The 122,653-nt window shown below is 37.5% G+C and overlaps 13 protein-coding genes and 1 pseudogene across 25 annotated transcripts; 7 read left to right on the top strand and 7 right to left on the bottom strand.

The window, feature by feature from the left end:
- Positions 1 to 2,006: 2,006 nt before the first annotated feature.
- On the bottom strand, positions 2,007 to 2,741 carry LOC147519129 (uncharacterized). The gene has a single exon (XM_086594073.1). The coding sequence runs from the start codon at positions 2,739 to 2,741 to the stop codon at positions 2,007 to 2,009; it is 735 nt and encodes a 244-aa protein (XP_086450199.1).
- Positions 2,742 to 10,599: 7,858 nt separating this feature from the next.
- Positions 10,600 to 19,588, top strand: LOC147519128 (vacuolar protein sorting-associated protein 2 homolog 2-like). Its single transcript, XM_086590833.1, has 8 exons — positions 10,600 to 10,757; positions 10,848 to 10,892; positions 10,966 to 11,000; positions 11,096 to 11,146; positions 18,788 to 18,868; positions 18,970 to 19,005; positions 19,089 to 19,150; positions 19,315 to 19,588. The coding sequence occupies exons 1-8, from the start codon at positions 10,706 to 10,708 to the stop codon at positions 19,373 to 19,375; spliced, it is 423 nt and encodes a 140-aa protein (XP_086446959.1). The 5' UTR covers positions 10,600 to 10,705; the 3' UTR covers positions 19,376 to 19,588.
- A 180-nt stretch (positions 19,589 to 19,768) lies between these two features.
- Positions 19,769 to 23,908, bottom strand: LOC147519127 (cuscuta receptor 1-like). 3 transcript variants are annotated; one of them, XM_086590807.1, is made up of 8 exons: positions 23,269 to 23,908; positions 22,940 to 23,161; positions 22,748 to 22,819; positions 22,554 to 22,628; positions 22,307 to 22,450; positions 22,085 to 22,225; positions 21,877 to 21,977; positions 19,769 to 20,712 (listed from the first exon to the last, which is right to left on the bottom strand). In XM_086590807.1, exons 1-8 carry the CDS (start codon positions 23,657 to 23,659, stop codon positions 19,858 to 19,860), a joined length of 2,001 nt encoding a protein of 666 aa, XP_086446933.1. In that variant the 5' UTR covers positions 23,660 to 23,908; the 3' UTR covers positions 19,769 to 19,857. The 3 variants fall into 3 exon arrangements, with proteins under 3 accessions (XP_086446933.1, XP_086446930.1, XP_086446932.1); XM_086590804.1 differs by having other exon boundaries at positions 19,769 to 21,977; XM_086590806.1 differs by lacking the exon at positions 22,748 to 22,819 and having other exon boundaries at positions 19,769 to 21,977; positions 23,269 to 23,896.
- A 754-nt stretch (positions 23,909 to 24,662) lies between these two features.
- Positions 24,663 to 27,387, top strand: LOC147519126 (Putative membrane lipoprotein). 2 transcript variants are annotated; one of them, XM_086590803.1, is made up of 4 exons: positions 24,663 to 24,793; positions 25,315 to 25,561; positions 26,051 to 26,305; positions 26,948 to 27,387. In XM_086590803.1, exons 2-4 carry the CDS (start codon positions 25,321 to 25,323, stop codon positions 26,959 to 26,961), a joined length of 510 nt encoding a protein of 169 aa, XP_086446929.1. In that variant the 5' UTR covers positions 24,663 to 24,793; positions 25,315 to 25,320; the 3' UTR covers positions 26,962 to 27,387. The 2 variants fall into 2 exon arrangements, with proteins under 2 accessions (XP_086446929.1, XP_086446928.1); XM_086590802.1 differs by having other exon boundaries at positions 24,695 to 24,779.
- Positions 27,388 to 29,026: 1,639 nt separating this feature from the next.
- LOC147519125 (transducin family protein / WD-40 repeat family protein) lies at positions 29,027 to 37,186 on the top strand. The gene is given in 6 exon segments (XM_086590801.1): positions 29,027 to 29,394; positions 30,001 to 30,855; positions 31,491 to 31,592; positions 35,847 to 36,401; positions 36,403 to 36,474; positions 36,751 to 37,186. Coding segments are annotated over 5 exon segments (1,746 nt in total). The 5' UTR covers positions 29,027 to 29,394; positions 30,001 to 30,057; the 3' UTR covers positions 36,970 to 37,186.
- Positions 37,187 to 37,947: 761 nt separating this feature from the next.
- Positions 37,948 to 38,716, bottom strand: LOC147519124 (uncharacterized; annotated as a pseudogene).
- A 556-nt stretch (positions 38,717 to 39,272) lies between these two features.
- Positions 39,273 to 44,017, top strand: LOC147519123 (gamma-soluble NSF attachment protein-like). The gene is given in 10 exon segments (XM_086590800.1): positions 39,273 to 39,451; positions 39,534 to 39,601; positions 39,694 to 39,778; positions 39,848 to 40,006; positions 40,291 to 40,363; positions 40,365 to 40,429; positions 41,414 to 41,492; positions 42,556 to 42,635; positions 42,811 to 42,940; positions 43,704 to 44,017. Coding segments are annotated over 10 exon segments (894 nt in total). The 5' UTR covers positions 39,273 to 39,401; the 3' UTR covers positions 43,809 to 44,017.
- LOC147519122 (NAD(P)-linked oxidoreductase superfamily protein) lies at positions 43,946 to 46,815 on the bottom strand. Of its 2 annotated transcripts, none has more exons than XM_086590798.1 (10): positions 46,306 to 46,815; positions 45,968 to 46,059; positions 45,834 to 45,874; positions 45,523 to 45,687; positions 45,409 to 45,431; positions 45,227 to 45,298; positions 44,937 to 45,143; positions 44,744 to 44,826; positions 44,602 to 44,664; positions 43,946 to 44,213 (listed from the first exon to the last, which is right to left on the bottom strand). In XM_086590798.1, exons 1-10 carry the CDS (start codon positions 46,550 to 46,552, stop codon positions 44,028 to 44,030), a joined length of 1,179 nt encoding a protein of 392 aa, XP_086446924.1. In that variant the 5' UTR covers positions 46,553 to 46,815; the 3' UTR covers positions 43,946 to 44,027. The 2 variants fall into 2 exon arrangements, with proteins under 2 accessions (XP_086446924.1, XP_086446925.1); XM_086590799.1 differs by having other exon boundaries at positions 44,976 to 45,143.
- A 3,928-nt stretch (positions 46,816 to 50,743) lies between these two features.
- Positions 50,744 to 52,251, bottom strand: LOC147519121 (uncharacterized). The gene has a single exon (XM_086590797.1). The coding sequence runs from the start codon at positions 52,054 to 52,056 to the stop codon at positions 50,965 to 50,967; it is 1,092 nt and encodes a 363-aa protein (XP_086446923.1). The 5' UTR covers positions 52,057 to 52,251; the 3' UTR covers positions 50,744 to 50,964.
- Positions 52,252 to 52,386: 135 nt separating this feature from the next.
- EMB2279 (pentatricopeptide (PPR) repeat-containing protein) lies at positions 52,387 to 59,112 on the bottom strand. Its single transcript, XM_086590796.1, is given in 10 exon segments — positions 52,387 to 52,941; positions 53,199 to 53,630; positions 53,901 to 54,058; positions 54,136 to 54,226; positions 55,238 to 55,351; positions 55,681 to 55,872; positions 55,964 to 55,988; positions 55,990 to 56,043; positions 56,590 to 56,781; positions 57,319 to 59,112. Coding segments are annotated over 10 exon segments (2,904 nt in total). The 5' UTR covers positions 58,581 to 59,112; the 3' UTR covers positions 52,387 to 52,557.
- A 2,018-nt stretch (positions 59,113 to 61,130) lies between these two features.
- Positions 61,131 to 65,736, top strand: LOC147519119 (protein CHUP1, chloroplastic-like). The gene is given in 8 exon segments (XM_086594837.1): positions 61,131 to 61,498; positions 61,501 to 62,046; positions 62,181 to 63,140; positions 63,502 to 63,633; positions 63,901 to 64,082; positions 64,200 to 64,311; positions 65,153 to 65,296; positions 65,499 to 65,736. Coding segments are annotated over 8 exon segments (2,394 nt in total). The 5' UTR covers positions 61,131 to 61,261; the 3' UTR covers positions 65,580 to 65,736.
- Positions 65,737 to 73,316: 7,580 nt separating this feature from the next.
- On the bottom strand, positions 73,317 to 85,381 carry LOC147519118 (uncharacterized). Of its 8 annotated transcripts, none has more exons than XM_086590792.1 (5): positions 83,153 to 85,381; positions 82,120 to 82,706; positions 79,884 to 80,845; positions 77,592 to 77,665; positions 73,317 to 73,817 (listed from the first exon to the last, which is right to left on the bottom strand). In XM_086590792.1, the coding sequence occupies exon 1, from the start codon at positions 85,299 to 85,301 to the stop codon at positions 83,277 to 83,279; it is 2,025 nt and encodes a 674-aa protein (XP_086446918.1). In that variant the 5' UTR covers positions 85,302 to 85,381; the 3' UTR covers positions 73,317 to 73,817; positions 77,592 to 77,665; positions 79,884 to 80,845; positions 82,120 to 82,706; positions 83,153 to 83,276. The 8 variants fall into 8 exon arrangements, 7 of the variants coding, with proteins under 7 accessions (XP_086446918.1, XP_086446917.1, XP_086446920.1 ...); XM_086590789.1 differs by lacking the exon at positions 73,317 to 73,817 and adding an exon at positions 75,371 to 75,844; XM_086590791.1 differs by lacking the exon at positions 82,120 to 82,706 and having other exon boundaries at positions 73,322 to 73,817; positions 79,884 to 79,964.
- A 6,949-nt stretch (positions 85,382 to 92,330) lies between these two features.
- Positions 92,331 to 96,489, top strand: LOC147519117 (eukaryotic initiation factor 4A-3-like). Its single transcript, XM_086590787.1, is given in 9 exon segments — positions 92,331 to 92,708; positions 92,792 to 92,976; positions 92,979 to 93,031; positions 93,119 to 93,199; positions 93,544 to 93,651; positions 93,750 to 93,869; positions 94,364 to 94,531; positions 95,204 to 95,290; positions 96,082 to 96,489. Coding segments are annotated over 9 exon segments (1,227 nt in total). The 5' UTR covers positions 92,331 to 92,397; the 3' UTR covers positions 96,196 to 96,489.
- A 259-nt stretch (positions 96,490 to 96,748) lies between these two features.
- Positions 96,749 to 102,660, top strand: LOC147519116 (Di-glucose binding protein with Kinesin motor domain-containing protein). Of its 2 annotated transcripts, XM_086590785.1 has the most exons (17): positions 96,749 to 97,026; positions 97,103 to 97,174; positions 97,263 to 97,313; positions 97,398 to 97,924; positions 98,020 to 98,188; positions 98,295 to 98,450; positions 98,538 to 98,614; positions 98,702 to 98,801; positions 98,887 to 98,994; positions 99,122 to 99,298; positions 99,408 to 99,693; positions 99,814 to 99,975; positions 100,227 to 100,442; positions 100,574 to 100,611; positions 100,877 to 101,040; positions 101,189 to 101,314; positions 101,635 to 102,660. In XM_086590785.1, exons 1-17 carry the CDS (start codon positions 96,870 to 96,872, stop codon positions 102,424 to 102,426), a joined length of 3,378 nt encoding a protein of 1,125 aa, XP_086446911.1. In that variant the 5' UTR covers positions 96,749 to 96,869; the 3' UTR covers positions 102,427 to 102,660. The 2 variants fall into 2 exon arrangements, with proteins under 2 accessions (XP_086446911.1, XP_086446912.1); XM_086590786.1 differs by lacking the exons at positions 97,103 to 97,174; positions 97,263 to 97,313.
- The last annotated feature ends 19,993 nt before the right edge of the window (positions 102,661 to 122,653 follow it).

Below are 122,653 nucleotides of genomic sequence, written 5' to 3'. Positions count from 1 at the left end.
CGAGAGAATGCGATGTCGCGACGCCATGACATGACGCCGTGATAATCTTCGATAGAATCAAAATTTCGAAAGCAATCCGATGAATTAAGTCCACATAAGCCGCCATTTTATCGCCACGAAAGCCGCATACAATCCACCAAACCGGCTAGCGACTAACTTAGAATCTGTGAATAATCAGAGCTTAGTCGCCCCTAAGTGAAGAAGCGGTCATGAAGCCGCAAATGACGACTTCGTACTCGACCTCATTATTTGAAGCGTCAAAACCCAAACGCACTGACTTCTCAATTTTTTCTCCATTCGGTTGCAAGATTACACACCCAATACCGGAGCCATACTTATTATGCGAACCATCAGTGTAAACAATCCAACAATCAGCAGATACATCTGATAAGTTTGGCAAATCATCGCCCCTAAGAGGTAATGGCGTGTTGTCGACGACATTTTCTTCGTCTAGTAATGCGTCAGACATAAGAATATCCTCAATTGGAAAATCAGCCATTAAGTAAGCCAAAGCTTGTCCTTTTTTTGTGTGAGTTTCAAACACAATGCTATAAGCTAGCTTAAGGTAACTTTCCCATTCTGCGAGGCTTACTTGATTCTCGAAAGCATTCGCGAAAAAGCTTCGCGTGGATGGATATTTGGTATAAACTTTAACGACTCATCCCTGGAAACAAGGCTTAAGACGTCGGGCAGCATGAACCAAGGCCAATGCAATTTTCTCCACTCGAGAATATCTTGTTTCAGCAGTTGTAAGAGTCTTGCTAACAAAGAATATAGGACGACCATCGCCACCATTGACAATAAGACAGCACTTACGGCATGATCAGTGACGGTTAAATACAGACCTATAGGCTGCCCCGTTGCTGGACTAGCAAGAATTGGAGGTTGGACTAAGTATGCTTTCAAATGACGAAATGCAAGTTCACAGTCCTCCGTCCAAATTGATGCGTCTTTCAATGTTTGGAAAAAAGGACGACATCGATCATAATACCGAGAGATAAAGCGATTTAGGGCAGCCAAGCGTCCTGTAAGTCGTTGAATTTCTTTCTTTGATGTCGGAGAAGGCATTTCAAGGATAGCTCGAATCGATCGGATTTGCTTCAATTCGCGTCTAGTCATCATGTATCCTAAGAATTTACCGGATGATAAACCGAAATAATAACTTAGCGAATTCAAACACATGTTGACATTAGAGAGTCCGGCCGAAAACAAAACTTGCAAATCAAGAAGATGATTAGGTGCTTCTGTAGATTTGACAACCATGTCGTTGATGTATGCTTCGACTGTCTTTCAAAGTAGGTCAGAAAAAATAGTGTTGACTAGCTTTTGATATGTGGCTCCGGCGTTTTCAGACCGAAAGGCATTACCCGGTAGCGATGAAATGCCTTGGTCTCAGAATGAATGCATGAACTCTTGGTCCTCAATGAATAACGGAATCTGATGATAACCAGAATAAGCATCCAAAAAAGACAAACGCTGAAAACCAAATGTTGCATCGACCATTTCAGATATACGAGGCAATGGATACAGATGAACCGGACAAGCCTTATTGAGATTTGTGAAATCGATACAAACACGTAATTTGCCATTCTTTTTAAGCACTGCGACAACATTTGACATTTATGTTGGATAAGTCACAAGCCTTATAAAGTTAACAGACAAGAGACGGTCGATTTCGTCTTTCACTTTTATCTTTCTATCGGGGGCCATCCTTCGGGGCTTTTGTCGAACTGGTTTTGCATTGGGATCAATGTCGAGTTTATGACAAGCCACTGAAGGATCTATACTTGGCATTTGCTCTATTCGCCAAGCAAAAACATGACTATTTTTCCGCAATAACAAAATAAGCTCTTGTCTCACCGCTTCTGGAAGTTCGGCTGAAATAAAAGTAGTCTCTTCAGGGATCGGAGTTGGCCAATTGGAACTTCTAAAAGTGGATTGACTGTCGGGGGTCCTTCAACATTTCTATTGGCAGAGTAAACTGAAGGTCCCGGATGCTGTAATTGCTATTTGACGGCGTTGGAACTTAGAATAGTTCGTCCAACAACTTCAGACTTCTTATAATCATCGAGAACATTGTCGTGGCAAATTAGAGATGCCAGTTGATCGTTGCGCACCTTACAGACTTTTTTATTGAATGAGAACTTGATGGCTTGATGATATATTGAGACGACAGCTTCCATATAATGAATCCAATCTCGACCAAGCATAAGAGTGACCGGGAGAGACACCTTTCCAACGCAATGAGTAGCGGTACCATCAAAACCAACGATAGGCGCATTTTCAGGAGTGACCAAGTTATCAATAAAAGGAATACTGCAATAACACCCAGAAAACATGACGCTAGGTGAACTACCAGTGTCGATCATTATACGTTGTACGTGCATACAGCTGATATATGCAGTTATCACGACAGCATCATAATGATGAACATGCACGCTCATTAGATCTTGGTCAGTGAAACATAATGGTTCATCTTCAATAGTCTCCGTGCGAAAACCTTCTACGAAATTGATCCCGTTAACTTCGTAAAAATTAGACAGATATTTGACTTTAGAACGACGAGCATTTTTTTGCTGAGTATTGGACAATGAATCAATGATGGCATGTCCAACCTTAATGACATTGTGATCAGTGATAGTTAAAGTTTGAGTTGTTACTTTCTTCTGCACATATTGATCAAGTTTCTCATTCTGCACAAGCTTTTCAATTATTCCCCGCAAAGACCGACAATTCTCCATCTCATGACCATAATCATTATGAAATTTGCACCATAACGATTTATCGCGAGTTGTTTTTAGTGTCGCCGCTAAGGGAAACAAATGATTGGAGCGGACTTTTATCCTTGATTTTGTTGTAAACTATCGCGATATTTGGTATTAAGTGGAGTTAATTCAAAATCGTAAAAGGCTTTCCAAATTCCTTTCGTTGAGACTTCTTTCTTATACGAGAGGCTTCATTTGGGTTGTTTGTTGATCAAAAGTCGGATTCTTCTATTTATTTATTTCAACGATCATTGAAATCATTTCCTTTATTATCTTTGTCACGAGAAGTTCGAGCAGCCGTGTCGTCTTCAACATTGATAAATTGTTGAGCTCGCTGGTATAACGTATGTCGGGAAGATGGAATATCCCGAACAAGAGAGTTGTATAACCCATCTTTATCAAACAAGATAGCTTCTTTAAAAGCGTAAACCACCATTAGATCGGATTGTTCAGAAATCTCAGCTACAGCTTGGCGGAAACGAGCGATAAAACTACGAAGAGTTTCCTCACGTTGTTGCTTGATGTTGAAAGGAACTCGGACTCCATTTGGGCGTTTTAGATTATGATGAAAACGTTTTGAAAACTTTTCGGTTAAGTCCTTGAACCGATGAATAGAGCGCGGAGGTAATTTGCTAAACCATACCAACGCTTCCCCTTTTAATGTAGAAGGGAAAAGTTTGCATTTTAAAGCATCATCACCTCCCGATAAAACTAGTTTGTTTGTGAAATTAATCACATGAAGCATAGAGGCAACCCTCGACATCATCATATTGATCAAACTCGGTTGTTTGAAGTCTTTGTTATGAGTAGCCCTTTGGGGCGAGAAAATTTGTCCAAAATACCATCTTCAACCGCCAGATTTTCTAGTGTCGATTCAAAAAGGATCGCCGGCCCGTAAGAGCTTTTTTTAATCATTTCTCGACACATTGAGAGTCATCGATCCGTATCCGTTGGATCGTAATCATAGTCACGATGACGCCTTATGGGGATGTAACGGAACCAGGAAAGAAAATGGCGAAGATTCATCGTTCCGTGTCGAGATGATTATGGATGGTACGTTGGGCTTTCAAGACGATAATGTTCGAATGATAAAACGGCGTTCTTGAAGTGTTTCACCATATCGATGGTTCCGATCATGAGTCGCGATCATTATTCTCGTTTCGCCACTCGAGTTCCGGGACTTGCCAATAATTTGTAGGACCGTGGGGGTGCAGTCCGGACGATTATTAGCGGCACCTTGCCTACCGAGAATGTGACCAAGTTTGGAGATTTCTCGAGGTCGGGAATTAAGCCCATTACTCTTAACTCGTTGATGGTACATTGCGAATATCGCGAATCTCATCCTCACCACTTAAATGATCCCACACACTATTATGTCGTTGGCGTGTGTGACGTTGTGGTGTGACAGATACAACATCATCTGCGAGTGGAGTGAGTCATTTAAGATGACGCCTATAGTAATTATTCTATTTTTGCGGACGATCTTTAACTTTTGAAGAAGTGCTTCTCGAGACATATGACTTACATTATCCGATCAGATTCTTGGAGAATAATCGCCGAGGCAATAACCTCATATTTGAATAATTTGGCGATTGGTGGAACGCGGTATTAGAAGGTATTATCTTTGTCGGCGTTGTTGTCCATGACCATCACGTTCGGATGATGATCATCGATAATCACATCGGGACCTTGAGCTCTTCGAGTATGCGTCATAACTTTCGCATAACGTGATCGAGGGTGTAGTATAAGAACCGCAGACGGCGCCAATTATGTTTCGACCAGATATGATCAAAACATCAAGTGTTGATAAAAGAGACGAAGAACGTAGAAAAGTAATTTGAAAAATGATGGTGATCGGGGGAATGATGAGACTGTACATTGCGGTTGCCTACATACCCAAATTATCAATGGGATCAAGTCTCAAGAACATAGTTCTGTATGAAAAATAGTTTGATATTTATATAGGTAGAGTAGAGAGTCCTTGTAGCTCAAGTAATCTTGTAGCTTGAGCAATTGTGATAGACTATAACTTTCAACTGATAATTATCTCTTTGATAAGAAATGAATCTGGACATAAATCAATGTACATTAGTGGCAAGCCATGTGGCTAAGGTTCAGCCTTAGACACATGAGTTAATGGGCCTGTATATTGATCCATGGTATTGCAAATTGGGTTTTAGCCCTGTCGATTAAATGAATAAAATAGAGACCCCTAGTAATGGACGTTTGCCACGTAGGTGGGGGTCGAAACAATTCCTATTGAGCTTAAATCAGATTTCTATAAGCTTTTTTGTCTCTTTTAAAGTGTTTATTGAAAATCAATTGAATTTGAAATTGAAGTGTGTCAGAACTGATTGTGGTGGTGAGTTCATTAGTCATGATTTTCAATCCTATTTAACACAATGTGGTGTTAAACATCAATTTTCTTGTGCATACACTCCAGAATAAAATGGAGCGATAGAGAGAAAACACCGACATATTTTAGAAATGACTAGAACCCTTTTTGCTCAATCTAATATACCTATGCAGTTCTGGCTTGAAATTGTTCAAACATCAATTTATCTCATTAACAGGCTTCCCACTCCTTCTCTTAAAAACACTTCCCCTTTACAGAACCTTTTTCAACTTCTCCCTGATTATTCTAGTCTTAAATCCTTTGGTTATAGCTGTTTTCCTTGACTCATACCTTATGCTCATAATAAGTTTGAAATGAGGAGTAAGCATTGTGTTTTCTTAGGTTATAGTCTTGAACATAAATGTTACAGATGTTTAGATCCTTTGACTAGTAAAGTTTTTGTTTCACGACATGTTGTCTTTAATGAAACAGAGTTTCCTTTTAAGTCTAATATTTTCAAGAATTCTGACACCATACCTGACAACACTATTCCCTACTCTTTTCAATTTTTCCAAAAATCTTTTCATTATCATCAAACTCAATCTTCAACTACTTCTACATCAGTCAATTCTATGATCAATTCATCCTTATCTCATTCTCCTAAGTCTTCACCCAGTGTTTCTTCCAATAATCATGTCATGCAAACAAGATCAAAAGGTGGCATATTCAAACCTAAATCTTACATGGCCACTAAACATCCCTTACCATTAGCCCTATCCACTACAGTTCAAAAACTTCCACCTACACCTACTACATTCAAACAAGCTGTAAAAGATTCTCAGTGGAGACAAGCAATGGCAACAGAATTTAATGCCTTGTTGAAGACTAATACATGGAGTCTAGTTCCTTATGATCCTAGTCAGAATTTAGTGGATTCAAAGTGGGTTTTTAAGTTAAAGTAGAAACCAGATGGGAGTATAGATAAACATAAGGCAAGATTGGTTGCTAGAGGGTTTAGTCAGGAAAAAGGTGTCGATTTCACTGAAACCTTTAGTCTTGTTGCAAAACCAGCTACTATAAGGATGATTTTATCATTAGCTGTTCAACATGATTGGGATATTAGGCAACTCGATGTTACTAATGCTTTTCTCCATGGACATTTGAAAGAGGAGGTTTATATGCAACAACCTCAAGGTTTTGTGGATGCAGAAAAGCCAACACATGTCTGTAAGCTTCACAGGTCCTTATATGGGCTCAAACAAGCACCTCGTGCTTGGTATGAAGAATTGGTTAAAGCACTTGTTTCTCATGGTTTTGTTACATCAAAGGCAGATCCTTCATTGTTTATCAGAGTACAAGATCATACTACAACATATATTCTGGTATATGTAGATGATATATTGATTACAAGGACCTCATCTGTTTATTATTCTTCCTTAATTCATAAACTTAGTCATACATTTGTCATGAAGGATCTTGGCTCAGTTTATTATTTTTTGGGAATGGAAGTCAAGAGAGATTCAAAAGGACTATTTCTCTCACAAACTAAATATATATATGATCTTCTGGAGAAAGCAAAAATGATTTTAACAAAACCATGTTCAACACCCTGCTCAACATCTATTAAGCTTGATCCTTATAGTGGTGATCCTCTTCCAGATTCAACTGAGTATAGATCACTTGTTGGAGGACTTCAGTATCGCACGTGGACCAGACCAGATATCTCGTTTTCAGTGAATCAAATTTGCCAATATATGCAGCAACCAACTACTAATCATTATGCTGCTGTAAAAAGATTGTTAAGGTATCTTAAAGGTACTATTGATAAAGGTATCTACTTTCAAAAAGGTTTAGGTCAAATTACAAAGATATTCTCGATGCAGATTAAGGTGAAATCCAAACCGATAGAAGATGCAGAATCGGGTTTTGCATTTACTTTGGTTCTAATCTAATTTCATGGTGTGCAAAGAAACAATCCATGGTTTCAAGATCAAGTACAGAATTCGAATACAAAAGTCTTGCATATACAGCTGCCGAGATTTATTGGTTATGCATTTTGCTGAAGGATCTTCAAGTACCACTTAGTCATCCACCTGTGCTTTGGTGTGACAACATTAGTGCCATTTCTTTATCAAGCAATCCCATCTTCCATGCAAGAACCAAACACATAGAGGTAGACTACCACTATGTCAGAGAACTGGTCATCAACAAGCTTCTGGACATTAAGTATATCTGTACAGGTGATCAAACTGCTAATGTCTTCACAAAGGGATTATCTACTTCACGATTTCTTCAGTTAATTTCCAAGCTTACAATTCGAGCATCTCCCTTCAGCTTGAGGGAGGGTAATAAGCATCATACAGAGTCAAAGGACTGAAGACATCTAGCTCGACTTTTCATATTCTGTTGTAACCGTTTTCGACACATCTCATCCTAGTCGGCCAATAGTTAGTTAGATTGTAGAATTAGAGTATATATAGATGTATGTATAACAAGAATCTTTTAAGAGAAATAAATTTAAGTTTTATGTTTTGAGGTTAATCCTCTTCTTCTTCTTTCATTTTTGTTCTTGAATAAGAACATCTTTAGTAGGGGCTAAGAGGTAATGATATTAAATTGTTCAATGCTTAAAAAGTTCTCCATCTTTAGGACTCGAAAAATTTCTGTCTTCTTCTCATCTCTCGTGGTGGTGACTAATAGCCAAAACTAAACCTGTTTTGTGTCATGTATCTGCTAACACCTATAAATCACACAAAGTTCACTTCAACTTCATATCAAAGCTCCATTTGATGTCTCCTATTTATGTTTGAAATTTCTCAAGAAGATAAACTAAGACAACAACAATGTGTCAGTTTTTGTAATATCGGCCTATACATGGCCCTTAGAGGTCATCCTTTCCTTTTCTGAATCAAATTGTCCATGAAGACATGCAATGGTTCGTTACTCCAATTTTTTAGTTTAAGATGGAAGGACATGCTCAACAGATGGTAGTGGGTTTCCTCCTTTCGAACCTTCTCGGGAGATTAATATTCGTGAATCATGGATGCAAATCGAGCCTTTTGTTGTAAGTTTCCTTTGTACCGATTATTTTGTTTTAACTATACAAAATTAATGTTCTTGAATCATGAATGCAAAAGAGGATTGGAATAAGATTATCTTCATGTTTTGTTAGAAAAAAATGCATAGATGGATAACAAACTATACCCTTAATCAAACATTGGGGTTCAAACTTTTTTTTGAGCAAGTTTGGGTATCCATGTCTACCACGTTTTGCAACGTTTGGTTCTGTTTCATTTCCGTCCATTTTTTTTTACATGTGGCATGCTATTTTTCATTTTCTCTAATTATTTTCCTATGTGGCTATGGACAACTTGCCACATCATTGCCACACAGCAGGGGGTGTTCATTCGGGTCGGGTCGGGCACTCTATCGGTTTCAGTTTCAATTTCGGGTAACCCGATTAAAACCCGGTTCTTCAAGACAAAAAAAAAACAGATCTGAGAAGAAGGTGGCGGCTTAAATAGTTATTCAATATCTAAACCCCAAACATTTAACAATAAAAACAAATCCAAATCCCAAACACTTAAAAGTTATTTCCCCTTACAACGAAAGCATGCCTCGCTGTAGGCGAGATCTTCCGCCTTTGGGAAAACATCCATCGTTCAGAGGTTAGGAGCTGTTATCCCTCATAAAGAGGTCATTCCAAGCGTATCAAAGAACGGGTCCTTCGACCTTTGCTTCCAAATCTTAGCATCACATCTTTAAGGTGCAAACAACAGGAGGCAAAAAGAATGCGTTATTTCGCTACTTTCAAAGCAAAATAAGGGTATCGATCCACGAGGAGGTCCAATCTCGCGATTCTTATATATCCAATTGAGAGGTCCTTGGAGACGGGGATCCGGAGTTTTCCTCTCCCACGGCTGATTGGTTCCTTCTCTTGGGGCCGAAATGATCCGCTAATTCTCGGCGGGTTAGAGAGACTACTCTTCCTCGCCGGAGGCCCATGCCTTTCGTATGTATCTCTTCTCTCTTGTTAGGAGGAGTGATCCCTCGAAAGAATGGTCCATTGGTCGATAGAAGAAGAACGTAGGCCGATCTCTCTCTTCCATGAATCGGGTTCCGGCCGAAGAAAGGGGATTTGGACTTCTTTTTGTCCCCTTCTCGCCGACTAGAGGAGTCTCAGAACTCTCAGAACCAGATACCAAAAGAAGGACTCCAAAGGTTGATTTCTTCCTATCTCAAACAACAGGAGATCTCTATTTCTGTTCTATTCTTTCATGAAAGCAGGCTGCACACCCCTTCGGCTAGCATTTGGACAAACTCCTTCCTTTGCGCCCACAAACATTCAAAAACAAATTCGTAGGTTCTGGGGCTGCACACAAACGAAATAGTCAAACAAACGAGATGTTGTATCCCAGGATTCATTTCCAGACATTTCCTGATGACTTTTATCGGATCAGTCTTGAATGCTTTCCTTTTCAACTGGAAAATAGATATTGGAAAATAGCTGATCAATGAACATCACTAGGTTGCTATGGCGATATCTGCCAAATAATCGATATATGTCGATTTTGGAGGATTCTATATGTCAGCATACCACAGGGCAACTTTTATATAGCCACATAGGAAAATAATTTGATAAAAAAAAAAAAGGTGTGCCACATGTGAAAAAAAGGGACGGAAGTGAAACAGAACCAAACGTTGCAAAACGTGGTAGACATGGATACCCAAACTTGCTCAAAAAAAAGTTTGAACCCCAATGTTTGATTAAGGGTATAGTTCGTTACCCATCTATGCATTTTTTTTTTCTGTTTTGTTATACTGAAATATTTGCATATGTCACTATAGGAGTTCAGTTTCACTTATATAAACGCTATGGTCTGCTTTGGTTATTTTGCCATGCATGAACTTATAGGGCCATACTGGACTCTTAGAGCTTGTTTAGGGCCATACTGGACTCTGCTTCTGCATGACAGATTGATGTTTCTCCAAGAAAAAGGAACTTCAGTGAAAGCAGTGATATTACCCATTTTTGATCCCCTGTTATCACCACGTAATGTGGCCATAATTGCTCAAAAAATCTGATGCATATTCTTTTTTTCGATAAACATATGATGCATATTCAGCTCTGGAGATTATGAACATTTTTTTTTTCGTATTTATTCTGAAGCTTTACAACGTAAAATGTAACATTTTTTTCGATGGACCAAAGCTATCACTTTTGTAATCTTTGACCCGTTAAATTAACAGTATTATGTTGAGTAGAAATACCCAACTTGTTAAATTAACAGTCCCTTCGAAGGAATTACAGCGAATTGCAACTACCACGTCATCGTATTTGTGATATTTCAGCGAAAAGAAAGGTACTGAATTATCCGGTAAAGGACGAAATTTCGAGATTTCCCTACATGGGGTGGCACCAATAAAAAATAGGGTTGTTTATGAACAACTCCTAACTTTTTTAAACATTAAAAAATGAACCTGCAACGGCTATATTGACGAAAAAGTGCAGTTTGAGAGGAGAGCTGTTTTTTAACACTCAAGTACACAAACAGTGTTGTCCTTTTTAACACTTCGCTTCTCTGGAAACAAATCTAGAAACTCAATGGCACAGAAAACAATCTTGAACATTTTCAAGAAGAAAACTTCACCAAAAGGTATTAGTTAATGGACCCACACTCGTTTGAATATTTGAGTGTGAACTAATATGAGTTTTTTTTTTTTTTTTTTTTCTATTTTACTTGCAGAGGCGTTAAGGAGTAGCAAAAGAGAAATGTCAGTTGCAACTAGAGGTACATTTTAAGAGATTAAGACAAAAAGTTGTTTCTTTTTATTATTTTGATTGTTTAATTGCTGTTTTCATAGGTATTGAAAGAGAGATTGCATCTTTACAATTAGAGGTATGTTATATTTGAACTTTTTAGTGTGTTTTTATTAATGATGAAATTGCATTGGGAAAATGACTTGAGTTTTGATATGGGAAAAACAATGACAGGAGAAGAAATTGGTTGCTGAGATTAAGAAGACTGCGAAAACTGGAAATGAAGTAAGTCCTTTTTCTCTTATACTAATAGCAGTTAGCTTTGAAACTATGACATTCTTTATAATCAATTGTATGTTGTAATTGGTTGATTGCAAAATGTTTCTAAAAGTAAAGATTTAGAAGAATCACACGTGAATGCGAGTAATGTGACTTGTAGTTAGTTTCAAATACTAGTATCAAATGGAGACTCAGTCCAACCTGCCTCAATTTGGAGTCAATTTTTGGTTGATTGTTGAGTAACCTACTGTAAATCTCATCCTACGTTTCGGATTGAATCCCGTATAATAGCCTACACGTTCTTAACCCTATATATGCTCTTCAGAAAGATGCAATTTGCGGATTTTTAAATCAGTTCAAATTGGGATCAGTTTGGGCATGTGTTAATTGTTAGATAAATTTAAGGGGATCGATTTCGTTGAAGATGAGAAATCACATTTAACAAATTCACAAAAAACAATGAAAAGGAAAAGTTAGAAAACTTATCAATTGTAGATTGAGTCACGTGTTTGACACGCTCTCCTTAAAGTGAATTTCGCCCCTGCTGCTACGGTACCACAGATTCGTCAGGCGCTCACCTCCTAGGATAAAACAATCTCACATGTCAAAGGGGTACTCCAAGTTGACATGTCTCGGCGAACTCTCCATCATCATGCTCTCACACACTTCGGAAAACTTATAGAAATTTAATGAACTTGGCACGAGAAAGACGACATTGTGTATGAAGAATGCTCTCTAATTCTCTTTCTTAAGTGCAAAATGCAAGTGTGTATATATAGAAGAATATTGTCTCTTCAAAGAGTCACCACATCTTTCCAAAGGTGTCTCTATGAAAAGGTATCACACCTTTTCAAAGAGGACTCTTCCAAAAGGTACAACCCAAAAGACAAATCTTTTGAGTCTAACCACCAAAAGACACATGGGAGCCAAAGGGTGCAACCCTTGGAATCAAGTGAGTTTTCATTCTCGTAGTGAATCTACTCAAAATTCCAACAATCCCCCACATGTGAAAGAAAACGACACAAAAATAAAACGTGAGAGCACAGCGAAATTCCAATGCTTTGGGAAAGGTAGCTTTTGGCTTTGAACCTCCCCTAGTGAGAAACTATCGGATTTGCTGGCTATTTTGCAGTGTGCTTGAAGCATTGAACTGTCAGCCGTTGGTGAAAACCAAGACAATAGTAACCACACATTGTCCTTCCAATAACTTTGAGTTCTCGGCCAGGTTCATTTTGGCCCCGAACATATATAGACTCGGTTCGTGAGTGCTTTAGAGAATTCTGCCTTGAAAATTCTCATAGAACTCGCCCGGTTCACACTCAATTAGGTGATTCCTATTAAGAATACTCCTGATGTACTCCACTTGTTGAAACATGATATAGCGAATCATTAAAAGCATAGCGTAACCTGAAACTACTGCAGGCAACACTACTGTATCATAAGAATGGCTAGGGGAGATTATCCCTGTAGTGCTCAATCTGAATCATCCACAACTTGGTTGTCCCGTTGAACCTAGTTATTGGGATCTCTAGTCATCTAGGTTGGGTTGCCATCATGGAGACTCTTAAAATGTAGGCTCTTAAACCATTCCCCTCGATGCACAATATGCTCTCTAGACAACCTTATTAGCGGCCGCAAGGTTATCTATATCCAATCAATGGAAAACTTCATTTGAGAACAACCGCTTTCGGTGATACATCCAACGACTTATACGTCGTGAATTACCGCACATGGACATTATACCGGCCCTTAGCACCAATACAAATATTTTATATGTATTATATTAGGCCTCTCACCTTTATTTAATACACATCTCCTAGGTGTCCCGGTCTAAAACACGCCCACATTTGGTGGCTTTTGAGGTAATGCTTCAAGTAATTCCAAAATATTACAATTTCCCTCGATGAGAACTAAAATTCATGGAGTCACACATTTCCCCCACATTTTCCAATTTCCCTAGAATTGAAAAACTATTAAAGAATAGTATACTACCCCCACAAATTATCAAATTTCACATGCATTCTGTCATTTGGAGAAACATGCACTCTAAAAGTTTACCATTGTATTTGGTCATAACAGTATACCAATTAACCATGTGATCATGTGGGGCTTTCTTTGTTCATCCTTTACAAGTTGAAACAACAGCAATATTCATCCCATAAATATAGGCTATACGTAGGGTTGTTGCCAATATCTTTATCAACCAATCATAGGAAACTATCCATCCATGCATGATGATGGTATCCAATGGTAATTATTAATTGTTAATGCACAAGTATATTTGAAAAGAAGGAACCTGGACCAAAACTTGCCATGGTGTCGGTTCATCATTTGTATGTCAACAAGTTGTTGGAATCTTCATGTGTATTTCAAATACTTGTGTGTTGTTTAGTCCCACATTGGTGAACCACCACTAGGTAGTGAGGTATTTGAGGTGAACCTCAGCATAATAAGGCGTGCCCCAGGGTACAAATGCTTTTGTGTTAGGAGGGAGGACTCACCAAAAAAGCCATGCCTTATGCGCCGCCCACCGAGACCAACCCGAAGTCGTGTGGCGTGGCGTGGGCTTGGGCTTGGGCTGGTTGTCTAGTGGGTAGTGGTTTACCTATTCCCTAAACTGAGAGGACGCAGAGAGATAGAACTTGTGTCTTTCTTTGGCGCCTCGATATCGACCGATTTAAGTCGTGCATGCCATTACGTAACCGTAAGAGAAAACCACTATAGAACCAAATAAACGAAGTTGTTGAAGTCGTCTACACCCTTCTCTTACCTACACCGAAGCGGATAAGTCTTTATTGCTTCAATCTTCTTCTCTTCTCTTTCCCGTCACCGAGAGAGAGTTATATTGTCGTTTCAGAGGGTAGTCTATTCTAGTGCAAAGTTAGGCTGGCACGTTAACCATTGAATCTGTGAGGAAGACGCCATTGTTGCCTTTCGCACCATTGGCGGGCTTAAATCTTTCATAAGGACTGACTAATCCGCCTTGGTTATTACGTTATTCGTCATTCTTGTCTTCTATTGTTTTCTTTTATCGCAGATTCAACAATCTTAAGGAAAACAACAAGATGTCTACACCGTTGACACCACCGATCAAAGAAACTAATTCGAGTCATGGAAGTAACTTCGCCTATGAGAGATTCTCGTACCTCTGCTTGAATGCTCGCGAACTTACCTAATGTGTCAAAGATTGAATCCTTCAACGGTTCACACTTCAAGAGATGGGAGAAAGGGTGTTCACGACCACAGATGTACTCAACTATGCAAAGTATCTCATCGATAAAGACCCGTGGAGGGTTTAATGATTTCGAAAGAAATCGTTCGCTTTCAATGGGAATAAGGTATGTCGTCATGCTATTTTGAGTACCTTGTCCAATGAGATTTTTGATATTTATTGTTCAAATAAGAATGCACATGATATATGGGAGAGTTTGAACAAGAAATACATAATAGAAGGATCCGGTACTTTCGAAATATGCTATGGGGAATTTTCTAAAGTTCCATATGAGAGAGGATAGAGATGTAACGCCTCAAATCCATGATTTCATGTGGCCGATTAATGATTTGAAAACCGGGGTATTAATTTTCCTCAATCCTTTGTTTGGATGTTTGATTGAGAAACTCCCCGAGTCTTGGAAACACTATAAAAATAGTATGAAGATAAAGCAGAAGCGGATGACTCTTGAGGATGTGATCATTCACATTCACATAGAGGAAAAAGAACAAGACTTCGGGATGAGGTGTTGTCTAAGGAATTTCATTCTAAAGCCAATATCGTTGAAGGTAATCCCAAAGAAATCTAACAAAACCTCTAAGTTGTAGTAAGTCAACAAAAATAAGAATTTCAAGGTCAAAGGCACTTCTTTTAAAAGGAGTGGTAATCGGCAATGGAAATTGTTATGTTTGTGGTAAACCTGGACATAGGGCTTTTCGGTCGCGGACACTAAAGAAAGACGATGATCCTCCCCCAATGCTAATCTAGTTGAGGGGAGATGATATTGTTTCTTTGCCGTCGTGTCACAAAGTGTTCATAGCCACTTTGGAAGGAACTGGGTACTAGATTCGGTGCCACCATGCCACGTGGTGTGATGTTGAAGCCTTCTCGGATTACATACTAGTGAAAGATGAAAAGGTCTATATGGGTGACTCTAGGTCCGTTCTGTTGAGGGGAAGGGAAAGGTTCTTCGAAGTTAACTTCGGGAAACCCCTTTCACTTAGTAATGTTCTTCATGTTCCCGAGATTCGTCGGAATCGATTTTTGTCCCCACTTGGGGAAAGTCGGCGTCAAGGTGACTTTTGAGAGTGTGACAAGTTTGTTCGACAAAGAATGAGGTTTTGTTGGTAAAAGTTATTGTAATAACATTGGTCTTTTCATGTTGAATGTACTTGACAACATTATTATTAATAAGAATGAATCATACGCTTATTTGCTTGACTCTTTTAATATATGGCATGGTAGACTAGGACGTGTGAATGTTCAAGATATGAAAAGGATGAAAGCATGTGGTTTATTGTCTAATATTTCGATTTTTCTAATGATAAATGTGAGATATGTCTTTGAGACTAAAGCCACGAAGAAACCACAAGAAGAAGCGTGTCTAGAGATAAAACCGGATTACTAACTCTTATTCATACGGATTTGGGTGAATTCGGAAGTACCATGTCTGTAGGGGAAGTTTTATTATATTACATTCATAGATGACTTCTCTAGGTACACCATGGTATATTTACTTAGACAAGCATGAGGCGGGTGAGATGTTTCTCAAGTACAAAAAAGTTGAAGTTGAAAACCAAATTTTAAACCAGAAGATTAAGAGACTTGGTCCGATAGGGTGGAGAATATGAGTCTAACCCCTTCCGGGACTTTTGTGACAAGAATGACATTATTCATGAGACTACTCCACCATACTCTCCGAGTCAATGGAGTGGTAAAAGGAAAAAAAAAGTAACACTTAAAGAGATGATGAATGCTATGCTTGTTGTAAGTTCGGAGCTTCCCTGAACTTGTGGGGAAGCAATCCTATCTCGCTTGCCATATGAGAATAGGATACCCAACAAGAAAACAGGGAATAAGACACCATATGAGTTATGGAAAGGTCATGTACCTACCCCGACATACTTAAAAATGTGGGGGTGTCTTGCTAAGGTTCTTGTGAACGAACTAAAAAAGAAAATTGGGACCTAGAACCGTTGATTGTATGTTCATTGGTTATGCTCATAATAGTCTTTGCATATAGATTTTTAGTAGTAAAATCGATAATAACCTTGTCGATGCTAACACTATTATAGAGAGTAAAAATGCCGATTTCTTTGAGAATTTGTTTCCTTTGAAAATTGAAATAGTGGGGGATTGTTGGAATCTTCATGTGTATTTCAAATACTTGTGTGTTGTTTAGTCCCACATTGGTGAACCACCACTAGGTAGTGAGGTATTTGAGGTGAACCTCTAGCATAAGTGGTGCGTCTTAGTGGTACAAATGCTTTTGTGTTAGGAGGGAGGACTCACCCAAAGCCACACACGCGCGCGCCCGCCCGCCCCGCACCGAACCGAGCCGAGTCGTGTCGTGACGTGGGCTTGGGCTTGGGCTTGGGCTGGTTGTCTAGTGGGTAGTGGTTTACCTATTCCCTAAACCGGTTTTTAGTGTTGCGACAAGTTTCGGTTTGCTAGAGTTCTACTCCAAGTTGGTTTTGTGAAACCGACTTTGTGAGGTTTCCTTCTCCCATCTGGTAACCGGATCACACCTCTATATAAACAACTGGCTTTGTAATCATGGGGGATCATATCTGAGAGAGAGAGACGAGAGAGATAGAACTTGTGTAGGTCGCTTCTTTGCCTCGATATATCGACCGACGTAAGTCGCGGCATGCCACTGAGTAACCGTAAGAGAAAACCACTATAGAACCAGCGAAACAGAAGTTGTTGAAGTCGTGCTACACCCTTCTCTTACCTACACGAAACAGATAAGTCTTTATTGCTTCAATCTTCTTCTCTTCTCTTCTTCTGTCCGCCGCCAGAGAGTTATATTGCGTTCTAGAGGGTAGTCTATTCTAGTGCAAAGTTTAGGCTGGCCGTTAACCATTGAATCCTGTGAGGAAGACGCCATGTTGCCTTTCGCACCATTGGAAGCGGGCTTAAATCTTTCCTTAAGGGACGACTAATCAGCGCCTTGGTTATTACCGTTATTACGTCCTTGTCTTCTATTGTTTTCTTTTATCTGCATTCAACACAAGTGCAAAAAAAAAAACATAACCGATTTCGGATAACATAATAACCAAAATTTGTTTGAATGCTACCGAAAGTTTGCACCATTTCATATCAATCGGCCGGTGCGCTTCACCCCGAATGATATTGGCGTGTGTTCAAAATATTAGCGGCGTATAACATATTAACTTCCCATCCTTGTATGCACGATCGTGCTTTATTCTTTGCATAGGCCACCGCATTACATAAACAAATTTTCGCTTCCATCTTCATTAACAAAACCAAAACACACGGAAAAATCATTTTAAGATTGTTAGATAAATTTAAGGGGATGGGTTTTGTTGAAGATGAGAAATCACATTTAACAAATTCACTTTAAGGAGAGCGTGTCAAACATTGACTCAATCTACAATTGATAAGTTTTCTAACTTTTCCTTTTCATTGTGATACGAGACCTAATTTGGGACCCTAGGTTACGTATGGTGACCGAATGTCCTACTAATTAACCCTATGAATAATGCAGCCGCCACTAGAATATTGGCTCGTCAACTTGTTAGACTACGCCATGATTACTAATTTGCAAGGGGAGCGTTGCACGCATTAGAGGCGTAGCAACTCACACTTCAGTCCGGACCTTATTACCGACTTAAAACTATATGAAATCTCTGCTGGTTTCTACGCCTCTAAATGCCGGTGTTTCAGGGCGGGCAATGTATGCTAATACCGCAATTTCTCTTTGGAATGAAAGGTGCTACAAAAGCAATGGTAGCCATGAATAAAGTATGTGTTCTTGGTGGTAGTGGCGGTGGTAGTTGAGATTGAAATCTCAATTGAACTACATATCTCGGTTCTCAATTGTTTGAGTTTGTCTTTATGTTGCTTATTGATCAATTTTATGTCTTGGCTTGTTTCAAAGAAATGGCACCTTGAAGCAAGCAAAAGTCATTAAAGAATTTCGAAGGAGTCCTCACAAATGGACATGATGTAAGATCCTCCTTTCCCTGTCATGCACCATTTAAATGCTTCTAAGTCATGTATCATGTGGTTGTCCAAGTATTCCTTATATGAAACAGACGTTTTACATATTATAAAATGTTCCAAAACGAGTCAAGATTTGGCAAAATCATCGACAATGTTCAAAAGATAAAAGCTTTTATTAAGTTGTTTATATCTCGCCATAGCTTTGCTGAGCCACTTGGGGCTTCACAGCAATTTATGGCATTTAGTGTGTCTCTGTCATGAAGATTTGGGCATAATTTTCTGATCTTAATTGCTGTTGACAGTCCAGAAAGCCGTTCCATAGTACCACCATAGGATTTATTGGTGTCAAGCCATCCAGAAATCTTATAGGAGTTTGGGATTACTGAGGATACTATAGAAATGTTGCCTTGTTATCAGGTTTTGTTAAGAACATTGCATTGCTCTTTATTTATGATTTTTTTTTGCAGATTGAGATGCTATCAGAATCAATTGATGAAACTTTGGACAAAGATGAGGCGGAGGAGGAAACAGAAGAGCTCACCAACCAGGTTAGCAAATACCTAAGTCATCAGCCTTTTCAATATACTACAGTTACATTTAATAGAATACAACTGTTATCTTTATGTGGATTTGCATGTTTTGTCTGTAGGTGCTTGACGAGATTGGTGTAGATATTGCTTCACAGGTTGGTCTTTTGATTGTTGATGATGTTCCCTTGCTGGATTTGGCCATATTTTAATATTCCTAACTCATTGGTATAATTAACAGTTATCTTCAGCTCCTAAAGGTCGGATCTCATCCAAGAAAGTTGAAAATGTTGTCCCGGCAAGGTAAGTTTCATCAAGCCATATATTTAACACCAATTGGGGACTTGTTAACAATTGGAAAGTGCACTGCCCTAGTTGACTTAAAGTTGCGTCTACTATCATGACGTTGTTATATAATCATCATATTCTCTTTAATTCTTTATTTTAATTGATTGTGGAACATGCAGGTCTGGTTCTACTGATGTTGAAGATCTTGAGAAGAGGTTGGCTTCGCTTCGTCGCATCTGAACCATCAAGTATATATTGAGTACAAGAGTACAAGACACCACATTTATGTAAAATAAGTAAGAAATGAAGTGAGTGCATGAAGATGTGATAGCTTATTAGCTTTCACTACATATATATATGTTATGTTTCTCTGTAAAATTTGAAGTGAACTGGGTGCATGCCATAACCATTTATTGCTACAAGTGAACTGAAGTAAACTTTTTTTTCTTCGTGTGATGAATAGTAGTAGAAGTAGCAACATTAATTAGAAACAAAATGAGCTAAAGTAATCACCCACAACTTATTCATGCGTTGATCACTCCTTCAACCTTCCGCACTCTTTGGTGTAATTATGTAGGTTGTGATGTTTAATGAACAAGCTGTATTGGTCATTCAAACTATGCCATTAGAAAATAAGAAAAGGTGCATTCCCCTGATTAAATAATATATGTGGCAACCGGTACTTGGAATGTCAAATTGCCAAGCTGTTCAAATATATTGGGTTACTTTGAACAAAATGGAAATATGAAGCTTAACCATGCATCAATGAAATTGAACCACAATCCACGCCAATTGGGGTTGACATAGAGAACAATTACAAATCCCAGCAAGTAGACGACGTAAGTACCTGCAAAACTTGAAAGGAAACTGATAGGATCAATCCCAAACTTCTCTGCGAGTCTAGCTTGTCTGAGTATCACTGAAATGACTGGATCTTTTGAGGTGTTGCATTGCTTTTGCAAAGGTTGTAGTCCACAAAGAGATGGGTTGCCCTCATAACTAGATACATTAAATGTGCTGAACTGCGCTTTATCTGGAACCCGTCCAGATAAATTGTTGTAGGCCACAATGAAGACCGCCAAAGTGTTTATACCAATAAGCTCTGATGGAATCTGTCCACTTAATTTGTTGTGAGAAAGATCCATGCTCTCTAATTGCTTTAGATCTGACAAGCTTTTCGGAATTGATCCTGTTAACTGATTGTGGGACAAATTCAAAGCACGGATTGCAATTAGAGCTCCTAGTTCGGGCGGTATGTCACCAGTGAATTCGTTGTATGACAAGTCCATGCCAGCCATGTAATTAAGAATGTCACCCCTGTAAGAATCAGACCTACTTTTTGTCACGAAATCCACTTCTTCTTGTTCTTGGTATTGATCAAGTACGTACGTGCCTTCATCATCAAAATCTCCATCATCAAAACGACTCGGGTACGTATTCGTGCTTGCGCCATAATTAATTTGTATTCGATCAAGAAATGCAGGTTCAACACTTCCATTCTTTCCAAATGTGATGTTGCTGAAGCATGGAGGTATTGGTCCAATAAATGCGTTATGGGAAAGATCCAGTATAAGTATCTTATTCAGCTGACAAAATTCATGAGGAATTGAACCACTCAAATGATTTCCTTTCAAAAGAATAATTCTCAGATTCGAAAGCAAGGCAAGCCAAGAGGGGATGCTACCAGATAAGTTGTTATGCTTAAGGTCTAATGTCTTTAAGTTTGGGCTTTTGAGTAATGCCTCTGGCATCAGGCCTGTGAGATTATTTACTTGCAAATGCATATATTGCAAGGATGTCAAGTTCAGACAAGAAGGTATGGGACCTGAAAGGTAGTTTTGAGAAAGGTCTAAAAATATTATGTTAACTAAGTTGCAGAACTCTAATGGAATGGGACCAACAAAGGAATTATTACCCAGAACAAGTGTCCTTAACTCTGTTAAATTACCTATCCAAGTAGGAATTTCACCCGATATAAGATTTCGGCTTAGGTCCAATGTCAATAGTTGAGATAATTTAGACGGAGTAAGATTTGGGATAATTCCAGTGAATTGATTACCATTGAGACGAAGAATATCCAACGGAAGGTTAAAAAGATTAGGAGATATTTGACCATCTAGTCTATTATTTGATAGTATCAATGCTGATAAGCGACTACTCATGGCCAAACTCTCTGGTATTTCTCCTGAGAAATTATTATTCGACAAATCTAAAACCCACAAGCCTTCTCTGTTACCCAGTGAGCTTGGAATTCTACCTTCTAAGCTATTTTTAGACAAATTTAGAGTCGCCAGGCTTGGAAATATGTTACCGGTATTTGTTGGAAGTTTTCCATGAATTTGATTTTTGGAGATGTCAATCATGGTTAAGTTCATAGGACTTGATGGCAAACGAATATCACCGTTAATCGAGTTGTTTGCTAAAATTAAATATTCTAACAGTGAATTATTTTCAAATAACCAGGTGGGGAACTTTCCATGTAAGTTGTTATGGGAGAGGTCTACATCTCTCAAGTCATGCTGGTTATGGAGAAAGTTTAGAAGGTCACTTGTTGACATGTTAAGGTTGCAGTTTGATAAACGGAGAACCTTTAATTGATTTGTATGACTAGCCAATAGCATTGAAGATAAGGTACTCCGATCAAACTGGTTTCGACTAAGTGCTATGTATTCTAGGGATGTTAGGTTAGATATAAGAGATGAAGGAATGTTTCCACTCAGTTGATTATCAGAGAAGTCTACCATTCTAAGAGACGTCAAATTATTGAGACATGGAGGAAAGATCCCTTCAAACTTGTTCCCACTAAGATCTAGATCCTGAAGCTTCGTCAATTCACAAAATCCTATAAAGAATATACGAGAGATTATATTGCTAGTGAGGGTAGCATAAACCATGTTATCCAAAAAGACAAGTCAAAGAAAGTGTCATTGACACTTGATGGAGATTTACTTGATATGGAGTCTTTGATATTCGTTAGACGCAAGGATAAAGCCTCCAGAGAATTCAAAGACAATATTGATGGAGGAATCCTCCCTGAGAAGTTGTTATAACTCAAATCTAAGATCTTCAACTTGCTCAAATTTCTCAAATCTAAAAAAAAAGTGATTCAAAAGGTTAGAACCAATAAAGTAGAGGTTTATCCCAAAAGACTAGATATTAGTAGAGGTTTACTTGATATGGAGTCTTCTTTGATATTCGTTTCCCTCAAGGATAAAGCCTCCAGAGAACTCAAAGACAATATTGATGGAGGAATCCTCCCCAAGAAGTTGTTGCTACTCACATTTAAGATCTTCAACTTGCTCATATTTCTCAAATCTAAAAAATTGATTCAAAAGGTTAGAACGCAATGAAGTAAAGAATTGTCAAATATTACATACTCTAAATGAAATTTTAGTTATGGAGATTTTTGAACCATTACCGTCGAAGGGAAAGAAGTCATCAAGGTTATTCCGGCTTAAATCTAGGAATTCCAAGTTGTTCAAATTTGTTAACACTGCAACAAAAATAATGAAACACGTGAATTCATAATCAATTATAGATGCGTCCGATTCAGAAATCTTATTAATGGGGCAGCAAATCAATAAGAATGAATAAAAGTGTACGTCCACATACCTTTGGCAATGTCCGATACTAAATTATTCTTGCTTAAATCTAGGACTTCCAAGTTGTTCAAATTTGTAAACACTGCAGCAAAAATAATGAAACACGTGAATTAATAATCAATTATAGATGCATCCCCGATTCAGAAAGCTTATTCATGTGGCAGCAAATCAATAAGAATGAATAAAGTGTACGATCACATACCTTTGGCAAAGTCCGATAATGACCCTGCTAAATTACTATAGCTAAGAATAAGAGTCTTAAGAGATCTGAGTTCGCCCAGAAACGGAACAGTGCTCGTGTCACTTTTGTTGGAAAAGAACACTTTTGTTGGAATTGAAGGTACAGTATTGCTCTTGTTGAAGAATAGGTTAGATCCTAAATCCAAGACCTCCAATTTTTTCAATTTGGACAATCTCTCAAGATCTAAAGGTATAGCATAGGGAAATAAAAATTAATTAGTTGGAAATGGTTGGAAGTCTAAGGGCTACGTCGTTTGCTAAGTGCAAAAATGAGGAGTCATTCGTATTTACCTTCAATTGTCCAATTAAGGAAATTTCTTGATAAGTCTAGATGTTGCAGCTCTTCAAAAGGAGTATATAAGGATACATCTAGAAAATGTTTGTATTCTTCACTGTTGTATGTACCAGCAAGAGAGAGTTGGATCACTCTACCAGTGAAACTGCTACACTTAACGCTTTCCCAAGTACAACAATCACTTGTTTTGTCATCAACCCAAGTGCAAAAAGGGGGGATAGGAGGATATCGATTATCTGTACGAAGACAATCCGTAAGATTCCATTTGATTGAAGCTTTTATTTTCCATAGAGCAACTCTTTCCTCTTCCAAACAACCCAAGCATCCATTGTAATGAAATATTACAACGAAAACAAACATACAAATAGTCCAAGGCCATGAATTCATTATTGTATGAAGGGAGAAAATAGGATTTGTAATTGGTGATTGGATAAAAAGAAAAAAAACAAAATATAGAAGGAAAGAGACTAGCAGTGTGTTTGTAATTGGAGGAAGAAGAAAACGGGCCGTGTATTTTCGTTTTGACTAGATTGTGTCCTATACTCGTTTTTTATTTTGGCCATAAAGTCATAAGCAACTCCTTCCCTTACGCAAAAGAAAATTCGCTCTGTCAAACGCTCCTTTGACGTTTCTTTTACTCCATTACAGGAAATGCCAAACTCTCTTGTAAGTCTATATAATAAAAAGCAATGGTGTGGGGCCTATAGAGACTCCATCAAGTGGTTGTCATTGTCTTTTAGTAAGTTGTGACATGGCAGATCCAAGTGTTTGGAGAGTTTGTGTAATTTTGTTAAGCGTAATCAATACTATGAGATCTATTCAAAAATCAACCAAAAGTCAACAATAAATTTGGACTTATAAATTGTTGAAAGCCAAATTTGCATAAATTGTTAAGCCTCCAATTGATTTGGGCTTATAGATAATGGATAATTGGGATGGCGCTTGCGGGTATTTATAAATTGAGTTGTTTATTTGGGTCTTGTCTGCGAGGAATATTTTTCGCTTTAAGATCATTAATGCGCGACGGCGAAGTAGCGATGAGTTAATCGAGGGTAATATCGCAGGCGCGTCGAGGTCTCGCAGGCCATAGGCACGGGCATACCCTAGTATCTAACAAGGAGCTTTCTTTATCATAGTTACATACCACGTCGCCGAGAAAATATTTAATGAGCTTGACATTTTAAATACAAAGATAAAGGAAAAATTTGAGGAAAAATTGTATTTTTTTTCCATTTTTCCATGGCCCTGTGGAATTTGCAAATTGCAATTGTGCCCAAGTGCCCAACCCACTAACCAGTCCCGACCCGTATGTCAAGCCTATTGGGCTTTACGTCACTCTTTACTCTTTAGGACGACAATGGGTCATAGTTAGATAGCCACGTAGCCCGGCCCATTGTCAAATACTATCCCCCCAGAGCCCGAGTTATCCACTAGTTTCCTTTGTTCAGTTTTTAAGAAAATCAGCTGAAGCAAAACACACCACTTGGGAAGCACATCGCCAGCGATGGTAATGGAAATACGGTAATAATAATAATTTTAATTTTTTTTTTGATCAAATTCCATAATATAGTGCTTCTATTATTTCTCAACTATATGGCACTGAGTAATATTGTCAGTATATAATTTTGTGGACAGCTATAACTATGCATGTTTAGTGCCACACTGCAAGTATGGAGTGATACTAGACCAAATTTTGTCATATTTTAGTGTAACACTGTATAACTCCGGCTAAGACATTTATTTTGGCCTATGTTGTGGTAGTCTGGAGTCTGGACCAGAATTAGTTTAACATAGGTGAAGTGGAGTGGAGTTCTATTTCTATCTAAATTTTGAGGACCCCAACACTTTCAAGGAAACCCCGCACCTGTTGTGATAGTACTGTTAGTTGTTCAGTTGGCTGGTCTTACCCCGGCCCACCATATCCACCCTTACATGGTATGCAGAGATACTGGCGCACAAAATATTGTTAAACATCCTTCATATTTAGTGAGTATGAGTTATAGCACAGTTTTGTTTGTCGGTAACTATATTTCCTATCTCAGGTCCTTATGATCATAAAGGGATTATTCAGGAGGTATGAAAGATGGAATCCTGTGCATCCAACCTCTGGGGCCTTTTGGGGTATGGGGATAGGTTTTGGCTGTGGTGTTGGATGGGGTCCTGGATTTGGACCTGAGGTCGTTGGATACGTTGGAGCTGGTTGTGGTGTTGGATTTAGCGTTGGCATCACATTTGCCGGTGTTGGCATCGGTCTTCCGACTAACTTCCTTATTGAAATGCCTTACAATGGTGCACACTTCTTTTCCACTGTAACTTAATTGCTTGGTTTCATTTTTTTGGACTCTCTCTCTCTCTCTCTCTCATGTTGTTAATGGCTCTAGTCGTCGACTTCAGCATATTATAGTTCCTACAGTCGTCTTATTTACTCAGGCTCCTGGCCTGGTTACACAATACACAGACATGCCACTTACAAATTGCAATAATCGTTGATGTAAAGGCAAGTACAACTGTACAAGTGTAGTTATATAGAGAGATAAAAGAGAAGTTTAAATAATAATACGCCTTTTGTAACATTGGAGAAAATTATAACGGTAGTCATAATATTTCAAACAAGTCTCTAGTAATAGTGTTTGCACAGTAGCATATACTGTGGTAGATGTTGTCAACTTCTCTTTCACACGCCAAGCCATTTTAGTTGAAGTGTCCTTCTTGTCTGTGTGTCTACTATTTTCCTATCGATTTATATTGACATGAGTAGGTCTTTGACACACATTTCAGCTATTGTTGCAACAAGCACTGGTGCATTGGAATTTGCTACTTCGAATGGTTTTGGAGATTGCTGGAACCATGTTGGACCTAGAATTTCTGGTTTACAGAGAGAAGCAAGTAGAAGATTGTCTAGCTTTAACCAGATGCATTCTTTAAGCCACAGCATTAACTTAACTGAGATGAAGAAGCGACTGAATCAGCACTCTAGGTCTTTCTCGGAATGCCTGCAGACAATCAGAAATCGTGACTTTCAACAACGGAAACGTAAGTGTTGCAGTTACCTCTTAATTAACTTTAAGAATTACTTTGAGAATATTGACTGTAAAGCAGCATGAATATGTGGATGATTAGTTGGTTGATATTTAGCATATTGGATATTGGATATCTATTTCAGTGTTAGTTCCATTCTAGTATTTAATACTTGCTTATTTATGTCCATTGGTACTTGGTAGTTCTACTTAATGCGTAAAAATACCAGTCTGTAGATATACCACCTATTTTGGGAATTTTGGTGCTCCCAACTTTCTTTGCACAGTTATTGTGTCGCACTACTCACAGGGCACTCTGAGCATTTGGTTTCAAACTCTGGTCTCAATGTTATGCGTTTGTTGTGTGTTTTCTTGATTACATTGGCCAAAGGAAGTTGATCGTCAGAAACATACAAACTATTGCCATGTCCTGCCAAGTGGGTTTATTTGTTTGTTATTTTACTGTATCAAGAAGTTTGTTGAAGATTAAATTTTCAGGATTTTGTTTCAAAAAATCCTGAGCTTGTTGGTGAGTCTACATTTTTTTTTTCCCAATAACTAAGTGAGTCTGCATTTCTAGTTTATATGAATGTGTACCTTAATTCCCCCCATCCTCTGGTATGAATTGGAATTTCTGACATAAATTTCTCATTTGCAGGTTGTAACGATTAATGGCTTAAGGATTATGGAGAGCCTTATTTGCACGCCGTAAAAGTATGTTCGCTTGCAAGGAAATACAATTGAATTGTTGAAAGTCTCTTCAAACTTGCTTATCGGCAAAATGAAAGGTGTCAAATAGTTCTTGTAAGGACTATGGATTCAAGGGGTGAGAACAAACACAAGCTTGTAAATTCTGTTTGATATCTGTGCTGAAATTACAAAAACAAGCACTGTCAATCAACATCTGAATTCATATAACATTGTACACAAACCATATTCGGAATTAGCAGTTTATCGAATCTTATAGCCTCATTAGTTATTCAAAAAAATAGATATCTATTAATCACAATCACTAGTTTTGTTTATCTAGCATGACATCCCGGTGTAACATACACTTTACAGTTCATATTAGTTATATGTTTATTGTGCTACATAAAACTTGGGAGTATGGCAATAGTTGAGTAGATTGTTGGATAGAGATGAGTATCTGTTATGAACTTGTAATCCACGGGCAGTAGCAAAGTCGCAAAGACATGGATCCTTCTGTGGCAGTAGCCAAGAAATGGATAATTTAGTGGTTCATGTGGCACATTTGTACCCACACAACAACACAGCAGCAGCAAATGAAAAAAACTTGCAGAATCACACGTTTATGTGAAATACCAAGGACAACTTGAGGCTTGAATATTAATTCCAGGTTTCGTATGGTATTCAAAAACATTGTGATTCCATAATTTCTTGCCTTATGCAGTTATGCCAGTAAAATTCTGTACACTCAATTGAAGCGGCGCAGCCCCAGATGTAAATCACTGGAATTATTTCAACTTGACAACACATGTTGTCGTCTCCCAAGCGGACCTACACACGGTCAATCTACCATTTCCTGAAAACCAGTACATCTTACTTTTTTCTTTTGCCATAAACTAGTCCTTCCCTTACCATGCCAAAGTTTGGCAGCCAAACTTTCTTGTAAGTATCAAACAAGGAGGGTGTTTAGCAATTAGCACTATAAATGTACTTGACATTTTAAATACGAAAATAAAGAGAAAAAGGGTCTTGTAGTGAGGGTGTCGATTGGTTGCAGTGCTCATCTTGTAACTTGTAAAGTTGTAAGTAAAATGGAATGTAACTCATGAAACATGTAGGTTCTGGCGTTCTGCTGGTCAGTGTTGCATAGTGCAACTCCTACAATGTTCCTTCTCATACATCTAATTTCTTTGGACCACCAATGACAATTGAGAATGAGTTTCTTCTTGCATTTTAATAAAAACACTGATATCACACTCTCACTTTGAACCATCGAGTGTAACATTTCATATTTTCCTAAATTTCTTAAAATCATTTAGTTTACCATTTCCTACTTAGAGCATTCCCAATTCCCAATGCAAGCGAGAGTTTTTCACCTCCACGTAGACTCAATTTCCTTTATTTCCTACCGTTTTGGTGAAAAGCAAGGTGAGGCTGTCCAATGCAAATGTGAGTTTGAATATCGAACGGAATATTTAATTCCGTCTGAATGTAAAAATAGAAAAAACGCGCTGGACAGAATGAAACATCCCGTCTGAAGTAAAAAAAAAAAAACCCAAAAAAACACGCAAGATGGAATGAAACATTCCGTCCAGAAAAAAAAACCGAAAAAATTAAAAAAATACACACGAGACGGAATAAAAACATCTCGTCCGAAATTCACAACTCAGCTATTTTCTCGGTAGCAACTGCTACTCTTGTTTTCACTTAGTCACAACTGACCGACTTTGTCACCCTTACATTGGGCAATGATTTTTTCACAAAAAACGGTGAAAATTGTCAATTTCCCTCCACAGTGACTGACTGTAATTGGGAATGCTCTTATTCCTCCCCCATTTTTTTTTACATTACGTCCAAATCTTCATTTCCACTGCATCCTTTTATCCTTTTTGCTCCTTACATGCCAAGGTATCCCATAAAAAAATTCTCCATTAGACACCGCTTGCTTTCCCATTCCTTCTCAAACAAAAATTCCACTTTAAAATAAAATAAAATAAAAAACAAAAACAAAACAACATAAAAAAAATATATATATATTATAAAAAATACCCCTTCTCAGTTTATCTCTCTCCCCTCAATCCTGACGTCATCAAAAAGGGTAGTGGCATTAGTATTAGTGTATACCTACCTGATAATAAAACTTCTTCTTATTTTCTCACCTCCTCATTTCTCTTCTTCTCTCTTTCACTTCACCAAAAAATTTATCACTAATAATAATCATTAATTCTGATTGAACTAATAAAAAAAGAAGCTTTGTGGGTTTCTTTTTCTCTATCTCTCTTTAATATTGATTGGATTTTACCCATTTTGACTTTTAATCTGATTCTATTAAGCAAAAATCCATTCTTGCTTATTCAGTTTTTTCGCCAGTTAGATCGGGAGATTCGGCTTTGTTTTGCAACTCAATTATCTGCTAAGGTTTGATCTTTTTCTTGGATTATGTTTGTTTTAATCGTTTGATTCTTGGTTTTCTTGTTTTTTATATGGTGGGCTTGTTTGTATTTAGTTAATTTTTAATGCTATGTGGTCAATTGGTTCTTTGTTTCTGAAATGATAAAAGAACTTGATGATTATTAGGATCTTAAATTTTTGATAAATTATGTTACTTTATTGATGAAGAAAGGTTTTTAATTTTGATTTTTTTCAGTTATTGGGCTAATCTTGTTGTTGCAAGTGTCACTGTATATTGTGTTAGACAATGTCCTATTATGCACTATTGCTGTTTGATTATGCACCTTCATGTTTTGTGTATGGATTGGTTTGGTGTTTGTTTTTTTTTGAGAGATTAGATTGTTTTAATGTGTTTTGGTTGAATGACTTGATATATGCAAATGCATTGTGATTCCTTTTGTTATACTTGGATTGCCTCAAGTTAGAATGAAATCGTGGATGCTTGTGTGTATGTTTGATGGTATACTGCTTGTGACAGTTTTTCTATTGTGTTTGACCAATCTATGGGGACATTATTATTTGAGTTTATCTTTTTTGTTCTCTGTGATTCATATCTTTTTTTTTTCTTCTTAGGCATAATCTTTTACTTACTTCCTTGTTGAGTATATATGGGCTGAGTTTGGGCATTTCATGGGAGGTGTAGAGGACGATGAACCACCGTCAAAACGCGTGAAAGTGTCTTCCACAGGAGTGAGGAGCTTCTCGGGCAGTTTATCTCTTTCTGAACCTGTCACCAGCTTCCAGGGAGAATCAATGGCTCGACCTTTACCTTTTGAAGGGGGGGAAGAGATGGTTGGTTCTAAGCAAGTTATTAAAAAGGTAGAATTTGTGAGGATTATAACAAAAGCATTATATTCTCTTGGTTATGAAAAAAGTGGAGCCCTTCTGGAGGAGGAGTCTGGGATACCATTGCATTCCTCTGTGGTGTCTTTGTTTCGGCAGCAGGTGCTTGATGGCAATTGGGACGAAAGTGTATCTACATTGGGTAAAATTGGTCTGTTGGATGAAAACATTATAAAGTCAGCTTCTTTCTTGATACTGGAACATAAGTTTTTTGAACTTCTTGGTAAGGAAAAAGTCATGGATGCTTTAAAGACGCTGAGAAGCGAGATTGCACCACTTTCTATTAACAACAGCCGTTTGCATGAGCTTTCTTCTTGCATTGTTTCACCCTCACAGTGCACATCACTTGGGTTTTCTATTCAAGATACTTTAGGTTCAGGATCAAGGATTAAACTTCTGGATAAATTACAGAAACTACTTCCTCCTACAGTTATGATACCTGAACGAAGGCTGGAACATCTTGTTGAGCAGGCCCTTAATGTGCAGCTTGAAGCTTGTTTCTTTCACAATTCTTTGGATAGTGCAATGTCCTTGTATACTGACCATCACTGTGGAAAAGACCAGATCCCCTCTCAAACTTTACAGGTGAGAACTCGTATTTCAATTGCAAAACTGTTTGCTACTATTTCTTTATGCTTCTTTATTTCTTTTCTGTCCTTGTTTTTCATTTGTTCCACTCCACCCATATGTATTTTTGTTCTGAAAACAATAAGCTCTTCTAGTAACTTTTTTTGGGGACTTCCCATTACAATCCTATGACTCAAGTAACTAAATGTTAAGGTTTAAAAGGATTTTATATCAATTTGATAGTCTTAGATGAAAAATCAGTGTAGTAGACCAATTATTTCCATGACGTGCATGTCACGGTGTTCTCTTTTGCACCTGTACATGATGCAGATTTGTACTTAATATATAGTGAAAACTTTCATAGAATTGGTGCACACAGTAATGTAAGTTCATGCAATCTACAAATAGGATACTGGTGCATCATATTGCCTTCTTACCCTTGGTCATATGCTTATTCAGTTCATCTCCAAATGCTTTCAAATTTGTATGTTGATCTCTGCATTTCAGCTTGACTAGTTGACTCTCTTTTAGAACTTCCTATCTACCTTCAACAATGGCGTATTCATGTGTGTAATTTGTGTGGGTTTATTTTTTATTTTTAAATAATTTGGTAAACCTTTCATTTGAGCCATCTCTTTCATGGAATGGAGCAGGTATTGCATGCACATCGTGATGAAGTCTGGTTCTTGCAGTTTTCACATAATGGGAAATATTTAGCCTCAGCATCCAATGATGGGTCTGCAATCATATGGGAGGTAATTATTTTGGTTTTAAACCCTGATATTGTGGACTTTGACATGATATTGTTTGTTTGGCATGAAAGTAAAGGAATAGGAGTATAGGACAACCCTTTTCCGAGAATTGAGTGCTTCTCTCTGTTGTCATGGTATAATACTTTGGATATGCATATACTTAACCAATTCCTGGAATACCATACATTTCCGTTTCCTTTTTGTCCGTATAAATTTTCTTAATAGATATGTATATGCAGTCATGTATTTATTTATATCTGTGCAGAGAAACTCTACCCTGTATGTAAATGGCCCCTTACCTACGTCGATCATCCCTATAAAAACTGGACAAATTCTGAAGTTTCTACCCCAGTCAAAATTGGGTTACAAATTGGAGAACAATGCATCATCACTGTCATTTGAGGCTACCCTTTGGTAGGGTTAGAGAATTTTTGAATGGTCTGATGCTTTTGGTAATTATCAATGTTTAGTAAAATGCATCAAAGCTTCGAGGTGCTCTGCCTCTGAGACTTGAGGCCAGCCTCAGAGGCACTTGAGGCTTAAGGCACAATAAAAAAGAGGAATGCTAGTTGGCAACCCAATGTTATATTCTACCTGTAAAAGTGAAATCATGAATTTCCAATGAAGAATATAGTTTAATACTTTGTATTGTCATATTGTCAATTTTTTTTAGTATTGAGAGAGATGGAGAAAGGATCAGAGTGATAGTACGAGCTTCTGCTACTGCGGCAGTACTGGTTATGTTTTCATATTGTTCCTTACACCTAAAAATAGAAGGGGATAATGGACTTACTGATTTTGTTGTAGTGGGAAGAAAAATATTGCAGTGTGTTCGCCAATTTGTGTTAAGTCTGTAGGCATCTGTGCAACTAACAATCTATGTTGCATGCTAGCATTCCCCAATAAAAAAAAGGCGAGAGAAAATGAGATTTAAAGATGGAAGTTTGTGATTGTAATAGAATGAGGTGTTTTGATGTGCAAACCTAATCAGGATATTTTAATCTTTAAAGAAGTAAAATAAAAAAAAGGAATAAAATACAAAATACGAGAACATGTGAGGTTTAAGCCTCAAGGCGCTAAACTCATAAAGGGCCTAAGGCATCTTGAGACTTAAGCCTTGGTGCGTATTTCTAAACCTTGGTAATCATCTATACATGGAGATCATATCCACAAACAACCATGAGTAAAACCTTGACGGTCTCTGCTCTATATTTTCTCTCTGCTGTACTTTTTGTTGTGGGACCCATGTAAAGTATATACTAGACAATCCAACCATACAATAGGGAAATTTCCCGTAGCAATCTTGAATAAGTAGGAATTGCCAAATTAAGTTCCCTCTTCCAATTTTGGCCATTTCAACACAAAATGTACAACTATACCCCTTCATGAAAAGTGAAACACTCTCTCCTCATACACCCTCACTCTCCAAGTACACACTCTCTCCTCTTACATATTGTCTCCTTTTAAAGTGACATGTTAATTGTGCACAATGACATCAAGATGGATATAACAGGTCTGGACTGTCGGTTTTAATTTTTTCTTGTTGAAAATGATTTAAGCGTCCTCTTTAGGTCTAGATCATATGGATCAAATTTTTAACCTTGGATACTTAGTTAATGGATATTTTGATTTTGAGAAATTAAATGCTAAAACTTAAAATAAAATGCTGAAGTAAACTGATAAATTACTTTTCATTAATAAAAAAAGGGACGTCCATTACAGTTTAAAAAAAAAGGAGAAAATCCAAAAGATCAAAACCTAAAACCAAAGCCCAAGCGGGCCTATAGGCATCTGAGTCACAATCTGACTCATCATAACCCAACCATGGAGGACGGGTCCTAGAAAATCAGAGATATAGGCAAGCAGTCGTCATCTTTGTTACCAAGGACTTAGGTTTTAAATTTAGGACATTTTTTTTAAACTTATTTTACTATTTGTTAATTTAAAATCACAGTATCTATCTAAATAGGATGGTTCAAAACTTGATTAGGACAGTTCTAGATCTAATCTAAGTAGGACACCTAAATCATTTTCATCAAGAAAAAAAATATAATAAATGGTCCAAATATGTTTTGTTCTATCCATCTTTATGTTTACCGAGAAAAAAAAATTCAAGATGTCACTTTCAAAGGAGACACAGGAGAGAGTGTAAGTGGAGAGAGTGTACATGGTGAGGGAGACCGAGTGTTTTTGCGTGAAGGGTAGAATCTTACATCTTATGTTGAAATAGTCAAAATTGGAGGAGATTTAATTTTGCAAATTCCTACTAATTTGAAACAGGTATGGGAAATTTCCCTTCAAATAATTTAATAAAAAATTAGTCCAGTTGGGAACTCCTATTCTATTGAAAATGTCACCCAAAATTGAAAAATCTAGTGCTGTTAGTTCTACCGTTACTTTTATTGGATTTTTCACAGGGTTAGATGTTTCCTATCGAAATAATTGTTTTAAGTAAAGATGATCTTACTGACATGCACAACTTATTCTACGGTTGGATTGACCAAGGTGATTTATATGGGGATCCAACAAGGGGGAGTATGACACACTTTTCAAAGGTTTTGTTGACAGTATTTTAAAAATAAAAGGTCTTGTCGACAGCATTGTAAATATGTAAATTATGTCGAAATTCGATTTTCAGATCAAAAGCTAAAGCAGTTTGAATTAAAAAATTTAGAATGTAAAACAAATACATGCGTCTTTATGAATTTCAGAATCCAGAAGTTACAACTTACAACTTACAACATACAGTTAATGTGCACCTTCACTCTTTCAAGAGAAGCACATCACTTTTTTACTTCGTCTTTGCCCTTTCAACTCTATGTGTTCCAGCATCATACTTTTGCATCTTAACAGTGTCATTCAGGGAAACCGACATTTCTACACCCTTGAATTGTTTGTGATGTCATAACTCATAATATTAGCTTGTGTTCTTCAAAATTTTGCTTTTCCCTCCAAACAACACATCCTAAAATATCATATAGATACTGATGCTCCAACTCTGCAGTTACTTTTTATTTCCAGGTAGTTGTATAAAGGGTGGACCAGTATAAGTAGAGTTGTTTCATGGAAGAGAAAGTGATAGTTGGCGAAAACTAGTGTCGGACCAATTGGATCAATCTTTCTATTGAACTTTGACAGGCTTTTATACTTTTTAGGTGTCATCTCCAGACTGCTTATCTCTTGCTGTGATGAATTTAGTTCATTTTGAGAAATGCTAGCTGCTGCAGCACCATGAAAACATCAGCAGCAAAAGACAAAATTATATATTGAGGTTCCGGAATAGTACCTGATGGTTAAAATTTTGGGAGTCTCAAGATGAACTTTTGTTTTTGACTGCTGATGTTCTCATGGTATTGATGCATGTTGGCATTCCTCTACTTTAGTAATTGATTTCTATGCCTGTTTATGGTTCAGAGCTGCAAAGAACATTTTGCTGCGCCTAATAACAACACTGTCTTCACAGCTGTCACTGCCAGAAAGGCAGAAACTGAGCTGGAATTTTTTCCCCTTCCTCCAAGGCCCACCAATATAATGATTATTGAACTACATGATATGTTCTGTGTGTGGAGGGAGCGGGGAGTAAGTGATATGAGTTCTGGTAATGGGAGGATCAGTTTGAGCGCTTTAAAAAGGTTTACATGGACACGCCATATTTCAAAAATAATTAGTTTCGGATACGTATCCACGTGTTGTGTCGGACACATTATATGTAATATCCCTCATGGTTTTTATATTTTTCCATGTCAGACATCCGTGTCCCTGTCAATGTAACTTGGGGTTTTTTGGTGTCAGTCAGCAGCAGTGAAGAAATGTTTTCCCATTTTTTTTCGCTGGAAAAAAGGGATTGTTAAAAACTTAAAATACGATGATATAGATTCATGAATGTGTTGGTATTTCATTAGCATCCAGGCATAATGTCCAATGGAGGGCACCCAATTTCTCATGTCTGTGTAACATATCACTCAACTGTTCTCATTCCTTCCCCACACTGTCAGGTAAGAGAGCAATTCGACTGATATTGCTGTTATTATATATTATAATCGTTGTGACCTTTGTCTATTTACTTGTATTCCATGATAGTCTGTATCTCTGTCAGTCGAATTATGTTGTTATTGTCTCTGGCAAAAAAATGCAATATTTTATTTCAGGCAAGTCAAAGTCCATCTATGTAGTTTTGTGGCTTTGCTGCTAACTTGTCTGTAATTTTTCTGCAAAGGTCTACTACCACACTTGTCTAAGAGATACATATTTTTTTAGGTTAACGAAAGCAGAGTGGCCTTAAGACACACTTTAAGTGGTCACCAGAAAGCCGTGCTCACTGTTTCTTGGAGTCCTGACGACAGTCAGATTCTCACATGTGGAATGGAAGAGGTTATTAGACGCTGGGATGTCAACTCAGGTGAATGTCTGCATGTGTATGAAAAAGCAGGTTTAGGGCTGATATCCTGTGGATGGTTTCCTGATGGAAAGCGTGTGTTCTCTGGGATGTCTGACAAGAGCATCTGCATGTGGGCTCTGGATGGGAAAGAACTGGAGTGTTGGAAAGGTCAGCGGACACTGAAGATCTCGGACATGGCCATATCGAATGATGGTAATCAGATATTAAGCATGTGTAGAGAAACTGCAATATTACTAATTGACAGGGAAGCGAAAGTTGAGAGACTGATTGAAGAAGGCCAAACAATAACTTCATTCTCATTATCAAAGGACAATAAGTTTTTGCTTGTTAATCTTATAAATCAAGAGATACATTTGTGGTGTATAGATGGTGATCTAAGACTCATTGCAAAGTACAAAGGTCACAAACGCACCACGGTTTGTTATTCGATCTTGTTTTGGTGGGTTTGAGGAAGGTTTTATTGCCAGCGGGAGTGAGGATTCACAGGTATGGGTGTATTTCTGCTTGTAGAATGGTTCATCTCATATTCATTTTTCATTATGTTTTGTGCCATCATCTCATGATTAAACTGGTAAATGGGCAGATGCAAAATGTGCCACGTAATAATTTGGTAGAAGAAATCTCGGGTGGAATTTTTTCCCACCAAAAGGATAATTTTGTATAGCGGATGTACTTGCAGTTCTTTGATTGATTTTAGACTCTATATGGTATCCCATCATATTGAAAACAAACTGAGCTTTAACGTAATAGATGGATCTGCAGGTTTATATATGGCACCGTAGTACTGAAGAGCTCCTGGAGGCATTGCCTGGGCATTCTGGAGCTGTCAACTGTGTTAGCTGGAATCCAGTGAACCCCCACATGTTAGCATCAGGTAGTGACGACCGTACTATACGCATATGGGGTTTAAATAGGGTAAACCTGAAACGCAAGGATGCTTATAGCAACGGTGTCATCCGCCATTGTAACGGAGGAACATAGAGACTCATAAAGAACATGAAGTGGTCTGGTATACTGTTCTCACTAAGCCCATTGCTTCTCTGTATATTCTTTTTCCCGTATCCCTTTCTTTTTCAGTTTGGCAATTCATAGCAAACGAGCATGTAAATTGTGCAGCAGCTATCTGCCAATAAACCATATATGGATTACCATTTTTTAAATTTCTCTCAATTTAAAGCTTCAATGGCAATTGCATGGATCAATGGCCCTTACCTTTCGCTGTTCTTATTTTGATTCTTCTAGGGGTTACAATGTTACATCTGAAACAAACAGTCTTTTAAGCTTTAATTTACTGATTGGTATTTGCAAATGTTACTTTTAGTATATTACACATAGTTATTATCTGGATCAAGTATGAAGTTGGTTTTCCAACCCAATTCCACTTCCTTGCAACTTCGTGATTATGATAGGAAGCGAGGCAAACCCACTGAAGGCTTTCTGGAATGAAAAAGAAAAGGAATTTTGTAAATCACCAAATAAAATAATAATAAATTTTCATTTATAACTTGAGCTAAAACAAAGTAGTTTTGAACAGAAAAAAAGAGTGTTACTTACAATGAGTTTCTCAGATCCGACTACCAAAAGTATTTTTTAAAAGAAAGCACAGTATTTTTTAAAAGAAAGCACAACTATAAAACGAAATATTTTAGGGTTTTTTAGACTTTGGTCCTAATAACAGTTGGTTTATTAGGGTTTGTCCAGAAAAGCCTGAATATTAGGGTTTAGTCCTAGTTTTGGTTGTTGACTGTGGTCAATCTGTTTGTATTTTGAAATTGCAATAATACCCCTCGCGAGCAACATTACCTGAATATATAAATTAGATTTTGATATAAGAAATAAGGTCATCTTAAGGACTTGGTCCCTACTGTTATTTGACAAATTAGAGTTTAGTCCTACTTGTCAACTGTACCATTAATCTTTTTCACTATCTCTTCACCAAAAAACTGAACAAAAAAAACAAGAAAAATGAAATTGACTTTCAATTCATCATTCATTTTCATTTCATCATCATGGAAAATTTCAACAACTTCAATAATTCACTACCCAAATCAATCTTCAATCGATTATTCAACCAATCATTTCCCTTCTCTTCTAATTCCAATCAAGAATCCACCACCACAAAGAAACCCCACCTCGACCGCTTCAGCTTATATCGGCCATAAACCTTTTCCTTCTCGCCATTGTCGACCTGAATCTTTTCACAAGTAGCACAAAACCAATCACCTTCTGGTATACCTTGAACAAGGGGATCTCCATAACAAATTGCGTGAACCATTAAATCGCATCCATCGCAAAACACAATAGGGTCTGATGGATCTCCATCTGTACTCTGACAAACACCACAAAGAATCCCATCATCATCTTCTTCTTCTTCGTCTTCCTTAACTATACTGAAAAGTTCAAATTCTTTATGTGAAATGGAACTGGGTATTGGTGTTTCTTTTTCAGGAGACTGTTGGTATTAAAGATTGAGATCTAAATGCAAACTGGGTTTTTTCTTTGGGCTATTGAAAAGAGGTTGAAGATCCCAAACTCTTTTCTTTGCAGGTAAATAACAGGTGGTAGTTTTTGTGTTTTATGGGGTGGTGTTGAATGGGAAATGGAATGGTGGTGAGTAATCTCTTGATTATTTTCTCTTCTTAGCTGGAAGAAGAGAAGTTGAGTTTGGTGTTTCTTCAATTTCTTGTTCTTGTTGTTGAAGTTTGTATCTTTTCAGTGGATGTATCATGATGGATTCAAATTTTATAAGAAAAAGAATTGCAAAGTGTTTTAGGTGGAAATGTTGTGAGTTTGGGAGACTGGTTTTTTTAATGGTTGATAAGTAGGACTAAACTCTAATTTGTCAAATAATAGTAGGGACCAAGTCTTAGAAGATGACCTGATTTCTTGTATCAAAATCTAATTTATATATTCAGATGATGTTGCACGTGAGGGGTATTATTGTCATTTTTAAAATACAAGTAGATTGACCACAATCAACTCAGTTGACTAAACAGTCAACAAACTAGGTCTAAACCATAATATTGAAGCTTTTCTAGACCAAACTCTAATAAACCCACTATTGTTAGGACCAAAGTCTAAATATCCCAATATTCTATGATAGTTAAAATTAAATTTCTACTATTTGTTTTCAGTGTAAATGCCACAAAGTAGGATTTCCATCAAAATTTGACTTGGCCATTTTGCATCTACAGTAGATGATTATGTGGACCTAAAATGGCATTATGGCATTCATGTCAGAATGAGATGGATCCGTTTAAAAGAAAAGCAAAATTAGATTGGCCCAAATCGTCGTATGAGCCCTTAAAATTAACAAGAATCCAGGAGTACACCTTAAAAAACGAGTAGTGATCTAATATAATAAAATCCAAGTTCGATCGAATCATCTAATCTAATAATAAGCTGCAGCTGCTATGTCGTTGGCTCGGAATCCAGATAAGATGATTCTCAAAGGAGATAAGCTGTAATCACCCCACTTTTCATTCTCATCAATTCAGATTCATTAATGTTTATTATCAATCTTTGACAAAATTTCTTCTTTGCAGAACCAAACTCACACTTACTAGGTGGAGTGCTGATTGGAGTTCTGCCACTGTCTTATATGAGGCTGCTGGTTGGTAAATGTTGATCATTTAAATACTGTTATATTACACCACCTCTAGTTTAAAACTTCTCATGTTGTTGTTGTTGTTGTTGTTGTTGCAGCTATTGAGTACAGGAACAAAAGAGATAATGAGAAAGCATTGATGGCATTAGAGAAGGCTTCCAAAGGACATGAAATGCAGTCATCGTATCCTTTTATACTTTGAAATGATAGTGTTTACATGTTTTGTGGATGTATCCTTTACACGCTTAACAGACCATGGGATGCTGCTAAGCATATGGAGACTTGTGGTAATATATCCAAGGAGCTAGGAAAATGGGGTCATGTTCTTGACTATTACAGAAGGGCATCTGAGTTGTACAACGAATGTGGAAGAAGTCAACCTGCATCAGATTCTCTTGCAAAGGGTGCTCGGTATGCACACTAGTTTTTTTTTTTTTTGGTCTGAAGTCTGAATTACATTTGCTAACTTTACTGCATTTTTTTTTTTTGGTTAGATGTTTGTATTTAGTTTATTAGCGGGTTTTATCCCACATCACTGAACAATGACGTCTTTTAAGTTATCTCTCTCTATTTATAGAGAGGTTTTATGTAGACAGTATTTTCAGTGAGAAGATGTGTGCCACAACATGATCTATCCCCTATGTTAAAAGTTGATTTTGTCTATCATAACAAAATAGCATTTATCTTGTTTATAGTGCACTTGAAGATTCTTCCCCAGAAGATGCCATTCAGTTGTACACTGATGCATGTGTTATGCTTGAAGAAGGCGGGGAAGGAGCAAATGGCCTTTGATCTTTATCGTGCTGCCACAAGTGTATATATTAAGCAAGAAAGGTAAGGATGGGAATCTGTACTTGTTTATTAATGGTGTCAATATAGCAACACATGTTTGTATTCTCGACCATTTTATGTAACTGAGTTGAGGGGGAGTTCTACTGTGTTTTATCATTTTATGTAATTTATGACGTGTCACCAACTCAGGACTTGAACATTTATTACGGCTCACATGCGCAAAACTCAATTCTTGTACCCCTTCGTCGAAGGAATATGTATATGTCAGTAGTAGTCGTAAAAAGATTTGGGGTCAATTAATTCAATCACATACTTTAAGAGGTGGAATGGTGTTTAGATTTAGAAGATGAGAAGTATAAAAATTCATGTAGTCTTTGATTGTGGCAAGCAACAAGGATGACAGGTGAGGGTGGAGATCAAAGGAGGGAAAAGAAATTCCCTTTGTTTTGCATGAGATCAAATTGGCATGACTAAAATCCCTCAGGGATGGGGTGGGATCAATTGGGTACTAAGGACTTAGGAGTAAGAGGGTATAGAGATGCTACCACTGAACAAGGCCACCGGAGAGAAGATATTGAAGCCAAGTTTGGTATGCATTGAGAGGTGGGTGGCCTCGATAAAATAGAACCGTCGAGTCTAGAATGCAAGCATTTGATTGATGGTTAAGGAACTTCTCTTCTCTTAGGCTCTGTTAGGCCCTTTATTTAGAAATTATCAGATTAGTAATTTGAGTATTTGACTAATTTCAAAGTTGTTTGCAATCTTGTTTTTGGGACTTGCTTCACTTCGTGTCTGGCTAAGGTAGTAATAGATGGAGCTTGTGCTCCATCTTTGAAACCGCATATTTTTGTGACATTATTGAAACTTGTTTTAATGACAAATGTTGACAAAGAAATAGAACATTGTTTGTTCTGCAGAACCCCTTTGGGCTTTTGATATTGTTAATTTGAAATTTATATTGGTTTACATAAGTATCTAAAATATTATCATGATAGATTGATAGATCTGTAATTTTATTATTTGCAGGTATACTGATGCTGCAACATTTCTTCTGCGACTGGGGTTAGCAGCAGATCATTGTAATGCCACTAATAGTCAGTGCAAGGTTAGGTTTTGATTCTTAAGTACATGATCCCTTTCATCTAATAATTCTACCCTGTTGATTGTTGTAGCTTTATCTTACGGTCTTACACCCAGTTGCAGAAGGTAACAATGAAGAAAACTGAGAAAACAAAATAATTTTAATAGAGTGGTAATTGGGGACGATGCCCCGATTCAAACACCAAAATATGAAAATGACCACTGAGGGAACATAAATTTGACACAGCAATGACATCTACTATAAGAAGAAAATATTAATAATAATAAGATGCTGATTGTAGTATGCAGGGCTCTTAACAATACAAGGGGATGGGGTAATGTACTATGTTAATGGTAAAGGCTTTTCTTTATCGGTGGTCTAAAGTATGCAAGGAGTTCAGAAGTTTCTCTTCTCATTAGTTTGTAGAGAGGTGGGAGAGGTTGTCATTTCTAACATGGGATGATAGGTTATTGGGTCATATTAACTTTTCTTTATCTTGTACTTGTAGGCAATCTCAGCCTTCTTTGCCTCATTAATGATGGTGAACTATAATGAGGAAGAAAGAAAAGAAGAACACAAACGAATAAAAAGATATAGAATTGAGTAAATGACCATGAAGGACTTAAAAGAAAATACGTAACATATTATAACAGTATTAACTGCTACATTGGTACTAAAAAGAAGAAATTATCTGTAGTGATAACATGATAATGATATTTGCGCCAATATTGGCAAGAATGCTGTTGATCTTTATATATGTTCCACATGGTTTGTCGTTGAATGAGTTTGATCTTATTATTGTACTTTCTGACAGCTTGAGCTCTTAACTTTATAGAATTCAATCATACCATTGTCTTCCCATTACCTCTACTGACTATAGATATCCAAAGTGAACTAAATACCATGGTGAGGACCAATTGATTTCTTTATTGATTTTATTCCCAAAAATGAAATTTAAGGCAGTGTAATTCTTCTGTCATACTCGAGTTGAAGTAATACACAAATGAAAATCAGATAATGTCGTAGAGTTAACAGTCAACTTGTGCTCGTGTTATTATTTTTCACAACGCTTCCTTTATGGATACAGGCATATCTTAGTGCAATTATTGTGTACTTGTATGCACATGACTTGAAGCAAGCGGAGAAATGCTATAATGACTGTTCTCAGTAAGTTTTTGTTTTTATCGTACACGCTATGTTCTGTGATAAATAATTGCATATGCAGCCCAACTTCTGATGCTGCACACCTTGATATTGTCTCTGGCATAGTCTTTCCATATATTCAATCAGGTCCTTTTTCCCTAGAATTTCTTTAATGAATTTGTTTTTCATTTATTTGCAGGATTGGAGCTTTTCTTAGTAGTGACCAGAGTCGGTGTGCTAGTAAACTTCTATCTGCTTATGCAGAAGGCGATATTGATGAAATCAAACGTCTTGCCCAGTCCAGCACTGTTTCAAATCTTGACCATATGGTAAGTTATTCTCAGGTCCCTTTTTTATACTCATTCGTGTAGTTATGAAGTGGGTCAATGATGCACGGATACGGGTACCGATAAACAGATATGGTGACATAGGTTCGGGGTACGATACCACATTTTTGAAAATCTAGGATTCGGGTAAGGATAGGTATACAGGAATATAAACGCCTTCACAGATTACTAAGGCGCACAATATAAACGCCTTTGCAGATACGCGGGGGGGGGGGTGATTAAGTATATGAATGCCTTCACAGATTACGCACATTTTTTCTTGGAATTTCACTTGACGGATGGTCTTTGGTGAGCATGATATTTAGTCCCTATGGTTGTTAAAAAATTAAAATTATGTATGGCATGTGATTCACTTGGAATTTGTTGTAGGATCATGGCTGGCAACAACTGTTTTACCACTCAGATATTACTCAACCTCTTTCTTACTATTCTAAGTCATAAATATGTATCCTCTTTTAACTTTGATTGCGTCTTGTTTGCAGCCTGATAAAAATCTCTGATATCTTTGGATCCTCTTTTGGTATGCTACTGTAAATGTATCCATTACAATCATTCACCCAGACTTTGTGGTTAAATTATTGTCCCTACTCCTTACACTGAAGCCAAATTTGATGTATAATTGTTTCTCCTAGTTTCCGTGTGGAACTGTATCATAATTTACCCCAAGAGGTTCTAGGGACATATGGATACTTTCCTATTCTTGACCTGCAAGCTAATCTAGATGATGGTCTATGAATTCTTGCAGGTCATCAGGCTAGCTAGGAAATTGCCGACAGGCGATCTGAGCATCCTTAAAGCTAATGAAACCATGGACGAGGAAGAGCCTCTTGATGAGAACGACCTCACTTAATTTTCTTCCAGAGAGAGATACCAGTAAACTTTGTGCCATAGACATAATCAACTGTCTTGGTTCGGTATATGGTAGGAATGGAATATTTTAGAACTTAATGGCTTTATGCTCTGTAATAGTGTTCAGAAACATAGTGATTGCTATCAAGAAATTTCATATTTTCTCATGTATATTAACACTGGTATAATAAAGAAATCAGAATTCAATTCGGATATGGATTTACAACTTTTCAACAGGGAAGCCAACGACAGGTTTTGTTTCAGAGGCCAATGATCGGAGTTCAGTGATCTCTTCGTCAGTGAGCCTCCACCCAAGTGAACCTGAAAATTCTTTTGCCTGTTCTGCATTTTTGGCTCCTGGAATGGGCACCACGTTATTTTGTGACACTAGCCAATTGAGAACCACCTGTATAGAGGAGAACTTGTTAGTTGACTTCAATATTTACAATGAACTCGTAATTAGATCTTTTTGCCGGTCAAATCAGTTAGACCAATGGTATGGAGAAATGGCTGGTCGAGAAATTTTGCATTCAACAATATATATATTTTCGCATTCAACAATCAGTTGGGGTCTTGGAGAACTTCAACTCTTATGGGAAAGAGAATCAACATGTTTTAAGTGTTATATACATCTACTGTCGGTGCATATAAAGGCTTAGTGGTTACTACTCCTAGATTAAAGAACCTATTCATACTTGTGTTAAAGCTTAAAGGTTATGGATCAAATTTATGTATTTTGGTTGAGAAACAAAACTACCTTTGGTTTGAAGGTTACTTGTGCTAATGAGACGTACCTGTGTGGGAGTTTTGTTGTAGGTTTGTCCTATCTCCTTGATTCGATTCAGTAAAGGTTGGAGCTAGAATGAAAAGAGAGCGGTCATTTGGTGACAATTCAATAAGCTATGGAGCAATTTATGCATAATTCATAATGTTTACCTTTGTGAGGAATTCTGGAGTGTATATTCGACCTCGAGGCCCCTTAGGTGGATTTTCAGGTGTATATTTTCCTGTCAGAACGCCTATAAGAGTACAAGGGAGGGAAAACATCTTCCCGTTAGTTGAATACACAAAGAAGACATTGGTGAATTAACAGACCTAGATCTCTATTAGAGAGAGTCTAGATGTTCACCAATATAACGACATAGGAACAGAAGTGTATATTCTGCACCTTGAGCGATAGGTGAATATGCAATCAAAGTGATTCCAAGCTCATCACAAGTGGCTTTAACACCATTCTCTTCTGGAAACCTGTATATTAGGCTGTAATTTACTTGGTTCGAAGCTAATGGAATTCCTCTCTTTTGAAGCTGCTTATGGGCATCTCGAAGACGCTTTTCTGGAGCATTACGGAACAATTAATTAATTTGGAGTAAGATCTGAACAAGAATAGTCTAAACTAGTATGTGGATAAAAAGCTACCACTATAGTTCGACACCCCTACGGCTTTAACAAGTCCTTGTTCGACGGCATCTCCAAGCCCATTAATGTACCCTGAAATGATTTTCAATCAACGAGTTAAGTTTCTTCGGCATCCTGGCGTGATTCTCATTATTACATTAACTCAAATGTGTTGTACAAGGCATGGTAGTAAGAATAATAACCTTCATTTCCCCATATTCCCGGCCTGAAAAGTAGTGCAAATGTTGTTTGTTAGCCACTAGTCTTCGGAATGATCTTTAATGGAGAAAAAAAAATTATAACTAATAGTTACCGACCAATGGAGCTGGTAGAGTTCAACAGAAGAAAGACCGAGACGGGACAGGGAATCTTTAAGAGCTGCAACGACACTCTTACGACCCAGCCTCCATGGCAAAGCTGCAAATTTGGTGGCAACGGCCACCTCTGCTGTTTGATCCTTTTCTTTCCTTTCCTTGATGAACCTACACATGAACGAACAATATTTGCATAAGGTTGTTCATGAACTTCACATGTAGAACAGACATATATATTCAAATCCAAAGCAAAATGCGAGAACTAAGGAATAACTTCCATAAGCAAAATGCTTTCTTCTTGTCAAGATTGTTACCTTCCAAGTAGAGTCTCAGAACTAATTGCACCAAAGGTGAACTGCAAGGAAGACATACAAAGACGAGTTCTTAGATTGCTAAGACCAACAAATGTGATAGTACAAAGATCAAGTAAAGAAGAATTTGCACTCACACTTGAACCATAGACTTCAGCAGTATCAAAGAAAGTTATGCCAGAATCAAGACTAGTATCAAATGCACTTTTAGCTGCCTTGAGCTTCCTATCTGTCAATGCGAAAATTAGAACTATCATAATTATCATCTTATGTCTTACACTACTGTGGAATAATGCAGATAATATGTTGATTTTTTGGGCTAAATGTTGGAACAGATAATACGTTAGAAACTCAGATTTCATGTACAGATTCTAACTTAGACATAACAATTAGTGACTAAACTATGAGAACTCGGATACACATATTTTAAAACTTCAGCATTAAAAATGCTTAAGGGAAACAGCTTACTGCTTACCATCCCACTCAAAGTTGTTCCAATAAGAGGTATCACCCCAAGACCAAGCTCCAATCCCAAGTTTGGTGACCTTTAAATCAGAACCACCCAACTTAATCTTATCTTCATCTTTGCTCAATGTGCTCACATCCTCAGAAGAAGCAACTGCTCTTATTGTTTGTTTACCATGCTGATAGTTTGCTCTCTTTAAGTTATTTCCAGAAACTGTTAAAAAGCTTGGGTTGCTAACAGAAACATGCAGAGCCATGAATGATTGTTAGGAAACAAACAAATCCAATCAACTTTTTTTTAACTTTTTTCTTTTTGATACAATCTAGCACACACAGCCTTGCATTAAAGAAATGATTTCTCTATTTAAGGAATTCAGTTCTCCTACTTTCCTATCGATCACTTACTTGGGTTTGTACTTTGTAGAATTTTCTGTGGTAACGACCGAGACAAATGTACCTCATTAGTAATATGGCCTCAGTACTCACTTAAGTCACTAGGCGCTACAACCACCACTAATTTGTTTTATCAGGAAAATGAAGAAAGAAAAATATAACCACCAACTTTGGGCCTTTATATACATTATGAGTTTGGGCTTGTACTTGGGCTTTAATTTTTTTTTTTTTTTTTTTTTTGCCTTTAACGATTGAAATAAAATTTAAGTATTTTAGAATATCTCCTTCATAATCTCTCTTTTTATTCCACGAGGACATGAGGTCGGGGTGCTTTAACATTTAAGTCAATTGCATAGTAGGGTGGCTTTTGTGGCGTCGTGCTTTCTGGTTATGCTCACTAGCAGCTGCAATTGTAAAAAAGCTCGGTCAGTTGATGGTAGCATGGATAACAAATTGCAACCTGCCAACCCAACTGCACAGCGCCACAGCGTACGCGATGTGGTGCATAAACAGTGTTTCCGTAGTTTAGTTTTGAACTTTTGATTCATTTTCATTCATGTAAATACTTTAACCTTATTTATATCCATTCAAATTTCATGTACATGCTTGCCTGGTTGCCTTGCTTGACAATAGGCATGGAGCAAATGTGTACAACACTACAACCACAACACATTTTTTACTACGTATTCATCTGCTTTTTATCTTTTTTTTTTGATAAATCATCTGCTTTTTATCAAACACAGCCATACTGATTACATTGTCCAAAAGAACCAAAGATGATTTTAGAAGAATTAGGACGGAAAAAATAGATAACTTAAATAGGGAGTCATTTATAAATATTTAAATGCCATTACAACAGGTACAAAGAAGAAATTACTGATGATAAGACTCAAATTCTAATCTAGAACAATACAGTCAATCACGAAATTATTGTAACATGAGCTAGAAAATAAAACAACTACATAACATGAACTAATGTGCATTTCGTCTTAAGGGGTCTCTTTGTCCTTCATACCCAAGAGTGGGATTCGGAACCCAGGTAATGGGACAGAAGGAAGTGAGGGGAGAGTTGGGATAGCAGGCATTGTTGGAATTGGTGGTAGGTCTGGGTTTGGGTGCAAGATTGGATCTGGGTTTAGAATTGGACGAGGGTTGAATATTGTATTGGGAGGTACAAGAGGATTATTTTCTAGAGCAGGCAAAATAGGGAACATCAGCTGTTCCCAGGTAGTAGGAACGTATTCAAGCGATGGTAGCGGAGATGGAGTGGCTTCAAGTTTGTTATTTGCATTTAACAGTCGACGATACGCCACACATGAGTAAGCATTGCAGTGAAACAATAAGCACAACATTAGCAATGTTAAAGAACTATAAATGGAAGCCATGGATCTTAAATTAAAGTAAGTAAATGGTTTATATGACTTAAAGAAATCTGGAAGCAACTAATTTATAATGTTCTAGTTTTCAGATTGGGTACTAAGTTGGTTGGTTGCCTGCACGGTTTGCATGAGATGAATTTTCAAAGTAACACCTAAAACTCTCCAAATAATGTAGGATGCGAATGAAGTTTAGCTTGAGGAAGCTGGGCAGTGTAATACTGTAATATACTTTCTATCTTTTACATCAGTAAAAATATTCTTCATTGCGCATATATGATTTCAAGATTTCAACTGCATTGGATTCAGACTTCAGAGATTCGTGCTGCAAGCAAGCCTGCTTTTTGACATGAATGGGCATGTCTTATGTGCTGCAAGTGTTATATGAGTGGTTGCCAGACTTGCAGGGTGCAAACCTTTACAGGTGAGAATTTCTCAAGGGCAATCTTAAATTACAGGACCCCTCTTAGGAACCGGAGCGTGTATTTCTCAAAATGACATTAATCCGTACCAAATGAACCATGTAAGAATACAAAATTTTCTTACCATCTTAGCAACTACCACATGTCTCTTTACTGCCTTTAAGGAAGAGTCTAACTCTCCCGCTCTAAATTATTGTCTTTATCCAAGTCATCTTGGCCACTGAGAATATGAACCCATGTGAGGGACTTACCAAAAAAAGGACAGGGCCAATTTACTTGGTGCAGCACCAGTCGAGCAGAGACAAAAAGAGCAAGAGACAGACAATGGCCGGCTTATATGGGAGTACAGGAGACCTTACGATGAGTATATGAAGTAAGGAATCTCCTATAATTCCACAGTACTACACTCCTACCTCATGTTATATACGTTTATGCTCATAAATAATTCATTCTTCTTAATCTCAAGAATACTAGAAGCCTAGAAGGCCATGAGAAAAGAAATTATGCTTTCATCTTTCCAACAAAAGAATAGATGAAAACTTAGTTTCAGATATAGCTTAGACACATCCAGTTTCAGTCTTTCCGATAGTAAATATCAAGACCAATGAATAAACAAGGAAGAGAAGTAATAATTTTTCAAATAGAACTAGTATACAAAAATATAGAGGCTAGTATGGGAACTAGTCTTTTTTTATCTTGATAAAAACAAGTCCAATGGGGAGCTATATGAGCTGCTAATGGCAAATATAGTACCCCAACCACAAAAATGTCATTCCAATAGCTGCTAAAATGGTCTTAAATTTGGAAGAAGTAAAAAACCAAACCAAAGTTAAGACTTTCACTAGTAGTTGCTATAATAAGTTCGGAAGACGGACGGCATAGTTTCTGCCGTCCGTGTGTTAAATTTCAACAGATGGCAGAAACTGTGTCATCCGTCCAAAAAAGATTCAATCTAAATTACAAAATAATAGACGAACGGCAAAAACTATAACATCCGTATCATTTAGCACTTCAAAACAAAAACGCGATTAGATTGGTTTTTGATTTTGGGGTACCAAATTTGGCTGGGCAAGCTAAAAAACATATGTTGCACCTTTTAGCATCCCAATTTAACAACTCTCAATTGGACTTGCTCTAAACCATTAAAACTTCAGTTCAAATTTTGTTGTCTGCTCAGAACATAATGAAGAACTTAACAAATTTTCTGGGCACCATTCAAGTTTTTAAAACTATAACAAGTTAACAACATAAACTACATGACAAGGATTAAATGATCTCATGAGTCATGACCAGTCCAAGAGATTAGACTGTCACTGTTCTTCGAATTATACACTGACATGGTTGGATACTTGGATTCGAACTTATTGGCGCATCAGGCATCAGCTCATGTCGCTCGTGTATTTGAATTTTCAAACAGGGATTAGCTTTCGTAGGGACTTGTTCTTTTTTGGTAAAGGCGTAGGAACTTGTTCTAAAAATCTACTAAAATACAAAATAAGAGAAATATTATAAACAAACGAAGGGATAAACATTATTCCAAGGAATATCTATAATGAAACCAATTATATGGATCAATTATTCATTGAAAGTACCTATCACATGCACCAACAGACATAAATAACCGAACCATTTTCTTTTTGAAAAGAAATTGTAAACAAAACAATAGTATTGGGCTTGTGGACCAGTGATGATCTACTACAAGCCAGTCAAAGAACAGTGTTAGGATCGACTGACTTGCAACTTAACTTTGCAAGTTCCAATTACATTCAACAAAGATCATAGCAGCTTGCTTCCAAGTTCCAATATAATGTTTGAATCTAAGCATCTCCTCTCCCCAAATACACGGAACCATAAGATGATCGGAGAAGGGTCAGCCTATGATCATGAACTCAAGTCGATATTTGTAGAAGTAGTAACACACTAATAACCTCATAGGCATATAGGACAACTGCACAAGGAACTTACTAATTAAAATGTCCAATTAAAAAGTACTGTTATGGGGCTCATTCGACCTTCCCAGAAGGGTGGGGGTGGGGTTTGCAACTCTTATCTCCTTCAGCCTACTCAGTTAGTCAGATGGCACGTGAGCCAGCCAGTTACTCTGAAAGTCTGAAGCCATTCTAAAATTTATGCCAGAATTTCCACCGGAATGACTAAAGCTATGTTTAGTTCCAAATTCTAAGCCAGAATTTACATTGTCATGACTAAAGCTATGTATAGCATGTATTTAGGATAATCTGAACATTTGGTGCAAGCATTTTTAAGGAATTAAACAAATTTAGAAGAATGTCCCAATTCTGCAAAGTTCGGTTCAAAGTATTTAAAGGAACAAATGCCCAAAAATGCAACGAAAAACAATGAATACAGAAGATAAAATCCCCACATATATATACATCTGAATCTGTTAAATCTTAAAACCAAATAATCATGAATGAGCAGCAATTCAAACCAATAACTTAAAATTTCCGAAAAAAAAAGTTACCGATTACTCTCATTAGCATTCCTCTTGGTGACTTTATTTTTAGCACCCCCATCTCTCTTCTGAGAAGAAAAAAACTGTCCAAATCCAAAACCAGAACCCGATTTCGAAGACGAAGACCCGCGAAGTGAACAAACAGGAACATTTAACACAGGCCTAATTCTAACATTAGCAGAATAAGATCTCTCCATTCCTCTTGTTTTCATTCTAGGCCCACCATTAAAACTACTAGGACTACTTGAACTTCTTTCCAAACTATGAAAAACAATTTTCCCTGAAGAATTCATCCTTGGACTATCACCCACAGACACTCCTCTACTACCATTCTCCTCTGGTGCTTTCCGTGTCGCGGTTCTCCCCACTCTAGAACTTGCATTTTGCCTAGAAGTAGTAGTGTGTCTTGATGCCGCCGCTTTCGGTTTGGGCTGCTTTGTTAGTTTCACTCTAGGTGGATTTCTATGTAGGGGGAATAAATTCAAACTGAGTTTTTCTGAATCTAGAGATAATCTTGGAAGATCTTCATGTTCATGACTAGATGATGATGATGAAGATAGTGATAATCTAGAAGAAATGGATACAGACTCTGTATCAAAGTCTTTTAGTAAAGGAAAATTCATGGAAGTAGAATCAAATGATGAAGAAGAAGAAGAAGATTTAATAGAGTTTCTATGAAGGAAAGACTTGAAAGACTTTGAACTCTTTGATGAAGGCATGGAAGCTGATTTCTGTAAATCTTCAAGTTTGTTTTTTTTCAACCCAAGAAACTCTTTCCATCTACTAGAAGTACATTTTGGTGCTTTTGGAGAAATTTCTTCATCAATTATTTTACAAACAATTATTTCATCATGATTTTCTTCACTCTTAGTAGTAGCAGCCGGCTGTGAGGTGACGAGCTTTCCGTCGGAGAAAAGCTGGTCTGCATCAAGCATTTTCTTTGGTGGATCTTCTAGTCTAAACTCAAAATCTCCACTATTATCTTGATCTGCATTATTTCTAGTAGATTCTTGATTTGGGAGAAAATCACGGCTGAATGAGATTCTAGGACTCAACCAACCAAAAGATGAAGAACTTTCTAGGACAGCAGAACTCATGAGTTAATAAAAAGAGTTGATCATTCAACAAATGTGTTTGTGGAGGTTTCTTTGTTCCCGCTCCTGTTTTTAGGGTTTCTGTATTTGGAGTGTGTGAGCATGAATTGGATATTTAAACACTGGGAAAAGACGCTCCCCTCTACTTTAATATAAATTGGAGGAAGAACCGAGAGGACTTTGACTCTTTAAAAGTTGCATGATACACCTCCCCATATATCAAAAAGTTAATGACACCCCCTCATCCATCAACCATCACCCATGCCGTCAAAAATAAACGGTAGGAAAACTACAGCACATATGACAACCCTAAAGAAGTCTACACATTTCAGAGGCTTTCCAAACTTTTCATACTTCAGTAGTTCAGTAGCTTTCACTTTTCAGTAGTGCTTTGTAGTTTGTACAGCATAATGCAATCTGCTACAACAACAACAAATGTTATCCTCTTTGTACAAATGGTAATGACTAATGACTAATGACGACGTTTTTCTTGTGATTGTTTGTCTACGTTAGACAAATATTTTCTGCTTCGTTTATTTCAGCTGCTACTGTTTGAGTTCTGATATATTCTTTACACGAAGATATTAGATTCTTAATTGCTGGGAGTGGCTGCTCATTTCCAGCAACCAGGATGCTCAGTTTGTGTGTCAAGCTAGTGATAGTATCCTTCTGAAATCTATCTGTGTTGGCCTTCAGTAGATCCAGCCAGCCCTTCTCAGAGAAAGCTTGAAGTCGGAGCTCATTTGGTGGATGACTTGAGATGCTGGAGATTGCAGTGTCATAGTCATTTTTCTCCAACTTCATGCAAAACCTCTCTTTCACTAGAGGAGGAGGTGGAACACGATTCGCTCTAACCAAGTGCTTCCAGGTTGTCTCCAATAACTCTACCTGGACATGGTCAAAGACACATTAGCCAATTTTTGCTGGAAGATCTTAAGATATTTACAGAACTTGTGGTAACCACTGTCCCCCATTGGAATACACCTCAAGTTTTTCTATGTTGTGACTTGTGAATAAAATCTTTATAGGCCTTCTGATCATAAAATTTAGTTCCAATTGCTATGAGAGTCTTAAACATAATTCCCATGTCGTCCAGAATTATACCTCGACTAGTTCTATAAGGATAAGTTGAATTAGAAGTATACCTTTCCAGCCCTGCAAGCCTCCAATATCATTCGTTGGTGACGTTTTGTGTTGAAGTTGTAACCACGATGGAGCATTTGCTGAAAGCAATATGTAAAATAATCCCACTTATTTTCAGCAGCGCAGGAATCTAACATGGTGTTAAATGTGTAACTATCAGGGGTAACAGTATTCTTGCAGTCACTTCTTTTTGTTATGTGACAGCTACCATCCAACATCTTCTGAAACAAATCCTTTGCATCTTCAAACATTTTGTGTTCTAGGTAAGCTTTCAGCATTATATTACAAGTCACCAGGTTAGGGGAGCAAAACTCTTGCATTTGTTTGAAAATAAAACCGCCATCTTGAACACTTCCTGCATCCAAGCAAGCCTGAATCAGCCCCGTGTAAGTCACAACCAGAGGCTTATGTGCAACCTTACAAATTTTGTCCATCTGTGAAAAATAAAACATGTGAATCCATGGTTAGTCAGCTGCCTAGCTAAAGCAAGATAGATATAAGGAAGTCGATTTACCATTAACATTTTGCAGTAACTCGGTGAGAGTAAATGAAAAATATGCACAAAGGTTGGTTCTATTATTATGCACTTCATAACTAAATCCTGTCATGGACGAGTTGCAACAGGAAACTATGTTGCAGTTTGAACCATGACAGGAAACACATCAAATAAATCTAGCCAAAGAGCACGAAAATACAACACCAACCTGCATCAATGCTTCTTGGCATCTTCCTGCACTACATAGACAACGAGCAAGGTCATAGTAGAGACTAGCAGAGCCCACTACTCCTCGCCGTTCCATGTCTTTGACAGCAAGCACAGCTTCATCTGCTTTACCTTCTTTCCAAAGAGTATTCACAAGAACTGTAGAGCACAAAAGGAATATAAGATAACCTTAACAAGATGAGGAGGGGTATCTAGAGGCCAACTCACTTGAATACCTTTATAATTCAAAGAGTTTGGAATTGTAATCTTCTCCACTTTTTTGAAGAACTCGTAAACCAAGTTGTACTTTTCACATGCAAACATTACCTATTCAAAAGACAATTTGTCAGAACTAAAATCAATAATGCATATTCTATGCAATGCTTGGCAAACACAACAGGGACCTTAGAAGTTAGAGGACCTGTTGGCCAAACAAAGAGGATATTCTATCCTACAGAACAAACCCAAAATACCACAAACAATGGAATAATGTAGAACATGAATACAATTCTGCTTGATGGCTTGACCACCTTAAAGAAAAAAAACGTATGAAGTTGCTTATGCATCTGCCCAAATAGTTTCGTGCCGAAGAAGTAATTCACATTATTAGGCAAAGTAATCAAAACCCACAATTTTTTTTTGAATAAAGCTTAGGGTAGGTGCTAATAATACATGAGTACATTGCCGGAAGGATTCACAATCCCTAAAGCTAGTGGCATCCTCGTACATAATAATTGGCTATATTACAACTTACAAGCAATTACAACTCCAACATAGTCCATTACCAAGACCTAACAAGAGAAGATCACTAGCATCTGAAGAAATCTGGGATTCTGACAAAAAACTAACATTATAGAGAGTGATTGTCCAAACTCGATCCGAAATTAAACAAATCACAAATGCAGTTTATTGGGCACAAAAAAAGAGTAAAGAGGTACAAAGTTTAAGGACTCGAATGTAAAAGGTAAAAAATCTATTATACAGATGTTGTGGCTTAATGAGTTCTGCGTGATGAGCGCATGAAACGGATGTGATTAGACGAAACAAACATGAAAGTTGAAACATTATGAGTGTGTTACAGAAGGAGGAGAAAAACCATATTACATTAATACAAGGTAACTCTATTGAAGATGTCATGGGTGAAGAATATCAGGCACACTATCTTCAAATCCGCAAATTCCAGAATGAAAAGTGGCATCGAAACTATTCAACACATTTATTTGAAGATCTGTTAATTAAAAAGATTTGTATGTATCATATAGTATTGCTATATAAGTCTATAAAGACTAAAGTAAGCTGTGTAAAAAATAGCGAGAGAATGCAGTTGACAGTTTATACCTCCATAATGAGGCCATATGTAGTGCTTGAAGGTTGTAGACCTTGTTGTTTTATCTGTTGCAAAACCCAAAAAGCCCCTTCCCATTGTTTCCGCTGAGCACAAGCATTCAAAACCTACATGGATGACAATTACAAAATCCTCAGCATTCACAGTTTCTCTCTAGATCTTTGAAAATTTGAATATGAAATTACGAACCCACAGAATACTACGTCAGTCCTATGGCTCATCGCAAGGGGTGTTCCATGTCTTATTTGTACAAACAACATAAAAAAGGCATACGGATCCCTTGATACGTGGTATTGGTCTACCATTTTCCGACAATAACCACATTCTAGACCCCTAATACACCAATAACATATAGACTCCTTGATACATGGCAAACCGTTTTTCAACAAGAACCGCATTTTGGACACCTTACAGTAACCATAGCTAGATTACTCACAGCATTATAAACAATTATGTCTGGCTCCAATCGTGGATCCCACTTCTCAATCAATCCAGTCTTGAATTTATGCTGAGGAGGAGAACGCATGCAGTCAATAACATCGAAAAGTTCTTTCATGTGTCCTGCTTGTCCAAGAGTAACGGCAATACAACGATAAGCTGCAAGGTCGGGATAAGAAGAAAATCCTTCCTAGAAGAAAAGAACATTAGATCAGATAATATTTCTACTTCCTGTATAGTTAAATTATGACCCTAAACTAATATGTGTTGCCATGAATTACCCGCATCGAGTGAAATACGTTAAGCCTCTACCGGTCTTTTTGCTTTGCCAAGTACATCAAGGGCTGCCGTGTATATATATCTGTATCATATTAACATAGACAGATTTGACTGACAACGGTCAGACAGATAGATGTGGAAGAAATGTTCTAATGTAGATCAGTTGGCATTTGGAGAATACATATCAATTGACAATTGGCATGTACATCTCAAATTATTAGAGAGGCAACTTGAAGAGTTGAAGAAACAATTTGACAGTACAACTCAGGATCAAAGAATAGTGCTGATATAACCAGTTGGTAAGCCACATGAAGATATTTCTGGACAATTACATTTGTGCCCATCTATGCTGCAAGATACAAGGAGTATACATATAACTGCATTTCAAATCCAAGGCATGACACTCCACAAATAGTAGGGTGCAAACTTTTACCTGGATCCAAAATGAAGTGTTTAATGACTTTAATCTACCTTCTAGAGTTGGAAAGCAAAAACAGAGTTTGATTTTTTTTTTTTTAACTAAATGTAATGTTCGGGTCCTTAATACAGACATTCATCATCACCAATGATACAAGCCACAAAATATACGTAAAGCAATAAAAAACAAAGGGTGAACAAAAACATGGACCTGGTCTTGTAGGACTTGAATCGTTCGCGTGATTGAAGCCACTGAATAATTTGTAGCACGCGTCTCCAGTTCCCTAATGTGCCCAGTATCTGGATAACCCTTAATACAGAATGATCTGAGAATTTAATTCTGGCACTATGAATCATTTTAGAGAACAACCATTCAGGCATGTTGATGTCTGTACCATTCAACCTTGACAAGAAAAAAAAAAAAAAAATCACTCATTAAGAGAATAAATCCTTATATAGCAGTATATTTAGTCATAATATTACCTATGTTACATGGACATGCCATATTTCAAAAAAAAATCCGTGCCGGATACGTATCCACGTGTCCGTGTTAGACACACATGGACACATATCATATGTAATATATACCTCAATCTTTTATATCTCACCATGTTAGACACTTCGTATGTGTGTTAGATACAGACACACGAGTCCGTGTCAATGTAACTTAGAATATTACAAGTAGCACATAAATTAAGAAGTGTTAAAAAGTAAACGAGATCACAAATGAGAACATTGTTCCTTCATGATTAGCCATCAAGAGAAAGAAATATATATAACATCAACGACACTCAAATTAGTATAGATGAACAATTGTCTAAAATCATTGAGGAGGATATAACAGGAACAATCTATGTAAGATTTTGATTAAGGAATGTGGGTAGGGGTCTGCCTAACCCCATAGCTATCGTGCAAAAAAAAAGCATAGAGAAACAATTACCATTTTGCTAGATTCTGGATCCTCTCCTCCATTTCCAACCACGAGACGCGTGGCCTGCCTCGAACATCAGTGAATACCTCGAAAGACTTGAAAGCAGCCCTTTCCATATCCATATCATTTTCGTCGACATCCTTATCAAATTTATGAACCCTAGTTAAAGTTCCACTTTTTAGTGAAACTTTCTTTCTAGTGTCCTCAGTTTGAGTGTTGTCACTATCCAACCTTATATATGAGTTGGTGCTCCTAGATCTAAGTTTCTCTGCATCAAACACATTTCCATTTGCCCTCATGTTAATTTGGTTAACATAAGAGCTGTCATTCTCAACTCTAATACTATTCACAGAATTGTTACTTTTGCGATACAGATCCTTCACATTCACATCTGCAACTTTAGAGCTACCAATCTCACCCAGCTTCATTTCACTGCTACTTTGAGAGAATTCTTCCCAATCAGTCAAAGTCTGGTTTAATGACGACTCACTGACCTTACTTCCACTATACCTGTATGATTGTTGTCTCTCTGGTGCCTCCTTGCTGATTCTAGTAAATTCATTTGCCCTCTCTACATTGCGAACTTGAGTTGTTACCCTCGTTTCATTTGAAATGAGTTTTTTCTTCTGCAAATCTATGCGATTCCTTTTCTGATCTAGACCTACTTCATGCAAATCCTCATCATCTCCAGGTCTTTTAACAACATTCATATTTCTATAGCTTCCACTAAACCTATGATCCTTTCTGGTCAGGTGCTTAACATCAAATCGACTGGTAACACCATTCGTCCATTTTCGATTTGTTTTAGTTAAACTTCCTTCATCCTTCTCCTCTTCCAGTCCCCTTTCCCTGCTCAAATCCATGTTAGTTTCTCCAACCTCCAATTTATGTCGACTTGAGCCTTGAAAACTTCCTGCACGACCATCCTCTGAAGAACCTCTCCTCCAACCGAACTTATTACTCTCTTTCAAAACTCCATTATTCCTTTTTCTAAAACCTATTTTACTTCTACCACTCGAGTCTTCAATACTTCCTCTACCACCTTTTCTTGAAAACCCCTCCTTCACATCCCTCGTAACACCATTATTTCCTTCCATGAAACTTACTTCACTATTATCCACATGCCTCGTAACATCATTATTTCCTTCCATGAAACTTACTTCACTATTATCCACACCCATTGGCCTAGTCCGTGTACGAGACTTTTCATACGACCCTTCTCGCTTTCTATTCCCCATTCGATGTGAATACCCCTCAGAACCTGATTCCATTCTCTCTTTGCCCTCTTCAAACCCTCCGACACCCTCCTAACGTCCTTTTCCAACAGGTTTTGTCTCCCTACCAGTCTTAACAGACTCCATAGCCTTCAAATAATCATCAAAAGTAGGTTTGAACTCAAACTGTTTCTCAATAAACTTTCCACTATCAGCCAAACCATTGGCTACTACTGCACAGAAAACTCGGTTTTCCTTCACATTCTTTCTACTTAGAGCAATTTTAGATACGGGGTTTAAGGGAACTCTCCAAAACCCTTGTAAAACTGAAGGATTGGTAGAAGAGTTAGTGGATAAGGTCACTGCCATTTGTCCATTTGCCATAATTATCTCCATTTAATAGTTAAACAATGAGTTTTACTTGTGTAGATGATAAAAACTTGTGTCCATGTTCTCAACTAAACTAGTACTTGTAACAATTAAGTAAATGCTTGGAACTTGAACAGGTCAGTAGGAGAACTTACACTTCCAGATAACAATTGGAAGCCCGAGCTGTAGAACCTCAGTTGTGGAAACGGGTTGTCATTTGTATAGTAAAAAAAACATATAAAAGTAGGGTGTGTTTATAAACGTGGATGAAAATAACGTATTTGATAGATTTGGACCTTTTTTAACAAACTTGGGCCCATTCGAGGTTCTATAGATTAGAAATTTTAGTCCATGTCCTCTTTGATAGGTCTGGCCCATACGCAAAAAATAGCCTAAGCCCAACTCGGGCCCATCTTCCGCTTGATAGATTTTTAACCATATTTGATATTCCAAACATCTGCGATATTCCGTAGTGAGAGTAACTCCCTTTAACCTTGTCTTCTCACTTCTTACCAAAAAGTAGTGTTCTAAAAAACGCTAGGCGGTAGTCGGGCGGTGGGAGAGCGCTTAGGCCTTCTATACAGTGCCTAGACGGGCTAGGCACTAGGCAGTTTTTTTTCATAATATATATAGTAATACACACCTATACTATAAGAAATGAAGAAAATCATTTGTCATAATTCAAAAAATAAACACAAACAAATATATTTATTACAAAAATGCGTAATAGTTTAAGAATATCGACTTCATATAAAAACATACTATTTGTTATAGTGACATATAATTTACATTAGACTTTAATATTTTAAACTCATTCATATCTTAAGCCTACACGGGCCTTTAATTTTCAATATTTAATTATAAGGGTGGAATTCGAGCTAAACAAGCCAAGCTTTACAATGCTCAAGCTCGGTTCGCTAATTACACGAGTTTTAAATTGAGCTCGAGCTCGGGTCATATAGTTAAACGAGTGAGCTCGAGCCAAGCCGAGCTCCGAGCCCTCAGTTATTTTACACTATAAATATGCTATTTGAACTAAACGAGCCGAGCTTCATCAAGCTCATTTGTTACATGAGCTTTTATTTGAGCTCGAGCTCGGCTCATATAATAAACGAACGGGCTCGAGCCGAGCTTAAACGAGCCAAGCCCAAGCCGAACTCCGAGCCCTCGGCTCAAATTCCACCCTTATTTAATCATTCAAAAAAAAGTGATTGGACCGCCTAGAGGCTGCCTAGCCCGCCTAATCGGTCCACCTAGACCCGCCTAGTCGGCTTACCGATTTTTTAAATGACTTGGACTAGGCGAGTCGGTCGGGCACTGCTTAGCCCCTAGAGACCGCCTAGGCAGCCACCTAGACAGATTTTTAGAACAATGCCGGCGGCAAAAACATGCGGTCGCTCATTTCTCCTCATCGTCCTTTACACAAACTTCTTTTTTTCATATCTCAACATGGCAAAGCTACTTTGTTTACTACCCCACGAGAAGTTCCTGGGCCTCTGGCCTATCCTGTGGTACAGTAAGGCCCGTGAACAGGCATCTTTTATTCAACTGTACAATTTTAAGACGGACTTGTGGCCTTGTATCATTGTGCGGTTTTAACGCAAACCATTGGAATTTGCCTTCAGCTCTAGAGAGACCAACACAAGTGAGATTGGCGGATTATTGCACTTGGGATTTTAATTATGTAAGAACTAAGAACTGAATTTTACTGAACATGATCGGGTAACTAGTTGCTTAGTTGCAACTTTTATCTTATGCACTGAACACTCGTTTTGTGGTTTAGCTTAATACGAGCAGAATCTATAAACGGTATCAAGTATCAACTGGGAAGAAATTAATACCCAAAGAAAAAGTAACCTGCAAGGTATTGATTTTGTTGCAATTTTTCTGAACATTTTTTCAAGTTTTAAGAATCCCTCACGAAAATTGACATAACAATCAATATTATTGGAATTTTTATAGGAATTTTTCGATCGAGAAGGTCTGACTTGTTGAAATGTCACTAGTTTCGAACTTGATGTCTAGTATCTAGTATCACTGTCATGAGTGATGAGGCTGCATAGAGAACGCACGCGCCCTCATCTCGGTATCACCAATGGGCTCAGGAATGCAGAAAACCAGGCCCAGTTTTACCTCTCTTCTCCCAAAATTGTCCACCACAATATTAGTATATTACCACGTGGCGCAAAGCCCGACTGTTGTATCATTCCCTCCCCACATTCAAATTTGAACATTCAAATATGTCACACAGAGAAAGTAAACAAAAAGTGAGCCCTTTCCTCATTTCCAAAAATCAAAAGCCAGGAAAGGAGTTTGCTTAACCCTTTTAATGAACAAAAAGGGTTTTAGAGCTGAACCTCGAAACCAAAATGAGAGAAACAAATTCCTGCAAGTTTTCTGATCAAAACCAGGTAATAACTTTCAGGTCTAGTAATGTTAAATCGAACGGTAATACGTCGAGACTAAAATCAGCATCGACTTGGGGATCACACATAGTTAAAGGATTTTCAGCTGAGAAAAAAACAAAACAACAACAATCAACAACTCTATCAAAAAAACCACCACTTTCCAGCTCTAGTATTTCCAACATTCAAAAAACCATCCCATTGTTCTCAACCCGCCTCGCGTTAAAAGAACGATTCTTGGTGACTTACCATGTTCGGGTAATCCAGCCCAAGTTTATCCCCACGTACTAGATTCTCAAAAGACTAACAAGTCTTCTACAGCTTCTCGTGATTTGTTTATTGAGTTGGATCATTTAAGAGACTTGTTAAAGGAATCTAAAGAGAGGGAACAGAAGTTACGCGATGAGGTACATGAATTAAAAAGTAGTCCAAGGGTTTCTGATTTAGAAAGGGAAGTTGAAGTGAAGAGGAGTGAGACTGATAATCTTATTAAAAGAGTTCTATTGCTCGAATCGGAGAAAACTAGTCTTTCGGAACAAGTAGCTAGTTTATCTAAAATTGCAGAAAGCCGGGAGGAAGTGTTGAGAAGAAATGAAGATGGTAGTTCGAAATGTGCTATTACTAATCTTGAGATGGAAGTTGTCGAGTTACGTCGGATAAATAAGGAACTCCAGTTTCAGAAGAGGAATTTGTCTTGCCAACTTTCTACGGCTGAGTCTCACTTAGCGGCTCTTGAGAAAATTTCTCAGGTATTATTTAGTACTTGTTCTGCATATTAATTGTTTGAGTTATTGAGTGTCCAGTGATTTTATTTCGTTCTTGTTGTTGTCGTTGGTTAATTGTTGTTTGTATTTTGATTTACATTGTGTTCCAAATTATGCAGAATGATATTGTAGCAAAGGTTGAAGCTGAGGCATCTGTACTAAGGCATACAAATGAAGACCTTTGCAAGCAAGTTGAAAGTCTACAGATGAGCCGGCTAACTGAGGTTGAAGAGCTTGTATACCTGCGGTGGGTGAATTCGTGTTTGCGTAATGAGCTTCAGAACTCGGGTTGTTCCACAACAGATTCTGATAAAGGATCAAGTCCCCATTCAATTGAAAATGGTACTGAAGATTCACCTGGTTTTCTGTCTGGTCCATTGAAAGAAAGCTTACAATTGAGCGGCTTTAAGAGACTGAGTCCGATGAAAAAGATGAAGTGGCCTAAATTTGATGAGAAGATGCCCAATGTCGCATTCCCACATCATCTCTTGGATAAAGAGTGGAATGACATTCAAGAAGAAATAAGCCCCAGAAGAAGGCACTCAATAAGTGGATTAAATTGTTGTACTGAGGAGATGCTACCGAACAAAAGAAGGCAGTCTGATGGTTTTATTTGTTCCAAAGAAGTGGAAAATGAAGGAATATTACTGGTTTCACAGACATATGACATTGGTGTAGTTGAAAGTCCTAGATGTTTTATTAAGAGTCAGGAAAGTAACAAGTTGAATGCTTTTCTGGATGTCGAGAAGAGGGCCTTGCGTGTTCCAAACCCCCCTCCAAGGCCTTCGGTTTCAGTTCCAAGTGTACATAAGGAGGAAGTGAGATTAAGCCCACCTCCACCACAAGCACCACCACCACCTCCTCCTCCTCCACCACCTGCCCCTCCGAAGTTCTCAATTAGGACGAGTACAGATAAGGTGCAGAGGGCGCCGCAAGTAGTTGAATTCTATCATTCACTGATGAAGCGGGACTCGAGGAAGGATTCTGCAGGTGGAGGGGTTTGTGGTGCCTCCAGTGTTGCAAATGTTCGCAGCAGCATGATAGATGAAATAGAAAACAGATCATCCTATTTGCTTGCTGTAAGTATCCTTTATTTATTTGGTCATCTTGTGGATTTATATATGTATTCTGTATGGTCTTGTTCCTGCTTCCATTTTAAAATTGTTAAGTGCTATTGGTGTAATACAATACCATATATTTGAGCAAAACCCCAACAATGTGATCACAGAAGCTCATTCGGTCCATAATCTCTATTTGCTCTTTAGAGACCCATGTTCTAAGAACAGTACTTATTGAGCATAAAACATCATTAAAATGAGCAATGCCAATGATGCACAACAAACTTGACTTAAAACCTATAGTCTTATTTTTCATCTAATTTTTGAGATTGCTCATGTTTCCTAATTAGGTCTAATGAGTGTAATGATAATTGTAATGCAGATAAAAGCAGATATTGAAACTCAAGGCGAGTTTGTGAACTCATTGATTAAAGAGGTTAATGGCGCCGTTTATCAGGATATTGAGGATGTTGTTGCATTTGTGAAGTGGCTTGATGATGAACTATGCTATCTTGTAAGTTGTTTATTGGCCTAACCAGAAACTCTATAAGTTTTCATTTTTTTTATTAAGGAACATACTGCACTAACTTTAAATTTATTTTTCCTTACATTGGTTAAAAAAATTTCAAGAACTTTTACTTCTCACTTTTTTCTTGAGGAATAAAATTTAGCTTATAAATTCCCGGGATATTGTCGAAGATATTGGATTTATCCAGATTGACATTTCCCAAGATCCATGATTTGTATTGAGGCACTTATCAAGCTTGTATCTTCTCATAAGGTGGATGAAAGGGCTGTCCTAAAGCACTTTGACTGGCCTGAGAGGAAAGCTGACACTTTGAGAGAAGCAGCATTTGCGTATAGAGATCTTAAGAAGTTGGAGTATGAAGTTTCATGCTATGAGGATGATCCTCGACTTCCTAGTGATATTGCAATGAAAAAGATGGTGTCATTGTCAGAGAAGTACGTGTTTGAAGTAGTAGCTCTAGTCTTACTGTCTGAGTTGAAGTTAGTAAACAGTTTAGACATCACCTTTTTCATAAATACAAAGGCTAACCATAAGTTCTCTACCACTTTTAGGATGGAACGGAGCATAAGTAGCCTTCTAAGGACAAGAGACGCATTGACACGTCACTGCAAAGAGTTCCAAATTCCTACAGACTGGATGCTTGACACTGGGATAATTGGCAAGGTACAATCTTATTTGGCTCTTTATCTTTTGACCCTGGGAAGATTGGCAAGGTACAATCTTATTTGACTCTTTATCTTTTGTCGACCACTGTGTGGTGTACTAGAATTTTTTGATTCACATACTCGAACTTTGTTGAATAGTGTAATTACATGAAGCATTTGTTATAATCAGTGTGCAAACTCAATCTATATTAAGCCATCTTGAAAACACGGATTGTATTTAATACACTAAGCGCCTTTGACTTCGGTTGCACATTAGATTGCTTAAAACATAGTTGATATGGAAATTTGGTCTGTCAAACTGTCAAGTGGGCTTACCAATTGGGTATAGATGACTTGTGCACTTCTCAACTCACCTATATTCATAATCGTTTTGTGTTTGTGGTCATGACAAGTAAGATAATGCCTATGAATTCTTGAATTGGGCCTTCTTCCAGACTGACACACTTTTAGATGAATGATAGCCCAACTGCCTAAGTAAATTAAAAAGGGAAAATAATCGATTTCCTTTCAAAGTGGTCAATTCTGTCCTCGAATGCATATGGTCATGGTGTGGAGGATCACTATTTTGTCATTCATGAAGGTAATAATTCAAATCATATGGTATATATCATCTGACAGTTACTCTATACGTCTATAGTGGAAGTGTATCCCAACTATATGCCATAGTAATGAACTAGAACCTCTTGCTTGGCAAAGTACGCTGAGTTCCAGTACTAGAGTACCACGTACACCTTCTTTCCTTAATGACTTTTTGTTACATGATTCCTGCTGTTTAATCTTTTTCAAAAAAATTATTTATCAGCTATTCTTATACATGTGGTGATTAATGACAACTGTAGATAAAGTTCTGCTCAGTCAAGTTGGCAAAGAAGTATATGAAAAGGGTGGCCATGGAACTTCAGTCTAAGAGAACATCAGAGAAAGATCCTGCATTGGAATATATGCTACTGCAAGGAGTGAGATTTGCTTTCAGAATACATCAGGTAACTAATGCTCATAATGTGGTACTCATAAGTTATTTTGATTTTTAGGGGTCCGCCTTGTACATGCATTATTTCCTGATAGCGTAAAGAAGGCACATGGTCGTGCCACTTCCGAAATGGTGCTGGTCGCCTGGTCTTGTAGTGCAGTTTCTGTTGAGAATTATGAGTGGTTAATTTACATGCTATTCCCACCTCAATGCAGTTTGCAGGAGGATTTGATGCAGAGACAATGCAGGCATTTGAGGAGCTTCGCAATCTAGCACATGTCAGATACAACAAATAGAGATGCTATTGCGAAGTGTGTTAACCATTGTTGTCGTTTGTTTTGTGTTTGTGAACACGTGATATATATCCTCATTACTTAGATTGAGGTGTGGGTACAATTTTGATACAGAAGATGTAAAAACAGAACGTTGATCAAATCCGTTGTGTAGAATGTTGATACTTCTATCTCTGTATTAGGATAAATCCAATGGAACACCACCACATCATATATGAGGGAAAACACGGGCCAATGGAACGCCGTAACATTAACAACACTGTCATAAAAAAGAATACCTATATATTAACGGAAAAAAAAAAAAAATACCTATATATGGGTTGAGTTTTAGTGAGACTAGGGGTGTCTCTTTTTGATAAGTGACAGGGTGAGTATGCTGACTAAGAACAACCCCAATACCAACCTTAGAAGCATCAGTACATGCTTCAAAGGGAGATGAAAAATCCGGCAGTTTAAGAATTAGTGCCGAAATAAGCTTAGTCTTGAGAAACTGAAAACTCTCTTCAGCTGTCTGAGACCAAAGAAAGTTACTACCACGCAAACAGTCAGTAATAGGAGCAGTGATAGTACTAAAATGAGGAACAAAGCGGTGATAAAAAGAAGCAAACCCATGAAAACTACGGGCTTCAGTTAATGTCGATGGGTTAGGCTAGGAGTGAACTGCCTCGACCTTAGACATATCCACAGAGACACCTTTTGCCAAAACCACATAACCCGTAAAACGTAGGCGAAGTCAAGATGAAAAACGATTTGGCAACCGCAGCAAATAGTTGAGCTTGGCGTAAGACAGACAACATCGCTTGGAGATCCTGGAGATGAGACGTGGTATCCTTGCTATAAATTAAGATATCATCGAAGTAAACCACTACACACTTGCCCATAAATGGCTTCAACACCTGGTTCATGACTCGCATGAAAGTACTGGGTGCATTAGAGAGGCCGAATGGCATGACCAACCACTCATATAGGCCCTCCTTTGTCTTAAAGGCGGTCTTCCACTCATCACCAATTCGGATGCGAATATGATAATAACCAGATTTTAAGTCAAGCTTGGTAAAGACGACAACACCATGTAACTGATCTAGAAGATCATCTAACCGGGGAATAGAAAATCTGTATTTGGTAGTGATCTTATTAATAGCCCGACTGTCAATACACATACGCCAAGATCCATCCTTCTTGGGAACTAATAAAGCAGGAACCGCACATGGGCTTAAACTTTCCCGAATAAATCCTTTATTAAGCAAATCGGTAACCTGTCGCTGTAACTCAGCATGTTCTTTTGGACTCATCCGATAATGAGAACGATTTGGGATTTTAGAACCAGGAACCAAATCGATTTGGTGCTGTATATCCCTCATAGGAGGCAAACCAGCCAGTAACTCATCCGGAAAAAGGTCCGCGAACTCCTGTAACAATCCTTGCACACATGCTGGCACTGCAATCTTCGGTGTGTTAGGTTCACACATTAAAATAAACACGTGACTAGCACCAAGCATTTCGGTCTCAAAATTGTGCAAAGCCAAACAAGAAGACTTTGGCTCGGGTGAGGCTGTGGGCACAGGCTCCCGAGTAGGTACTAACACAATTTTTACACCCTCAAACTGAAAACTATGAGTATTCTTCCAACCATCATGAGCAACCCACCGATCAAATTGCCAGGGGCGACCTAATAACAAATGGCAAGTATCCATAGTAACAACATCACACCACACCTTATCAACATACTTAAACCAATAGAAAAAGAAACCAAACAACGTTTAGTCACTGTTACCTCTGTGCCTTTCTTCAGCCAAGAGAGAGAATAAGGTGCCGGATGTTTCTCAGTGGCCAAGTTAAGCTTACGAACAACTTCAGAAGAGATGACATTCTCACAGCTACCTGAATCAATAACCAGCTTACAGACCTTCCCTAGAATGGTACAAGTCGACTGGAAAATATGATTGCGGAGCCAACCATCATCCTCAGTCTCCTTAGGAGTAAAACGCAGTCGGCGCACCACCAGAAGTTCACCCCTATCACCAGTGACTATTTCTTCCGGACTGTCATCCGAACCCACATCAAAGATGTGAGCCCCCCAGAAAACCACCCACGGGATCCTCATCAATATCTTCATTCTCGGCAAACAAAATCTTACCAAGAGCAGGCGGTTTGGAACATCGGTTAACATAGTGACCCATCTCACCACAACGAAAACACTTAACTACATTAGCGCCACGACCTATAGTTTCAGGACCCTGCGGCCTAGTGATAGGAACATTAGGAGTACGGGGAACAGGACCACTACTCCTGCGGTTCTGTTGTTTTTCCATAATTAAGGCACGTTGATGAGCCTCAGAGACCGAAAAAACATCAAACAGGTTCAAGGCATCCTGCAGGTTAGAACGGAAACCCCCAATATAACGGGCCACTAACTGATCATCAGACTCTGTCAAATCTACACGAGATAATAACTGATAAAAATCTTTGGTATAGTCATCCACAGATTTTGCACCTTGACGCAAGTTCTGAAAGCGTTGATGTAGTTCACGTGTGTAATTGAATGGTAAAAAATCGGCACGGAGATATTTTTTAAGTTTCCCCCAATCAACGATTTTAGATTTACCTCTTCGGTGATGAGTCGCTTTCAACTGTTGCCACCAAGCCATAGCACGACCACGAAAACGAGTTGCCACAACTGCCACCTGTTTGTCGTCTGACACTTCTTTGAACTCCATAACCTCCTCCACAGTCCCGAGCCAATCAATTAGATCGTCCGGCTGTAAGCTGCCATGAAACTCAGGCAAATCAATTTTCAAACCCGATTCCCAGCGTCTGTTCTCCCTGTGTTGCGGAACACGGGGGAAATTATCATCCTCCTCCAAAATGGCAAAGGGGTTGTTATCCTCTGCCTCCAGATCGTCCTCCACATGTTGTGGTGCACGGTCTTGTGGTTGGTCAGGTTGCCGATTAAGGGCCTCGACCTGGCGGGTTAGCATTGCTACTTGCCTTGAAAGTTCGGGCATGCGATCATGAGCATACACATCATCCAGAAAAGCTTCTCTCTGAGGTCTACCACGTCCTCTTGCTGCTTGACGAGGCATATTTAGATCGTAGCTGAATCTGATACCAACTAATGTAATACTAAGTGCGTTAGCTCACAAACAATCAAAATAATCGCTCTTTAACCAAGAAACGATGAAATAACTTTATAAAATCAATGAATAGCCTTATCACAACCCTCCTAAGCCTTTAAATAGTCGTCCTAACCCTAAACTAAACAAGCGGTGACTTTCCAAAACCAATCCTACCAAAATAAGCAAAACAATAACTTTATTCGTGTAAATCCCATGATAAGGCCCAGAGCGCGACCCACACTTATGGCAAGATTAAAACCCGAAGCGACCAGCTTATCTCTATCTGTAACATTCACTTTCGCCTTTGAGCGAAAAACCCACGTTTGGATCAAAGGCAAAACCGAGCGCGCCCAGCTCATTCTCGTGAGCCAATATTCATACATTGACGACCCTATCATATTCATCAAGGTATTCTTCCGCAAGCATCTGTACTGCATCCGATATTGATTTTGGAAAGATGTGAGATTGGTACCTGAACAACATTAATAGATAGAAACTCCCGATGCGAGGCATAAGATGCGATCAAAGCCTGGTCCATATCAGCCTCAAGTTCAGCATTCAGATTGGTATTTTCATAAAAAGGGATAGTAATGGGATTGGCTTCAACAGATGTTTCTTCCATAGCATCATTCATGATTTGGGTTTGTGGAGTAGCTTCACCCACAATAGGAACCTTTTCCACAGAGTGCTGGTTGTCATCCCCCCAGATAGATTGCAGGACAACCCCTTAAGAGAGCAATATTTGATTCACCACTGGATTGGTGATCATATCCCATACAAATTCCACATTTATGTCTTTCATATTGATTTTAGAGCTAAACGACGCTTTCTTTCCGAGATCTTGGTGCGGTGGAAGTTGTATCTGTGTTACCGAGGTCTGAACTGAAGCAGATGCTTGTTCATTGATAAAAACCGAAGTTTTCCTTTTCTTTGGAGGCATTTCATCCTGATCTTTGAGTTTTCCTTTACCCCTGATTTTACGGCAGCCAGATTTGCTATTAGGGCCTTCAGGTACAACTTGAGTCTGTTCCCCTTGATTTGGAATTTGATTGATTTTGGGTAAAGTTTGAGTCTTGATGGTTTTTTTGTTGAGATCTGCATTTGGGGAATGTTGATTAAGTTCGGTGGTGGATTCTATGGGGTGGTAAGGAGGGCTTACGTATGGTAGGTTAATGATAAGATTCGGGTCAGGTTTTGGGATTTGAGGGAAAGAAATAATTGGTTGGCCCAATATAAAACCTTTTGGGTTAGCCGTTTCCATGGGGATAGCTTGTACCTGATCAATATGGGTGAGTCCATGATCCAGATTTGGTAAGCGTGTGTTCCTCTCACCAGATGGAGAGATATGAGATGGTATGTTTCCCACTTGTAAATCACGTGACTGTATTGATACCTCATAAGGTGACGTCAACAAGCGTGACGTAATTCCTCTAAACAGTGCATTAAAATGGTTTCGAGCTTCAGCTGTCATGTTTGGTGGCGGAGAAGGGACTTCCACACCTACTAGTTTTGGTTATGGTTGTTGATAGAACTCCACCTGCAAGGCACCTGGTTCCTGTATTGCAGCAGGAATCACGATATTTGTATCAGGAAGGTTATAGTAGTAAGTGTCGTGTCCAATCTTGAAACATCTCTTGCATGAGTGGTAAGGCATTCCCACATAGATGAATGAGATCCACACTGGTTCATGATTGATTGTTTGTACCATTACTCCTTGCCTGATAGGTTCCTCAATATTCACCTCCACTCGAGCTCGATATCCATCTACATCTTTAGGATTATTGTCACACAAGCTTTCAGAAAAATCTTTGTTCTAACTCTACTAAAGAGTGGCCATTAGAGTAAACCACGTGTGTCATTCTAAGAAAAGTTTATCGAATGATTTAATTCAACCACCACATTTTCTTAACTGCACCTAAGTTTTCCCTTTTCACTACCAATTCAAAAGAAAACAATTTCAGAAAAAACATTGGGTGATCTTGGACACACCCATAAAACCATTCCCATACCCCATAACTAACTAAAGTTTTTGCAATATCCTAATAACTTCCTCAATCCAGTAATATCTCCCAAATTCATTTGGAGCTAGTATTTTCAATAGGGACAAAAAAAAAAAAAAAAAAAACAACAACAACAACAACAACAACAACAACAACAACAACACAACTTTGTAATGTTACACTTCATAATTCAAAATCATTAGTTGTTAATTGAGACATAGGCTGGACAAAAAACGTGGTATTTGTACTTGTTCATTGTAGTAATTCAAAATATAATAATTTTCGAGTTTTTTTTTTTTTTTTTAGCCTGTTTTTAAATGAGAATTTTTGATCTTTGGCGGGTTCGAGCCCCAAACCTTATATCATAAGGTTTTACCGAATTTTGCTGCTCGAGTTCTCGAAGTTCTCCCATTCGTTAAAATTTGATTTTAATTTTTTTTTCTTCGATTTTGATTTTTTTTGTTTCTTCATTCTCATTACTTTGGTATAGTTGATTCATGCTCATGCTTATTGGTGAGAGAAATGTTGCTAGAGAGCGAGGTAAAATTCAAGATTTTTTTTTTTTTAAAGAAAGAAGAATAAGTAAATGACTTGTTTTGTTTTGGGTACGTATAATAAAAAATAAATAAATAAATAAAAAATTAGGAACCTAAATATGTCTAAAATAATTTTATTTATTTATTTTAAAGTTGGGATAAGTTTATTTGGGTTTATTTTCAAGATTATTGATCGAAATCTGACTAAACTAAACTCTTATTTGTTTTTTTTTTTGGTAATCCTGACTAAACATGCATGAGTTAGACTTGGGGCCATTTGTTTTTGCCTCTTATAAGACATTGAGGTCTTATAACCTCTTATAAGATGTGGCCCAGTGATTTTTGACATTTTTTTGGTTTGTTTTTTGCCTCTTATAAGAGGCATTCTACTAGAAATGTCTTATAAGAGGCTTCAATTCTATAAGTACCAAAATTAGATCTACTTCAATTCTATAAGTCTTATAACTTGAAAAATGACTCAAACACCCCCGTCCATATACCTCTAATCCCATTTATCTCTTCTTTCCTTTTCATTATCTTCTTCTCCAAATAACTTCATTGCCCTATCTACCACCGGCTACCACCACCACCACCACCACTGCTGCCACTACCACCACCACCACCACTGCCGCCACTACCACCACCATCATTACCACCACCATCATCACCTCCACCACCACTATCACCGTACTATTAAGACTACCACCACCACCACCGTGCTATTAAAACCACCACCACCATCATCACTACTACCGTGTTATTAAGACAAATATCATCACCTCCACTACCACTACCATCACCACCACTACCACCGTACTATTAAGACTATCACCACCACCACCATCACCACCGTGCTATTAAGATATCTACCACTTCTACTACTACCACTACCACCACCGTGTTATTAAGACAAATATCATCACTTCCACTACCACCACCACCGTGCTATTAAGACCACTACACTTTTGCCAATTAAAGTAGTTTCCTAAAATCGATATTATAATTATCAAAATTGATTTGAAATCGAAAAATCAAACTATATCTTTGTTTCAAATTAATCTATTCATGTTAAATGTGATGTAAAAGTAGGGTTATATTTGTCAAATAACCATCTATAAGATGTTATGTATTTTTTTTTCTATTTTTACAATCTCTTTTATAAGAGAAACTTAAAATGAAAAACAAACCACTTTATAAGACCATTTTATAAGACCCTCTTATAACACATGGTCTTATAAGACCCTCTTATAACTTAACCCAAAAAAACAAATAGCCCCTAAACTACAACATGCACTAGTTAGACTGAGGCACAGAGCTTTATATAAAAGCGGCTGGCAAAGACATGATGATAAAATCCGATTGTTCTTTTATGACCTCTGTAGAGTGATTTTGATTTTCCTTAAAATGTCCCATAGAATGGAACTATAAAAAGCAATAATAATTCAAACCAGAATCAACCAAGTACATGGCACATTGTCCCTGCATGAACACCCGGATGAGGTCTAATGTTTGGGCCTTCTTAGAACCCCTTTATATTGGGGCTAGCCTCCGGTCTATGGGCGGGTTCCAGCAGCCAGGGATTAAAGTCCCAATCTAGTGAGTCACAAGAACAGGGAGTTGTTTTGGACAAATTCAACAACCACTGGCCCTGGTTCCTAGCGATTTTAGGTTTGCCATTAGTTTGATGTGATCTTGGTGGTGGTCTGGTAGAACCTTTGCCAGTTGTCTTTTTTTCTTTTTTCTATTAGCATATTGTATATAAATTAGGATTAACTAGTATTACACCTCCACTAGATGAGCCAATTAGAATTTCATCCCACTAAATGGGAAATTAGGGTCTCTTCCGGTACAAAAAAAAAAGGAAAAAAAAAAGAAAGTCAAATTTAATTTTTTATTTGGAGAAAGACCCTAAATTCCCATCCAATGGGAATCATAATTAGCTCATCTAGTGGGGTAATAATAATAGTTAACCCTATAAATTATACTGAAATAGGCAACAAGTTCACTTCAAGCATACACTTTGAAAGATCCTCTCTCCCTAGCTGATGGTAGCCACCCGGCCTTTGATCAGGAAGGCCCCCATTAAAGTCTCTACTCATGCATCTAAAAAGACTAAAATTATTGAAACTTTTTTTTTTTTTTTGGATTGGTAAGCCTATTTTAAATGAGATTAGTAACTCTTTGATGCTGGCGGGGTTCGAGCCCCAGACCTCTGGTACCATCATCCAAAGGTTTTACCGACTTTGCTAGTTAGCACCTACTAAATACTGAAAGAAGTGACTTAATGGAGTTTTTAAGTGCTTCCAGACTTCCAGTGCCCGGTGACATCTTGGTTCATTAAAAGCCGTAATGACCTCCACGCACTCCCTCAAAAGCAAATTTTGTTCCTCGAATCCATCATCCAAAGGTTTTAGCTTTGCTAGTTTTACTACCACTTAAGGGTTAATGGCCACGCTTTTCGTTTCTACTTCTTCAGCATTCCTAGCTCTAAACGTCCTAACTGCTGCTCCTACTCATTTGTCTCCACTGTTCCCTACTATGCTCCCAGCACCAGCCCATCCAGTTCCCATTGTTAAGGATGCATCAAACCTGAAAAAGATGCATTAATATAGGAAAAATGCTAGTTTCTGATCAAAACTTACAATGCAGTCAACAGTTTCATACAAACTATAAGATTTGTCATTTGTGAAGCCATATAACAGGAATGGTGCAGATCTGTGGACATGGCTTGTAGTTCCCAAAATCCCAAGCATGTAAACATGTTGGAATTAGAGACTTTATTCCGCTAGATAAATAGTTTATTAGGAAACCTGTATAGCAGGGCTTGAAACTGAAGGCTAATAATTCTAAAAGAAAATTGCAATATAACTCAAAAATGAAGTCCTAACTTAAGTGTTAAACATTTTCTTCCATGTAATGAATTTCTGCACCAGCAATAGCAACCCCGAGCAATCCTTGCAGGTGAAGCAAGGCTGCCCCTGTGAACAACAGCTTCAAATTGATCAGACTGAGACGGAACTCCATGAATTGGAATAGGTTGAAATTCTTTCTTTTCCAAATCATAGTAACCTAGAACATCACTGCCTTGAAGTAAAACACTTCCATTCTTCATCATTCTAAACATTTTCAAAGGCACGCTCCACAATGGCCCAAGTGTTTCCTTCTTAATAAAGTATTGTTGTGTCCAAAAGTTGGCCCTCCTATAATCTTTCCTAACCCATATGGCGAATTGGTCATCGAATATATCAAAAAACAGCGTGAGATAACCACCTAGCGTCCCCAGAATTGCATATTTCGCTAACTTTCTTTCATTGGTTTTGACAAGAGGCGGCCTTATGGTATCAAACTTTTCAGTTGCAATATTTATGGCTCCAATACATCCTTTGTATGGATCGTCAACATTATCTGTTAGCCAATGTAGTACTCCATGTAAGAGAACCTGAGAAGAGTCGGGTCTAAAGCGAAGAATAGCGGGAACAAAATCAACCGCTCTCCAAGTCCCAGACCCAAGTGTATACATATAGACCGTAGTACAGATATAGCCATCATAGCCGCACACCAAACTATAAACGACCTTGAATGTGCGGGTAGTAACATCAAAGGCAAATCCAGATTGACCACGCCAGTAATGATAGTTTTTCGAAGCTCCAAGATCTCTCTTGTAATGGGATTACAGATATAGAAAGATCGATCATTAGTAGACAGACACATCAAACCATTAGAAGAACCGACTATTTTGAATTTTTTGGGGGGTAAGAGTAGGCAAGTATTAAGGGCCTTCAAAGAGGTTTCATGGTCGGTCAAGTAGAGATTGCTATATTCTTTATCGGTGCAGCAAAGTACAAGAGGATCTTCGTGATTATTTCTAGAATGGTACAATTTCAAAAAAAGACGATCACTAATAAAACTATACCAGTATTTGCGCCAATCTTTGCATACAAACCTGCATTGAGAGAGGGATTGGATTGGTAATCTTGAGTAGATATCATATAGGATGTCCCCGGGTATTTGCCATTCTGTTACCATGCTTCTGAGTTCAGCAAAATTTGGGAAAGATGCAATGGACAAGATTTGAGGTGGTAGCAGGGCGATGATTTATATTGATTTTTGGCCCTTGCTATAAACGATTAATCGAGATTTCCTTTTAGGAATCAGTTTTTAAATTTCTTTTTTGGGTACCGAGTTACCATTAGTATTCAGTAATAGCTTCCTAACATAATCTCTTGGTACAAGAAATTTAACAAGTTCTAAGTTAGTAAGTTGAGTTCTACTAGGCTCTTCAACTCAGATTTCGACTTAAAAGGATGCCTATAAAAGCCACGGGTTCTTCAGCCTAGGTTTGGGCTCGTTCTGTTTCTGACTTGAAAGGACACCAACAAAGGAGATGTTCTTCAGCCCATCTATGAATTCACTCCATCAGTTTGAGCGATGCCCATGCCTACGCTTTTGATGGCAGTAATGAGTAGCTTCGAGCCTTCTACTCTCATGTTTCAATGACTAACTACTAGTCTTCTAGTATCATCTGAAAGAAGTTGGGTCTCAGTAAAACTCTTTACTTTCCATGACTGGCTCAGCTTCAGGACACCGCCATTTTTACAAGGTCGCGCCCAGGGAACCTAATATCAATATATATATATATGAAAATGAATTACAAGTAGTTAATAGATTAAAATATGAATCACAGAAAAACAACTCTTTGATATAAAATAAAGCTTTAAAATCAAGAAACTGAGCTGCTTCTCCTGTGAAGGATGGGATAACCTCAAAGGTACATGGTACACCTTATCTGGTAAAAAAACACTATCAATTTTCAAGGTCTGACTGTCAAATATTAGAACTTGACCAAACATCTGTCAAGACAGCCATATGACACACTAACAATTGAGCTAGGATATCTAAATGTCTCGGGGGAAGCAAAAACAAGTATTTTTAGATAAAATGATTTGGCTATCCAAAATTCTTAGATTGAAACTACGCATGAATTTTGTGTCTCCGTCAACAAAAATGAAACATAGGAAGCCTTGTTCGTGTAAGAGGACATCACATTTTCAAGGAACTAGCCCTGTTTGAAACCACTTTTACCCCAAAAACGCTGCACAAAAGTATTTACAGAGATAAAGACTGTAATCCATTCTGTTCACCATATTTTACCAAAACTGAAAACAAATTGCTCAAAAGACAATCCCCCAAAGTTGTTTAAAGCGCATAATAAATGTGAACACTAACAACAGCCTTATGCATGCCGGCTTCTGTTGATATAGCAAAAGAAGAGTAGGCAGACTAGCATACTACAACTAGCATCCAGCTAATAAATCCATCATAACTTAAAACCTATATGCCTATATGGTATAGGCCATGAAGTAAATCGGTTTGGGCTATAAGAGAGATCACATGGTAGTCTGAGCTTGTATTGGGGAGGTGAAATATTATAGCCTCAGGATAGAGACTACACTATTTGGGACTAACCAGAGCTTTAGGTAACCTCTCAAAAAAAGAAAACAAAGTTGTCTATAGTAATATAGCAGCAAGACAATCTTTCAAGAATCTTACTAGGCAACAATCCGAGCAATGTGTAGAAGTCCTGAAAACTGCATAGAAGGGTAGTTCCTCAGTGATGTCCTTTCCTCAAATGAAGCAATGTAAATAGTTTGATTCATCTTATTCCCCTTGTCTTTTAGATCCTACTTCATAAGTGCCTAACTATTGTTAAGTATCATACACTAAGACCGTCTTCTCCTCATACCTGGTAATCTAGGTTTTACATTTTCTTACACGCCTATCAGATTGTGCAAATGCTACTAGGGGCTCCTCTGAAAACAGTTCACCATCTCACCAAATGAAAACAACAACAAAAATAAATAAAAAGCAATAAAAATTAAAAATTAAAAATAAACAAACAGACAAACAACCACTGAAACATAGAAACAAAGCTCAATATGTCTTTTACTAAAAAGAGTAAGTCAGTAAGTCCACTATCTTGGTAAATCAAGCATTACTTTAGGGTCTTTACTTTTCTCAAGTGGCTCAAATCCTCCTACAGGCTAGAGCTGAACGATCATACAAAGAAGAAAAGGAGTTCTGATTTGGTTACTTCAAACATGAAACAACATGTCCAACTTTCGTATAACTAGCTTGAAGGCTTACGCCAAAGCTTCTCTGATGTTCTACTAAAGCAATAGAACTTTGGCTATTTCTATAAGCGGAATCAAATTAAGGACAGTCATTAATAACTATAAACTCCTCTACCTGAAGCATTTTTCATAATATGTAACATGAAATTTGAATATGCAGCAATTTTCAGCAGAAAAAGTCCAGGAAAATACGGAAATCTCCAAGTTATGACTTGGAAGTAGATACACTTACTAGTAGAAGCTTCCAGATTTCAATTTTAACATTGTTCAACCAAAAAGATGACGTTCGAGACATGACCTGGTCACCTGCATTTGAAACAGGATGATGATAAAAAGTCAAAGTTGAAGATCTATATAAAACTATGATGCCTACCCCAGTAGTAACTACTATTTAAAATCTAAAAAGCATTAGGTATTACGTCAAAAAGACATTATAAAACAGCTTTGGTAGTAACAGATGTCAAACAGAATGTTCTTCCGTCAAATCATTGTGATCTCTGTAATAGGAATTCGGAAGAAGCATACAAGCCCAACAACTAAAACTGATCAATTAAACTTGTTGAGGTCTAGTGTCTCGATATCTATGTATTAGATGCTTTGAATATTTGCTGCACTTCAAACTCAAGCGTTCGTCCCTTCTTTGTTACACAAATACAAAATCAGGTAAATACAGCGATTGGTCTCAGATATCCAGTGTGGCAGTGTTAACACAGTCAAATTCTTTGTGCAGACACTTCTATTCTAATTTTGTATCTTTTGGTTTATAAAAGTATAAAGAGCAATGGAGGTGGTTAATTAGGCAATGGTTTCAGGTAAAAAAAAACTCGTCGTCATACTTCCATCTTCCTACATTAAATTGGAAGAGACAAAAAGACACGTAAAGGAAGGCATTTATATTTACAAAAAAACTGTCATATTCTTATCTTCTGGTACCCCCAATTATAAATGATGACTTTAACTCCTTTTTCGCCTAGTATGATGCCTATAAATTGGTTGCACTGATGCCTATGCCTATGCTCTCTTCTCAGGTCTCAAGTGTTACTACAGAGACAAATTAGATTGCTGACACTTCTATTCTAATGTTGTCTGTTTTCGTTCTATAGAGAGCAAATGGATGTGGCTAACTTAGGCATCATCTTAACGCAATGGTTTACATAAAAGCTAAGTCGTCAATTTGTCATATTCATATCCTCTAACATCAAATCCAGGAAAAAAAGGCATTTCTATTCGCTTAAAAGCTGACATATTCTGATACCGCCAGTTATAAAGGATGCCTAAAAATGGCTAGTATAATGCCTATAAGTTAATTGAACTCATACCAATGCCTATGGCTGTACAGCGTACGCCTTTACTAAAAGAAGAGTACATCATGTGGAGGCTATGAGAAAAAAGGAATGCTAGTTGAGGTTCCAAACTCGGAAAAGAAAGCCCAAGCTTGAGGAGACAGGATAAATGTCCAAATAAACACCAAAAAGTGTTGAAGAAAAACATTCTCATCACTGGATCTTCAGATAAACAACTGCGACATCCTTGCTTCAATGTCATTTCAGTTAAGAGATGCAGACTTTTTATTTAAGATCCTAATCTTCCTTGTGTAACCAAAGAGGTCAAATGACCACATAATGAGTGATCATTCTGTAGAAGGAAGGAATCCAATAAAAAACCTAATGTCTCCATCCCTACTTTTTCCCCTTCTCTTCCCGTCTTAATTTGTAGTAGTATTTGGGCATCGACGTGGTCAAAGGATGGGCACAAGCCGAAAGAAGAGTTTAACTTAAACATCCAAAAACCTCCTAAGAACACAAGATTTGGTGAAGATGATGTACCTTCGACTAAGGTTAAAGAGTAATAAAACAAGAGTGAGAACAGCTTCTTCTTAGTTGTAACTTCTACATTTTTTAATTTTTTCTGATCCGTAATTTTGACTATCACCTGAAAGAAGTTTGAGTCTGCGCAATACTCTTTTGCTTTCAACGACCGGTTCAACTTCAGGATACCACCATCTTTACATGGTTCCACCAGGAAGCTACTACTAAAATACTAGATACAGATGCAAATAAACCTTTGGAATCAAAAAATTGAGGTGCTGCTTCGGCTGAGTCACAGGGTACACACTGCTTGGTTGGTAAACCTATCAATTTGTTGGTAACAGACTCTCAAGTATTAGAACTATCTACAGACGCATATGACACTTGAGCTAGCCTAGCATATCTAGATTAGTACTGTACATTAATATCCTCAAATGTCAATTGCCTCACAAATTCTGCCAGCTTTTAGGAAGGCATCCTCAGATGTCAATTGCCATTAAATGTTTTAATTAAATTATTTAAGTTGATTAGAAACAGTTCATGTGGTAGCAGTTACAGTTCATGGGAGATCTGAGACTATCTTAACAAAAAATTGTTTCATCTTAGGAGAACAAATTTCCAAAACAGTTAAAGTACTTGAAAAGTTGACAAGAGTTATATGGCCATGGTGATTTACAGAAAATTTCCAGGAGAATAAGGCTGGCAGGAAGAATTACCTTGTATGCCTTAATCACTCGACGAATCATAATATCTGTATTGCCAGAATCTTTCCGAACATCAGGATGGAATTGCTTGACCTAAAATAACCAGACAGAAATAAATATTCAGTTATCACATCAACCAGATAATACCGACTATAACTTTAAATTAATACATCAAACTAATAAGAATTGGTTTTCAGTACTATTGATCAAAAAGCGGTTTTTAGCTCAATGAAAGAGCAGTTCCTAGTGACACCAAGAACATCATAAGCTTGGGACACTGAAAGAATGCCATCTTCTTGATTACTCTTTCTGCAATTCACCCTGAATGAAGTTGACGAGGGAGAAGGCAAATGGGATTATAGGTTCTGTTTAGAAGCCTTGGAAGTGGGCAGTTGGAGGGAAAAGAAGAGCTGTTATAACTAAAAACAGTTTTTGAGAAGGGAGTGACACATGTTGTTGCATTGGAGAGGAACAAGGAACTCATGACTATAAATCTATATTGCGTTCATTTGTATAATTGTATTAAAACATGACCACAACACAAGAAACAGATGAGGAACAATCAGGATCAAAGATATAAAATGCATGGTTCTCTCCATCCACTTCAAACAACTCCACCTCCCCTTTCCACCCACTCTCCTCAATTCATCACAGTATAGCCTACCTCTATCCCTCAATATATCATTTGCAGCAACCGAAACAAACCCTGGTGCACCCAAGTCCAGATAAGCTTGGCGCATTTGGCCCCATTGGGTTATTTTTCGGAGCATCAATACCATAAGGGGATACAAACAACCAATTCCTATCCAAAAAATCTTTTTGACCAAGATCAGGGTTAGAATCCTCTGACCCTATTCGACAATTGACAGGAACCCAGGAGTAAGGATGGCCCAAGAATGCACCAAAAATTATTGAACAATGGATTAGTCCATATTCACCAGCACGCATAGCAATATTATGAACTATATTGGCACCTGCAACATTACTCAAAGGATCAAAAAGTCTGCTAAAACTCATGCAAGATTGGTGAACCTAAAAGAGTAAAAAACAACAAACTGGTACTCATTTAGTATATTTACTTAAAGTTCAAACATTAGCTATGCAAAAACAACTTTAATAACATCTTGTAAGTTACATCTACTTTCGCCTCTTCATTTGGCAGCTGCGGGCAACTAGAACACCATATGGAGGACCACTCATGACAAGTTGACATCTCCCATGTAACCAATACGAAAAATGTGTCACACCAGCCGTGGCTCTCACTCTAAATGTCCCTTTAATGTTATACCTGACTCTGTTGCTCTGTACTTGCTTTCTCAGTTTCATAGAGTGATTGAAAGGCAGATAAACCTCACTTCTTATCATATGAACCGAGCCCAACCTGACTTCTCCACGCCTCAGGGCGAAGGCTGGGCTGAAGGGCTTGAGTGGCAATAAGCCTATCAAGGAAATAGAGCTCTATGCCCGTCAAATCTTACGTCCATCTTGTGGTTTGGGTTTGAAAAGGTTGCAATAAAAGTGAAGTCAGCATTCATATATTCCGCCGAGTCTAAGTGTCTCAGCAAACGGTAACATCAACAGGAAGTGATGTTTAGAAACAAGTAGTTTGTTCAACAAAGAAACGTATAGGCATTTTTGAAACATATACGCGAATCAGTTCTAAATTTATAATTGCAGTACCATTATTAATTAACTAAATTTGCAAAGAAATGCCACACCTTGGTCTCTGCAGTAGTCAAGTAAGAAAGGTTCTCTCTATAAGCCAACACGTAGACTTTTTGCACAGCTTAGCTTTCAAAGGGATACCGATTAGGCCATTATTCAAAGGCAGATCACTCATCCAAGGCGATTAGGCGATTATTTGTAGATGTTACCCACTAGTTGAGTGCCTTCAAGAAGATCTCTCTCTCTCTCTCTCTCTCTCTCTCTCTCTCTCTCTCTCTCAAAACGTTTGAGCTAAAAACAAAAACGTGTCATCTCCATCTCGTGTAAAAGTTCCCTCACTCTTGGAGTCTTAGTTTGAAGTGGGATGAGTGAACCACTGGAGGTGTTTTCGAAATTGGTTCACTCATTTAAAACAAGAATGAAAAGGAAGTCAATTGCAACTTGCAAGAGATCCTTTTCCCGGTTCGCCCACCCCCACAAAATCCGCCTTCCCATAATATAATGTTAAATCTAGACACTATGATAACTTAATCATGTGCACAAAAAACAATGACTTAAAAAAATAAAATACCAGTAAGTGTACCTTTGTCCCCATATATTTAAGATTATGTGTTGTACCACGTAACTGTGTTCCTGAGTCCTTATCCAGGTATCATAGTATGGGACCTATCACCACATTGATCTGTCTGCTATTAGCTTAAGCTTCCAAACGATACTAGTTGTTGTCCTTATTCCATAGGCATTTGGTAGATCTGATCGCTCAGTTACTCAACCGCTCTGCGAATTTGCTATGGGGAGCCAAGGATAAAAGAAAAAGAAACTCTGACATGGAAAGTGAATTAGGAAAATGACTTTTGGACATGTCACTTTCATGAAATATACAGCTTGTACCAAGTAATTGGAAAAGCTTTTTTTCTTTCCAGAGTTTTGGGAACTAATGGAGAATTACCATTCTGAGAAACTTATCCACTACTAGTAAGTTTAAGAGGCTCATTGGCATAAAAAAATAAAATTTCAAGTGTGGTGAGCTGCTTCTGTAAGACCGTAACCAACCATCTACACTGTCGTATCCATGTCCTAGGTTTTATCATGTAAGACATAACTTTACCTATAGGTGAACTTTCTAAGTTCATAGTGCTATCCAATGGTATCTCACATGCATAGACTCTCCTGAAAACAGATGGAAAATGTTCTTAACAAACTATGGGCATACCAATAAGATATTGCATACATAGTACTTTTAAGTTTTGACCAAAATGGTATTCCAATAGGACATGGAAAACATCAATGCTCTTCAAAAATCTCTCAAGAAATACAAAGAGTGCATAATAATATACAGCAAACCATAGATATCGAATGCATCAATGCTCTTAAAGATTAGCTTAAGAAATACAAAGAATATACATAATCATATACAACAAACAATAGTTTAGAAAGACCTCACTTTGTGTACGAGTTAATAGTATGGATACTAATATGCTATTAACTGAGATATAATCCGTTAAATTGAAGGTAATATATAATGGATGATAAAAATAAAATAAAAGAACATATTAAGTTATCGATTAGAAAAATTTAAAACTTATGAAATTCAAGAAAATGGTTGGAGGAAGTACTCGTTACAAGATTAATTACAAGCTGATGTACCAGGATAACAAAAGCTTGTTTGTCACAACAGGTCATACAGAACATGATTGATAACAACAGTCCCAACCGAAGAATATCATCCACAGCTCACCCTTACAACAAGAAATTACGAAGTATGTCCAAACTCTCATGATTTGGTTCATCTTTAGCCAGCAAATTTATAACCATAGACATAGTATTTGCATCCGCCGAGAACCTCCTCTCATCCATTGCCTTAAGAAATTGCACTGCCTTCTCAAAATTTCTGCCTTTGAGAAATCCTTGAACCATGCTATTGAACGTGCGGTCATTTGGAGCAACACTATTCTCTTCCATCTCTATGAACAAACTTTGAGCATCAATTAACATGCCCTCCTGACAAAAACCATTGATCATTGCGGTATATGTTATGGTGTTGGGCAGCACCTCTTTTGAAGAAAGGCTGTAAAATAGTTCCTTTGCTTCCAACAAATTTCCTTCTGTGCACATGTGGTGAATTATACTGTTATAAATCACAACATTAGCTATTAACCCATTGCTTTCCATCAAATGAATCAATTCCATTGCTTCAGAAAGACCACCATTAGCACACAAACCTTCTATTAAAGTACCATATGTGAGAATATTTGGACTTTGTCCATGAGTTTGCATGTCTTCAAAAAATTTCTTTGCGTCCGCAACTCTCCCGACCTTACATAGCCCACCAATAAGGGTGTTATATGTAACAAGATCAGGATTCAAACACTTGCACTTCAATTTCTCATAAAGTTGCATAGCCTCATCTATTCTCTTAGCCTTGCAATAACCATTAATCAAAGTATTACAATTAACAATGTTGGGTTCCAGACCAGCGTCAACCATTAAAAGAAAAACATTCACAGCCTCTTCCATTCGACCTTGCAAACAATACCCATCCATCAAAGAGTTGTATGTGATACTGTTAGGTGCCATATTTCTTTGGATCATCTCCTCTAATAGTTGATGTGCCTCACTAACTTTCCCTTCTTTGGAATAAGTATCAACCAAAATACTGTATGTTTGCACATTTGGCAAGATTCCTCGACGACTGATCATATCATGCAACAATTCAGTTGCCTTGTTCCAATTACTGGAGATGCATAGGCCATGAATCAAAGAATTATACGTGATGACATCAGGAGTTATACCTCTTTGAAGCATCAATTCTAACACCTGAAGTGCTTCACTGGTCCTACCCTCATTGCCAAGGGCATCGACAAGAATGTTGAAGGTTACTACATTCGGTGAGATGCTCCTTTTGGACATATTTTCAAACAAGCTCAAGGCTCCTTTCAGTTGACGAATGCTGCATAGTCCATGAATTAAAGAGTTGTAACTTACAACATTTGGGACAACTCCCTTGCAAACCATTTCCTGAAAGAGATTGACGGCATCATTCACCCGACATTTCTTGCAAAGACAGTCAATGATCATACTGTATATGTGGATGTCCGGCTTAAGTTTTTCCTTTTCCATTGAGCTCATCAATTGAAGGGCAGCATCTGAATTTAATGATTTGCAGAACCAATTGATGACAACCCCATAAGTGACAACATTGCATGGATATCGATTTGCCACCATTTTGTTGAACAATTCCAAAGCTGGTGCTGATTTTCCCTCCGTAAACAAACCCTTGAGAAGAGTATTGAAAGTAAAAGCATCCGGTTCAAACCCACGTTTCAGAATAGTCCCCAGTAGAGAAAACCCGAAATCCACCCAACCCATAAAAGAGTAGCAGTTGATCATGATAGTAAGTGTCACAATGTCAGGTTGGACTCCATGGGAAGCCATTGCATTGTACATAGATAAAACAATAGAAAAGTGTTTGGTCTTGACAAGGGCTCCTAACAATTGGTTGAAAGGGTGAATGGAAGGCAAGGGTCGATACCGAATCAACTCATTAAAGAAACCCAATGCCTCGTCAAGCTCAAGGGTTCCAGATTTACAACGATCTCTTACTAAATTTACTAATAAATGAAAATCAAAGTGGTCTTTATCGGCAGAAGTGGTTGATGAGTGACGTGGTTGATATGTAGTAGTAGTAGTTTTGGAACGAAAGAAGGAAAGAGAATGCAAGATAGGAGAGAAAGTAGCAGAAGAAACCCTCCTTAACATCGCCATTTTGAGCTAACGGCTGCAACAGTTGCATTTTCACTCTCTTTTTCTCATTAAAAGCGGAAGCCCAAAACCCCAACACAACCCAAGAAAGCCCAAAACCCACCAACAAAATATTACAGTGAGTAACCTTTTTTTTAGTGTTTTACCACGTATCCGATGACCAAACTTGCTAAATAGTCAACCACACTACCAACCTTACTTGTTGGATATCGATTAAGATGGTGTAGGTTCAGCCAAGAAAATAACTACATCGTGAATAAACACAACGGTAGAACCAGAGTCAATGCTTAAGCTGAAAATATTATATAATTCAATTAGTACGTATATATTCACTACTTCGTTTGTCCCGAGTGCTTTTAGAGCCACTTTAGAAACCAAAGTTTGAGCCTGTATATAAGATATGTTTTTCAAAATTAAAGTGTTTCTTTATTAGTTTACTATTAGATGTTTCTTTAGAGTGATTCTACGAGACTGCTACTGTCTTTTACCTGGCCCAATCATCTATGGCCACGTCGCTTTGCTTAAACTGGCAATCTATCCTCTCTTTTCTGGCAGGTGGCTTTTTATTTTTCATATAAAAAACAATATAACCAAGGGATTGACCCTTTTAATTTCACTGGTTTTGGTTTTGGGTATTTGGAAGGGTTATAGATTTTGATGGCCTTGTTCGGGTATTTGGATATGGATTAAAATCAGAAACCATAATACTAAGGAAGACTTTATACATGCCAATAACGCAATCTAGTTAGGGGTTGTTATGGAGATGTTATTTTGATTGTGTTTTTTTTTCTTTTAGTTCTTTAAAATAAAATGATTCTTTTATTTTCAAATTTTAATCGTTAAACAGTTTTTAATTTGTTATTTTCTACTATATCCGTTAGAGAATCCAATTTCTTTACACATAAACAAAGAGAAGGAGAATGTAAAACCCATAAGTTAGTCCGTGATTTTTTCCCTCTGGATTTTTTTTTTTTATTTTTTCAAGTTTTGCTTCCATTGTTTTCATAAACCCAACATGGGAGTTCCTAGTTTCATCAAAGCAATGTGGCAACTGTTAATTGGGTTGTTAGCCATTTAGGTGGCAGTGTTGTCCTCTTAGCATTTTTTTTTCTTTATTAGTTTACTACTAGATTTTGGACCGGGCATATGCCAAGGATCTATTAAATATTTTGTGTGCTGAAAAGGTTTTACAAAATGTCTCACACAAATTTTCGAATCAGAATATATTTTTATTGAAAATAAACCAAAATACATTAATGAGCAGTGATTATGGTGCATAGGTACTTGGGAACTAAGGGATCAAATTGAGATAGCATATTCACCTTGTGGTTTATGATAATAATCCATAATTTTCAAATATAATTATCTTAAACTCGATCTAGTTTGTATAGTAGTTTTTTTAGATTAGATTTATGGTGATCTAGCGGCAAATTTTCGAATCAGAATATATTTTTATTGAAAATAAACTGAAATATGTTAATGAGTAACGATTATGGTGCATAAGTATTTGGAAACTAAGGGATCAAATTGAGATATCCTATTCACTTTGTGGTTTATGATATTAATCCGTAATTTTTAAATAGAATTATCTTCCAGCTTGTATAATAGTTTTCTTAGATTTATGGTGATTTAGCGGCAAATTTTTGAATCAGAATATATTTTTATTGAAAATAAACCGAAATACGTTAATGAGCAACAATTATGGTGCATAAGTACTTGGAAAGTAAGGAATCAAATTGAGATAGCCTCTCCACTTTGTGGTTTAGGATATTAATCCATAATTTTCATATAGAATTATTTTAAACTCGATCTAGTTTGTATAATAGTTTTATTAGATTTATGATGATTTAGCGGTAAATCATCATCGCCCATCTTACGTACTAATGTGTACAAATCACTAAAACAGATTGATTGTTTCCATATTTTTAAAGAATATACTACTCCCACTTGAAAAGATTTATCACATGAACGTGTCCTACGAACGGGTGTCGTTATATTAAATTATTCTAAAAAAATATTAACAACTATGCATAGCTATGAGATATGAAAATTATATTAAGTACTCATTTAAATTTCTTGCATAACTCTCTATAAAAAGTGGTCATCAATCTTTGATAAAAAGAAAGCACCAAACCTTGATAAAACTCATTGGTTTTTTTTTATTGTTAGGTTTAACAATAGAAGCTTGATTGAAGTTTTGTGAGAATGCCCAATGTGGCGAAGATAATGTTGAAGCTACTTGAATAGCAAGACATCCCAATCACAATAAAAGAATTATGATAAACACTACTTAAAAGACAAAACTATATTTTTCGAGACATTTATTCTCCCTACATATAATACAAATATATTTTAAGGTTATTAGTTCAATGCATTTGCATCAAGTTTATAATTTTCCAATAATTATTCTTTGAGGTTAGTTTAATGTAGTACGTTGCATCCAATTTTCAAATTCTCATTAATTATTCTTTGAGGTTAGTTTAATGCAGTTGCATCAAGTTTCGATTTCATGTTAATTATTATGTGAGGTTAGTTCAGTGCAATTGCATCCACTTTATGATTTTCTGTTAGTTATTTATTAAGGTTAATTAAGTACAGTTGCATCCAGTTTTTGATATTTTGTTAATTAATATTTGAGATTAGTTCATTGCATTTGCATTCAGGTTCCAATCTCCCGTTAATTACTCTTTGAGGTTAGTTCAATTACTTCAATACATCTATATCCAGTTTCTGATTTTCCGTTAATTATTGTTTTTCTAGGTTAGTTAAATAATTTATAATTTTTATACAGTTTGCATACATGTAAGACTTTGTTTTTATAAAACTTTCGTTTTAGGTTCATAATTACTTGTAATTACTCATGTGAAAAGGCTAAAAAAGCGGACATTTATGCTTTGAGGTCAGTGTGATGCAGTTAACTATTTTTTGAGGTTATTTCAATGTATTTGCATCCAATTTCTGATTTTTTGTTAGTTAATATTTGATTTTAGTTAAACGTAGTTGCATCCAGTTTTTGGTTTTCCGTTAATTATTCTTTGAGGTTAGTTTAATGCAGTTGCATCCAATTTCCTATTTTATGTTAATTGTTCTTTGAGGTTAGTTCAATACATTTGCATAAAGTTTTCGATTTTGTGTTAATTATTTTTTGAGGTTAGTTCAATACAGTTACATCAAATTTATAATTTTATGTTAATTATTCATTTAGGTTAGTTCAGTGCAGTTTCATCCATTTTTCAATGTTTCGTTAATTAGTCTTTGAGATTAGTTCATTGCATTTGGATCCAGTTTTCGATTTCTCGTTAATAACTTTTTAAGGTTAGTTCAATACATCTGCATCTAGTTTCTGATTATTTATGCTTTGAGGTTAGTTCGATGCAATTATATCCAGTTTCTGATTTCCCGTTAATTATTCTTTAAGATTATTTCATTGCATTTGCATTTAGTTTTCGATTTCCCATCAATTATTCTATGAGGTTAGTTCAATGCAATTGCATTCGGTTTTTGATTTTATATTCATTTTTTTTTGAGTTTAGTTCAATGCATTTGAATCCAGTTTCCAGTTTTCCATTAATTATTATCTGAGGTTTGTTTGATGTATTTGCATACCGTTTCCGATTTCCTGTTAAATATTTTTCAAAGATTTGCATCCAATTTATAATTTTCTGTTAGTTATTATCTGACGTTAGTTTAATGAAATTGCACTCAGTTTTCGATTTATAGTTAATTACTGTTTGAGTTTAGTTTATTGCATTTGCATAAAGTTTCCGATTTCCCGTTAATTACTCTTTGAACTCAGTTATGTATTTGAATCCAGTTTTCGATTTCTTTTTAATTATCCAACGTGGTGTGTAATACCAACTTCTACTGATCAATCTGTAGTGTCCTTGCAAATATGACATAAAAAGTAAATTATGTTTGATTTACTATGTGGGATCATCGAAGATTATCCAGTTTATGATTTTTCATTAATTATTCTTTAAATTATGCATGACTCACTATGTGGAATCTTCAAAGATTATCTACGAACGGGTGTTGTTATATTAATTATTCTGAAAAATATTTGCAAATATACATAGCTATTATATATTAATATTATATTGATCACTAAACCAAATTTCTTATAATGTGAAAATCTCACTATCCATTAAAAAAAAAAAACTCACCTTTGATAAAACCCTTAAACTTCATTTTGTTGTTTAATAATTGAAGTTTGATTGAAGTTTTGTGAGATTGCCTAATAAGGTGAAGTTCGTATATATTGAAGCTACTTGAATAACAATGAGTTCCTAATCATATGGAAAGAGATAATATAAACACTATTTTAAATGCAAAAATATACTTATCGAGACATTCCCACAATATATAACCCAACTATGTTTTGATGTTAGTTTAATGCATTTGCATCCAGTTTCTGATTTTCCGTTATTTATATTTTGAGGTTATTTCAATGCAGTTGCATCCAATTTCCAATTTCCGTTATTTATTTTTTGAGCTCAGTTCAATGTAGTTGCATCCAGTTTATGATTTCTCGTTAATTATTTTTTTATATTAGTTCAATACATTTGCATCTAATTTTCTGTTAATTGTTCTTTGAGGTCAGTTTAATGCATTTGCATCCAGTTTATGATTTATTGTTAATTATTTTGTGAGATTAGTTTAATGCATTTGCATTCAGTTTCCAATTTATCGTTTGTTATTTGATAAAGTTGGATTTGCATCTAGTTCCCGATTTCTCGTTAATTATTGTTTGAGGTTAGTTCAATGAATTTGCATCCAGTTTTCGATTTCCCGTTAATTATTTCTTGAAGTTAGTTCAATGCATTTGCATCTAGTTTATTTTTTGAGATTAGTTCAGTGCAGTTGCATCCGGTTTCCGATTTCCCGTTAATTATTTTTTAAGATTAGTTTCACACATTTGCATCATGTTTTCAATTTATAATTAATTATTATTTTTAGGTTAGTTCAATGCAGTTGCATCCAGTTTCCGATTTCCGTTAATTTAATCTTTGAGGGTTAGCTCAATGCATTTGCATCCAGTTTTTGATAATTATTTTTTTATGTTAGTTTGATGTATTTGCATCCAAGTTTTAATTTTCCGTTAATTATTCTTTGAGGTTAGTTTAATGCAGTTGTATCCATATTACAATTCTCTATTAATTACTTTGTAAGATTAGTTTAATGCTTTGATTTACATCCAGATTTTCGATTTTCCATTAAATATTATTTGAAGTTAGTTCGATACATTTGCATCCATTTTTCAGTTCCCCATTAATTGTTTTTTGACATTAGTTTTAGTATTATATATTTTTTAAAATATTTGTCATTATTGCTTTGCCGTTATTATTTATTTATTTATTTATTTTATATTATATATTTTGTGATGTTATTTTTTGTATAATTGTTTTTAACTATGCTTTGAGGCCGTGTTAAGAATATATTCAAAATAAGTCGGTGCTTTATCATAGACACTAAAAGGGACCCCACTAAAATTGTATGATTTGTAATAGGAAATTAGTTTATATAAATCACCTATTTTTTAGCAATTTTTTTTATTTGATCAAATATATAAGAATTGGAACACGAAAAGTGTTTGATTTGTAATAGAAAATTTTAACAAATTTTTTTATTTGATCAAATATATAAGAATTGGAAATACACTCAAACCCTTCAAATATAAAAATTATAAATACACTCAAACTCTTCAAAAAGGTTCAATGTACGTGGGATTGTAGGCTATTAGAAAAGACTGTCTTTCATATTAGAGTGCTACATAGGAGAGAGAAAAAACTAATTTTCGTATTAGAGTGCCACATAGGGGAGAGAAAATCCTTTATTAGAAGTCTATGCTTTAGTATATAGATAGTAGACTACGACTAACTATTTGGATAACGTTAGTTTGCATTGAAATACAGTAATACACACTAACACGTGTCTCGATGTAAATCAGTGGTTATCATTAGTAGGTAGGTCTGTGTACTGTTTACTTTCTAGAAGAAGAAAGAGTGTTGTGACTCATATATGTAGTCATGTGTATACTGTTTTGAGAATTGAATAAGCATGAACTATGACAATGTTAAAGTCATTATGAATTACATATTAGACTATTTATGTGCATTATATATACTTATATGTTAAGACCTATTAACATACAATTTTTTGTGTTTTATATTGCTCAAATTCATCTCAAAATATAATAATGGTATGGGTTAAGACTTGAAAGTCTAAGATATTGGAGTAAACCAACTTACCAATAAACTATATGTTGTACAAACTAGCAAAGTTTTGTGTGGTATGCAAAGATAAGGATGATCAGCTTTTAATAGAAGTAAAATTAAGGCATTGAGTTCTACTTTTAAATTTATTTTAAATTCTACTTTATGAAGCAAAGACTTTTAAATTTCTACTTTAGGGCACTACTTTTAAAGGGAGAGGTTTAAAACAGAGTTTTTTTCATTCAAAAAAGGATGATAGACTTTTTAGGTTAAAAGAAAATATGTTAAAAGCAGTGTTTTCAATCAAAAGTAGATGTTTAGATAAAAGAAAATATGATGCGTGGAGTAGATGTTCGAGAAATATACCTTCACTACTCTATAAAAATTAAATTGGCCGTTGAATTCAATTTGCTATAAAAGTTTATCAGCACTAGATTTTAGATTTTTTTTTTGTTTGTTCTGTTTTTCCATCAAGTTAATGTAAACATTTGTTAAGTAAATGTTCAAGAAATATACCCGTCGCTCCTTTATGCTATAAAAGTTCCGTCACTCCTCTATGCTATAAAAGTTTATCATCAGTCGATTTTAGATTTTTTTTTTTTTCGATTAAGTTAATGTAAAAACATTTGTTAAGTAAACTCTTATTTTTGTACAGTTTACTAATCATTAAAAGAGACAACATCCCCACTTTGACTAATGACCAAAGACGAGCAATGAGCTGACGTGGCATACACAATTTATCGGTAAATTAGAAACCGAACCTGAATATAGTCGGTTCTCATAGTCGTCGAACTAGACATATAAAACCTAATAACTTAAAAAAATAAGCTTTTATCCATCTCAAACACGCGTGCCCAAAAACCCCTCTCTCTCTCTATTTCCCTACCATGGCTGCAACCTCTTCCGCCCCCGGTCGAAACAACACCACCCGTCGAAACGGAGCAGAGGACGAGACCTTAGTATTCCAAACGACACATGGGGTCGAACCAATTTCAACTTTCGATAAAATGGGAATTAACAACGACCTTCTCCGTGGAATCTACCACCACGGGTTTGAAAAACCCTCAGCCATTCAACAGAGAGCAGTTTTACCTATAATTGAAGGTCGTGACGTCATTGCTCAAGCCCAATCTGGTACTGGAAAAACTTCTATGATTGGTATCGTTGCTTGTCAGATGGTTGATACTTCCACCAGAGAGTAATAATAATTTACTTTCTTGCCCTTGTACTTGCCAATTTCTTTTCTTTTTAGTATGTGTTTAATTGTTATTTTGTTTGCAGGGTACAAGTGTTGATATTGTCACCTACTAGAGAACTAGCTTCACAGACTGAGAAGACTATATTGGCACTTGGTGATTATATGAGTATACAAGTACATGGATGTATTGGAGGGAAAAGTATGGGTGAAGATATAAGGAAACTTGAGTATGGTGTTCATGTTGTTTCTGGAACTCCTGGTAGAGTTTGTGTATGATTAAGAGACGCGCTTTAAGGACTAGAGCTATTAAACTATTGGTTCTTGTGAGTTTTCGTTCCTTTTTTCTACTGGAATTAGTTGAGTTGGTTCGGAGTCAGGTTATTTATTGTAATTTTTTTATGTTGAGACAGGATGAATCTGATGAGATGTTGAGCAGAGGGTTTAAAGATCAAATTTATGACGTTTACAGATATCTTCCACCAGAGCTTCAGGTAATTAGTAGGTCTTACTGTCTTGCTTTGATAAGAAACCTTAATAGAAGTGACGACTTAAGGTCTTAGCTACTTAGTCATGCTATAGTCGGTTCATGTAGATGTTTGATATTTTATAGCCTTATATGTCATTGTATCTTGGATTATTTAATGTATGGTCTATATTGGAATGCCATAGTCTTGTAGTGCCCTTAGTGGTGAAAGGATTTTACTGCTTGATCACCTTTCAATACACGTTCCTTGTCGTGCATACCATATATCTATAATGAGCTCTTAAGGTTTAGATCCAAAATCCTATTACGGTGCAGTTAGTTACTCATGAAATGGCACTTGTGTATATGCAGGTCGTCTTGATCTCTGCAACCCTTCCACATGAAATTTTGGAAATGACAAGCAAGTTTATGACAGATCCTGTTAGGATCCTTGTGAAACGTGATGAGCTAACTTTGGAGGTATTTGTTTTTTTCTTGTGGAATTGATCTACTTTATGAGGGCAGCCTTTTCATCTTTATGGCATACTAAGTTTGTTGCTTGTGCTGTTTAATAACAGGGAATCAAACAGTTCTTTGTTGCTGTTGAGAAAGAACAGTGGAAGTTTGATACCTTGTGCGATCTCTATGACACCGTTACAATCACCCAGGCTGTCATTTTCTGCAATACAAAACGAAAGGTGAAATTAACTGTGTGATTTTATATATGTATAATGGGAATGAATATTTGGGATACTTACGTGGAGAAGAGTTTAAGGGATATTTTTTGTGGTCATCTTCCCATATGGGCGACCATACTCACTAAAAAGTTGGCATATCTCAAAACTATTTGTACCCAATGATTACAAAATTGACAATTTTTGAGCGTTGGATAGAATGTAAGCTTGGACATTCACATACCTTTAGGAGGCTAGAATTATTTAAATGGATTGATAGTTGTCTCCATGATTTTATATTACTTTACAAGGATACATTACTTACCCTAGATGTGGTTGATATTTTAATGTCACTTACTATAATTTATTATTCGACACAATAAGAGACCAGCATTAAAGTATCCGGGTTCGTAGTCTACACATATAGAACTAGTAATTGGTAGAGTACATATTAATTGGTAGATTATATATGTTTGACTTTGCGGGCTAATTACTGGTTTCAATCTGTTCTTTGTCAGGTGGATTGGCTTACTGAGATGATGCGGAGCAGTAACTTCACCGTCTCTGCAATGCACGGAGACATGCCTCAGAAGGAGCGTGATGCAATTATGAAAGATTTCAGGGATGGGGACACCCGTGTTTTGATTACAACAGATGTTTGGGCTCGAGGGCTCGATGTTCAGCAGGCATGTGTTTTGGATTCTCCCAGTTTGAGTTTAAGTTTTCTGCTTAGCATAGTGATCGTCTATTTAGCTTACAATGATATCATGCTTTCTTTTTGCATTACATTTTCTTTTTATTTTTAAATATCCTGTTTAGGGTTTGCCTTAGTTTAGAAATTACAGTTAGAGGTTGTCCTCCTATATCGAAACATCTCACAGTGGCTTTCCTAGGTCTTTACACTACTGTTGTCAACTCCTGATCCTTAAGTCATTTTTTGATACCAACACTGTTTTAGCTCTTCTTACTGTTTGCACTTTCTTCTCTGTCCTGCCTCTCTGGCACTCCAGTTCATTCTTAAGTCTTGACTGATCAGCAACGGTCGTACCCAATCAATAGGAGTATTCTTTTTCCGTCGTTCAATCGTCCGAGACAAACAACATACTTGTTGGTCTTTATCATGAAATTATTCATTTCTTTAAGAGTGTCTTCCTGGAGGTATCAATCAGGTTGGAATAATTTCCCTTGCATCTGCAATATACACTCGGAACTAATATTAAAATTATGCTCTACTTTTGCCTTGATCGTGTCATTAAACAAAGATAATAATGAATTACTGTTTATTTAACTGAATTGCCTTGGCTTTCTTATTTTATATTTATTTTAACACCTGTGTCTTGTTTTTGCCCTTTCATCAGGTGTCTCTGGTAGTCAATTATGACCTCCCAAATAATCGTGAGCTTTACATTCATCGGATAGGCCGCTCAGGTCGTTTCGGGCGCAAGGTAATAATAATTATTATTTTTCTAAGTTTGAGACTTGAGAAGCATCAATTGTTGATAGGTACACAACTAAGTGCTTTAATTGCAACCATAGGTGCATGGGTCAAATTTTGTTTGGTAATACACTATGAGATTCAAGATGCATTATTACAATACTCAGATGCATCTCCTGCTCTATGATCACTTCATAACTGTTAGCGACTGAAGTAGATTCCTGATTTGTTCATATAGTTATTTTTTATCTTTTCCACTCGAGATTACAAGGGTCCTAGCTAGCAGATAGTATAAAAGATTGTGTAATCCTTTAGAGACGTGTTGTAGGTACCATTATCAGCTGTGTATGGTCTTCTTCTCCCCCATGAGTGAAGAAGTTGATATGTAGCATGACCATGGTAAATCTACACAATATGCAATGACCAATAGATAAGTTTAGCTGGTTGATGTACAAGCTTAATGGATAAGAATTGGGATAATGCAACTGGATGCACTGATAATATATGTACACACTTGCAGTTGCTTTCTTTCAAAGTTTAGCTGGGCCATACATAAACCTTGTTAGGAATTCCCATTCCTGAAAGTTGAGAATGAGTGATGGATAATGTCTTATGAGTTACGATCCATCTAGACAGCTGATTTATTGATGTAGGAGGCCAGACACATCATTAGGAAATTGACCACCCTCACTGTCCATGTTTTCTTCAATGAATAATCCATTTGTTTATTCAAGAAATTGCCTAATGGATTCCGGAGATTACATTTCTAACCAGTTTTTAATATGATTCAACTGTTTGCAGGGTGTTGCCATAAATTTTGTCATCGATGATGACATCAGGATATTAAGAGACATTGAGCAGTATTACAGTACACAGATTGACGAGATGCCAATGAATGTAGCTGATCTGATATGAGATAAACCTGGGGTCTCATTTCTCATCACTCAGAGTGTGTAGTCGGAATGTTTGAGAGGATTACTGGTGTCATAGCTGGACGAATGCAAGAGCCTTCTGTGTGCCCGGCATGCATATTCAAAGACTTATATGTTATTATATGAAAGATTTATATGCTGTTTCCGTCGTTTGAAGTTTTACAGAATGATCTTAAGCTAGGAAAGGCATGTATGTTGGGGTTTTTGATTTGTTGCATATTTGTAGTAACTTGTTGAAGTTTGACACTATAAAATTCAAGCACGATTGACTATATAATGTCACTTCCAGAGGTCTTAAGTTCAACTCACTACGTACCAATCTGTTAACATATGCCTTTGTACCCAACAATTCGATAAATATGCAGTGTCAGATGTCTGCTGCCAGATGAAACACTAGATAATGTTTGTCTCTGAACTTCTGAAGTATGGTGACACTTTTAAGGGCCTTCCACTAAGCCCAAGCCCAATCTGAAATTCTAACAAACATTGGCGGGTACTTTTATGGTAAGGCCTCTTTTTGGGAAGGTCAAATTTCAAATTTCAAAACATAACGGCCAAACCCAAACCGAAATCAACGCACGGAAACTTTCTTCTCAATTCTCAAAAGCATTTCTTTCTTTCTCTTTTTAAAATCATCACATTGATTACTCTTTAAAAATGGTAGAAGATTCTTTTTCATCATCGTGGCAAGACCCACTTTTAATTACAGATGTTTCTTTGCAAGAAAATACCAATTCCCCACAAATCTTTACTCACTCCTCCGTTTCATTTCAACTAAACGACGTCATTCAAATGGAGCATTCCAATGTTAACGGTAAACGTTTTCTTTAAGTTTTATAGTGGTTTATTTTTTAATAAAGATTTGAGTTTTACCCCAGTTTGTTTAATAGATATTTTACGCCAAGAAACGATCTGGGACACCCCGAAGAAATGTAAAACCCCTATGAGTAGTAAGACTAAAGGTAATTGAATTGGTATGAAAATATAGTTTTTAAGTTTGGTTTGATTCTTTTTCTTCGATTTTTACAATGTGGCCATTTCCTGGTTCAGCTATTTCTTGGAAAAATGAGAGTTTATGTAGCGAGGAAAGGGTTCCAAACGGTAAAATAATTAATCTTTATATGTTTTATTATTAAAATGTACTGTGATTTGTCAAGTAGAGTCTAATTAGTGAGAAATTTACAGGTAGATCAATGTTGGGATTTTCTTTAACATCACCTGATTTGGTTCTCTGTACTGGTTCGCCTGATATTCCCAACAATGGCAATGAAGAGTTTAGGAACAGTAATGTGGTTGGGTCTATTGAGCTGTCATTGGATAAGGGAATCGATGGAAGGGACGGTGAAGGCGGATTTTATGATGCTTTGAATAACAATGTATCTCCAGAAGCTTCCCTTGATTTTTCACAAGTTTCTCTTCCTATAATTAGTATAAATGCAGGAGGGTCATGTAAGGTTGTTCCTTCTACTGGGGTAGAATTTATCGAAGATAGCTTTTTCACTGGGGGTGATGTTATTAGAACGGAAACAAGTATAGGGGATACTGAAGAAGGTGGTGTGCTATACCAAACTGCTCGGTGTGGGAACTGTTTGTATAAGTTTGAAGAGTTGGTGGCAGGAAATTACATTGTTGATTTGCATTTTGCGGAGATTATATTCATTAATGGTCCTTCAGGCATGAGAGTGTTCAATGTTTTTATACAAGAGGAGAAGGTGAGTAAATGATTATTAAGAGAAATTTTCTTATAGTATTATGTTGAACACATGAAAGGGTTTTGTAAATGTGATTCACTTTTTCCTGTTTCCAGGTTGTTTCTGCTATAGATATATATGATCTGGTGGGTTCCAATAAACCTCTAATGTTATCTGGTCTGAAAGCCTTTGTTAATGGTAACGGCGGTTTATCAATCAGATTTGAGGGGGTGACTGGAAAACCCGTCATCTCTGGCATCTCAGTGAAGAAAGACCATCAGGCAGGTAACAGTCTATTTATTTTGCAAGCTTCACATATTATTATATTTTACATCTATAAATGTTAGAAAACAATAAGTATTAAGATTTTCAGTATGCAATTTCTTTGCAGAATATCAGTTCAAGGAACTAACAGAGACCAAAAGAAATTTACAGTGGTTTAAAAAAGAGTATGAATTGAAGAGTAAAGAATGCCAAGAAACTTGGAAATCCCTGCGGGAGTTGCAAAATGAGCTCATGCGCAAATCCATGCACGTTGGGTCTCTAGGTACGAAATGTCCTGTACTCCTGTATTATGGTAACTTTTGCTATATGTTCAAGACTAAAATTGGGACCGTATCTCCACCTTTCTCAGCATATGCTATCGAAGGACAAGTGAAGGAGAAGAGCCGATGGTTTTTATCTCTAAGAGACCTGACTAAGAAATTTAAGGTACTATATTCGACTAGTGTTATCTGCGTTCTTTCTTTCTTGAAATGAATTAAAAATATAGATTAATTATTCAATATTTGAAAACAGATGTTAAAAGTGGAACACAAGAACCTGTTGGAAGAAGCATTGGAATACAAGAAGGGCCTTGAAGACATGACCCAAGTGACTACTATGATTGAGTGCACAAGTAAAGTTTTAGAAAGTTACTTGTGGCCAGATTGTTTGTTTAGATTTAGTATGTGTTTTGTTTAAGTTTTTCTATTTTATTGTAGTTCACCAAAATGAAGTGTTGGAAAAGGAGCACAAGGATCTTAAGCTCAAATTCATTGAAGGGTCTAAAGAAAGAAAAGAACTATACAATAAGGTTCTTGAGCTGAAAGGTTAGTTAATTCTGCCTTTAGAAAATGACACATTATATAAGAGAGCTGGTGATTTCTAATAGACACAAATTTCGGCAGATGGTGCAATGACAATGTTGCGTATTTATTTTTTACTTTTCTTTGGTAGGGAATATAAGAGTCTTTTGCAGATGCAGACCTTTAAATTCGGAAGAAATTGCCATAGGAGCTTCAATGGCAATTGACTTCGAATCGGCAAAGGATGGTGAGCTTATGGTGACAGCTAATGGAGCATCCAAGAAGGTCTATAAATTTGACTCAGTGTTTAGCCCACAAGCAGACCAGGGTAATGGGAAAAGCACAGCTATATTAGTAGATCACTTAAATTGGATACGTAGTTTCTTAAATTTCTCCAATTGATTAATATGTGTTTTCCTTTATGCTTGGTTGATTAGCTGATGTGTTTGAAGACACATCCCCATTTGCCACATCTGTTTTGGATGGCTACAATGTCTGTATATTTGCTTATGGACAAACAGGGACTGGAAAGACATTTACGATGGAGGGCCCAAAAGAAGACCGTGGTGTAAATTACAGAACTCTTGAGGAGTTGTTTCGCACCATGAGGGATCGCCAGGGACTATACCGCTATGAAGTTTCTGTAAGTGTCTTAGAAGTCTATAACGAACAAATTCGAGACCTACTTGTGCCTGGATCTCAGTCTGCAATAACTTCAAAGAGGTAATTAAGTGTTATTTTACGTTTTTGACTACTAATGGTGATACTTTGTAGTTTTTTATATTTTTGTTGAAAAACAATAAATATGGTATGGGCCTAAATGATATTTCTATTTGTGTTTAGGCTTGAAATTAGACAAGTGGCAGATGGAGTCCATCATGTTCCAGGGTTGGTTGAAGCCCATGTGAGCAACATGAATGAAGTCTGGGAAGTGTTACAAACAGGTAGCAACTTAAGGGCTGTTGGTGCAACCAATGCAAATGAGCATAGTAGCCGGTCCCATTGGTTTGTTTTTTCTCCACACCTTTTAATTTTTTTAATTTGAACACAAATATTTTTTGACATGTCTACCAACATAACATGGTTGAAAATGAGCTTTATAAGTATATATTGATTTGACTGAAATGAACCTATTCTATCAGTCAGGTGAATAATATTCTGTAGCAGTTCTTCAATAAGTTAATTCGTATACATTTACTTTTAGCGGTTAGACATAAGAGCCTAGTACTGAATCCTGAGTGCGGTGACCAATACAGCATTCACTGTGTGATGGTTAAGGGAGAAAACCTGATGAATGGCGAATGCACAAGAAGCAAGTTATGGCTCGTTGATCTAGCCGGCAGTGAGAGGGTGGCAAAGACCGACGTACAAGGAGAGCGCTTAAAGGAAACACAAAATATTAATAGATCTCTTTCTGCGCTGGGTGATGTTATATCTGCTCTTGCGACTAAAAGTCCACACATTCCTTTTAGGTAATGAAACTAAATTATACTTTGATCCAACAATTTAGCACTATGTGTGGGGTAGCAAAACGTCTTATTTGTTTACTCTTGTATTCTTCATGAGTCCATGAATTCTTGTTGTTTTTTACTTTTTTTTGTAGGAATTCCAAGCTAACTCACTTGCTTCAAGATTCTTTAGGTACTTTCTGCACTTTTTCATTTTTTTTGAACTTTAATCAGGTGGGTTGGTAAAACACCATATTCTAGTCCTTGTCAATAAGCATTGATAAACTTGTAACAAGTCTAATTGCTTAATGCGCCTTGCGTATTCAGATTGACAGCAAATATATGATTTGTCAAACTAGATTCTAGCCTTTAAATTTGTCACTTAATGTGTGTCAGCAGTAACTTCATTTTTTTTCCTCTTGAATTTTGTAAAATATTATTTATAATTTCTTATACAGGAGGAGATTCAAAAACACTGATGTTTGTACAAATCAGCCCCAATGAAAACGACTTGAGTGAGACTTTATGTTCATTGAACTTTGCAAGCAGAGTGAGAGGAATCGAGTTGGGTCCAGCGAAGAAGCAATTAGATAACAGTGAACTTGTGAAATATAAACAGATGGTAAGAATGTAAGATAGACAACAGCCTTAAAATGATTTTGATGTTTTTTAAGCATGAGATAGTTCCATGGAGCCATAGGGAACTTACTGTATCAGATCATTTACACTTTGTCTTGTCCTAATGCATCCCTATCCTACTGTTCTGTCAGGTTGAAAAGACAAAACAAGATATGAAAAGCAAAGATAGCTATATCAAGAAAATGGAGGAGACAATTCATGGTCTAGAGTTGAAAGCAAAGACAAGAGATCTTAACAACAAGAACCTGCAAGAAAAGGTATTTACAAATGGAAATATCTTTAGTAAAAAGCTATTTCAATTTGATTTTTCAACTTTCTTGATATGTCACCTAACTCAGCTTGTCATTTTTTTTTGGATTTTTTATTGTCACTCTTGTTCAGCCCTTTTTTTTCTTTTGCTTACTATTACAATATTTTTTCTTCTCAACTCGAACAAAATACCCCTTAATCCAAATACTTCTTTTCAAGCTAGGACAACCACAGGCTTTTATTAAAGTATAACCAAGAGTTAACGTCTTATCAATAGCAAGTGCTATGAATGAGAATGTTTTAATAAATCAGAGTGTTCTTGCTGCAGGTAAAAGAATTAGAATCACAACTTCTGGTAGAGAGAAGGCTAGCTCGGCAGCATGTGGACAACAAAATAGCAGAACAGCAACAGCAGCAGCAAAAACAACTGCAAGAAGAGCAAAATGCAAAGCCCCCTTTGTCTCAATTGTGTGGAAACCCAAAGATGTCCAACGAACTAACAAGTATTACCTATGTTAAGGACGAAGTAAGTCTCATTCGTCCTCTCACAGAGAAAAACAACTTCAAGCCATCATTACCTCCTCCAACAGACAGCTTGCTCAAGTACAATAACCTTATGGAGAAAGAAAACAAACCAGACAATTTTGAACAACCACCCTTGCCAAGAAGGACTGGCAGACTCTCCGTTTGCCCCCCTCTCCACAGAATTCCTGAGGCTCCAGCTCCTCGACGTAATTCCCTAATTCCATTGCCTGCTACAGGAAGGCTATTTCCAGGTCCACCTGTATTGCCGTTGCAGCCACATAATCCTGAACCCTTTAAAGATGTTATAGAGGAAAGTGAAAGCAACAATCTAGAACAGACTCCATATAGTGTTAGGGGTCAGAGAACTGGTACAAAAAAGTTTAATAGTATCCTGAGAAGGAGCTTCCAAAAGAAAGTTCAGATCAAATCTCCACTGCAGCAGCATATGAGAAAGGCCGGAGGTATGGAGAAAGTCCGAAACTCAATTAGTGGTAGGGGCAAGATTGCACAGAGAGCAATGATCAGCAATGCAACGAAGGTAACAAAGGAAATGCAGAGCCAAAAGGAGAAGGAGAAGAGAGGGTGGAACTTCTGAAATGTAGGAGTTGTATGAAACGTTGTAGTTTCTAGTCTTTGTACAGAATCTACAGACTAAAAGGCTCCTTGCCTTCCTAGATCAAGAAAACTTGTCAATTTGTCTGGATTCTGTAAGTCAAGATGGTCTTGCCTTCCCATCGCCTGTAATTAGAAATTCTTGGATTAGCATTGAGTTTTCTGTAATTTCTTCTTGTGCTACTTAGCACTATATATATTAAACTTGTGTCTGACCTATAGATGAATTTGCTTTATTGGATTCTTTTGCTTTCTTTGCTTAAAGTAGTGCCTGACATGGTTCAAATTTAACTTGAACAAAAGTGAGATTCTTCAAGTAAGAAAGCCAAGTTTGGTCATTGATAATAATCAAGTTAAAGAGGGGGAACACTTGAAGTGAAACTGTTTTCTAGTTTGGAATTTCAGATAATGCTCTATGATCCTCAGTGTGATATATATAGCTATTTAAATATGCAGGTTTACGCCATGTATGTTCAGCATTGATGTGGAAGCCGTTATTCTGGTGTTTATGGAAAAAAAAACAAAGAAGAAGCCGTTATTCTTTTTTGATACATAGATCATATCCCTTCGAAAATCAGGATTCATGTCACATTGGCTCCAGTAACACAGTTACATATAACGTGATGTTCTTGGATCAAGTCAGTTCCCTAATATAGTGTACCAGTCCTTCAAGGTCACTGATCATATACATTCGACATTCCAGCTTGGTCCGCTCTCCTTGTCGAATGAAATACATGATTCCTTCACTTTACGTGAGTGTAGTGACAGTGAGACTAAAGGCATTGATCAGAAATTCAGAATCTTTGTGGGACCTCAGGTTATTGGGCCTGGATAATTCTGGCCCAGACATATGGGCCGGTTTCAACATCCAGTTTCATAACCCACAGTGCCGTGAACTAAAAAAATAAAGAATTATAGTACGTGTCAAGAGGTGGTAGATGTTGTTACAACTGTCGTCTATTGGCACGACACTTTCCACATAGTATGGACTATGGAGTCCGAATTTGTTCACCAGCATATTTGCTGGTGAAATCTACCAGCGCTATTAGAAGCCACGTGTATTATTAAAACTCCCCCATTTTCTTTTTTATGTTTTTAGAGAAACTAATCAAAAATATATATCCAAAAAACCAATAAGGAAATAACGATTTCCTCCAAGATTTTTGTCTCCAAAATATTGGCGTACTCTCTCCCCACTTCCCCCCAACTTTCGTTCTCTTCTTTAGTCCCTTTCTTCTCCACTCTAAAATGAAAAAAACTTAAAATGAACATTATGGTAAGTTCTTGCATCTTCTTTTGATCGCGGGTGAGCACTGGAGGTTTGTGCCATCCTCGGAAAGGATAGAGTTATGGAGTTCAAATGAAAGGCTTATGGAGTTAGTACGTGGATATAATTTTGATGACACGTAAGTTAACATGACCTTACGATGCATTTCAAGTGAAGGAGAACAAATTCTAGGTGCTTTATGGTCAACATGAATAATGCAATGCCGAACCTTAGAAGGCTATGAAGCAGATCAACAACAGATTTCCTTGGGTTTAGTATGCCTTTTATGGTTTTACTATACCTTAATGGAGACATGTCTCGACATTACAATTGATCTATTTTGCAGAGCTTTCCATTAATTTTAGTTCTCCATTAGACTTAAAATTAGGTATCATTATATGAAGAACTCATGTACACCAAGTCACCAACCTTGGCATAAACCTTCTCACAAATAAATAAACAGTAAGAAAGATATAGGTCGTTGTCTGTCATCTTTTATTATTTGGTCATTTTAGCTTTTATTGACATTTCACAATCTAATTCAATTAATAAAATAGGTAACTGGCAACAAAACAAGAAACAACATCTGACTACACCAAAAGAAATGACCACAAATTCTCGTATGCACCGGGCAATCTGGCTTCATAGACTCAATAGATAACTGTTCATCTGGTATGTGGTCTGGTTACGAAAAAATGGCCGATTACATACTTGTACTATATATTTTCACAATCAGTTCTTCGGAGGTCATTGTATTAGTTTAAAACTATGAATAGCATCTAAACATGCATCGTCATTGCCTTTTGCATGTGTTTGAACCAATAATCCAAAAGTCAATAATCTAGGAGTTAATTAACACTTCGCTAGACCAAGTGCTTTGCTGAGGGAAATTGTCATTGCCCTTTGTGTTTGAACTAAAGCATGTTTAAGTGAAGCAAGTATACGAAAGTGACCAGCTTCAATGCTTCATGAAAGTTGATACAGGAAGAGCTTTAAAAAGGGATTAACCTCCTAAAATAGGTTTTGCACCTGCAGCAACTGCCTACGACTGATTTGTTGGGTATTAACCTATTTTTATTTGAATTGTCAGCGTTCATTATTTGTTTTTATAAATTGATTCAATGAAAACAGAAGAGTGGAGAAGAAAAGAAGAAGAGGGATGGAGGGAGACAACGGATGTCGGAGGGAAGTGGGGAGAAAATCTTGGAGGAAATGGTTATTTCTTTACTAGTTTTTTGGATATATTTTTAGTTAGTTTTTCTAAAATAGAAAAAAGAAAAAAGAAAAAATGGGAGTTTTAGTAATACACGTGGGCTCCTACTAGCGCTGGTAGATTTCACCAACAAATATGCTGGTGAACAAATTCGGACTCCATAGTATGTATCGTGAAGAGTGATTTTTTGTTCCCAGCGTTGGTTCCTCCAAGCGCTCCAAGGGAATTATCAGCCACACACGTTTCATTTTTTCCACAAAAAAACAAAAAAAGGGTAGTTACAACCTTGCACAAAATCCTCATAAGTCATGACTAATAATTAAAAAGAAAATAAAACAAAACAAAAAATAGGAATCAAAATATGAAAAACACGATGGATACATTAAGAACAAGCTAACAAGAAGATGATATTATTATTATTAACACGTTTTTGTAGGAAGAAGAAATACACACGTTTGTTGGTTTATTCCACTTTACATTTTCTTTATTTCTTATTTTTATTTCCTTTATGAGGGACAAACTAGTAAAATTGGAAATTTTGAGGATTTTGTGCATGTTGTAACTTCCCTGTTTTTTTTGGAAAAGATGAGACGTGTAGGACTCAAAATCTCCTTGGAGCAGTTTGGAGGAACCAAGGCTGGGAGCAAAAAAATCACTTTGTAGTGAATGATGACCAACAATTTAGGAAGACATGGCCCATTATTATTATTTGTAATTCCTTCAAAGACATGGGAAACATGGGAACAAAATGGTTTGAATCTTGATGAAGAACCTACGAAGACTGAAGAATCTTCAGAACCAAAGATTGATCTCGACATTGAGTCCAAGAGGTTAGATGCAGAAGAATAAAGTGTAGCAATCAAGTATCTTAAGAGGCTCTAGGAAGGAGTGAGTGAGAAAAAGAAACTTGATCAGCAAGATGTTTTATCAATGAAATGGGAAGGAGCTCAAGACAATGCAGAGGAAAAGTCCAATGTTTTTCTGGCAAACCTTAAAGAGGAGAGGAATCTTTTCAGTTCAAAACAAGATTTTTTTTCAAAACCTCTTAAGATGATCGAGAAACATTGGAGGTGGAAACGAAAGTTGATTAGCAAGATGTTTCATCAATGAAATTGGAAGGAGCTCAAGACAATGCAGAGCAAGTGTCTAATGTTTTTCTGGCAGACCTTGGGATGGGGTTGGGCAGTGTGGTTCGGTGGTTCACACAAAAGATGGAGGCTACTTAGCCATGGTAAATCTTTTCACTGCAGAGGTATCAAGAAAAGAAACTCCAAAGCTTGCGATGCAGCTCTCAAAACCATTTGTTCTTCCATATCTGAATGGTCAGGAATGGTTTTGAGGTCTTTCAGATGATGGCATTTGTTGGGACTGAACAATTGAGCTCTGATGTACTTTCTTTAATGCCCAATACTGAACTGAATGGCAAAATAGCAAAACGGATTGCTTATGAAGGTATTGGTTTGGCTGTTATTCGAGGAATGGACAAAAAAGATTCTCATTCAAGTCCGGCTCGTACTGTTGAAACAATAAAAATCATGGCTACTGTGATGAATACATTAAGGAGAAAGTGGATGCCATCTGATATTAGGTATGTACCTGCGGAACCATATATGATGGATGAAATGCTAGCATTCTCCATGTAAGCGATAGAGGCTGCAGTAGTTGAAGCACTCCAAATTCAGGCTGGCTTGGCAGAAAAAGAACCTTATCATGTGCATCCAAGTGTTTGGAAGTTGGGTAATACAACAGGGGCAATTGACCCAAATCGACCCTTGGCTGCTGGCGTTCCACTCGAAAAGTGGTTAGAGTTGTGTACAACAAGGATAAAGGGTGAGAAATGTAATGAAGCAGCTCTTATGGTATTAGCAGTTGTTCAATTTAGGGATCCAATGAAACAATATGAGGCAGTGGGAGGCCCACTAGTTGTACTAATCTAGGCTACCCGAGCAGAAGCCACACATGTGAAAGATGGTGACATGGTGATGTTCAAATTGGAGAAAGTATATGTTGGAGGGTTAAACCTTTGTAATGGAGAAATCTGGAATGCTGAGAAGCAACATTTAACAACCAAGCAATGGTTGCTGGCTCACGGATTGGGAAAGGCAGGAAAGGTAAGCAAACCTGTACATGAAAAGACTAATGAGATGCTATGGTCTATGGCGTTGTCTATCTTGGACGATGGGTTGCCCAAGCCTATGTTACTCAAGCCTTGGCGACTATCAGATGTGATGTTAGACAAATAGAAGGTATGAGTCTTGATTTGGTATAGAAACTTTTAATATATGTTCTAGTCTTTCATACTAGTATTCACATAAGTTACAATTATGTAAATTGCTCTAAGATTTTCTTTGTGGATTTGATAGATTGAATCCCTACGGCTAACAAATCCTTTTGATTGACAACATGTTCAAAGTTGACTGCCGAGGCTTCAAGACATGTACTAAGCTTTCTATACTTATGGCAAAACAACTTCGTTTATATTGGCCCAGTTTTTTGTTGCTCATGTCTCCTCTTTGGGAATTAAATCAATGAAGTTAGCGTTCAATCCCCTAGAACCACGGGCGGTTGTTTTTTAAAGTTAGGGGCTATGGGTCCTGTCCTGCTGTAGCTCCATCCGTCTGGAATAGTAATATGAAGAACAAATGATTGCATGGCATTACAAAAATAAGCTTTTATAATGCTCCATCTATTAGGGTAAAAACGTCCTTGAAACCCCTCAGGGTCAGGGGAGCTATTGGTGGGCATGACAACATTATCAGTTTTGTTTAATTCATAGCAAAATGTTTTTTTTTTCTTGGTAAGTGAGTATATATTAAAACTTGAAACAAAATACAAAAGGTGTTGTATAGGGTGGCCAACATAACCATAAATGAGTACGGTGTATAATATAAATTTAAAATCTATAGAAAAGCTAAAAAGGTGCCTCCCACTTGTGTAACCAAACTGGTCGACCATCAGTGGTAGACGCCTCATTCTCAGTTAGTGTGGTACCCTGTTTTGCAAGTAAAATCAGCTATGAAGTTTCCCTCTCTCCAAATTGTTGAGATTCTCCACCTATGCAAGTTCTCAGTGCATGTTAGCCATCTCAGGCATGTTAGCCATTTAGGTTGCAGCATCCATGACACCGATCCAGTTTCAAAAGCTCGAGCTGCTGCTCTAGAGTCGGTTTTGATCCAGATTTTTCTCCACCCCTTTCAAAGTGCTGCCTTAACACCTACAAGGATGGCCATACACTCAGCTCTGTAGTTATCTCCATGACCTATGTTCATGTTGAGTGCATGTGTAAGAGAATTGGCCTCTGCTTCCTATGAAGGAGACGCCAGTGCCAGAGGGTCCAGGATTTCCCATTGATGCACCATCTGTGTTAAGTTTTTAAGTTTGATTGTATCTGGCTCGGGTGGGATCCAATTATAGTGTTTAACTTGTGGTGGGATCCAATTACAATCCAATAGCAAAATGTTTGACTTGACTTCTATTATATATTCTCTATTCCTCTTATCTAAAAAGCAAATATGGTGGAACCATGAACCATTAACCATAGTGTGTGCTTATCCTTTCAGTTACTAGACAATGTTTCATCGCATAAGATAGAAGTTATAACTCTAGTTTTAAAAAGAAAAGTTCAAATTCTGATTGGGCAGAGCAATGCTAGCTTGATGGGACTCTGGGAGGAAATCTTCCTTGGTATTTCTATAATGTTGTAGCATTCAAGAGTTGGCTAAAAGAACTTAATCTTCCATTTTAGTACAGGGACATCAGTGTATGGTATGAGAGTATGACCATTTTCCATCAGTATCATGTAGTATGGTAATATGGCTTGGGTATACACGGTATATTTTTAACAACTGCTTTTGTGAATGAGAGACTCAAAACTAACTAGCTCCTCGATCTGGTGTTTGTTTGCAACTTTGGATATATGCTATCCAACGGAGGGATGCACAAAAGCACAATTCCCATAGTTATCACATCTTGCTGCGTTATCACCCCCTTAAGGAAGGTCTTCTCGATCACCGGCCAGTGGAGTTCAAAGTTAAAAATAAAGATTGATCTGAATTATATGTAGTCTCATCACTTAACTAGCTATATTATAAAGGGTTAACTAGCGCGCACACACACACACACCCCGCTAGATGACCAATTAGAATTTCCCCCCACTAGATAGGAAATTAGGGTCTCTCCCCTAAACACACGGTCAACTAAACTTGGGTTGGCCGTTAACTTTCAAATCAAGCAACTGAAAATGACACAAATGCCCTTATTATTTTCAAAAAGAAAAAGTTTAATTTTACTTAGGTGGGGGCAGTTGTGTCATTATCAGTTATTTGATCTAAAAGTTAATAGGGGGTAATACTAGTTAACCCTATTATAAATATCATGATTCTAGATCGAAAACATTTTTTTTTGAAATTGGTTATGGGGTTGAGGCAGACTTGTTGATTAAACTTTAAAGAGTTACATATACCTCCCCAAGAGTATGATCATTGGAGGGACGGGAGAATCCTTACTACAATAATAATAGGCTAGCTCGAAGCCTTACAATCATGAGAAACTCATGAACATAACCCACTCGGGTACATACACAAAGACTTAACAACATAAAAACATCTAATGTCTGCCACCAAACAAAAATTTATCCCTTAAGACCGGGTGATCATTCCTTAGGTGTTTATGTGCGTGTTCAAAGTCATAGAAAAAGGTCCCACATTCACCACAAGTATATGTTAGACTAAGATTATCATCCAAAATTTCTTTGATATATCCATCAAGGTTTTTACCTTTATATCTTACCTTGGAAGCTTGCTTAATCATAGCTAAGGTAGAACTAATTTCACCAGCTAAATGCCCCCTGACCACACAAGGAGAGGGTTTCTTGGTAGTTTTCTTTGACTTTACCGTAGTCCATTCTTCATCAGCTTGAAAACATTAATCTAGGCATTCTCTCATTTCTTTTACTTCCATTGGAGTAATTGTCCGCCAGTGTGCTAATATGGAATAAGAGGTCACAATGAACAAACGAAATGTGTACTAAGCTGAGAGCCTAGGAGTAAGAAGAAAGTGAAAGAATAGTATGCACAAGTTGCAGCTTCCGCAATATTATTTTCTCAGATAAATACAGACTCAGATAAATACATACTAGCATATTCTTGCAATTGCGAGGGTTGGTGTGATGAAATGTGTGATGTGGAAAATCTACTGGCCGGTGATCGAGGTTTATTGTATGAGAGATTAATCAGATTATATCTATGTACTCTTGAAGCTGGGTTGTTCTCTCTAAGTCCCTATGGTATTTTTATATATTGTTGATTTCATTTTTTTCCCCTTTTTATTAAATTAAACTTGGTTCTACATGTATGGGATGCCATTTGTTTCTAAGAATCATTGGCTCCTAATTCTATTCAATTCAATTGGTGTAGTAATAAGGCAAATGATAGGGAGAAATCTAGTTTGGTCATCATTGATTTGGCACGTATCTCGAAAAACAAAGAACAAAACAAAAAGTGATAACAGTGAATAGTAAAAAAATTTCATGGCAAATGATAAAAAGAGAGCACTTGGGCGCCATCCGTTAGATTAGTCTGCTGGTTCGTATTCTAAGATGACCACGTGGCAAGTGAGAAAAAAAAAAAGAAAATAAATTTGACAGAGGCAATATTGAACTCCTAAAAAACAAAAAATAAAAAATTGTAATACAATAATTAGGACTTGTGGAGTAGGTTATTGCATGTTTGTCCTAATTATTTGTAATACTCGTTATCAATAAAATTTTTACTTAAATAAAAACATTTATTATAATCTCACTTGAAATTGAAATATGTAATAAGAAAAAAAAATTACAACCAAAAAACAAAAAAAACAAAAAACTATCTATTTTCATCTTATTCTTTTGGATATATTCATGAGTTTGATTACTAGACACTTGGCTAAAAGAAACAATACAAAATGGAGAAAAAAAAAATAGAAAATAGAAAATTATAATCTTCTTAACTAAATGTCCTTATACTTGATTCTTGGAAGTTATTCTCTTCTTAGCTTCTTCCTTGTTCTTCATGTTCCTAAAAACTCAATTCAAACTCTTCTTACTAAAATTTTACACCGCACCGTTCTTCATGTTTAGAAATCCACCATACCATGTGTTTTTGTTCCTATTTTAGAATATTTCACAATACTGATAATTTTCCATTTTTCTTACAGCGTTACTACCACAAAATCAACAGAAAGAACCGTCGCACACATCGCACTCACAAGGCCGAAAAATACCTCATCACCCAGAGGGCGGCACAAAACCAACGCCTCAGAACGAAGCAGCCGACTTACCTGCACGTGCAATCGCAAATAGAATAGCTTGAGAGAAGCCGGCAAAGAACAACAAATGAACTAGCAGAACTAGAAACAACAGTGGAACTAGCGGAACTAGAAGAAGCTGGAGAAGGAGTGGTAGCTCTAGAAATAGATCGTAACCAAGTCGGATAATTGTCACCAGATAAAAGAGGAGAGACGAGAATAGCCAGGGGCGGCTCATGGCAATCGGGGGCCCTATGCAAAGTTCCAATAAAATTGTTACATCTTATAGATCGATATGATTTGTTTACGTTATTTCATATGAATGCAAACGCTTAGTTTATTTAACAAAAAATTTAGAAGATAACAATTATTGTAAAAATTGATTCTAATATTTTCTTTTTTCTTTCTTGAATAGTCTCCCCCACAAACATTTTTTTTTATAACAAAATTTTTAGAAGATAACAATTATTGTAAAAATTAATCCTAACATTTTCTTTTTTCTTTCTTGAATAGTCTCCCCACAAATATTTTTTTTTTAAAAAAAATATAGAAGATAACAATTATTGTCAAAATTGATCCTAACATTTTCTTTATTCTTTCTTGAATAGTCTCTTCACAAATTTTTTTTTATTGAATTTTATTGATAAAAAGAACATAAATACAAAGTGAAATAGAAACATAGGAGTGTTATGAGGGAGATCTTCACATATAGAGAGATCTAAGACAAAACACCATAAATACATGAGGAAGAGTGGAAGAATAAAAAAATGTTCTACACCTATAACATCATAGCAGATCATGGCCAAACAACAATGTCACAAACTTGAAATTTCAATAGATTTATTTAACAAAGAATTACACAAGAGAGAGAGAGAGAGAACTCTACACCAAATTAAACAATATAGAAAAACCAAATAAGGCAATAGAATGATAGAAATAATATTGAAGTGTTGGCTTGAATTTGATAAATTGTCATAGGGTGTTGAAGAAGTTTAATTAGTTATGGAGGCGTGCCTGTTTATTTATTGGAGAATGCAAAAACGCTAGGGAAACGAAGGGGGTTTAATGCAATTTTATAATTTCCAATTTTTCAATGTAAAATCGTTTATCTAACGGATTAAAATAAATGAAAAACAAATAGTGAGTTTTTTTTTCACAATAAAACAATAATAGAGTTAGGATTGTAGGTGGGCTAGGATATATTAGGCCCCTTAGACTGCGGGCCCTAAGCGGCTGCTTATTTTGCTATAGGGTAGAACTGTCCCTGAGAATAGTTGTGGGACTATCTGAGTGGTGGACAAAGAAAGGGTCGTCAGAACCTGGAGGAGAGTCATTATTGGTGTTCGAGGCATCAGCCATTGAGAATTGAGAGGAGGCAGAAGGTTAGAGCGGTTAGGGTTAGGGTTTGGATCGAAATTAGGCTGATACCATGATAAATTAGAGAGAGAGATTTGAGAATATTTACTTGATTGATTTCTAATGAGATTACAATTGTTTATATAGAGATTACAAATTTCTAAAAAGGAACAAAAACAAACAGTGCGGTAGATTTCTAAACATGATGCGAGGCGCGTGCACGCTCTAATTGTGCTTTGAATAGAGCGCGTGCGTGCTCTGCACTCTGATGTGAAGAACAACTTCTAATACTCCCAAAGTTATATTATTTTATACGAGTGTGATGCTTGTAAATTATTCTTAGAAACAAATTCTTTACTTCACTTTATTAATTAGTATAATGCACTATAAATTCACACGTTTTTCATCAATATAAATGATATAATTCCTATATATGTTTTTCGTTCCATCTATTTGCTTAACAAAAGTTACTGTTTGTTAATGAACTGAACCTGTTAGCCAATTTTCAATACAAAAGTTATGCCTTAGCTTGTAATTTTGCATGTTACTGCTTGCATGCCTGTAAAGGGGCATTTTGGTATTTCCTTTACATACAAAGGGAGAGATGGAGAACGGATTAGAATATGGTTAAGACCGAGTTCGTTGAGGAGTAAACTGCCTACGTATCTTCTCTGGATTCTGGGGGGAGAGAAGAATCAGGTCTGACATAGTTCATATGGAGAGTATTTATAGGTGATCCAAGTGAATCCTCACCCAACACGTGTAAAGAACAACACAAATGTAGGGTCAAGATTATGGAGGCATGTGAGAATTGTGTTTATAGGTCTGCTGTAATGATGGGGATTAGTAGCCTGGCTTAGTAGCTTGCAGCAGTGGTCAGTAACTGGCGGCAGTAATTTGCGTACGTGTAGATTCCTTCATGATTGCTTCTAGAAGATGAGATGAGTCACGCTATAGATCGGTCTGTATGATGATACGAACTGTTCTGGAGTGATCTCGTAGCGTGTTGATGCGAGCTAGTGACACAGGTTGGCGAGGTGTATCAGAGATCGGTGCGGTATTTCCACCATGTTGATCACGTGCCTGATATTCCTGAAGGAGAATATCACTCCCTTACACAGCCCCCTCTCAGTAGGTCGCGCCGCTAATTGAAACGAGTTGCTGAGAGAACACATTAGCGCGTGTGGAGCATGGCGGAAGAAAGAAGCTGGTAGAAGTAGAAATACCCAGCGAATTGTGGGGATCGCTCCATGCTATCTGGTGATCTGATTGGTGAAACATCTTACACGTGGACAACACGTGAGTGGATCTGAGCAGTTGTAGAGAAAATGTGCCGCCCATTTTTATGATTTGAAAAGACAAGACAACTTGTTGGAAGCCGAGCGGCTAGGGATAGGGTGCCATCATAACGCCTTGGGAACTGGAGGGGCGGTTATACAAAACTACGCTGGCTCTCTAAAACACCATTTTGTTGCTTCGCTTTGCAGAAAAACTCACTACACCCAGTTTTGTCATGTTAGTTTTCTGTCATTGTTGATCTTCTACTCTTTGCTATGTTCTTGCTCTTAGATATTAAGTTGTTAGGTCATTCGTTTAGCTGCTTGTGGCTAAAATTGTGAGAGACAAGAGAGAAATGTTTGACTCAGACGACACGCGATCTAATGAAGTTCGCGAAGTTTCTCTTGGTTGGGATGATATGGAGGAAGAGAAGGAAGAGTTGGTGTGTGGGGTGAGCGAGGGTGGTGATGAAGATAATGAAGTTGAGGATGTTGAGAGTGGGGAAGATAAGGCCCGATCTGCGTCTGTGGTTGCTGAAGCTAGCATTTCAGGTCGCGGTGAGAGATCGTCTTCTAGCGGGCTACCTCCTAGGGCTGTAGACAGACACGCTTTGAGGGCATTCCCCTATTTGAGGGAAACATATGGGATAACCGTAAGCGGTCTGGAGATCCATGTGCCCGACCAGGACGATCAGGTCTATAGTGATAGGTACACCCCACCGAACTATGGGGTTATAATCTATGAGGGGTAGCTGAGGGCGTACATGCGATACCATTCTCTAAGCTGGTTTGTGAGTTCTTGAACCGTTGTGGCAAACCGCCTGTTCAGTTTGTGGGTACACGTGGCGGTTGTTCAAGGTGTTTGACCTGTTGAACGCTAGTGGTGAATTCCGGATAGAGGTCGCTGATATTATTGAACATTTCTCAGTAAAGTGATCTTGGGTGCTTAACTTTAGCTTGCAAACTCGAGCTAAGTTGTCGAGCATTCTGGATGGTGTGAGTAACGAGTCTTGGGATAAAAGACTGTTGCTGCTTGTTGGAAACTACTGTGCGGGGGTTCAGTGTGGAAAATAAAATATGCAACTTTACTGGTGGGTACCAGTACACTATCTGAGAATTTTGATCTTGTGTTGGTTGATTTTGTACTGATATTACTATTTCGTTGTCTGTGCAGATATCGCCCTAGAAAAGAAGACAAGCCGAGAGGTGATTGAGAAGTTCGCTAGGTTGACGCGAGATGAGAAACAAGCGAAGCTTCTGGAAGTTGCGCATTTCTTTAAGGAATGGGGAGGACCTGCGATTAGAGAGAAGAGGGAAGTGCAAAAGAAAAGGGCGCGGGGTAAGGTGAGTGGGAAAGCATCGAGGAAGCATGTGATGGAAAAGTGTAAGAGTGATTTGGTGATGAGGGAAGATAAGAACCGAGGCCGTGCTGGGGTGAAGCGATCCGCTGGAGGTGCTGGTGCGTCTGGGTCTGGAGTTGGGAAGGGTCAAGATGACGCTCCGTTCGACTTGGATGACGTCCTCTTTGAAATCCCTGAGCGAAGTCGCTTGCCAACGAGGAAGGGTAGCGATCCGGAGTCTCGCCCTGCCAAGGTTGCGAGGGTAGTTGAGACCGCACTGGGGGGTGGTGTTGGAGTTGGTGGTAAAGGGCGAATTGGGGGGAGGGTGGCTCGTAGTTCGAGGGCTACACCGATGCCCAACTTCAGCGTGCTGGGTGAGGATACCACGGAGGTCACTCTGACCAAGGTCGATAGAGATACTTCCGAGAAGATGAAGGGGAAGGCTGTTATGAAAGAGACTGGCAAAGGTCACTCCAGTGGTGGGAAAGACGAACTGGAGCGCAATCTGATGTATGTGGATGACGTGTCTGGCAAAAAATACTATGTGAAGAGGTCGGACTGTAGCTACAAATCCACACCTATCGCTGCTTGTTTGTTGGAGGGAATAACGTTGGACGGTGATAGGAAGGACTTGGATTCGAAGGAGCTAGAGTCGAATCTGAGGGGGATGGATAAGGCGTTGTGCCTAGTGAGTAGCTCTTGTGCTATGAATTGTCTGCTTTATTGTGCTTTATGTTATTAGTTGATGTTAATGTGGGGGATCTTGAAGCGAGTTATCGCGGTGATCGCTAGGTACCGAAATTAAAGATGATTGCGCTTGATTATTTGAAGCTAGAAAAGACTGAGGTCGAGTCGTTGAGGGACGAACTCACGACTCTTCGAGAAGTTGAGCAGTCTGAGAAGAAGGAGCTGGATGCTTTGAGGACAGAACTGACGTCGCTGACGCTGGAGAAGACGTCAGCTATCAATGAATCGGTCGGGCTGAGGCATGAAGTGGACGACCTGAAGAAAAAGGTAGCTACCGCAAACGCTTATGCTGAAAAATGCAAAACTACCGCGCTGTAGGTGAAGGATGCCTATCTTACGATCCGTGCTGAGATAGATGAGCTGGAGAAAAAATAGTATGATTTGCAAGAGGAACAAGAACGTGGGGCTCTGGGCAATCGTGGAGGCGAGCCACTCGAAGATGCTAGCACTGTTCCCGAAGTTGTGCTTCCTTCGTCTATTGATGTGGTGGTTGAGCAGCCTTCAGTTTAGAGCAACCTGGACAGGACCGTGATTGATGCAGCGGTAGCGACTTCTGGTGACCCGAGCTCTTCTCAAGTTTTGGATGTTCTATTCACTGAAAGCTTTGACCACGTTGTTTAAGGATGATCCTTTGAATTTGTGTTTGTATGTGGCCTTTAGCCTTGAAACAATAGAGCTGGTTTCCCGGGGCAAACCTGGGCAGTTCGTTTTTCTTTATGTTTGTGACAATGATGACTGGTGGCTAACCGAGCTAGATTTCCTGAGTAGACTCAGCAGTTCGGTTAGTCGGCGAACTACGGCTGAACTGTGGTTGGCAGTTCGCTTATTTGCTTGTATGGAAAGCATGCTGCTTACTTTGTTCAATTAGCTTTGCGTATTATATGTCTGATTGCATTTTGTAAACGTGTGACTGTTGTTGCGACTTGTTGCGAGAGTGATACAGTCTAAACGACCTGTGAATTTGTTAATCTGTCTTGCTTGTTGTTCGGTTTAAGCGTTGTAGGTTGCACATATTTTGAGGATGTATGGAGCGTTCTATAATATGTAGTTACTTGAGTTACAGTGCATGCTTGGCACGTGTAGAAATATGAGCGGTCGGGAGATATGAAATGATGGCTGCCAGGTGGCCTGCCGTTTGGCATCTCGATGCCATTATGACTTGCCTTGGGAAGAGACATTACTTGGGCATAAAAAGAACTGTTTCGAGAATCTGAAGAGTATTTGCTCGTCTCTTTCTTCACATTGCTCTGCTTTCTTAGACAGTGTTGGCCTTCTTTCCTCTACCGATCATCTCAGGTACGTGTTTTTGTTGTTTGGCTCTTTATTTGTCCTAGTTAACTTTGTTTGAGTAGCGGCTCGCTGATGATTGGTTGTGTTTGTAGATTTTAAAATGGCTAGATGTCGTGAAAAGACTACTGGTGGTAGTGAGGGGGCGAGGGAAACTTCTCCCCTAGTGATGGAGGAGATGGAATTCCGACCCCATCCTCTATGGAACCATGGTAAGCGTAAAGTTGATGTTTATGGGGCTAGGAAAGGCAAGCGTGCGAAGGTGGAGGGAAGTAGGCGACCTTGAGGTGTTGTGTCCAGGTCCCTGAGTCGTGGGAGGGATGACGACCTGGGGCGAGCTTGCGGTGATGCGGCTGGCAGATTGTCTTCTGGCTCGGGCGATGTGGGGAGCGACTTTACTACATTGGGCGTACGGGGAAGAAGCACATGGTGAAGTGTTTTGATTGTAGCTTCCACTGACCTCTATAGCGAGCTGCCTCCTGGAAGGGATAGTGCTTGATGGTGATAAAGCCGAGCTGGAGAGTGAAAGTTTGGAGACGACCCTGAAGACCACCGACGCGGCTTGTTGTTTGGTGAGTTTTCTATTTGTATCTTTTATTGTGACTTGAATGAGGATTGTTAACATTAACGTTCTTCATGCAGTTTTTGGCAGGGTATGATAGGTTGAAACGTACTATTCAGCATCCTGGTAGTAGCGATGGTGGCGTGGCTGAGCTGGCTAGGATGCGTTCTGCTTGGGAAGTCGATAAGAAGAAGCTGACATCCCTAAGGAACAAACATCAAGAGACACTGAAAGAGAAGACCGTACTGGTGAACTCAATGATGGACTGCGAATAAACCGGTAGGCGTCCGGATCGAAAAGTATGCCAGCGGTGTCAAGAGGTGGCTCACAAGGTGCAAAAGGAGTATGATCGAACTTGTGAAGATCATGGTGTGCTGGCGGAGTTGTACGTGGAGCTACTAGAGAAGCATGACCAGGAAGTTGAAGAAACCGCCACCCTTGTTGTTGCCCATGATGCGATTTATCTCCCTTCTACTAGTGCCGCTCCGAGGGATAAGCATGTTATTGCGGATGCAGGACGATGATTTTCTGGACTTCTCTTTATAAGCGTTGATGCAAGTTTTTGGATATGTTGCGATTTCTTCTCTCTGTAAAAGAGTGAAACAATAGAGCTGGTTTCTCAGGCTTGCCTGAGCAGTTCGCCTTTTGGTACAGATACTTAATGAGTTGGTTTCCACGAAAGTGGCAGCTCGATGTTTTGCAACACTTGTAAGAACTACCGATCTAGATTTCCTGGGTAAACCCAGCAGATCGGTGAATGCGCGAACTAGTTTCTGGGCTTTGGACCGGTAGTTCTATACTTCTATTGATGAATATGTATGGAATGCATTTTTTGCTTATGCTTGATTGCTTGTAGCTAGTGTTTTGTTTATGATGCTTGTGGTGTATAATTACTATGGAGCTTGAGATTTAGTTTAAGAAAGCGTTTTGCTCTCTAAGTATTGCTCAAGAGAGCGATCTCACTGAGCTGATTCTCGACTAATGAGAATTAGGGAGGCTATGAAGCCTGTTAGCTCAAGAGAGCGTATTTAGCTTACGAAAGCGTATAGCTCACTGATAGTGTTTTTAGCTGATGAGGTCGTACTGCTCACTGAGAGTGTTTTTAACCAATGAGGTCGCATCGCTTCATCGAGGCGTATTTAGCCTCGAAAAGCATACCGCCATCGAGAGGCGTATCTAGCCTCGGCGCATCGCTTCAATGAGTTGATCCTAGAAGTATAGGTCTTCAACTTAGTGAGATTTGGAGAGGCTATGAGCCTGTAAGCTCCTGATAGCGTATTTAGCCTCTAAAGGCGTACTTCTCACTGAGAGCGTTCTCACTGAGTTGATCCTAGAAGTATATGTCCTCAACTTAGTGAGATTTAGAGAGGCTATGAGCCTGTAAGCTCCTGAGAGCGTATTTAGCCTCTGAAGGCGTACTGCTCATTAAGAGCGTTCTCACAGAGTTGATCCTAGAAGTATAGGTCCTCAACTTAGTGAGATTTGGAGAGGCTATAAGCCTGTAAGCTCCTGAGAGCGTTACGCTTTCATGGAGAGCGATTTAGCCTGAAGGCGCATCGCTTCACCGAGTGTTGGATGCTATGGGAGTGCTGGAAATGTGCTTGTACTGATAAGCACCAAAAACTGTAATATTAAACCCCGAGAGACATAGCATTTTTGGTCATTTATGTGTTTAATAATCATGTAATAATTATATTTTCATACTTTTGTAGGTTTCCGCATTTAAAATGAATATAATGATAAAACATGCATCGAAGTACGGGAATACTGGAATATTTGAAGTTTCCCACTCAACCCAAGTGAAGCCCAACAAAAGCCCGACTAGAGCGAAGTTTCTAAAAAGAACAAAAAACCAAGCGAGAATGGGTCCACATATAAAGAAGCAAACAAACTTCCAAAGCTCACATCTGATAAATCTGGATACCGACATTGGCTAGTGAAACTGCCATAGCGACCCGGGCGACGAACTCTATACAAAGACAGAAAGTCGTAAAAACACCAAAATCGGCGCCGCCACTGGACACACTAAGAGGACCCACTTTGCGGGCTCAAAAGGCATGATGAGTCAGCATATGCAGGTGGCAAGTGATGGTCACAATTTAGTGCCACCTTGCAATGGGAGAAAACACGTACCAATTCAAAGCAGGTGGTTTGAATTGAAATTGGCTAAAAAACAAAACCTTAATAAGCAAAAAGACAAAAGCTAAAATTTAAAACAGGTAAAAACAAAACTTTGTTATTCAAAGTTTTGAACGTTTCAATTTGGCTAAAGACAAAAACTCAATTAATCCTTCTCCACCATCCAACCTATATATATGGGGAGGGGAGGTCTTCGATATTCTCCTTCAAAGATTCTATGCTTTAGCTATACATTAGTTTTACTTTAACGTCAGTAGTTTCATTCCAAAGACTTAAACTCTGCTATTTTTATTCCAGCAGCTTAAATAATGTAAGTCATTTTACCCTTAATATGAGTCATTTCTTTTCTAGTTTAATTCTCGTCGCATTTATTTACTTAATGTATACAACAAGTTTTATTATTCCTTCAATGACTATGAGCTAATCCCCTCGTGGGGAGGGTTATCTTTGCTTCGTGTGAGAATCGGATTGACTCTTTAATATTCTAGAATCACTTTGCTTAGGAATTAGGCATAGATTAGACATCCGGTCCCAAAATGGAGACCGCATACAAATTTGGAGTGCTAATGCTCGAATCAGTCTCGTCGCAGAACCTAAAATGTGTTCTGGCTTAATTTATGGTGTAAAGACGACTCTCCAATTTATGCAAACTGATGTGGAATCGAGCAGAGCTGAAATGATATTCCAGAGATGAAATATTAGTTCAACTCCTTATGCTAGTGCGATGCGGCTCAGAGATGTGGGCATGCGCTAGGGATCAATACCGACTTCGTCTCCAAACACGAGATGAATTAGAGATGTAGTGATGTGATAATATAAACTGTTGAAAAAATGATTCTTACATGAGTATGATTAATCCTCTCCCTGTTTCTCTATCTTTGTTTACCTACATCAAAATCACCGTAGTAAGTTACATTATTTGCATTACCGTTAATTTAATTAAAACCAACTAAAAAACCTAAAATCCTACTCACCAAAAGTGGTAATTCCAGTTGTGAACCTTTCCGAGCCCTAAGGTTTGGACGATCCCTTACTCGACCTATCCTACCAAACCTACGTGAGTTAGGTAACTTGACTAAAGCGGACGACTATACGGATTTTGGACTTTGGTCTTCGGACTTTGGACTTTGGACTGTGGACCTCGGACTTAAGAAACTTAATCAAGAAAACCAATAAACGTACAATTAAAAGTTTTTATCATGTACTGGTGGTGCACTTGATGCAAGTGCAGTGTTGTCGTAGATGCAATTTAACAGAGTGGTTGAAAATTCAAATATAATTAAACTACATGAATTGACAAGGACTAAAAAACATGATTTGTACAATACTACATCTTTATTGATAAAATTTCTTTAACAAATAAGTGTTCCAGGGACGTGGTAGTAGTTTCCCTTCTTGCATCTTGATCCAGTAAGCCCCGTTGCCAACAACTCGATCTACTATGTATGGTCCCTCCCATGTTGGTGCTAGTTTGGAGTCATCCTGAGTCTTTTTCAGAACTAGATCACCAAGTTGAAAGGATCGAGGATGTACTCGTTTGTTGTAGGACCTCTTTAAAATCTGTTGATACGATGCTACTCTGATAGCTGCCAGGTCGCGGCGCTCCTCCAGCAAATCGACCTCACGAGCTAGGACGGAGTCATTGTGTCCAAACTCAACGAGTTCTGTTCGAGTCATAGTGAGTGTCAGCTCGGTGGGAATGACGGCTTCGGTGCCATATCATAGGGAGAATGGTGACTTCGTCAGTGCTGGAGCGAGCTGTGGTGCGATGAGCCCACAGAATGTTCTTTAGCTGGTTTGGCCATTGGCTCTTGTTCTTTTCAATCTTTTTCTTTAAGCTTTTTAAGATTGTTTTGTTGCTGGCCTCTACTTGGCCATTGCTCTGAGCGTATTGGGGAGTGGAGAATGCATGAACTATCTTCCACTTGGCTAGAAATTCTTTGACTATTTTGCCCTTGAACTGGGAACCATTGTCTATCACCAGGGTGTGTGGCAAACCAAATTTGGTGATAATATGAGTCCAGATGAAGTTTCTGACATGTGACTCTTTGACATGTGCTAACGGAATGCTTTGACCCACTTAGTGAAATAATCGGTTGCAGCTAAGACAAAGCGAGAAACCGGTGCTTTTTGTGGGATGAATGGTCCCATGATGTCCATACCCCACATGTGAAATGGCCAAGGGCTTGCAATGCTAATCAACTCGCGAGCTGGTTGGATGATGTTATGACCAAAGATTTGGCATTTAATGCACTTGAGGACATAAGTTTTGGCGTCTATCTGCATGTGAGGCCAAAAGTATCCTTGGGAGATTGCTTTGTGGTCTAAAGAGCTCCCGCCAGCATGGTTGCCACATTCTCCTTCATGAATTTCTGTAAAAATTAACTGACCTTGTTTTGGGCTTATGCATCTCAAAAGAGGTCTACCAGCGGATTTGCAGAATAACTTGTTATTAACCAAGTAATAATGGCGAGCCAGATATGGGACCTGTCTGGCTTTGGCACGCTCTTCTGGGAGTGTACCGTGCTGGATGTACTCTATGATGGGCTGCATCTACGTCTGACTCATCTGAGCCTCAGAGAGTGGGCATAGGTTGCTGATTTCTAACACATAGTTCTTTTGGTATGCAGGTCGGTCAACTACCTCAATCAATAGTTGTCTCGGAGAGCATTTTGGTGTTTGAGTAGCCAAGTAAGCTAAACTGTTTGTATGACGGTTCTCATCACGCAAAAAGTGGTGT

This window comes from Coptis chinensis, chromosome 2, assembly GCF_015680905.1.
Source record: "Coptis chinensis isolate HL-2020 chromosome 2, ASM1568090v1, whole genome shotgun sequence".
Classification (NCBI taxonomy): domain Eukaryota; kingdom Viridiplantae; phylum Streptophyta; class Magnoliopsida; order Ranunculales; family Ranunculaceae; genus Coptis; species Coptis chinensis.
This window is presented reverse-complemented; position numbering and strand designations above follow the sequence as displayed.

What these genes read in the sequence shown, in the direction of transcription:
- LOC147519129 (XM_086594073.1), bottom strand. Translation starts at nt 2,741, where the DNA reads ATGGAGAATTGTCGGTCTTTGCGGGGAATAATTGAAAAGCTTGTGCAG.
- LOC147519128 (XM_086590833.1), top strand. Translation starts at nt 10,706, where the DNA reads ATGGCACAGAAAACAATCTTGAACATTTTCAAGAAGAAAACTTCACCA. An exon ending in GAAGAAAACTTCACCAAAAG is followed by an intron (nt 10,758 to 10,847) that starts GTATTAGTTAAT and finishes TTTTACTTGCAG; the next exon opens with AGGCGTTAAGGAGTAGCAAA. An exon ending in GAAAATGTTGTCCCGGCAAG is followed by an intron (nt 19,151 to 19,314) that starts GTAAGTTTCATC and finishes TGGAACATGCAG; the next exon opens with GTCTGGTTCTACTGATGTTG.
- LOC147519127 (XM_086590804.1), bottom strand. Translation starts at nt 23,659, where the DNA reads ATGAATTCATGGCCTTGGACTATTTGTATGTTTGTTTTCGTTGTAATA. An exon ending in CCTTAATTGGACAATTGAAG is followed by an intron (nt 23,162 to 23,268) that starts GTAAATACGAAT and finishes CTATACCTTTAG; the next exon opens with ATCTTGAGAGATTGTCCAAA. An exon ending in CAAAGAAGACTCCATATCAA is followed by an intron (nt 22,226 to 22,306) that starts GTAAACCTCTAC and finishes CTTTTTTTTTAG; the next exon opens with ATTTGAGAAATTTGAGCAAG.
- LOC147519126 (XM_086590802.1), top strand. An exon ending in TATTGAAATGCCTTACAATG is followed by an intron (nt 25,562 to 26,050) that starts GTGCACACTTCT and finishes CACACATTTCAG; the next exon opens with CTATTGTTGCAACAAGCACT.
- LOC147519122 (XM_086590798.1), bottom strand. Translation starts at nt 46,552, where the DNA reads ATGGCTCTGCATGTTTCTGTTAGCAACCCAAGCTTTTTAACAGTTTCT. An exon ending in GAACTCTACCAGCTCCATTG is followed by an intron (nt 45,432 to 45,522) that starts GTCGGTAACTAT and finishes ACTACTTTTCAG; the next exon opens with GCCGGGAATATGGGGAAATG. An exon ending in AGGGGTGTCGAACTATAGTG is followed by an intron (nt 45,144 to 45,226) that starts GTAGCTTTTTAT and finishes GTAATGCTCCAG; the next exon opens with AAAAGCGTCTTCGAGATGCC.
- LOC147519121 (XM_086590797.1), bottom strand. Translation starts at nt 52,056, where the DNA reads ATGAGTTCTGCTGTCCTAGAAAGTTCTTCATCTTTTGGTTGGTTGAGT.
- LOC147519118 (XM_086590792.1), bottom strand. Translation starts at nt 85,301, where the DNA reads ATGGCGATGTTAAGGAGGGTTTCTTCTGCTACTTTCTCTCCTATCTTG.
- LOC147519116 (XM_086590785.1), top strand. Translation starts at nt 96,870, where the DNA reads ATGGTAGAAGATTCTTTTTCATCATCGTGGCAAGACCCACTTTTAATT. An exon ending in TATGAGTAGTAAGACTAAAG is followed by an intron (nt 97,175 to 97,262) that starts GTAATTGAATTG and finishes TTCCTGGTTCAG; the next exon opens with CTATTTCTTGGAAAAATGAG. An exon ending in CGAGGAAAGGGTTCCAAACG is followed by an intron (nt 97,314 to 97,397) that starts GTAAAATAATTA and finishes AGAAATTTACAG; the next exon opens with GTAGATCAATGTTGGGATTT.